Source organism: Medicago truncatula, chromosome 5, assembly GCF_003473485.1.
Source record: "Medicago truncatula cultivar Jemalong A17 chromosome 5, MtrunA17r5.0-ANR, whole genome shotgun sequence".
Classification (NCBI taxonomy): Eukaryota; Viridiplantae; Streptophyta; class Magnoliopsida; order Fabales; family Fabaceae; genus Medicago; species Medicago truncatula.
In genome coordinates this window covers 5,870,187-6,011,346 of record NC_053046.1, presented here as the reverse complement: position 1 = coordinate 6,011,346, position 141,160 = coordinate 5,870,187, and the positions used below count along the sequence as shown (strand labels likewise).

At 33.0% G+C, this 141,160-nt stretch overlaps 19 protein-coding genes and 1 long non-coding RNA gene across 29 annotated transcripts in view; 9 read left to right on the top strand and 11 right to left on the bottom strand.

The window, feature by feature from the left end:
* The window catches only part of LOC11410894 (U1 small nuclear ribonucleoprotein A), a 5,814-nt gene extending 1,956 nt beyond the window's left edge, over nucleotides 1-3,858 (bottom strand). The window contains exons 1-6 of one of the 2 annotated variants that reach the window (XM_013598035.3): nucleotides 3,394-3,858; nucleotides 3,246-3,308; nucleotides 2,134-2,218; nucleotides 1,527-1,595; nucleotides 1,251-1,332; nucleotides 968-1,019 (exon numbers count right to left, since the gene is read on the bottom strand). In XM_013598035.3, the coding sequence (XP_013453489.1) occupies nucleotides 968-1,019; nucleotides 1,251-1,332; nucleotides 1,527-1,595; nucleotides 2,134-2,218; nucleotides 3,246-3,308; nucleotides 3,394-3,756 (714 nt within the window). In that variant the 5' untranslated portion in view covers nucleotides 3,757-3,858. The remainder of the gene's footprint in view (nucleotides 1-967; nucleotides 1,020-1,250; nucleotides 1,333-1,526; nucleotides 1,596-2,133; nucleotides 2,219-3,245; nucleotides 3,309-3,393) is intronic. The other variant, XM_003611634.4, reaches the window with a different exon arrangement.
* Nucleotides 3,859-6,339: 2,481 nt separating this feature from the next.
* Nucleotides 6,340-9,140, top strand: LOC11409873 (soyasapogenol B glucuronide galactosyltransferase). Of its 3 annotated transcripts, none has more exons than XM_039834403.1 (2): nucleotides 6,340-6,376; nucleotides 7,859-9,140. In XM_039834403.1, exons 1-2 carry the CDS (start codon nucleotides 6,346-6,348, stop codon nucleotides 8,941-8,943), a joined length of 1,116 nt encoding a protein of 371 aa, XP_039690337.1. In that variant the 5' UTR covers nucleotides 6,340-6,345; the 3' UTR covers nucleotides 8,944-9,140. The 3 variants fall into 3 exon arrangements, 2 of the variants coding, with proteins under 2 accessions (XP_039690337.1, XP_003611681.1); XR_005646301.1 differs by lacking the exon at nucleotides 6,340-6,376 and adding an exon at nucleotides 6,828-6,965 and having other exon boundaries at nucleotides 7,859-7,996; XM_003611633.4 differs by lacking the exon at nucleotides 6,340-6,376 and having other exon boundaries at nucleotides 7,468-9,140.
* Nucleotides 9,141-11,349: 2,209 nt separating this feature from the next.
* On the top strand, nucleotides 11,350-13,061 carry LOC11416503 (uncharacterized). Its single transcript, XR_003012387.2, has 5 exons — nucleotides 11,350-11,456; nucleotides 11,567-11,690; nucleotides 11,925-12,144; nucleotides 12,233-12,405; nucleotides 12,607-13,061. It is a non-coding gene; the product is annotated as an uncharacterized lncRNA (long non-coding RNA).
* Nucleotides 13,062-13,822: 761 nt separating this feature from the next.
* Nucleotides 13,823-17,384, bottom strand: LOC11410591 (SUMO-conjugating enzyme SCE1). Its single transcript, XM_003611630.4, has 5 exons — nucleotides 16,919-17,384; nucleotides 16,747-16,830; nucleotides 14,734-14,886; nucleotides 14,514-14,627; nucleotides 13,823-14,177 (listed from the first exon to the last, which is right to left on the bottom strand). The coding sequence occupies exons 1-5, from the start codon at nucleotides 16,982-16,984 to the stop codon at nucleotides 14,115-14,117; spliced, it is 480 nt and encodes a 159-aa protein (XP_003611678.1). The 5' UTR covers nucleotides 16,985-17,384; the 3' UTR covers nucleotides 13,823-14,114.
* Nucleotides 17,385-22,711: 5,327 nt separating this feature from the next.
* On the bottom strand, nucleotides 22,712-24,765 carry LOC11407027 (probable WRKY transcription factor 15). Of its 2 annotated transcripts, none has more exons than XM_039834890.1 (3): nucleotides 24,174-24,765; nucleotides 23,958-24,083; nucleotides 22,712-23,225 (listed from the first exon to the last, which is right to left on the bottom strand). In XM_039834890.1, exons 1-3 carry the CDS (start codon nucleotides 24,701-24,703, stop codon nucleotides 23,084-23,086), a joined length of 798 nt encoding a protein of 265 aa, XP_039690824.1. In that variant the 5' UTR covers nucleotides 24,704-24,765; the 3' UTR covers nucleotides 22,712-23,083. The 2 variants fall into 2 exon arrangements, with proteins under 2 accessions (XP_039690824.1, XP_003611676.1); XM_003611628.4 differs by having other exon boundaries at nucleotides 22,712-23,243; nucleotides 24,174-24,759.
* A 7,210-nt stretch (nucleotides 24,766-31,975) lies between these two features.
* Nucleotides 31,976-36,087, top strand: LOC11408559 (probable beta-1,4-xylosyltransferase IRX14H). Its single transcript, XM_003611627.4, has 3 exons — nucleotides 31,976-32,885; nucleotides 33,785-34,342; nucleotides 35,485-36,087. Exons 1-3 carry the CDS (start codon nucleotides 32,176-32,178, stop codon nucleotides 35,729-35,731), a joined length of 1,515 nt encoding a protein of 504 aa, XP_003611675.1. The 5' UTR covers nucleotides 31,976-32,175; the 3' UTR covers nucleotides 35,732-36,087.
* A 1,989-nt stretch (nucleotides 36,088-38,076) lies between these two features.
* Nucleotides 38,077-40,780, bottom strand: LOC11409872 (proteasome subunit alpha type-4). The gene is made up of 2 exons (XM_003611626.3): nucleotides 40,622-40,780; nucleotides 38,077-39,121 (listed from the first exon to the last, which is right to left on the bottom strand). The coding sequence occupies exon 2, from the start codon at nucleotides 39,113-39,115 to the stop codon at nucleotides 38,363-38,365; it is 753 nt and encodes a 250-aa protein (XP_003611674.1). The 5' UTR covers nucleotides 39,116-39,121; nucleotides 40,622-40,780; the 3' UTR covers nucleotides 38,077-38,362.
* Nucleotides 40,781-47,385: 6,605 nt separating this feature from the next.
* On the top strand, nucleotides 47,386-49,550 carry LOC11407319 (UPF0481 protein At3g47200). The gene has a single exon (XM_003611624.4). It carries the CDS (start codon nucleotides 47,566-47,568, stop codon nucleotides 49,168-49,170), a length of 1,605 nt encoding a protein of 534 aa, XP_003611672.1. The 5' UTR covers nucleotides 47,386-47,565; the 3' UTR covers nucleotides 49,171-49,550.
* Nucleotides 49,551-50,327: 777 nt separating this feature from the next.
* On the bottom strand, nucleotides 50,328-52,577 carry LOC11405778 (protein RER1A). 2 transcript variants are annotated; one of them, XM_003611623.3, is made up of 3 exons: nucleotides 52,071-52,577; nucleotides 50,978-51,158; nucleotides 50,328-50,848 (listed from the first exon to the last, which is right to left on the bottom strand). In XM_003611623.3, the coding sequence occupies exons 1-3, from the start codon at nucleotides 52,457-52,459 to the stop codon at nucleotides 50,792-50,794; spliced, it is 627 nt and encodes a 208-aa protein (XP_003611671.1). In that variant the 5' UTR covers nucleotides 52,460-52,577; the 3' UTR covers nucleotides 50,328-50,791. The 2 variants fall into 2 exon arrangements, with proteins under 2 accessions (XP_003611671.1, XP_013453488.2); XM_013598034.3 differs by having other exon boundaries at nucleotides 50,328-50,839.
* A 3,488-nt stretch (nucleotides 52,578-56,065) lies between these two features.
* On the top strand, nucleotides 56,066-62,472 carry LOC11406280 (phosphatidylinositol 3,4,5-trisphosphate 3-phosphatase and protein-tyrosine-phosphatase PTEN2A). Its single transcript, XM_003611622.4, has 13 exons — nucleotides 56,066-56,307; nucleotides 57,173-57,570; nucleotides 58,319-58,420; nucleotides 58,505-58,561; nucleotides 59,120-59,185; nucleotides 60,107-60,283; nucleotides 60,398-60,484; nucleotides 60,571-60,635; nucleotides 60,703-60,779; nucleotides 60,867-60,913; nucleotides 61,014-61,144; nucleotides 61,481-61,550; nucleotides 61,662-62,472. Exons 2-13 carry the CDS (start codon nucleotides 57,196-57,198, stop codon nucleotides 62,184-62,186), a joined length of 1,779 nt encoding a protein of 592 aa, XP_003611670.1. The 5' UTR covers nucleotides 56,066-56,307; nucleotides 57,173-57,195; the 3' UTR covers nucleotides 62,187-62,472.
* Nucleotides 62,473-63,119: 647 nt separating this feature from the next.
* On the bottom strand, nucleotides 63,120-64,619 carry LOC11406279 (ADP-ribosylation factor 2). The gene is made up of 5 exons (XM_003611621.4): nucleotides 64,317-64,619; nucleotides 64,132-64,202; nucleotides 63,737-63,856; nucleotides 63,513-63,631; nucleotides 63,120-63,392 (listed from the first exon to the last, which is right to left on the bottom strand). Exons 1-5 carry the CDS (start codon nucleotides 64,462-64,464, stop codon nucleotides 63,302-63,304), a joined length of 549 nt encoding a protein of 182 aa, XP_003611669.1. The 5' UTR covers nucleotides 64,465-64,619; the 3' UTR covers nucleotides 63,120-63,301.
* Nucleotides 64,620-65,314: 695 nt separating this feature from the next.
* Nucleotides 65,315-66,135, bottom strand: LOC11406278 (uncharacterized). The gene is made up of 2 exons (XM_003611620.3): nucleotides 65,751-66,135; nucleotides 65,315-65,659 (listed from the first exon to the last, which is right to left on the bottom strand). Exons 1-2 carry the CDS (start codon nucleotides 65,766-65,768, stop codon nucleotides 65,447-65,449), a joined length of 231 nt encoding a protein of 76 aa, XP_003611668.1. The 5' UTR covers nucleotides 65,769-66,135; the 3' UTR covers nucleotides 65,315-65,446.
* A 171-nt stretch (nucleotides 66,136-66,306) lies between these two features.
* Nucleotides 66,307-68,660, bottom strand: LOC11409363 (microtubule-associated protein RP/EB family member 1C). The gene is made up of 6 exons (XM_003611619.4): nucleotides 68,433-68,660; nucleotides 68,113-68,268; nucleotides 67,906-68,009; nucleotides 67,010-67,253; nucleotides 66,821-66,934; nucleotides 66,307-66,728 (listed from the first exon to the last, which is right to left on the bottom strand). The coding sequence occupies exons 1-6, from the start codon at nucleotides 68,538-68,540 to the stop codon at nucleotides 66,453-66,455; spliced, it is 1,002 nt and encodes a 333-aa protein (XP_003611667.2). The 5' UTR covers nucleotides 68,541-68,660; the 3' UTR covers nucleotides 66,307-66,452.
* A 10,275-nt stretch (nucleotides 68,661-78,935) lies between these two features.
* On the top strand, nucleotides 78,936-80,501 carry LOC11410892 (transcription factor MYB44). Its single transcript, XM_003611618.3, has one exon. The coding sequence runs from the start codon at nucleotides 79,132-79,134 to the stop codon at nucleotides 80,110-80,112; it is 981 nt and encodes a 326-aa protein (XP_003611666.2). The 5' UTR covers nucleotides 78,936-79,131; the 3' UTR covers nucleotides 80,113-80,501.
* Nucleotides 80,502-96,364: 15,863 nt separating this feature from the next.
* Nucleotides 96,365-97,804, top strand: LOC11410891 (UDP-glycosyltransferase 84B2). The gene has a single exon (XM_003611616.1). The coding sequence runs from the start codon at nucleotides 96,365-96,367 to the stop codon at nucleotides 97,802-97,804; it is 1,440 nt and encodes a 479-aa protein (XP_003611664.1).
* A 6,990-nt stretch (nucleotides 97,805-104,794) lies between these two features.
* On the bottom strand, nucleotides 104,795-106,424 carry LOC112421911 (uncharacterized). The gene is made up of 3 exons (XM_039834391.1): nucleotides 105,713-106,424; nucleotides 105,368-105,624; nucleotides 104,795-105,298 (listed from the first exon to the last, which is right to left on the bottom strand). Exons 1-3 carry the CDS (start codon nucleotides 106,422-106,424, stop codon nucleotides 104,795-104,797), a joined length of 1,473 nt encoding a protein of 490 aa, XP_039690325.1.
* Nucleotides 106,425-107,780: 1,356 nt separating this feature from the next.
* LOC11410589 (uncharacterized) lies at nucleotides 107,781-108,990 on the top strand. 4 transcript variants are annotated; one of them, XM_003611613.3, is made up of 3 exons: nucleotides 107,781-108,249; nucleotides 108,362-108,514; nucleotides 108,737-108,990. In XM_003611613.3, exons 1-3 carry the CDS (start codon nucleotides 107,911-107,913, stop codon nucleotides 108,776-108,778), a joined length of 534 nt encoding a protein of 177 aa, XP_003611661.1. In that variant the 5' UTR covers nucleotides 107,781-107,910; the 3' UTR covers nucleotides 108,779-108,990. The 4 variants fall into 4 exon arrangements, with proteins under 4 accessions (XP_003611661.1, XP_003611662.2, XP_013453487.1 ...); XM_003611614.4 differs by having other exon boundaries at nucleotides 107,812-108,249; nucleotides 108,734-108,977; XM_013598033.3 differs by having other exon boundaries at nucleotides 107,815-108,249; nucleotides 108,362-108,522; nucleotides 108,734-108,977.
* Nucleotides 108,991-109,058: 68 nt separating this feature from the next.
* Nucleotides 109,059-110,902, bottom strand: LOC11410588 (cytochrome P450 81E8-like). The gene is made up of 2 exons (XM_003611612.4): nucleotides 109,969-110,902; nucleotides 109,059-109,831 (listed from the first exon to the last, which is right to left on the bottom strand). Exons 1-2 carry the CDS (start codon nucleotides 110,842-110,844, stop codon nucleotides 109,220-109,222), a joined length of 1,488 nt encoding a protein of 495 aa, XP_003611660.3. The 5' UTR covers nucleotides 110,845-110,902; the 3' UTR covers nucleotides 109,059-109,219.
* A 5,887-nt stretch (nucleotides 110,903-116,789) lies between these two features.
* On the bottom strand, nucleotides 116,790-119,682 carry LOC11408558 (cytochrome P450 81E8-like). The gene is made up of 2 exons (XM_003611610.4): nucleotides 118,776-119,682; nucleotides 116,790-117,554 (listed from the first exon to the last, which is right to left on the bottom strand). The coding sequence occupies exons 1-2, from the start codon at nucleotides 119,664-119,666 to the stop codon at nucleotides 116,946-116,948; spliced, it is 1,500 nt and encodes a 499-aa protein (XP_003611658.1). The 5' UTR covers nucleotides 119,667-119,682; the 3' UTR covers nucleotides 116,790-116,945.
* A 9,579-nt stretch (nucleotides 119,683-129,261) lies between these two features.
* On the top strand, nucleotides 129,262-137,369 carry LOC11409870 (WD40 repeat-containing protein HOS15). 2 transcript variants are annotated; one of them, XM_039834443.1, is made up of 14 exons: nucleotides 129,262-129,561; nucleotides 130,218-130,363; nucleotides 130,473-130,917; nucleotides 131,642-131,736; nucleotides 131,823-131,869; nucleotides 132,696-132,846; nucleotides 133,295-133,358; nucleotides 133,546-133,778; nucleotides 133,819-133,947; nucleotides 134,357-134,431; nucleotides 134,579-134,632; nucleotides 134,709-134,782; nucleotides 136,404-136,478; nucleotides 136,755-137,369. In XM_039834443.1, exons 1-14 carry the CDS (start codon nucleotides 129,501-129,503, stop codon nucleotides 136,972-136,974), a joined length of 1,869 nt encoding a protein of 622 aa, XP_039690377.1. In that variant the 5' UTR covers nucleotides 129,262-129,500; the 3' UTR covers nucleotides 136,975-137,369. The 2 variants fall into 2 exon arrangements, with proteins under 2 accessions (XP_039690377.1, XP_003611657.2); XM_003611609.4 differs by having other exon boundaries at nucleotides 129,264-129,561; nucleotides 133,546-133,704; nucleotides 133,826-133,947; nucleotides 136,755-137,297.
* Nucleotides 137,370-141,160: the final 3,791 nt, after the last annotated feature.

Here is a 141,160-nt window from a genome sequence, read left to right as displayed (position 1 = left end):
ATAGCTAAAAACATTTTAGACATAGGTCGAATCTTATCTTCTGAAAAGTTTTTAGCACCAATAAGCTAAAAAGATTGAATGGGTGAAAGTTTAATAGCTAAACACCAGAACCTAGTCATCGCACCAGGACACAGACATCATCAAATTATGTCCCACACCGATGACCATTTAAATGTTAGGAGCAAGGTAATCAAAATGGAGATCTAACCAAGGATTGGAGGGGAGATAAAATATGATTGGAAGATTCTATCCGAAATAAAAAGATAAATATTAGAGTATCACTAACTAGTACGTCCAAAGAACAACCTAGTGATACAAAGATCCTACCATGGTGGGGTTTAGGAAAGGGTCAGACTGCATGACTCTACCGTAAGCAGCCTTTCACAAGACCTACATGGTGGGTTTTACAATCCTCTGTACAGTTGGGATCACAAAAGATAGCAAAATTGTAAAATTGTTCAATCCTTTGAGCAAACATGCAATCTTGACAACACTAGATAGCCGTCAAGAAGAGGGTCAGACTTGTGAGATCATTGTGCAAATACTATTGAGAACAGAATACTACTATTATTTGTCTAACAGTGGAAAATGGAGCAAAATGGAATATGACTATAAATAGTTGTACGAGGGAAGAAACTGCTATGTTCTCCAAATCATTACCTTCTATTAAAGCGAATATAAATAGAGAATGAAGGAAGGTGGATTTCCATTCCTCATAAAGTTACAAAAACAAAGAGAAATGCCATCTGATTTTTAAAAAAACTTCTCTCCAATGCAAGCAAAAGAGACACACAAAAACAAGCTTTTGAATTCCTCAACACACAACAAGTGGAGGAAACAAGTTTCAAATCAACAGCAGTGTGTTTTTTTAGGACAGAAAGATATAACCATTTGAACCCTATAATAATGGGAAAAAAATTTAAGGTGATGCAGAAGTCAAATACATCGAGTGTTTTATATCACTTACCAGATTTAGAAATAGACCGTCATGCATAGCATTCCCATCAGCAATTCCATGACTATAACCAAAAAAGAAAACAAAATTTAGACAATATAGCATGAAATATAAAGGAAACAGCTACCCCAAAAATTTAATTGATAATTCAAATATATTGGTTATTTTCTTCTAGTGGAGGAAGAGTTCGACAATTGAATCTCGAAATAACTTTGGAAACTGAAAAATGTGCTTTATCTGATCTAGAAGCAATCACTTCCATATAACAATGCTGTGATTAAGTAGTGCAGATGACCTTTGTGCAGGTGGATAACCAATCATGTTTGTGTTGAAAGCAGGATTACCCATTCCAGGCATGTGAATGCTGCTAACACCTGCTAGTGCCGAAGAGTGCAAAACATGTGTAATGTGAGCTCATATATAAAGTGTCATTTGTGTGATCAATACTTAACTGGTTTCCAAGAAAGATATTAGACATTGAACTGAGTGAAATAATAGAATATTAAAGGGAAAAATCCATAAAAGTCGCATGCATAGAGAACATCTATGCATTTATCTAGAATCAGCTTACCAGAATCAGGAGTTGGCCATGATGATGCGGATCCACGAGCTTTCTTATCTGAGCTAGCTCTATCATCATCTGCTTGTCAAAGAAAATGGCAATCAATCGCACCAAATCTATCTGGAGGCTCTTGAAATAAAATGAGAAAAAATAATTTTTTGAAGATTACAGCAAAATTTGAGGCATTTTAGGCAATGCCACTTAATCATGTTGCATGGTAGTCAAGTTATTAGAGTGATATTTTACAATCGACAAAATTCAAAATTGATTATGCTCCGGAAATTTTAGTGAAAACTAAAATGTTTGAATAGAACAAGAGAAAAATGTTTTTATTCCACACCTCGATTTGGTGAGAAGTGAGAAAAGGGAGCTTTTGAGTTGGGTTGAAAAATTAAAAGACAAACCACTTGACTCGAAACTCAATTGAAACTAAAACAACTTCAAAAGCAATTTCATTCTAATTCACCTTTATCAAACATTGATTCAAACTCGCACTTAATTACGAGAGAATTGAAACTTTCTAACATTCACCCAAACACACAAAACCTATCAAATTTTACACATCAAAAGTAGTTCCAGTCTGAATGGAAAAATAAAGAATTTAAAACACACACACCTATCCTTGCACGTTTAGCTCTAGAGTTGGATTTAGCCAGATCAATATAAAGCGTGGACCCCTTTTCAAGATCAAAGATCATCCCCTACAAATCACATCAATCAAAAAGATCAATGTTAATATAGCAAAACTGATTGACCAATATATTCACGGTAAACAGTAATTTTGCTCCTTAAATGTGTGAGACAGTATCATTATAGTCTCTCAATGTATCAAAACTTCAAAAACATTCCCGTGTGTGTCATCATCTAATAACTAGTAATTCTAGACCAAACTATCAAACAAAAGACTACCAAACTAAGTAGTAACATAAGACAATAGGAGCAAACCGACTAGCAAAAGATACAGTGGAGAAAGATGAGGAAAGTGAGAGGAATCTCATTCTCCCGCAAATGTGATTTCCCCGATAAAAAAATTCAACAGATCAAACACCAATTATTCTTTGTATTATCGAAACACCCACTCCTATATTTTTTGAAACATAGTGACACCGCCTTACATATTCATGGACCATATAGCTTTTTAATCATAAATTCAATGATGTGACATAAAATAACGAGCACATAGCAAATAGTCATTTTGGTCCTTGAATATGTGAAGCGTTTCCACTATAGTCTTGGGGAATCTATTGAGATTACAAAATCATCCCTAAGTGTGTCTTTTGTTAGTAAGTTTATGAACAAATTGCCTAGCAAAAGATACAATTAAAAGCCAAATTAACTAATGAAAGTAATATTTGAGAACCAAATTTAATAACGAAAGACACATTCAAGTGATTAGAGTATTCGGGTAGGGCCTCACTCAACCCTACAAAATCGGCCTATAAGGTGAGGACTTTTAAGTAGGGCCTCACTTATAAGCACACTGTCAATTATATCTCATCCAATGTAGAATTTTAAGTATTAAAACACACCCTGTTGCCCAAGACTGGACATTTGGAGTGTGAGTCGTCAACATAACTCACATTGTGAGACCATATTGCATCCAATGTGGACTTTTAACATAAGTAATTTTGAATTTTTGATACATTCAGCTAGTTGTGACAGTGCCTCGCACATTGAAAGGACCAAAATAATTGTTTATTCAAAAATAAAAACACATAATATCCTCACATTAAGGGCATGCAATGCCATAATAGCAGATTGCTGATTTGAGAAAACAGCAAAAGCAAAAGCCTGTCACAAACAAAACACGCAAAAATTCAGAAACAAAGCAAAGAAATAATCCACAATAACATGTTTTACGCAATCAAAATTGTACCTGCGATGAATTATTGGGACTCCGAAGATGCGAAGACTCATAACCAGGAAATTCACGAAACAGATTATAAATTTCACGAGGCTTAACATCTTCAGGAAGACCAGCGATGAAAAGAGTGCGAACATCATTGGTTGAAGCAAGCGGAGAAGGAACGTAAGAATCATACACCTGTTGTTGTTGTGGAATGTACTGAGGATGAGGATGAGGATGATGCGGCGGCGGTAGTGGAGCACCGGGTGGCGGTGGTATCACCGGAATGGGTTGATACTGCGGCGGCGGCGGCGGTTGTTGCGGTGGGTAGTATTGATAAGTTAGAAGATTCGGCGGTTGGGTTTGGGAGTAGTAAGCTGCCATGTCATCCATTGAAGCTTGATTTTGCAGTTCACTGTCCCAAGCCTAGAATTTTGATTTTCAGTTTTCGATTTTGATTCTTTTGTTTTTGTCAAAAATTAAATAAAAATTGTTTTGTAAGTTACTTTAACAAGATGAATTGTAGTGGGCTGGTCAGTAGTAGACTTACAAAGAGTTTGCTTTTCACACCTACTGAGTTTCTTGTTTCACCTCTTAAAGTGTGGGAAATGAGTAGTTGTTGAAGGATCACATGTTATCCAAAATGTGTAAGATTCGCTCATCAACCTCAAACAACTTAAATTCTCAACACAATTTTAGTGTGCACAACAAATATTTATATAGAATAGATCAAATTTGAATGATAACTCATTTTTAAGAAATTCACTACTTTCATTATGAACAACGTTTTGTGTGTGTGTTTGTATACATGGGAGTTGCTAATTTACACCCACTTAAAAATACTAAGGTGAAAATTAACAAGCTGCACACACCTAAAATCATTAACGTGTAAGTTATTAACCTACACTCACTTGATTAAGGTGAAAAAAAAATTGTGACACATTTTGGAATGAATGTTCATTTTTTGGTTATGATAATAGTCTCGTTTTAGCTATAAATGTCAAAACCGGGTGGTAGAAGAGGAAAGTTGTGTTACCCAAAATGAGTTACGTTATTGCAATTTGCCACAGTAAAGTTGTGATTGAGTTTTTTTTTTTTTTTTTGTGGTGGTTGGAATTTGAACCCCGAACTTTGCATATATTATACATTGTCCCTACCAACTAAACTAAACCCAGGAGGACAAGTTGTTGAGTTGACAACACATAGAATCAATATTTCTGATTTTTTTTTTTTCCAATTAGAGGACAAATCCCCACATTATGTTTCTTGACTTAATCCCCAATCATTTTGTTCATATATTTTTGAAAGATGGGTGTCCAATACCTCCATCATGTATGTAGTGGAAACTACGCAAGAAAGACGAAGCTCAGAGATGACAATATGCTTTTTTTGATAGACAAACTTGATTTTGATATCTGATTGGGTAACATTTGGGTGACATTGGGGCGCCAATGTCATGAGATATTGGCCAACCACAATATCACAAGTGACTTTCTTCTTCCTCTCTCTCACAAGATTCTTTTGTTTTTTGTACACTTCTGACATTGTGGTTGACCAATGTCACATGACATTGACACCCCATATCGCCCAAGTGCTACCGTGATCTCATCTATATTGAAAAAAGAGACTAATCATCCAACAAAGAATCAAATGAAGTGATTCCAATTCTGTTGAATAGTGAAGATGAAGAAGAGGAAGATTTTTAGAAGATGAAGAAGCAATTTTACTAGTTAGGATACAACACTTTTTTTGTTTTTTTTGAAAAAAAAAATGATATATATTAACAACGACATGAAGTCTCCTTAACACAAGGTGTACCAAGAAGTCCCCTAATTATTACAAACTGTCAGATTACATGAAACAATTAGCCAATACCCAAACACAACAAAGGGTTTGACCACCACCCAATAAAGCCATAAACAAAATTGATGTGACTATTATATCACAAAACACCGACAATTTATGTGGATAATATTGCACCATATTTTATGTTTTATCCTTTCTTTCATTTCTTTTTATTTAGATACTTTCTCTTGTATATATTCCTCTTAAATGAATTATGGGTCTGTTTGGGAAACCCCAAAAATGAGCTTTTAGCTTATAGCTTATAAGCTCGTTTGACAAAAAAAGCTCTGTTTGGTAACACTTTTTCACCGTGAGCTTATAGCTTATTTCACGAGCTTATAAGCTATTTTTCAGAAGCTATTCCAAGTAGCGTTTGAGCTTATAGCTTATAGCTTCTCACTTTTTCTTCCAATTTTACCATTTAAATTGTATTTTTATCCATTATAATTTTTATAATAAGCTACGTAATAAAGACTACTATCCCTTTATTCCAATTTTTGTATATATATCAGCTGGCCTTTTTTTTTTTTGTTTTTAAAAAAAATATATATACCTTCGTTTTTTTTTATGAAACAAAATACTATTATTCTATTAGTGTTACCTTTTTTTTTTTTTTTGAGGTAAGTGTTATTTTCTTTATTCTCTGTTATTAGTATTACTCTATTAGTGCTACCTTTTTTTTTTGTTTTTGAGGTAAATGTTATTTTCTTTATAAAGTGGAAACATTTAAATGATAATAAATATAAGATAAAATTTTAGTGAATAAAATTTAATTTAATTTATAACACATAGGATATATTAAATTAATAAATTTAAAGTATTTTTTTAAAGAAAAATTAGTTTACAAAATTACAAATACTTAAATTAATGATATAATTTTTATTATGAATTAAGAATATCCTTTATGTCATTTTACATTTATCAACTAGTTGAACCGCTATTTTTTACCAAACACTTCAGCTAGCTTATCAGCTATAAACTATCAGCTAGCTTATCAGCTATCCGCTATTTTTACCAAACAGAGCCTATGTCTCATGAGAAGAAGGGGGGCTCGTGTCATATACAAAGATTTCAAGAAGACACTTAATTAACCAATATACTATACTCACGTTGGTGAAAATCAAACCACGTGTCCTGATGATGTACATGTACCACTTAAAGATCCATGGTATGATAACGACAAATGAATTACTGTTTATCATCCTTAGATGATTGTGAGCGTAGTATCCATGTTTTTTTTTTGGTTGGTTGAAGATAATACGCTCAATCTTTGAGTTCATTCGAATTGTAAGTGCCAAAATTGTCGGTAGATATTTGATGTCATACCGTAAAGTTTTAAGTTTGATGTAATGTTTTTAAACGGTGTTTTTGACTTAGAGATATCTAGACATGCAGTTTTATGTCATCGTTGTGCATTTAAATTAGAGCAGTGATATTTTAACAACTATTTGCTAACAACTTCAATGACAACTTCCTTTTCTCTCTCTTCTCATTGATAAAAAACAATGGAGAGAAAAAAAGGAAGAGAAAATAAGAATATAATGTGAATATGAGAGAGAAAATTGTCTAAAAATTGTTAAAAAATAGTTGTACAAATATCATTTCTCTTTAAATTAAATTATGCAAACTGTCCTTTTCTCTGCAACTCACATTTAACTGCCGTTTTTGGATGGACAATTAACTACCGTTCAAAAACAAACAATAATTAATCATCGGTAGAGGCATTTTAGTCGGTTCAAGATTCTTCTGATCAAACCGTAAGTGTCTGTCTAAAGAGCAATTTTCTTCAACTAATTTACTAACAGTTATTGAGGTGTTTACTTTTGTCCTTATTTCCTTGTTTTATATAGATAAAAACTTAGCATTGATGATATGGTTTCTGATAAATGTAAGTGTCTAAACTTCATGCACTCAGGTCCCACATTTGTAATAAAAAATGTAAACTTCAAATCAATGGAAAAAAATGTAATAATCTTTCAAAAATATTAAAAAATTAATCCTCGTGTCCCACGATTGAATTATTAAATGTCAATTTATTCAACATGCAGAGAATCAAATTTGCTTAATTAAACAACAAATTAAAGAGTGCTTAATTAATTCTTATCACCAAAACACGTCTCTATTAAGAAGATTATTAACTACCATAACTCCTCTTATATAAAGAACCAAAATGTCCTAGTCCTAGTACTAAGTGTGTGACCAAAAAAACCTTTGCAACCCCAAAACTCTAGAATCACCACCAGCTCTATCACTATCACCATGGAGGATCAAACTAAACCAAAACTGAAATCAATTTTCTTACCTTTTCTCTCAACAAGTCACATAATTCCATTAGTAGACATGGCAAGACTCTTTGCACTTCATGGTGTAGATGTTACCATAATCTCCACAAAATACAACTCCACCATTTTTCAAAACTCCATTAACCTTGATGCTTCACGTGGTAGATCCATTAGAACACACATCATCGATTTCCCAGCTGAAAAAGTTGGTATCCCAGCAGGAATAGAAGCTTTCAATGTCAACACACCAAAAGAAATGATCCCAAAAATCTACATGGGACTTTACATTCTTCAACCCGACATCGAAAAATTGTTTGAAACACTTCAACCTGATTTCATTGTCACTGACATGTTTTTTCCTTGGTCAGCTGATGTTGCTAAGAAACTTGGTATTCCTAGGATTATGTTTCATGGTGCTAGTTACCTTGCTCGTTCTGCTGCACATTCTGTAGAGGTTTATAGACCTCATTTGAAAGCTGAATCAGATACTGATAAATTCGTTATACCGGATTTACCTGATGAATTGGAGATGACAAGATTGCAATTACCAGATTGGCTTCGGAGTCCGAATCAGTACGCTGAGTTGATGAAAGTGATTAAAGAATCAGAGAAGAAAAGTTTTGGTTCTGTTTTCAATAGTTTTTATAAGCTTGAAAGTGAATATTATGATCATTACAAGAAAGTTATGGGAACTAAAAGTTGGGGACTTGGACCTGTTTCTTTATGGGCTAATCAAGATGATTCAGATAAAGCTGCAAGAGGGTATGCAAGGAAAGAAGAAGGTGCAAAAGAAGAAGGGTGGTTGAAATGGTTGAATTCAAAACCAGATGGTTCTGTTTTATATGTAAGTTTTGGCAGTATGAATAAATTTCCTTATTCTCAGTTAGTTGAAATTGCACATGCACTTGAAAATTCAGGTCATAATTTCATTTGGGTTGTTAGAAAAAATGAAGAAAATGAAGAAGGTGGTGTTTTTCTTGAAGAGTTTGAGAAGAAAATGAAAGAAAGTGGAAAAGGCTATTTGATTTGGGGATGGGCACCACAGCTTTTGATACTTGAGAATCATGCAATTGGAGGGTTAGTGAGTCATTGTGGTTGGAACACTGTTGTTGAAAGTGTGAATGTTGGGTTACCAACAGTGACATGGCCTTTATTTGCTGAACATTTTTTCAATGAGAAACTTGTAGTTGATGTGTTGAAAATTGGTGTTCCTGTGGGAGCTAAAGAATGGAGGAATTGGAATGAGTTTGGGAGTGAGGTTGTGAAAAGGGAAGATATTGGGAATGCTATTAGGTTGATGATGGAAGGTGGTGAGGAAGAAGTTGCTATGAGGAAAAGAGTTAAGGAGTTGAGTGTTGAAGCTAAGAAAGCAATTAAAGTTGGTGGCTCTTCTTATAATAATATGGTGGAATTGATTCAAGAGCTTAGATCAATTAAACTTGCTAAGGTTTAAGCTTAGAATAAGTTGCTACTAAAATTCACTTTTTTGTTTTGTTAAATGTTTGTCTTTCTTTTGTTTATCCTATGAATGAAATTGTGAGGAAATGTAATGTGTTGCAACTTACGAGAAGGTAATAAATGAAGATGTACTTTTTTTACAATGTGTGTGATAACTGGAATAATGAAAGGCATACAACAGTATTTGCTATATTTAGTGTGTCACATATCATCATATTCTTTCGTAATAATTTCATCCTTGCAATTAAGGGTCGTTTAAAAATTGGTTCATGTATTCGCTAATCCTTGCAAACTAGTCTTGCAATCATTAATCATTTAAAATTTCGTCCTTTGACCAACTTAATCACTGCCATGTCACTAATTTGATGACGTGACAATCACTATCACACATGAAATTCCAATTTTTCCCTTAAGAAGAGGATAAAATATTGAGAAAAGAATTGGAAACCCAGGGGTAAAATTGGAATTTCATGTATGGCAGTGATTGTCACGTCATCAAATTAGTGACATGGCAGTGATTAAGTGGGGAGAGGGACGAAATTTTAAATGATTAAACAATGCAAGGGTAAATTGCCAGAATTAGCGATTACAGGGACCAATTTTTAAACGACCCCTAATTGCAAGGATGAAATACATATTTAAGCCTAATTTTATTTCAAAAGTACAATATTTGCTATATTTAGTGTGTCACGTGTTATCACATTCCTTCATAGTAATTTGATAGAAAAGACCAATGACTAATGACAACGATGATAAGCAACATTCATGCTATATGCCGTGAGCAGCAAGCGAAGCTCCGTAGAGGATCTAGCAAAATCAACTCACTGGTAGACATTGTTTCAAGCTTGGCTAAATAGTACAATATTTGCTATATTTAGTGTGTCACGTGTTATCACATTCCTTCATAGTAATTTGATAGAAAAGACCAATGACTAATGACAACGATGATAAGCAACATTCATGCTATATGCCGTGAGCAGCAAGTGAAGCTCCGTAGAGGATCTAGCAAAATCAACTCACTGGTAGACATTGTTTCAAGCTTGGCTAAATAGTTAGAGTACATATCCTCCTTCCTAAAAGTGTAACAAAGTTGGTACTCCCAATCCTTAACCATGTACTTTTTTATAATGGCTATTTCATTTCCATATTGATGAGTGAAAACATTTACTTGTTGTAGTAGATGAAAAGTATGCATGGAGTCAATATAGCAAACAATGTCGTTTAAACCTTCGTCCCAACAAATCTGAATCCCGTACATCAAAACCAAAATTTTTGCATAAAGAATATTCGAGTAACCAATTTAGTATAGAACCCGTACATGAATTTATCATTGGAGTCTCTAATTAAGCCACCAAAGTCTGCCATCCATCCGGCCATCCCCGAATTAGTTTGAGCATTGTCATCCACGTTGAGGATATACGAACCAGCTTGGCTTCTTTGCCAAGCAATAAGCAAAGGTTGACTACCAATACACTCTTTAAGCATATAATGTTTGATGATAGGAGCATACCTCTCATGGAGTCTTTGTTTAAAATCATAGTTATGATGCGTGATGTGACTTGAGTATTTTATATATTACCCACGCCATCCGTGCTTGAGTATGTTATATTAATTTCCTATTTTCCAACCGGTGGAAGAGGGGTAATGTATATTGTTGTTTTCCATCATTTTATAAATAAAAAATAAAAAGGAAGAGAGATAATGCAGCCAGAAGTTCGTGGTTCCTGAGTGTAAGCATTTTATACATTTTACCAGGTACTATTTGCTTATCACTCACATTATATTATTTTTAGTCAAAACAAAAAATCTACATCAAACTTTTGTCACTCTTAGTCATAAAAAAAATGCTACATTAATCTTCTAGACAGAAACATAATAGTACGTCTTTGTTTCAAAAGAAACCATGCTACCAAAAATTTCTATGAACACTTCATTTTTGTGTAAAAATATGTTCCTTTTTCTTTTTATTATTTTAAGTTTTAAGCTTTATTTTTATTGAAATAATAAAAGTTATTACTTTTTTTTAGGAGAATAAAAAATACTCATGTAGTCTCAAATATAAGCAAATTATCTTTCCATCAAATTTATTGGATAATTGATATATTTGTTTTTTTTAAGGAACTGATATATTTGGTTTATAATCAGTTATCCAACTTGACAAAATAATTTTATTTATATTTGAGACCAGACCATTAATGCTACTATTTATTATTTTATTTTTGACAAACTGCAGTTGAATCACTATATACATGCTCTGTTTCCACAAGTCTAATTCTAAGCATTCTTCTACCACAAGGTAACTACATTTTCCACTCTTTTATTCTGTATTTATTTATTTATACTCTAATCTCCTTCATAATCACATTTAATAAAACTATGAGACAGTTGCTTATGATTTATAGTCCAAGATTTTCAGCAAGCGAAGGAAACTATTATTACAAGATCCATGGAAATGGGTCTTGCCAGAATTTACTTCACATTATGGCATATCTGTGATACCAAGCTGAGGTAATAAGAAGTTGACGTGCTATTTTCTACAGAAATATTTTATTTATTAAACTTTATCTAATTATTGCTATAGTTGTGCTCATAATGTTCTACGCTTTCTGCTTAAATAGGTACCTATCTTATGTCATGGATGTCCCTACGCCAACAACAGATTGTCTTAACTTGGTCTATGATCTGCTAGAACCTCCTGTTATCACGAGGAAAAATAGCAATGCTTCTTTGAGCTGCCTGGAGGTATCATCGACATCTCTTTTGTTCAATCGATGCAACTTAGATTGATTAATGCTATCTATTATTATAAATTTTTTTCAAGTTATTTCGTGAGGTTGACTATGAGATTAATCGAAATTTTTTTGTTCACAAAAAAAAGGTTATGTTAAATAGACTCCTCTATACTAGTCAATTTACTATTTTGAGTTGTCATTTGTTTAATCTTATATATATGGCTCAATTTGGTCATCTAATCAGAATGAGACTACTAGGAGAGACCAAGGCTAAAATTGAACAGCTACTTGCACTTACTTTTGAGAACTACACCTTCCCTTGACGAGTCGCCTCTGGTACTATTGAGGATTTGAGACCAGCATCCGTTCATGCGCCTGCGTTGAAACCTGCCGTTGAGCTTTACAACCTTCTTCATGATATCTGAACTCCTGAGGCCAAAATCACTTTCTGTCATTGTTTCCAGGTTAGACAAACTCAATTTTTTATGACGACGATAGAATTTCTAATTGAATATGCTTTTTCGGTTTCATTAACCACTAATATTTTTTCAGGCTGCCACTGACAAGAGGGCTACAAGGTACCTGTCTGATACAGATAGATGAATATATTGCGCCTGAAGGCTGATTGATGTGATTAAGGAGTGCTTACCAGAAGATGAAAAAAATATGCATAAATCTAGGGGATGAGATTGATTCCAATATCAAGATTCAATGTCAAAATATAGGTTAAGCATTGTTTGTCATCTTGAATTTTTCTTGTCTGTACTTGATATATCTAAAGTTGAAAATATACAACAATGCAATTTTTACAGTGTTAAGAAGAACCTTTTGAAGGGTAGTTTTAAATTAATCATGTGTTAGGCAGTGCCCCTAGGTGGTAAATTGTCTTGTATTGACGAGGATGTTTCAATGTTTTGTTTTTGCAGAAAATGTTGCTTAATACATTTGTTGATGACATGTATACGTTGCCGAAGAAGATATTGACAAACTATGAATTCATCATTAGCCGGTTGCCATGCCTTGGATCAAGAAAAACTGAAGGCCAAACAATTAAGAAAGTTTAGAGGTAGCCTGTCTTTAGACTGAATATATGAAAAAGAGGAGTGCTATGGACACTCTCTTTCTAACACTTTCTCCAACACTCACTCTTTTATTGGGTGAAATTCATGTGGGTACCATACATTGGAAATGGATCCCACATAAAATGGTGAGACCCACATGTATTTAATCCAATATGAGAGTGAGTGTTAGAGAGAGTGCTAAAAAGAGAGCGTTCTTAGCATTTCTCTATAAAAAAAACATTATGATATTGTTTGATCCATGTCACCCATCCTATTTAGTTAGAAAAATGATTGGGTCTTCCAATCAGTTCAATTTGAAATTCCTGCAATTGAACTTGTCTATAATTTTGATATAAAACCTATCATAATTAGTCTTGAAAAAAGAATCATTGCTTTATTAAATAGACTTTCAGCACAACTATCCTTTTAAGCAAAACTATGCTTCCTTACCTTACCCAAGTTTTAGGTGCTTCTCTGGCCCTCTGCCAATAGGAATATACACCAATACCATTGCACAGAAAATGTTATGGAAAGGGAATCCCATCCTTTAGGAATCAATAACAAGCATTACATGTTGCACATTTAGCAAGCAACATTTATCGGCAGGCAATACATTTATCATATTGCACCTCATGAATTTTAATGGATAATAATATTCTTGATGCATAGAATCGATAAGATCAAGAGATTCAAGAGGTAATGAGCCTCCAAATGTTATGAATCAGGAGAAAACACACATAATTCCACTCTTACATGAATACATACCACATTCAGATATTAGCACGTATATTTACATGAGAAGAAGTGAAAAACTAACATAAAATGAAAAGTCATCCTTACACTTTAGCGGATAACTACAATTTTGAACACACTCCCCAATTTGTTTCTTGGGGGAGGAGTCAACAAGGCCAATTAAGCAGCAGTTGCAGTACTACCACTGAAGCACATTCTTACAGGAAAAATGCTTCATCACCTAAGAAGCAAAATTTCATTGAAAGTTTATCTTGCCATGGGATGTATAAAGGCTCTAACAAACCAATTGACCAAATCATCTATTGTTGATCTTCACGGAAACAACAAATTCAGAATAGGAAAAAGTTTCGGCGCATCAATCATAATATCATATAATAGTAAATTATCCATTTCTATAGGAAATGTACCAGTGAAGTATCGCCAACAAGTATTATTCGTTGACTTTCAAATTGTCATATATTAACATGTTATCCAGACCTGAGAGTAAATAAAAATAGTCAAAACCAAAAAGTCTGCATGTCATAGCAGTCAACAATCACGCAACAATTTTAGCACCGAGCAAGAAATGGTAAACAACAGCTGCCATACTAGGATATTTCCTAAAGTGAGCATATATAGCACTAGATAATAGATGGGTATTGCTTTGCTTGCTGCTTGACTCTTCTTTTATACTCCACAGCATCCTGCAGAAAATATTATTACGTAAGGACACATTTTGGTAATCACAAACAAATACAAGCACCCTGGAGGACTGGTTTCATAGTAGGCCTACATGACCTAAGCCGTGGGGAAAAGTGCTACTTATGGTGGGTTAGCAAAACAATAATTTAAGCACCCTAATCTAATTGGCTATAGTTCTACATTACATGTTGCATATACAACAATTTCTCAGCACCTACTCTTATTGCACTGTGTTAATAAGATAAAATGCCACTTGAAGAGCATACATATTAAGAATTCTTATGGAACAGTGGGTCGTATATCCATTTGAAAAATGAAGGGGTTTTCGGGTTATCTACCTGAATGAATAGATGATATCCTTCTGTTTGGGCAGGGTCAGCAGGGTTTGGCTGATCAAGCAGGTCTTGAATACCCACAAGGATTTGCTTCACTGTTATAGCAGGTCTCCACCCCTAAACATGCAAGAATGATAATGTAAATCCACAGATTCAGAAGCATGTGAAATGTCATTATAATAGTTTCAAATGGTTATGCATTCATCAAAAGAATCATACTTACGTTATCCTCATTAAGTATAGACAAGCAAACAGTTCCAGATGGATACACATTAGGGTGGAAGAAACCTTGAGGGAATTTACACTTTGGTGGTTTGCTAGGGTAGTCTTCACTGAAGACCATAGTCAGTGGGTAATAGCCACCTTCCCAATCAGTCTGCAGCAAATGCATGCAAAATAATTACAATGAAATAAATACAGTGCCCAATGTTGAGCAAGCAGATCAATCATTTGTAAACCTAATACAAGGCATAACCTCAGGTAGCAGAATCTGACAAGCATAAGCATGAAGTAATTAATAGTGTCCAAACTACTGACCAACCACTCAACATTTACAAACATTACCCAAGGCATGAAGCAAGAGAACATTATTTGTTAGTATAAGCTTTCAATGATAACATGTTTGAGTGATTTTCAAGACTTTGCCAGTTAACATCAATTGTTAATATTGATGGTTATGTATTGAACTAATCAGTTAACTCATAACATACAGGATAATATAATTCCGTTGTACAACACTAGTATCAGAAATAAAGTATGGATGCAGCAGGATGGATCAGTGTCAAGAAAGTGTTGGCATGAGTTGTTAAATTATTCATTTTAATATTTTCAATCACGAGTTGTTAGGTAGTTAGGTGCTGATGGCTTTTACCATATGTTCGAATTTTCCCTAATGGGTTTCATAATAGTGGAGTGTGTGTGATTATCAAAGGATACCAATTCTACTCTGAATCCTTAAGAGAAAAGATATAGGAAATCGGTTGAAAAATTTGCAATACACCAAGACTGTGATAGGATTTATTTTGTTCTTCAACTTTGGTTTCTTTCAATTCTTACCAGGTTACTGGACTTGATTTCATTGGGAGATGTTATTAATGAATCACCCGACCCCCTTAGAATATTACTAGTATTTGGTCAATCCATCAAACCACAAATCTAAAACTCTTCAGTACAATACAAACAGTCAAGTCTTATTCCACTAAGTGGGGTCGGCTACATTGATCAAATTACGTCATAATGTGTATCATAAACCAATCTAAAACACTTTGGTGGATAAATAAAATTGAAATTCAGTTGAGCCACTTCATATTTTACTATCCTTCAGTCAAATGTTCAGTGGACGAATAAATTATTATTTAGAAATCCCGCTCAATCACAGGAAACAAGATAAGAAATAATAACAAAGAGACATAGAATGGCACTGCAAATGGATGAGCTTATACAAAATAAGTCCCAGGGCGAGAGTCAATAAGCAAAACTAATAGCCATAACCAAATACTTTTTCCAACATACCTCGTCAATTGTTAACACGTATTAGTTAAAGTCGGTGTTGTCAATCGCGGTCGCAGAAAATAGCAGTTTGATCAAATTCCATTATGCAATAGTGCTATAGCGCCGCTATAGCCACTACTTGACAACATTTTAGCGACTTTTTCAAATTCCACTATACAATAGCGCTATAGGTGCTATTTTAACACAATGTTCAGGTTATACATATTACATAGGGAATAAGCTTGGAGTATTATTCAACTAGACAGGCGAGTTTCTTACAATCATAGCATCCTTAATCTACAAGTCCCTTCAAATTCAGGGCTATTTCATGGCACGCTATCACTAATTCCATTAACAGTGGTAGAAAAACAATTTGTCATCACATGTAAGTCCTATCAAACGCAAAACTCCAACAAGACACTTCGGACAATAGATTGTTAACTAAATTACTCTCACAAACAAAGGCATAACAAACACAAACACATGCCGGACACAACACAATTTCAAAAAGCATCACTATCTATGAAGCACAAACACAAAATACATGCCGGACACAACACAAATAATAATTTGAGCAAATGACATGATTCAATACAATCACATGTGTCAGCATAGTACACAAACAAACGTGTCAAACACATCAGAGACACCTTTGCCTTCGATTAGAAGTGTCGGTGCTACAGATATTATTATTATTATTATTATGATTAAATGCAAATAATAATGTATAGAAATATGAAATTACCCCAGCCTTTCCAGGAATAGAGCAATGCCATGCCATCAAATTGATTGTACCATCAGGATTAGTTTCAGGCTTAGCAACGAAACCCTAAATTGAAAAACATGAATTAGAAAACAAAACTGTTAAAAACATATGAATTAATCGATAAAAAACAGAGAAAAATGTAGGAAATTACATGAGGATGATTCTTTCTCCATGATTTACGTTCCTCAGCAAGACGACCACGAGCAATACCAGACATGTTTGAGTGTTCTCTGTTTTGGAATCGATAAAACCTTCTTTTTTTTTTTTTTTTTTTTTGTGTGAAACTAACTTCTCCTAATCTCAATGTATTGTACTTAATATTTTTCTAGAAGCTTCGATATTAATTTCGTTGTGTATAAATCTTTTGATTCGATTTGATTGATGGGATTTATATATTGTTTCGGAAACTACGGACGAGTCGTCCCTTGATTTTCTGCATCGCTTTGCTGTATTTGCGTGAGAATCACGCCGACTATGTCCCACACGCCTTTCACGTGACTCTATTCTTCTTTGACAAATGACTCTATTCCTATTTTCCCACTACCAAGAAGGATAACGTATGGTATCTCCTGCGTATCCTGCATCGATATATGTCCGATACTTTCTGATACGTATTGGGAGAGTATCCAAATATTAAATTTTATTTTTTAAAAAAATAATTTTCCAATACGTACGGATGCTTGTGTTTTTTATATTATTTTGATTTCTGTGTCTTTTTTTTTTTTTGTAAAAAATAAGAAAAAAACATTATATTACTATAATATATATACATTTTTTTTATCTTTCTTTGGTGCCAGTACGACTCACACCATACCACATAAACAATTTCATCTTCCCCTTTCTTAAAAATTGGGGTTTCAACTTTTTCTTCCAAAATGGTCGCCTTCCACTTTGGATATAGTGTTTTTTTTTTTATCGATATAGTATAGCACTAGCAATGTTCCTTTTGGATAAAGTATAGCATTGATGTATAACACTGATGATGCTCTTTTTGGTATATTTTGCGTATGTAATTGACTAATCACCACTCTCTTAATCGTCAATATTATTTATATTTATGTTAATGTGCTACGAGTCTAGTTTTTTGTGTTTGTTAATATATTTGCATATTAAAAAAAGGTTATAATTATATTATACATTTAATTATATAATTTTTTTTATTAACGTATCTCAGCCGTATCGTATCTTGATTTTTAAAATTTTCCCGTATCGGCGTATCAGTGTAGTATCGTATCTCGTATCCAGACTTCACAGGGGCAATCAAAGTTTTTATTTATTTATTTATTCCTTAAAAAATTGTTTTTTATTTATAACAATAATTTTAGTTCTTAAATGTGAAAAAATAATTATAATAATTTTTTGGTGTACCAAAATTTAAAAATAGTTTTTGATTATTATATTCTGTTAATCAAAATAGTCATTAAAATTAAAATATTATATTAATTAAAATAGTCGGTTGTTGGATCGGATAACGAGTTTAAAGAAAAAAAAGTTGACATGTCAATTCCTCAATATACTCCCTCCGTCCCTTATTTAATGATACGGTAGGCATTGTCACACATACCAATACACAATTTTGAATTTAAATAGCTTTACTAATCTATTAGAAAAAATTATAAAATTTTGATATTTTGAAAATATTGATCGAGACGAATCCAACAATATCTTATATGATATTATTTATCTTTGTATATTAGTAGAAAAATACGGTCAAAATTTGTAAAGTGACGGGTGGAGTATTTACTATCATGTCAATCCTATAAATATTAGAGAAATGTTAACCGATGTCCCTGAGACACTGGTTAAAAAAGCAAATACAGTAGTATTACATTGAAAATTGTGCAGTCAACTTTTCAAAAATTTAGAAAATATTATTTTCAATTTAAAACTTTTTTGTTTTAACTTCTTAACCATTGTCATGGAGAAATTGGTAACATGACCATAGAATAAATAATAAATTGAACAAAGTTCTGTAAAAAAAAAAGGCTAACTTGTGCTTTATGATACAAGTTAAAGAATCAAATATAGTAATTTTTTGTTGGAATGTATGCATTGAATTTAATTTTTGAATTTGTAATAAATAGAATGTACAAACTTTAAGGGTATATTTTTACTTTTGGGTTCCTTAACATGTGTTATAAGGACACAAGTTAACATACCCTAAGTTTTTTTGAGTTCAGGTATGCTCTATTTAAGTAACGCTCCACTTAGTCCATTTATGAGTTTAGATGAAAGACATGTGTCAAACAAACATCAAAGGGCTGTGATTTTATTAAAATTAAAAAATAAACATTGTTTAATTAAAAAAAAATTAAGGATCACATTCTGCGAAATACTCACTCTGTTCCAAAATGCGAGCAAAAAAGACAAACTTTTATCCTATTTAATCTTGTTTTTTTTTTTAAAAGTCATCTTTTCCAAGAACAACTTTTGTTTATTCTCATAAAATTAAATGTAAATTACATTAAATATTCTCTCTCTTTCATTTTCTCTATAACCAATAACCAATAGTCAATGAAAATTGTTTTTACATATTTCTATAAAACTTATTCCAAAGAAAACACAAAAAACTATACTCTAAATTCTTATACATTCCGGTCATTATTATAAGCAAAACTTTGCATTTTAGATTCATTCAATTAATGATGTATATGGTCTTTATTATAGACCACGTACATTTACCCCCTGTAATATAGAGCACTTTTGATTTTCCCCTGTAAAAAAAAATAAAAAATTAGATTCTTGAGGATTGCCCCCAGACCCCTATGATTCAGCAAATCTCTTACGTGGCGCTGATGTAGATATTTTTTATTATTTTTTCATTGGCCACATGTATAATTCATTTAACACATCATATTTAATTAAAAAAACACAAAATATTAAAAAAAAAAAATCTGAAAATTAATTTTCGAAAATAATAAAAAATTAGAAAATATATTTCATAAATTAGAAAAATAGATTTGAAATTAAAAAAAGTTCAGATTTCATTTTAATATAAAAATTTTGGAATAAAATGTCTAAAAAAATTTTCAAAATATTTTTTTTCCAGAATTTTTCTTGTTTTAAAAAAATTATTTCAAAAAAATACATTTTATTTTCCTGAATATTTAATCTTTTAGAAAAAAAATATTTTATTTTTATTTAAAAACTTATTTATTTTTCAGAATTGTATTTTTTTAGAAAAAATAAAAGTTTTATTTCGAAAACAATATTTATTTTACCAGAATATTTAATTTTTGTTACAAAAATAATTTTTTTTATTTTTTTTGATAAAAATAGAAACTTTTCTTATTTTCCTGAATATTTATTTTTTTAGAAAAAGTAAATTAATTTTGAATTTATTTTTATAGTTTTCGAAATATATTTTCCAATTTTTTGTTTTTTTGTATTTTGAAAATTAAGTTCCAGAGTTTTTTATTATAATAGAAAATATAATCTAAATTTTTTCAGATTTTTTTAAAAAAAAAAATAATTTTCAGATTTTTTATTTTTATTAATTATAAATGACGTGTAATGTCTTTTTTAGACATTTTATTCCAGAATTTTTATATTGAAATGAAATCTGATCTTTTTTTAATTTCAAATTTGTTTTTCTAATTTACGAAATATATTTTCTATTTTTATTTTATTTTGGAAATTAAGTTCCAGATTTTTTTATTTTTTGAGAAAAAAATCTGAACTTTTTATTTTGAAAAATAATTTTTTCGATTTTTTTAAATTTTCAAAAATTAATTTTCAGATTTTAAAATTATTTTTAATATTTTTTATTTTTTTAATTAAATATGATGTGTTAAATGAATTATACATGTGGCCAAGTATCCCTCTTCCTCCACTCTGTCGCCCTTCATCGCCATCATTGAAAGCATCTTCATCATCACCATTGCAACGACTTTCTTTTTCACATGTTTCCGTTACACTCTTGCGTACCACTACTAGAAAAAGCAAAATCAGCGAGGGAAATTAGTGACGGAAAAAAATGGAATTCCTCACAAATTCCTTGGTCGCAAAGTTTAGTGACGGAATTAGAGAGGGATTTTAGGTTTTCCCTCACTAAATTTTCCTCATTAATTTTTGATTTTTTAGTACTGTACACTCCTGTCATCACAACCGCAATTTTGATAACAATGTAACTTATTTGCTACTTAGCCCTTAATGTTGAGATCGATCAATTGGAAATTCAATTCAACCAATCTTCTTGTAATTTCTTCATAACAACCACCCAAAAACATCAATTTGTAGAAAGTAATGATACACAGAGACGTCGCCTTGAAGAAGAAAGCAATGATGTGTATGCAAGTGGTTTCAACAAAGACGATGGAGGGTGGTCGCAAAGAGGGGGAGGGGGAGGAGGGCCGATCATGCATACATAAGAGGAACATATGAGTTTGAGAGGAAGATAGGAGCGTTATTTTTTTAATTAAATAATATTTATTTTTTAATATAAACAAAATCACAACCCTTGAATGTTTATTTGCCACATGTCTTTCATCTAAACTCATAAGTGGAATAAATAGAGCATACATAAACTTTTTTTTTTTTATTTTTTTTTATTTTTTAACAATGTAATAACATTCTCTTTCTATAGATCCGGCTCCATTTCCTCCGACATACTCCACATGTATCAACATATAAAGAAATGTTTTTGTCAAAAAAAAAAAAAAAACATACAAGAAATGTTATTTGGACAATTAAAAATTGTCCGACTACCGTATGTGTATACATGGTATATGTACAATTTTTTCCATTTTTTTCTTTCTTCAGGTCACACATCAATAGTTAAAAAACATATTTTTTACTTGACTATTCGGCAAAAATAGGCTCGTAAAAAATTCTCTGCATGCATGGTTTTTTGTTGTTGTTACGATTGATTTAACAGAATAAATATACTAAATAAATCTTACTCACACATTATCATTTTGATTTTTCTGCCATTTGAAATTAAGAACACTCAACATATTTTACATCTATGATTTATCAACTACACTTTTAGCTAGTACTTACATTGGAGAGTAGACTGGCTGGATGTTTGAGTCCAACCTCGAATTGGTCCGCCATGCCCCAATTTTTACGGGGCCGGTCTTAACGGACGGAGTAGACCACTTTACTATATAAAATGGTATCCTTTCATACAATGTTGAAATACAGTGTCAATTTCTAAATGCTCAAATAACACTATTCAATTATAAATTGGTAAATGAAAAGGGGAGGGGGTCCTATCCGCAGTAAAGCTAACGTTAAGGTAAAGGTAAAGGCAAAGGCAAGAGCAATGCAAGCAATTGAACAAAATTTGGAAACAAGGTATGAGGTAGGACCCTTCACCACTATTACTTACTATCTTCTACATCCTTCTATTTTGACTATTTAATGACAATTTTTGTTTTTATCTTCTTACTTGTATAAAACAATAGTGAGATAAAAAGAAAAAAAGAGGACAACAACATCTTATGAATAGAATTATGAATTATCTAAAACTTGTCGCAAGATAGTTATATAAATATCATATATTTCTTTATCCACAACCAGAATAAAAGGCCTTCTGGATGTTTTTTTCGAGTGTACTTCAATTCTAGCAACCTTAATTGCTCAAAGCCAAACGGTCCAATAAAATTTGCACTTTTTTCTTCTTCAACCGGCAACAACAAAGCAACAACTCTCTCTTTTAGTCAACCGTCTTATCTTAAACATGACATTTCCATCCTCTTGGGTTCATTTATCTTTCTCTGCTTTTTCTTCACGTTACTCTCTTTTTAAAACAACAATATTCAATTCAAAACTCTCCCATTAAAGTTGGGAAATGACTATGTATAAAACACCAACATACAAAGAAACACGACACTAATATTGTTTACATCAACAATAATTTAAGAATTTTTTTTTATTAAATGTGTAGGTATCTTGCTGGTATTAAATACTAATATATGCCGAACAATGGTTACTCATTCGATCAGAAATGTTGATGTTGCATAATATTTTATGAGCATCCAAGATAAAGCATCACTTATAAAGCAATAAAATTAAATAGGAAAAAGAATACTAAAACCCCACTCAATTCTTTCTATTCTTTTTACCAAATCCACCATCTCCACTTTTTTCTTTGAAAATAAATAATACTAATCTCGATGGGTTCACATTGTTGGAGTTTGTGAAGAGAACAAGAAAAGTTAAAGGAATCCAATATTGTACAAGAAAAAGGAACACCACCCTTAGTAATCAATCTCCTTTGAGATGAAAAAGTTGTGCTGGCCTTGAGTTAATGGCATGAGAAAGAGTGAGTATATTTGAGATGAGAAATGAAGATTATTCAATTCAATTCAGTTCAAGAGGATTCTAAGATGAGATTATTAGCTTCAACCATAGAGAGGGAGTGATTGTGGTCGCCTTCATAAGTAACTACCAACATAGATGGATCATCCAAAGCTCTTTCTACATGTTTTCGTGCTGGACAACCTTTAATACTGCTGCACTTGTAATAACCCCTGCAGCAGTAATAATCATTGCTCTCAAATATAACTTACTACTTAGTACTCATTACTGCTACTCAATTCAAAATCAACTTAACTCATAATACTGCATAATAATGATTTTTTTTCTAAATTTAGCACTCAATCTTAATATAGGCGGTCCACCGTGGACAAATAATTAAAAAAATCACTAGACATTATAATGCCTAACAATGTTCGCGTATCTTAACGGTAGAAGTTTATGGTCTTTAGCATTTTTACGGCCGAGACGGTGACCTAATTGGTGTCGGTTCGACCAAAATAATAAAAATAAATTACTTAAATTTTAAGGTACATATATTCATTCATTTCTCTTGTTTTAGACAAACTTGCATCAATCATGTCATTGAGTCCGTCGTTAGTATAAAGGACGGTCGTGAACTTCTATTTCTCGAAGAAAATGTCTATTGTGGTTTAAGTTTAAACAATTTTCGAATACTATATGTTAAAGGTAAATTACTAATCAAGATGATCCCTATGTGCATAAAGAAAAAGGGAAATGATCAAAATTGTTTTTTTTTTTTTTTTTTCATTCACTCTATACATGAGTTCATTTTTAAAATTGAAGGGTCAATGAGCAATCTAGTGTAGCACATATAATAAATTGTTGGTCCTTATAGTAAGTGATAGATTCAGATGAGAACTCAATTAAAATTTTTAATATAAGGTTGCTTGCTTATAATCAAGTACCTTGGATGAGGTGATCCTTTAATAGGTTTCTGACCATACTTCCTCCAAGAATATTCATCTGTTGGAATATCAGCCATCTTCAAACTTATTGCAGCTACCCTCACCACTCTTTTCAACCTCATTTTTCTACATTAATTAACAACAAATTAACATAAAGTAATTAACTCAAAAAGAAGAAGAAAAAAAAAACGAATTTTGAGAGCTACATATATATACCTCTTCTTTGAACAATGACATTGGCTAGATGAACTACCACACTTTCCATTGCCAAAATTATCAGAGCCACACTTTCTCTTCAACGAGCACGAAGAAACACAAGACTTTCCAAACGAAGAAGAAACCTGAGAGGAATAAGAAAAATCAATGATATTCTTATCAATAACTTCAATATTGTTGGCGATTAGAGGAGGAATCTGCTGCAACGGAGTAGCATGGTAGACTCTAGTTTCAGAAGTGGCAGTAGTAGAAGGTAAAGGTGCTCTTCTGAAACGTGCATGACCAGTTCTTGTTCTATTTTGATTCAGAAGTGAAATAACATTCTTAAACTTTGAAACTGCTACATCAGCTACGGTTTTATAGTCCATGGAATTAGGGTTTGAATTTGAAGAACATGTTTGTGACGATGATAGTAATTTAATGAGTTTTTCTATGCTTTGTAAACCAGAAGCAGCTTCTTGAACTGCATTCTCTTGGAATTTGTTTGTTAAATTGTTGTTTTTGTGTCCTATCATTAGTTCAACGGCCATAGTACTTACAAAGGAGAAGAAAAAGGAAAGGAATAATAAAGGGACATTGATAAAGATGGAGGGTCATAGGGTACCTTTTGGTCAAATGATGCCAAAGAAAGTAAAGAAAGAATAATGTGATGGTGGATGGTTTGGTCCACTACTAGGTGACTGTGGTGTCACGTTAACTTCTCTCATCTTTTGTCTTTGTTACTTTTACCGTCCAAAGCAAGATGACTAATTGACCGTGAGAGTGTATGTGTAATAACACTGGTACAGTAACTTACTAAATACCGCTTTATTAGTAGTAATTCTCATACATATTTTAAATACTAACTAAACACATTTTCTCAGTAAATTTGAGAATCAAATTCCCATCCTTATATTCCTAAAAAAATTATTTCCAGAATTATATTTTATAAACTTGAAACAAACGTTCTCTTAAAGTTTTGATTAATCAAAAATAGTTATTGATTAACCATGTATTTATGTTTTGTGGGTGAGTGGGGGGGTGTAAATTTAATTTTTCATGATTCTATTTTCTTTTCCAACCTTTCATGCTTCTTCTCGCACACCCTCCATATTTTCGATTTCGCCTCCATGCATATTATATGACTTGAAAGTTGAAACATAAACACACACGACATATTATATAATAAAAAATATGTTAAAACAAAAGTCTTGTCCATCCTCCTTCTCACATTTATAATTCAAAACTCTATCATCATAGTTTTCGGTTATACTATTTTAGTGTTTTACAAAATACATATTTTCTCTAATTAGTTTTCATTTTATCTCTATCGCAAATAAAAATAAAAAATTCGTAACTAAATTTTATTCAAGCTACCACATGCAAAGTGACAATTCAAAATTTTATTTTATTTTTCTTTTCGGGAATTCAAAATGTTGTTAGAAAGCAAACATGCTTCTTATTTAAGAGTCTGTTCAAACTTCTTCAATCTCATTGACATTTGTCTGTGTGTTTGAAGATCTTATGATATGTTCATAAAATACTTACGTTATAAAGTTATGAAAATAAATAATAAAGTTAAACAAAAGCATTTCTTTATTTTTTGAAACAACCAAAAAGGTTTGTATTAATAAAATGAACAATTGAATCCTAACGAGTACAAAGTGTGCAAGGAGATGACTGAAAAAATATCCACAAACAATGAATTGCACTGCATCCCATCCATGATTTCTGCTATAAGCCAAAACTGTATTATTTTAATATACTAAATACAAAACTGTATGATTTCTAACCGTTTGATTCTATCTGTCGTCGTTTTTCGTTGCTTTAATCCCGTACTAAATAGTAACACTATATGTGTGTGTGAAGTTTGAGTTTAAATTGCATGTATAATATTCATAAGTCTTCTCTTTGATGATATACATGTTTAGAATGTTAAATTAGAGTCTTAGTTTATTATTTTTTTTTTTTTTGGGGGGGGGGGGGGGGGGGGGTGTGGAACAGTATAATGAACTCGTTAAACTGCAGATTTAGCTCCTTGGCAATAAAAATTCTACACATTCATTTACTCAAAATATTGGTAATTATTCAGTCAAGACCAGACAATATATTCAAGTTTGTTCGGTAATTTTATTTAAACTTAATACATTATTTGGTCCCTTAATTTATTTTTTGTTTTAATTTGGGTCCCCTAACTATAAAGTGTGTCTCAATTTGGTCCCATAAGTATTCATCCGTTTACTAATGTGGTCCTTTCTGTTAGTTTTTAATCTTAAATGTCTAAGGTGGACACACTTTGTACCTACCATAGACTTTACTAAATTTTTAAATTTAAACAGTTTGATCTTTTTTATTTAAAGGAGGATCATTGGATTACGCAAGTCTATTTTATCTTACTGTGAGTCAACAACGGCTAACTTTATATCCCATTCTTCATCTTCTTCCTTCCTCTTATTCATCACTTTCATCAAGCTTCAGAAAAAAATCCAGAAATTCATCAATAATATCATCATCTCATCACTACACCTCCACCACCATCAACAATAGCAACTAAACTAATGACCATAAATTCATCAACCCATGAACAACATAAACTTTAATTCCTCAAACACACCCAGATCAGTAACACGTCCTCTTCCTTTATTTCTTTCAGTTTTTCTATTTTTTTTTTTAATTTGAAAATTCTGAAATCTCTAGCACCTCCATACCGAAAATTCCCATTTTAATAATCTCAAATGTCTTTTTTTTTTTCTTTTTTTTTAATAAGCAAATAAAAAGTGAATCATGAAATCAAGAGGGAGAGAAAGAATTACGATGACATCAAATTATCAACCAAATTAATAAAATAAAAAAAATCATTAAACAAGGAGAAAAAATTAAAATCAATAAGGAGAGAAAGTGTGTAACGGCCACATCTTGAAACATATATACAAGATCTCAAGTATAGATGATGAATTCAGAGATGATTGAGTTGGAAATATCTAGATTTGGGTACAAATCCAAAACTTTGAGCAACTCTCATGCGATCCTCTTTAGATTTTGTATCACTAAGCTTCTCCAATGCAAAATGTGTTTGTGAAAACTGGTTTTGAACCAAACCGAGCAGAAGAAAAAAAAAACAGTTTTTGCAATAAGAGGTTATATAAACTGAACCGAACTAAAAATTTGGTTTCAATTTGGTTTAGTTCTTAAACTTGCACATCGTAGAGATGATGATGATAGTTTTGTTATTGATTGTTGTTGATGATTTCTGAAATTTTCTAGGTTTTGTATAAAGATTGATGAAGTTGATGTTGAAGATAATGAAAAAAGAGGAACGAAGAAGATGAAGATATGAGGAAGGAGAAGAGAGAAGATGATGAAAAGTGAAAAAAAATTAGGTGCCGACGGTTCTATTAAACATAATGGACATGCAATCAAATGGTTAAAATCATATCAAAAACTTTAGACATTAAAAAACTAACAGAGAGAACCACAATAGTAAACAGAGGAAGACTTATGAGACCAAATTGAGACACTTTATAATTAGGGGACCAAAATTAAAATAAAAAATAAGTTAAAGGACCAAATGATGTATTAAACCTTTTATTTATAAAATAAAAATTAAAGTGTGTATTCTTTAGACCATCTAATATTGATCAACGACTGCAAATGTCCTGACAACGTGAGTTCAAGATTCCTTGAATGCATGAAATCCAAATTTGTTTAGTACTATATGCATTAACGGTGGAATGTAGTAATCAAGTTTTGAGACCTCCCTAAAAAAAAAGTGATGAGACCACTCATGAACATGTCGTGTTTTATACTTATACTACATCACAAGCTTTTAATTAACATGACTAATTTTTCTTTCTTTCTTTCTTTGTTCTAAAGTTAAGTGGTTCTATGCATAACAAAAAGAGCAGCGCTGGCCTCCCATGATTTTGACAGATTATTACTACTCACCAACCACTCAATTTGTTTTTAGTCTTCCAAATTTCAAAAGGACATCTTTGCATGTTTTCGTGATAACTATGATTACATAGTGAAAAATAGTAATACCATATATTCTATAATTTTGGTAAAATTTTGTGCTTATTGCAAAACGTTTAGCACTTGTTATGATAAGTTGGAGCAATTCAGAAGCTAAGAAGACTAAAATAAGTTAGCCACAATCTAAAGGAACTCCATGATCATTTGGTTTGAATTCATTGAGTTTGTAACTGAAGCAACCCACCAACAACTTTTGATGTTGCTACCTAATATCATACGGTTGGAGTTGGTGTCACAATGTCGTGAAAATTATTGTTGGTCCGTGTTTTCTTATTTCCGCAATTTATAGAGCAAGAGAAAATCTCTTGATATTTGCAGCAATGTGATTCAATATGGTACCAAAACTTGTAGCTGGTGTGAGGGGTGATGCATGAGTAAAACCTGCCATCATGAGACTATGGGATATATACCAGTATCACTATCATTAAGAATTGACATAATTTGAACAATAAAATTGCTTTAGCAAAAAAGAAAATATAAAATACGATTGATAAATCATGGTGTATACGATGCTTTGGAATTGTCACATGTGGAATTCATGACTTAAGGTTAAACACCGACCTTTATCCTACGTATAGCAACACGATATAATATTGAGAAATGATATATTTGTAAAATTATGACTAATATAAATTATGATTGGGCCTAATATAACTCCACAAAATCGGCTTGTATAAGTATGACTAAAGGGTGAGTAGTCCTACAGCAGAAATCTGATAGTATGTGGTCCAATAGATGTTAAGGAGGCTCTGATACATAACCCCACAAAATCAACTTATGAGGTGAGAACTGCCCCCACTATTAAACACATGTTCAAACCATTTTTTGTCCGATATGAAACTCATTAACAGTTTAGTAGGAACATATTTGTGCTAAGAATGGATATTTTAAACAAAATATATATGCAACTTAAGGTAAAACAGTTGACTAACATCCAATAAAAATTTATTATTTTTGTACCAAAAAAAATTATTATTTTGCCACACCGCACATCATATTTGTAATGATGGTCATCGTGAACTTAACTCAGTCGATAGGGATAATGCATAATATATGCAAGGTCTGAGGTTCAAATCCGATCACCACCAAAAAATAATATTTGTAAGGATGTTTAGAATTTATGGTATACAACATATATGTAGTACTCTCTCAAATAAAATAAAAAAACATATATGTAGTCTCTATGGCACGTAAGTGTAAAACTATTTTACACCGATAATAATTACCCTTTATGATGATAATTAAATATTAAATTTTAGATACTTACTCATATGCAACTTAATAATATTTATTTATTTGGTCAAAAAATATTTATTTATTTATTTGAAGTAAAATTGAAGTGATGCAATAAAATATTAACTAATTTTTTATTAAAAAAATTAAATTGTTTACTGGTCAATGACCTTGAAAAAATTATTCCAATTATTGAATTGGTCAAATTCATATTTTTCGAAAGAAATTGTAAATAGTTACTGAAAAAATTATTAAACAGAAGTAAAATAAATAAATTACACTACAAATATCAACAAGTCAAATAGGAAATACTAGAATTTTGAACAAAGTCAAATATGAATTAAAAGTTTGAATAAAGTCAAATAATGGATTATTAAAAAAAGAAAGTCAAAATGTCAAATAGTGTTCAATATTCATACAACAGTAGATTAAATAGAGGTAACAAAAAGGAATTAGACAGTAATGAACAATGGTAAATAAGTAGCAATGATGAAGTGATTAATAAATTTCATCAAATATCGAATATGTTAGATTAACATGTATTTTAAGAGAAAATGTCAAATAGGAAGAAGTTTGGTTGTTTTAACAATTTCAAATAGTGTCCAATGCTCAGTCATGCAAGAAAAGATGAACATATCAAATAATTGTTGTAGGTTAGGCTCTTTTTTTTTTTTTAATAAATTGTTGTAGGTTAGGCTTGTGACCAAACAATATTGTCAAATATGGAAATAAGAAAGAGACACAACATAATTGCATCAGTTTAGGCATTAACCGCTATATAACTTTACAAGATTTTGACTCTTACCGTTTTCAACTCTTTGAATTAGTAATATCTCTCCTAATTTTAGAAAAACATTACTCCTTCCGTCGCCTAATTAACTCCGACACATATATCAATGCATTTGATATCTTCAATTCTCAACTAAAATATTATGAAAATTTAATATTTTAAAAATACTCATTGAGATGAATCTAACAACTTCTTAGATGATGTTATTTATCTCTATGAATTAGTAAAAAATATGGTCAATATATGTTAAATTAATATTATTTTTTTGTTAAATAAGTCATCTATTGAGGAACGTAAAGAGTATAATTTACATGAATACAATGAATCAGGAAAAAGAAAAAATAAAAGGAATTTCTCTATTTGTTTTTGACGAAAGAAAAGGTAATTTCCATAATTGTGGAATTAGGTAAAAGTATACGAGCAAAGTACAACAATGGCGTGGCACATAAATTACAGCTAGAAAACAAAGTGAAAAAAAGAGAAGACAAAACAAAAAGTTGCAATGCTAGGTTTGTCTAATAAAAAGGAAAAAAACAACCAATTAAATTCTCTATCTGTCACATAAATTATCAATTTTTATTTAGAAAAAGAAAATTCAATCATTCATTTCATTTGGTTTATTACATTTTGTTGGGTTGCTTAAAATGTCCAAATAGCCCTTTTACTTACTTTTGAAATTAAGGAAAAGAAAATTGATCTCCACGATGGAAACAAATCAAAAAACACGATTATTATATACCCTTGACCTTAGGCTAATCCTCCATTTTTATTTGTTACCTTGCTCTCTCTCCTTTTTTTTTTTTTTTTTTTTGCAGAGCGCTCTCTCTCTCGTAAAAACAGTAATTACTAAGACTTTAATCTCAATTTTTATTTCTTTTTCAAATTCATTAAATATCTTATATATTTGGTCTCTATTATAAATCAGATACATTAATTATTTAGTTAATATTAATAAAACTTTACTTGTAATGAACCTGCTCTTAGATTCTAAACTTTCATCAAACCTGGAAGTTATACCCTTATCCACCGGAGAGAATGTCACAAATCCAAATAAAACGTTCAAGCACACTAAAAGTTAAACAATGTTAAATGATGTGATTAAGTTTCTTTTCTTTTAATTTTTCACTTGTGTGTAAGGGTATTCACGTTACGGTTTAGTTTGGTTTTGAGATTAAATATCATCCAAACTGCAATATAAAAAAAATATGCGGTTTGGTTGACTTTTAAAATAAAATTCGGCTTTAAACACCTCTTTACTTATGTGCATGTTCAAATATATTTTGAGTAAATTCACCAAATTAATCTCTGTTTTTGTAAGTCATTTTCAGATTAGTCTCAGACTCTATTAATATTTTAAACTAGTCATTGTCTTTGTCAAAACTTTCTCAATTAAGCCATTTGTTATGTGACAAAAACATAAAGACATAGACTTAATTCAAAAACTTTTGACAAAAACAATTATTAATTTGAAATATTAATAGAGTCATAGACCAATTTAAAAATGATTTACAAAATCATTGTCTTTGAAAAACTTTGTAAATATCAATAGTTTATACTATATATTTTTTTTTTTTTGGGTTTGTCATTGGTAAGATTTGCTCTAAATAGAATTATAATTTTTTTTCCTTTCCACACACGGTCATGGTCATAGTCATAGCTCTTTCAATTTCTTATAAATTTCAAATAATTAGTCATAAACAGAAAATAACTAATAAAATAATATAAAAAAAAAAAACAAACCGGTTTATCCCTTAAACTCAAAGTAATGTTAGATGAATAAATTACAACACCACCAAACTACAAAAAGCCAACACCACCATCTTCTTCTCCAACTTGCTTCTTACTTTCACACAACAACGTAGTTTCTACAAAACGCAAAATCAAACTCAAACATAAAATAAAACATCACTACTTCAACATTCACAAAACCTTAACACACAATTTTTGTGTCTTAACAATAAACAAAAAATGAAGCTCTCAACATTACAACAAAGTTACATCAACCGTAGAACAAACAGCTTCAGAGGCTTAGATTCAGATAACGGCGCCGGCGCCGTTAAGTCACCGGCGACAATTTTCTGGCTAGTACTTCACGGCGTTTGCTGCTTAATCAGCCTCGTTCTCGGCTTCCGATTTTCTCGTCTCGTTTTCTTCTTTCTCTTTTCAACTTCATCCACTAATATTTACACCGTTCCATTTACCTCCGGCACCGGTGCCGGAATCACTGTTCCGGTGGAAACTCAACAGAATGTTCTAACAAACGGGAGTTCAGTAGTGGCGAGTAGAGTGGTGGTTGGAAGACACGGGATCCGGATTCGGCCATGGCCGCATCCGGATCCTGTGGAAGTAATGAAAGCGCATGGAATAATCTCTAGAGTTCAAAATGAACAGAGATTGTTGTTTGGAGTGAAGAACCCTAGAAAAGTGATTGTTGTGACTCCGACTTATGTGAGGACTTTTCAAGCGATGCATTTGACTGGTGTGATGCATTCTTTGATGCTTGTGCCTTATGATCTGATTTGGATTGTGGTGGAAGCTGGCGGTGTTACTAATGAGACTGCTTCGATTATTGGAAAATCTGGATTAAAGATTATTCATGTTGGGTTTAATCAGAAAATGCCCAGTTTGTGGGAGGATAGACATAAAGTTGAATCTTTGATGCGTCTTCATGCTTTGAGGTTAAATTTTTATTCCTTTTAGTTTTTTTGCTTTTACTTGATTTGTTATTATGATTTTAATTATTGTGCTTTGTACTAGAATCTTTGTGGAGTATTGTTTGAATAATTAGTGTCGCGGTTTTTATGGTAATTGTCGTGTCATGATCCCTTATATTGCGGAGAATCATGATTGAGATTTGAGAATATAGGCTAATGTGGCTTAGTGTGTGTTTGATTCTGTGGTCACAAATTTTGAATGAATTGATTCTGTGAAGTTGATTTTGGCTAAAAGTGAATTGTTAGATGTGAAGGGATTTTATGTTTGGATGCATTCATGTGAAAGTGAATTGAATGATAAGTATAAGGTTAAAAATCAATTCTAATAGCAAAAGCTACAAACTCTAGCTTCAAGTCAGAATCGGTGTATGTTTGGTTTCAATTTTGGAGGGTCAAAGTTGATTATAGAGGTTGTAAAATTGATTTTTATCATGGTTGGTTGATTTAGCTTGCAGAATGGATTCTACTTGAAGTTAGAATTTGCAGCTTTTGGCTTCTACAGTTGATTTTAGCCTTAAATTTATGGTTAAATCCACTATTACACAAATACATTTAAACAAACATAAATCACTTTACATTCAACTCACTTATATCCAAAATCAATTCTAGATCCCTAGAATCAATTTTGTGTGCTCCAAAAGTGGAATCGAACATATACAATTATTGTCGTGAACCTTTTTTGATACCTTGTAGTGCCTTTGACATAATCACTAAATACAGTGACAATACATGATGCGATGATGGCAACTTTTTGTTTTTTTAAAGAAATTTTTTTTTAGTCAATTTGCCTTTCCCTTTTTTTATTTTTACGTTCATTGTTCTTACATTAAACCTTTTGTTGATTTTTCCTTGTGATGGTACAGGATTGTGAGGAAAGAGAGGCTGGATGGAATTGTGATGTTTGCTGATGATAGTAACATGCATAATATGGAGCTGTTTGATGAAATTCAGAGTGTGAAATGGATCGGTGCTGTTTCAGTCGGAATACTACTTCATTCCGTTGATGCAGCTGAAATTTCTTCATTGGTTCAAAAAGAAGGAGATGAGGATACCATGCCAATGCCGGTGCAAGGTCCTGCTTGTAATGGTACCGATAAGTTGGTTGGGTGGCACACCTTCAATTCATTACGATATACTGGAAGGCATGCAGTTTACATTGATGACCGGGCACCTGTGTTGCCGACAAAATTTGAATGGTCTGGGTTTGTGTTGAATTCCCGATTACTGTGGAAGGATGTTGACGATAAGCCAGAATGGATTAAGGATCTTGATGCATTGGATGGGGATGGTGAGAAGATAGAGAGTCCACTATCTTTGCTCAAGAGTACCTCTGTGGTAGAACCACTAGGGAGTTGTGGACGTCATGTTTTGCTTTGGTGGTTGCGGGTTGAAGCTCGCACAGACAGCAAATTCCCTGCTCGGTGAGTCCCCACCTCTATATTCTAAACGTTTTCAATGATGCCCCTAATTTTCATTTGCCAAACGATGTCTTATTTCTACGTGTTAGTTGTACTTGTAATTTATAACCAATACAAATATACAAGTATAAAAACAAACTCTGCAACACCAACCCACGCAGAAGCTCAAAGCCAAAAACTATTCCCTGAAATTTGAATTGTTTGACAAATTTGAATATTTCTGATGTCTTATTTGTGTTATGTAATGTGAACCTATAATCATGACTATCTTAATAGGAATAGCTTCATGCACTGATACTTGGGCATCATGTGATGATGATATAGGATGATTATTGTTTCCAGCTGATGTATTTCTACTTAAGCACCCGCTAAAAGGCCTCAAGTCACACTGACCCATAAGAACATTGCTAACCATATTGGAGTAGAAATGTTATAGGCATCATATACTCTTATATTTGTTTACTGTCTAGTGATAATAGCTGGCTTGAAAAAAATTCCGCGCGAAGAGAGAAAATGAAAGATTCAATTTATGAGGGCACAAAACTTCCCTTCCCCTTTATGACTTTCTTATACAGTCCTACAGGCTGATTGTATAGTAACTGCATGATTTTCTGCAGCCGTTAGTCTCTAATTGTATGTTGGGTTAATTGATACAAGTGGATATAATGATTGGGTGGGTGATAGGAACTCCAGTAGCACCCAACTCCAGAAAAATAGGATTTGTTAGATCAAAATGTTGGTAAAGGTCTATTTGATCATAGACTTCAGTCAAATCACTTGTTAATGATTTCCCAGGGTATGTTCCGGCCTTTTGGCTACAGCTTGGATTTAGTCATTTTTCTCCGAAACAATTAAGAACACAGCAAAGTTTATGTCTGAGAGTGGGGGAAAGGGTGCCAGGGCCCTACTTCTACGATTAGTGCAATCTCATAATTTGCCATTGTGTGTGTTTGGGTGAATGTTGTTAAAATGTGATCATGGAATTTATTTCTAGGTTCTTATAGGTATGGTTTTAGTACTTTAATTTTCGACGGGTCGTCCAAATAGTGCATGGATTTTGTAAAATCAAAACTTAGCCTTGTATTTATTTGCATATTTGATATTTGCTGTCTATATCCCTGACTATATGATGCTATTTCATGCAGATGGGTGATTGACCCTCCTTTGGACATCACAGTCCCATCTAAACGCACTCCATGGCCAGACTCTCCTCCTGAACTCCCATCTAATGAAAACGAAAAAGTGTTCGCTGCAGGCGCAGAAGTGCATTCGAACACGCACACTACAAAGACCAAAACACCCAGATCCAGACGCAGTAGAAGTAAGAGAAAGCATGACACCAAAGTGATTGGTGTACAGGTCTCTACACATTCTGAACAAACCGAGATATGAATTGGTGCATCTGAGAATTTACTTCCTTGTGTTTATAAGAGAATGCTGGCCTTCTGCGACAAGAATTTGAATTAATTAAAAGGAGAAGCTGATGTCTTCTTGGATACATAATTCTGTCGCGAAGCTTTTTATGGTTGGCCAGCATATGTGCATTCGCGTCTGATTTTCACCCATTTTTTCTTTTACATTTTTTTTTCTTATTTTTCTTCGAGGTGCCCTAAATCCGTTCATATGAAAGATTAAAGGGAAATATCAACTTAGTTTTGCAACATTGGCTGTCTTGTGGGAAGCCTGTATTCAATTTTATTCGATGTTTATACATATTCTTCTCTATAGTATTATACAATTCCATTTCATTCTTTCGCATGCAGAATTTGTTAATCACAGACTTGTATTGTATTAGAATCCCTAACAAACCATTCCCAAGAAGTAAGTTTTCAAATACAACTTGAGCTTGTGACACGGTAATCAAAGCTGGAATATGTACACCTGAATCGAAGAAGAGTTTGTATGCCAAAAATGTCCCAGAGAAATTACGCAGGCATGAGAAGAAGTCCAGTAGACTGTAACTCAGATTGATTAAATGGAAATGCCAAAATGGGATTTAACCCTACTCTGCTTAGTGATGCTAATGAGCACCACAAATGAGCTCAGTATCTTGCTATTAATTAAAGGGAAGTGGCATATTTATAACCTGCATGGATTTGCGTTTGATACATATTTCTCGCGTTTCAAGGAGCTCTCACCATGGTTTTATGAAGCTACATTTTGTAGCTTCTTTTTTTTTTTTTTTTTTTTTTTGGTCAAGTAGTCTAGTGGCTAGAACTCACAATTTAATTGTGGAGAAGTGGAGTGTCCGGGGTTCGAACCCCGGCTCCTGCATATAATATGCAATATCCCTACCAACTGAGCTACGCTCACGGGGATTACATTTTGTAGCTTCTATTGAGTCAATGTGTTTTCTTGCCAATTGGACATGGTTTGAAACATATTTTTAATTTCGGTGCAATTTAATCGGCAATTTAATAATAGTCCATTGATGAAGGACAAGAGATTTATTTTATGCAGTTATCATAAAATAAAATGAATCAGCTGCTTGCAACCACGGGAATCTAGCATAAGTGGTTGATGCATAATATGTCAACGTTAGCATGAGTAGATTTTCTAACCTCTAAGTTGATGACTCAACAGCTAAATATAAGAACTTGAACGGATCAAAGAAGTGCACAAGTTTGTGGCAATTTGCTTGTATTTTACTTTCAAGTGTAAAGAGCATCACTTGGGGTCCTCTCGCTGTAATTGAAGCACAAGGTACTCGAATGTCAAAATTGTAGTTCTTGGGGTATTAACAAAACAAACTTTGATTAAGCATGTTGCTTAGCATCTCTATCTATCTTTTTACATAATAGAAGAAGACGGATATTATGGTGCACAAGTTGTATAGGTCTTCGTACGGAGCAATTTTTTTTCTTTCAATATTTGATCATTAAGTTCCACCATATGTATTCGTACACCCACGACACCAAATATACTCTCCCTCTCCCCTCTCCTTTTTCAAAAACGTCATTCATCTCTCTCCTCACTACCACAAATCCATACAGAAACGTTTTTGCTAGGCGTATGCCCCGAAAACCTTACCCACTCAATCCTATTCATCAAGACCTGCAATCAATTTGAGAAAAAGAAAATACTATAGCAAGAAATACGAGCAATATGAGACCAGCCCTGACACTAGTGAGCCTCGTTATTCAGCTCACCACCTAAACTTTTCATTAAAAAAAAAAATACGAGCAAAACAATCGAGAATAATATGCTCCGATTTTGTAACTTGAAAACTGTGACTAACAAGAATCTTAATGCGTAAATCTTATATGAATTCGAACCACAAGAGATTAGTTAGATACAGAACTAAACATAATATTGGATAGTTAAGCTGCAAAGCAAGAAAACAAAGATATGAGGCATGTGATGGAGGTGGAGGGAAGGAGTGGCAGAGGATGCCGTATTCTGGTGATGTAGGTGAAGATGGAGGTGGGAGGGGTATACACCTACATCACCGAAGATAATCCCATATAGCAGGTCTTCGGAAAATCTGATGAGACTTTTATCATCAAAGGTGAAAAAAAAAAATCGTGTAACATGTCCAATTTAACAGGCTTGTACTTGGTAGAAATCGCCATGCAATACATATTGTTTTTCTTTATAGAATTTGAAAGCTAAAAAAATAAAAATTAAGTTAGAAAAATAAACTAACTTTACCAAAGTACTTTGGTAAATCCAAAACACTAAAACTTTTCAATTTTATCAATTAAAAGGTTAAAGAATTTAAAGAACAAAGACCTGAGTAGTTTACTCAAAATGAAAACTGCCTGAAAATGACATGCTAGCTGATTCTACAACCTTCCAGGTTCAATGCAAATAACAAGAACATGAAAAGAAGAATCCGTAGAAACCAAAATAGATTACACAGATCTATGCCCTTAAAATCCAAGAAGCATATATAAAATAAAAAGCCATTAGCAGTTTAACATCACCAAGATAAGAGAAGTTTACTAGTTTTAACATAGAAATAAATTTGGAACAGTTTCTTCCTTTGAGTTTGAAATGTGTACGACATGATGGAACAGCAAGCTAAGCAGTCTCTGTTGCCGGTTGGGTCACCCCAGACTTCACCAACAGCTTAGTCAAGTTCTCTGGGGAGCAAACTTGATACTTGACCTTTCCAGATGGTGCAAGAAAAACCTCTGCAAGTTCAAGCTTATCCGAGGTAAGACTGGTGCTGTCCATAGTTTTGCTCAGAACTTTCAGTGCAAGGTTAACTGCTTCTTCCCTTGTGATATCATCCTTGTAGTCCTGTTTTAGAATTGATTGTGCTGCCTGGTTGTTGGCACCAATAGCACCGGCTTTCCAACCGCCATAGTTTCCACTAGGATCACTCATGTAAAGTTGAAAGCCAAAGTTTTTGTCCCATCCTGCAAACAGGAAAGAGACTCCAAATGGACGAAGACCACCAAATTGTGTGTAACCTTGCTTGGTATCACAAAGAGATTGAACCAACTGTTCAACAGGCATTGGCTCTTGGTAAGCAAATGAGTAACGCTGTGCTTGGATCCTAGCAGTATTGATTAGGATGTTGGCATCGGACATAATCCCAGCAACAGCACATGCAACATGATCATCAATCTTGTACATTTTCTCAGTTGAAGTTGAGGTTTGCAGAAGCTTGGATGTCACCTTCTTTTCGCCAACCAGAACAACCCCATCCTTCGACAAGATTCCTATGGCAGTACCAGCATTTCCAATAGCCTCCATTGCATACTCCACTTGGTAAAGACGTCCTTCAGGAGAAAAGATTGTTGTACGACTATCATATCTTCGAGACATTTTGATCTGAGGAAAAGGCAAAAATAAGGAGAATGAATAAAGTATTTCAAACTGAATGCCAACTTTGAGTGATTACTCTTCCTTCAAGGAGATTTTGTTTACATATCAATAGTTACTTCTTTGAATTTCTCCATGAATCTAATAAAACTTTTCAACCTCTACATAGCTACAAGTTCAATCAAAATAATGAGCTTCAAAGGGGAATGGGACAAAGTTGGAAGCTTCAATGAAGCAACCCTGGATACTAATATATTCCTCTGAATCCTCCTTGTAGACTACAGTAGTTTTTTTTTTTTTGTCTAAATTATAGATTAAAGCACCACTATGAAAGAAAAAGAGATAGGTCCGTGACTATGAAGCACAGATGCAGACACACCAAAACTGATAATAATTTGAGCAAATCACATGATTAAATGGAATCACGAGTCATGTCAGATAACGACACATGTCTGACACCAGGACACACACACCTAATCCGAGGATTATCAGTGCTACATAGGTCCATTTGTAGGGGAGTCCGGGGAGCCCCGGGAGCGGCAATGGGTCAAACGTCCAGGACCATAAGAGACTTAAACACCACACTCTTACCCAAAACCTTAAGGCATCAGATCTATGGGTTCCCTCTCTTATATATCCTTTGTTTCCTCCATTCCTAGTCGATGTGGGACATAATCACACACACTTGATTACCCAACACCATTATCTATGGACAAAGAATATAGTGCTTCAAAAACCAGGTAGGAAATTGCAAAAAAAGATAGAATTATATGGCAATAATAACATCAAGACTATAGTTTGAATTTATATTGTAACAAGGAACATTATAATCATACAAACATACGTTACCAAAATAAAACAAATTCATTATGTTATCCACCTTATAGAGAATATGGTCTTTTCTGGATAAACAACTTAATTTGCAATTTATAGCATAAGCATTTATCATGATAAGCGCTTATGTACAAACTATTTCTATAATGAAAGATAAAATAAAGTTAAATTGTTTTGTTTTCATACAAGTTCTACCAAACAGTCTCACAAGTTCGTATACTGTTAGATAAGCTCATATAAACAAATCCAAACAGGCCCTACGTAAAATCAATAGCACAAAACAAACAGTTGCAACATTCAGAAGCTGCATACAATACAGGGGTTCTGTTCTTCTCAATTCTCTTGGTAAAAAAACACATCGAAAATTACATGAATTACACAAATCTAAGTGAAGAAAAAAATTAGAAAATCTGAAAAGAACATGTGATAAAAACGAAAACTAGCAAATTAAAGCGATAGTTATCACAAATCTAATCTCCACTAAACCACGCTACAATCTCAATTGAAAGTTTCCCTAAAGCCAAATCCAAAGAATCGGAAATGCATTAATTAGTACTAAACCCTAAAAATTAAAAAAATCACAGATCTTAATATATGTTTGGGTTTTTACCCTAAGTTATCAATCGCATGGATTCGCGGTCGAGGAAAAGTAAAATTGCAAAGATAGAGGTAAACCTGGATGGATTTCTCACTGTTTCCGGCGGTTGAGGGGAAACTCCGGTTGCGATTTCCGGCTAGATTTTTCTTTCTACGGAGAAGCTGTGTTCAGTGCGACTCCAACTGAGTTATGTGAGTTTTGATGTTTTGGCTTTTATTTTTAACCCATTGCTTTTATAATTATTTGTGGAAATAATTGTTTTTATATTGGCTAAAGTGCACTTTTTCCACTGACTTTCAAAAATTTGTAATTTTGGTCCCCTAAGTACAAAAACTATAATTTTAGCCACCTAATATTTAGCTAATTTACATCTTTGGTCCTTTTGACCAATTTTAACCCGTCAACGTCTATGTGACATGCCACGTTTGTAATTATTTAATTTAAAAAAATTAAAAAACTCATATAATCATTTTTTAAATTAAATAAATGAAACATAAAATTAAAAAATAAATAAAAGAATCAGAAAAAAAAATTAAAAAATAAAACCCAAATATAAACAAAGTAAAGGAAATCAAAATGGAATGGCATCTTCTTCCTTCCTTTCTCTAAACAATCTGGAATTACATCTTCTTTCTTCCTTCTTCATCATCTAAACAACATGGAAATCTTATGCTTCTGACAACATCATCCTCAACAACAATAACAACTTGAAACTAACACACTCTCTCTCACTCCCTTCAACCAACACCGTATTTTTGTACCAACGCTGCAAATCTGATTACGCCACCGTCGGAGACCGTCATGAAAGACTTGTAACCTGAATTCTAACTCCAGGTCGTTGAAGAAGCGTTTGAGCAAGTTTTGGAAATTCTCGAATTTATATAGGACTAGATCGGAGAAATTGAAATTGTGAAATATTATTTTTTTGAATGGCTAAATATTATTAAGGCTCCCAACCTCATAAGAAGAGAGGAAGGGGCGAAAAGAACCAACTAAAAACAACACGGCAGCGCCCCAAACAGCAGGAAATAAACTCCCTAACAGCCGTACAACAAGCAGCCAAAAAACAGCACCTAATACAGAAGCAACAATAGCTGCATACAGAAAATAACAGAAGGGAAAAAAACCCAGCAACAAACTAAACCAACTGACTAAACCAATGATTGTTCCAATTTATGATGAATTTGTGCTCCTACCCTTCTCTGCATCACATGTTGTTAATTTTTTTTTTTTGGTTGGATTGGGATTGAGAGGAAGAAATGAAGATGAAAAAGAAATAAAAGATTGAGATTTAATTTAATTTTTTTCAGATTTTTTTTTTAATTTATTTAATTTAAAAAATGATTTTTTATTTTTTTTAATTAAATAATAACACACGTGGCATGTCATGTAGACATTGACCGGTTAAAAATGGTCAAAAGGATCAAAGATGCAAAGGGGTTAAATTTTAGGGGGCTAAAATTGCAAATTTTTGAAAATTAGGGGAGAAAAGGTGCACTTTAACCTTTTATATTTTAAATCCCTTTGAATTTCAAATTTCGTATGAGGGACTTTAATAAGTTTGGTCGCAAAATAGATAAAATTAGATAAAAAAATAAATTATGCATTTATAAGTCGAACACATGTTCTTTTGAATAATTGGTTTGTAAAAGTTTTAAATTTTGTATGTGATCTCAACAATATTTTCTATCACATGTTTTAATCTTTATTAAATTAAAATAAATCAATACTTTATGCTACTAAACTTTACAAACACACTTTATATGTTGGGATAGAAATCTCTTCAAAAAATTAATATGGTTTTAGGAAATTGTAAGCTTAATGAAAATGTTCATGTAGTTTTTTAGTTGTTTTTTCTTATTTAAGCTTTGCCCTCTCTTCTTTTTAACCAAAAACAAAATTCAAATTTTTGAAAGGTACATATGAGTTGACTTAATATAGAGACTGAAACAGTTGATGACAAATATTGTATGACTAAAATTCAAAGAAATTTTTATGATAGAAGTCTCTTAAAAAAATATCAAAATTTGATTTTTAAATGGACATTTATGATATTTTGGCTACCTAGGTTTTTCACGCTTAATTTTTTAACTTACTCAATACTCATTACAATTCCAATACTTTGAGAAAAGTAGCGATTATGGTTACATATGGGCATGATATCATTGGTTGGAAATGCACCAAAACTCTTCACTTAATAGTTTGAAGCATTTATGATTTGCATCAAAGGAACATACAACATGTAAAGAACAAGGGAGGACTAGAAGAATATTTGGGGTGTGGAAGAGTGTTTAACGATTGATGATAGTCCTTTAACCAAAGAGTACAGTGAAGAGGATGTGGAGTGGGAGTCTCACTCATTTGCTACATTTGTGAAAATAGGGATGAAAGTGCCATTCATACATTCAAGGATTGTGTTCATGTAATCCATATTTTGCTTTGGATAGTTAAATCTAATCAAATTACCGAGAGTATGATGAGCCGTAGAAGAACTGGAAATCTATCTTCATGGTAGTGTGTTGCCATCTTTGGTCTTGGCAAAACAAGTATATCTTTGAAAAGGGATTTAAACGCCCTAACAATCCGATTCATGTGATTTTCAATATGGCTAAGGAAATGGATTGTTCTGGTAACAATCTTTTGTCGGGATGACAAGAGACCATTTAAATCGGCTTGAAGCCTCGTCAAGAGAGTTGGATTTACCTTAATTGCTATGAATCTTACAAGAAAATCAATATATATTTTAAGTTATGGTGATCTATTTCATGACTCGAGGTGGTTGTTGGTTGAAGTAGTATACTCAAATCATTGGTGCTTGTGACGCCCTTCATACTAAAATGGGGAGACTATATACAAGAGTACACTTGGTGAGAAGACAATTTTACTCGTCTCATAATAGAAAGTGACTTCAAGCTTATAATTAATATAGTTTTAGAAAATTGTAAGCTTATTGAAAATAATCATGTAGTTTGTTAGTTGTTTTTGTTTTTAGGCTTTGCCCTCTTTTCTTTTCACCCAAAAAAATGAGTGTTGAGGTGTTCATTAGCATTTAGCAGTATTATGTGACGCATGTGACAAGACAAGTATAAGAATTATTGACGTGGCCATTTTCATACTCAAAATTTCTAATTTGATTTAGGGTCCATGTTCTTTCTCTGAAATCTTCATTAAATTTATGGAAAAATGATTTTCTTTCCTCCATAAAGTGTATAAAAATTATTACTGTTAAGCCAATCCACTAATGTCATCAATTTTAATTTGTTTTGTTAGAACATCTATGAGACGAACATTAATTAATTTCAGTATGAAGGATGTCACAAGCACCATTTTAACATCAAAGTAAAATTGAGCTCAATTTTTGTACGTCGTCTTTAATTAATTTACAAAGTATAGTCTTTACTCGTTTTTAACATCCTCATTTGTGTTCTCTATAAAAATAAAAATATAAAATATAAAAAAATAAAAAAAATCCTCATATGTGGGAGGGGCTATATAAAGTGTCGATATCTTAGCCAAATTATCAGGAAGTAATGTGGGCTATTATGTACTTGGTACTTTAAGCAACATCATTGTGGGGTGGCTCTAGAAGAATTTTTGTGCTGCACATGTGATGGGTGAAATAGAACAAATGTTGTTGTGTTCCTGATGTATATTGTACATGTTCTGTTTGCATATCTTTTGCTATAGTACTAATGAAATTATCTTTGCTCTTTCAAAAGCAAAAACAAGTATAGTGTGGATTATAGCTCAGGGTTCATAGCTTTGATTAAGTTGGATTTTGTTGGAGTAATTAATTTCTGACCATTTATCAAACCAGATGAAGACATCACATTTGCCAATACTCTCATTCCTCCCTTAATTAATCACACACAAACCAAATTAAAATTGATCAAAAATAGAGAGAAACCACCAAATTTTGATCCAGACCCATGCTCATATTTGGATTTGATTAATGACATTATCAACCGAGGACTCAACAATGGATTTGCCTATTTTTTTTTTCTCCATCCCACTAGTAATTCAAGAATCCCAATTAAATGTTAATGAAAAATGCTCTCTCAGCAAAATAATCAACGTAAAAATAAAAAAAACAAAAAAAAAACTGAAGGACAAATATTAGAATATTAACTATTATTTTAGTTTTTTTTTTCTCTCTTTGTCGGGACTTAAATTTTGGACCTCCTCTAGCTCCTTAACCATTTGCTCAAACGAGTTGAGTTACCCAACCCCCAAAAGAATAACAATCTTGATTGTAAACAAAAAAAAATATAATGATGTGAATCCAATAAGGATTCACGATACAAGGATTTTTGCCGGTTGTGTGAATTTCTTTAATTGAGATTGAATATGAAGGATAATAGATGAAAATCTAATAGAACCCAACAAAGTTAACCAAATTAGGAATAGAAAGAAAACATACAAAACAAAATTAGATGAGAAGTGGAAAGAATGTTCGTCACATTCAAGATGAACGATAAGATCAAATCACGGACCCGTCACAAAAATAAGATGTTCTTTATAAGGATTTAGATTTGGTTCATTCGTCCGAGAACTCTGAAAGAGTATGATAGAAACATGAATGATAGAGATTATGAATGAGAGTGTCCGTGTGATTTTAATGGACCATAAGAAAAAGGGTTTGTCTAACATGTGCAATATTACACATGTTAAAGAAACTAAAAGTAGTAATTTTTCATTGAAAATCAACAATTAATTATTAAAAATTTACATATTTAATATAAATGCACAAGATTCAAGTCAAAAAATAAGTGTAATTTTCTTTTTCTTTCTATATAATTTACGAAGAACAATAAAATACATAATTCACACCCAGCCGCCACGTGGAGTTCCTGCGACCCCACCATTTTCTAGCACCTTGATGAGCATAGCGAAATTTTTTTTTTTCTGCCCTTATTTAATTCCAAAAATACAAAAATGCCCTAGTTTTAAAAAAAATTGCATAAATACCCTACTTTTCAGAATTTACTGATACCTTGCAACCCCCACTTGCGGGGTACCTTAAAAAAATTTTAAAAATTAACTACCCCGCAAGTGGGACTTGCGGCCTCCTTTTTTTTTTTTTTTTTTTTTTTTTAAAATTAAATAACTATAACTACACGCCTATATTTTTTTTTTTTTTTTTTAAAAAATTAATAGATTGTCACCCCCACTTGCGGGGTAGGCTGGCTTAATTTTTTTTTTAAATTTTTTTAATACCCCGCAAGTGGGGCTTGCGGGTTTGTTTTTTGTTTTTTTTTTTTAATTTTATTAATAATAATAATAATAATAATAATAATAGTAATTATTAATAATAATAATAATAATATGTAGTGGAAATATATATATATGTAGTGTAAGGTCGTCCACCAATTACTCGCATTAGGACCGAGATGGACGATGTGGAAACTGAGAGAAGATGCGGTATTTGTAGGATGACTGGTCATTCCCGCAAAGATTGCATTAATATTAGACATCAGTAGAAATTTAGTCTTTATTTTGTTTATAGGATGTCTAGTGATTAATATTATTATTATTATTAATATTATTATTATTATTATTATTATTATTAATTACTATTATTATTATTATTATTATTAATAAAATTAAAAAAAAAACAAAAAACAAACCCGCAAGCCCCACTTGCGGGGTATTAAAAAAATTTAAAAAAAAATTAAGCCTACCCCGCAAGTGGGGGTGGCAATCTATTAATTTTTTTTAAAAAAAAAATAAAAATATAGGCGTGTAGTTATAGTTATTTAATTTAAAAAAAAAAAAAAAAAAAAAAAAGGAGGCCGCAAGTCCCACTTGCGGGGTAGTTAATTTTTAAAATTTTTTTAAGGTACCCCGCAAGTGGGGGTTGCAAGGTATCAGTAAATTCTGAAAAGTAGAGCATTTATGCAATTTTTTTCAAAACTAGGGCATTTTTGTATTTTTGGAATTAAATAAGGGCAGAAAAAAAAAAATTTCGAGCATAGCACCGGTCCCATTACAAGTGTATAAATGCATGATTAAGACATGCTCCATCTCCAAGTCAGATTAACAAGTAGATGAAATTTTGATTTCTTTCACGTTTCTCCCACACTTTTGTGCCTACCTGGCTCCACCTTAGTTTATTCATTTTTTTAATTAATACAAAAGCAAACGGGACCAAGAGGAGGTAGCAACAATAATTTATAAACGTGCATTTTTTTAGAGGAACTTATAAACGTGCATTGTGCAGAATTATTATTGCTCATGTGACTAGTTAAATGCTATTCAATTCAGAAAGCTCTGGTAGAACTACTTCGATATCCTCCGTGCATTGGATTAAATAGAGCAGATCCCTTGATGTTAGCTACAATTGTCATACATAATATAATACAATAATTCTATAATAATAATCAGTGACTAATTCTTACCCACTATCTGGTGTCCAAGAAAAAGTAATTAAAGCTTTGCTTGTGTGACAAAGAAGTAAAGTTGAAGATGAGAATGTCTAATCATACATGTTCAATTAGGGGGAAAAAAAGAAAGAAAATTGATTATCAAATGGTGTATCACTGCTCATTGGATTAAACAGGTTTTGACATTTGTGAACATGTTTAGGCCACATTCATCCATCATCTGATACTATACATTATTTAAGCCATTTTTTTCTAAAATAAATGACGTACTATATATTATTCAAATTCAAATAATAATAATAAAAAGTTTAGAATATAATAGCATGCTTAAAAATTGACAAGTTCCCATGAAACTCCTACTACTACTTAGCTCAAAGGGGTCCCATATGAGCTGCACAATCTCATCAAGTCAATGTCCTTTAAGGGCTTTAATTCATTCAATTCACCAACTAATCAATTCATTTATTTCTGATTGGATTATCACCTTTCAGAAGTAACAAAGAAAATGTCCTTTAAGGACTTTAATTCAGTTCACCAACTATTCAATTCATTTATTTCTGATTGGATCATAACACCTTTCAGAACATTAAGTAACAAGAAACTGAAAATATCAATTTCCTGAAAGAAAGAAAAAAAAAATGGTAGCTGTTTTCAACAAAGAGCTCTTGAGCTGGTACCTTATCACCCTTAAACTTAGAGAAACCTTAGAAGCAGGGATTCCATCATCGTCTCCGAATTCAGGTACACGATCGATCCAGTTACCTCAGCAGCAAAAGCTTGAGCAACAACCTTCAGAATCATTGCAGGTTCTTCTTACCAACCAAAATGGTGAAAATTTGGAAGAGGAAGCAAGCTCACCAGTATCTGAATGGGTGATCTCCATCAAGGAAAAGCTCGAGGAGGCGAATCAAGACGATGTAGCAAGTTCATGGACTAAGCTATCAATCTACAAAATCCCTCATTACCTTAGAGATAGTAGTGGCGACGACAAAGCTTTTGCACCACAGATTGTGTCCTTAGGACCATACCATCATGGCAAAAAACGCCTTCGACAAATGGAACGTCATAAATGGCGTTCCATTAACCACGTTCTTAAGAGGACAAAACATGACATTAGGCTTTATCTGGATGCAATGAAAGAGATGGAAGAAAAAGCAAGATCTTGTTATGAAGGAACGATCGGGTTAAGCAGCAATGAGTTTGTGGAAATGTTGGTCCTTGATGGTTGTTTTGTGATTGAGCTGTTTAGAGGAGCAACAGAAGGGTTTAAGGAACTTGGTTATTCAAGGAACGATCCTGTTTTTGCAATGCGCGGATCGATGCATTCGATTCAAAGAGATATGATCATGCTAGAAAATCAGCTTCCCCTTTTCATACTAGATTTGCTTCTGGGAATTCAGATTGGTAAACCAGATTTGAAAGGACTTGTTGCAAATCTAGCACTCAGATTCTTCGACCCTTTAATGCCAACAGATGAACCATTAACAAAAAGTGATAGAAATAAACTGGAATCAACATTTAGAAAAAGCACTACCAATGCCACCTTTGATCCTTTATCCGACCAAGGAGGTCTTCACTGTCTCGATGTATTTAGACGAAGCTTATTGCGCTCAGGACCTCAACCAGCACCTAGAATATGGATCAAACGCAGGTCGAACGCTAATAGAGTTGCAGACAAACGGCGCCAGCAACTGATACATTGTGTAACTGAGCTAAAAGAGGCTGGAATCAAGTTCAAGAAAAGGAAGACCGATCGCTTCTGGGATATTAAATTTAAGGACGGTATTCTGCGTATTCCGAGACTCTTGATCCATGATGGAACAAAATCTCTGTTTCTAAACCTCATTGCATTTGAGCAGTGTCATCTTGATTGCAGCAATGACATTACATCCTATGTTATCTTCATGGATAACTTGATTAACTCTCCAGAAGATGTCGGATACCTTCATTACCGAGGGATAATCGAACATTGGCTTGGAAGTGATACCGAAGTTGCAGACCTTTTCAACAGGTTATGCCAAGAGGTTGTGTTTGACATCAATAACAGTTATCTTTCTCCATTATCAGAGTCTGTTAATAGATACTACAATCATAGATGGAATACTTGGTGTGCAAGCTTGAGACACAATTACTTCAATAACCCTTGGGCTATTATCTCTTTGGTTGCTGCTGTAGTCTTGTTGCTACTTACTTTTGCACAAACCTACTACAGTGTATATGGATATTATAGACCAGCACAGTAACTGGTTAGTACAAGTATTGCACCAGCAGGGTATTTCATTTCACATTCATCAATACATTTTTTATCATTGATTCTTTCTTAGTGTGAGACATTGATGTGTTTATGTAAGCTTCAAGAATGAAGCCTAGAAATGAGTTTGAAGGTTGAAGACTTTTGAAGTCTTGTTATTTGGTAATTTATTTTGGCACTTTTGAAGATACTGGCTAGTGGCTACTACTGTAATACAAGTTGTGATGCAAGTGTTTATCAAACAACTCCGGCTTTGTTTCATAACCAGCTTTCTTTTTCATTTTCATTTTTGAAGGGTGCTTTCATTTCATATTCTACTACTGTAATGCTTCGTTTATTATAGATTTTGAGACGATGCACAATGTATTTGAAGTAGAGGCTAATTAACTTTTAGTAGAAAAATGCATTGCAATTTCACCTTTTTTTAATAATGGTTAGCGCAAAACCCTTGGTGCGATATAGTCGCGGGGTTGAAATTAAAAGGTTTATAAGGCGACATTAAACCAAGTATAATGAGATGAGATTAATTTTCATACACAGTTTTATATTGTTGAAAAATCGCAACCACTCATGTTTGGCTTTAGAAATAGCTATGGTTAAAGTAAAAAAATGATCAATAATTTGATTGTTACGATTGATTGACAGTATAAAAAACTTTTACATCAAAAATGCATACAAATTCAATCCTAATTAGATTCTAATTAGATTGTAAAGTTCTTTTTTGTTACTTCAACAAAAGTATGTACCAAACATAAGACTACTTCAAAGTACTAGGCATCTCCAAAGTTGCAAAATAGTCAAAAGAAAGGATACTTGAAAAAGGAGAAAACTTTCCAAGTTGTAGTACACCATATGTAATTTCTAAAGCGTGTGAAGATAACAGCAAAAATTTGCTGAGCAGATGGTATACCAAACAGACCCAAGGGTAAAGGGGGAACAAGTACCATCACCAACTGGTTGTATCAAGTGATCGTTAATTAAAATCCAAAATTAAATAAAATTGGCACAGTACAACTGGTTGGATCTAGTGAAGAAGAGAAGCTTCAATTTAACAGTCTCAGATGATTGGATAAATAAACTTCAATTGATAAAATTTATATCAGAAAAAGTGCCAGGCGCCATGAAATAACAGACAAGAAAAGTGCCAAGTGAAAATAACCCAAGAGAGCGATTCCTAAAAAGAAAGGGAAAAAATGCAATGGAAGAGACATATCAGTGTTAACCTCATCTGCAAATAATAAAAGGGACTTCTGCACAGTTTTTATATTTTTTTTGTTATTGGACTATGAATTCAGCAATAAGAGTTTTGAATTTGCCCTCCTATATAGAAAGAAAGAAAAAAGAAAAAAAGAAAAAAAGAAAAAAAAAAGTAAAAAGCATTTTACAAAAGAAGATGTAAAAAACAGTTCCCAACATCTTCCCAAAGCCGTCAAAGGCATCCAAATAGCTGCCCAATAGGGAACTGAACATCCAGATGTTCACGTATACGCTAGACCTCAGAGCAATCTTAATCAATCATCATGACAATAGATTGCTCATGTTGCTAAAATATAATGCGAAGCTACATGCTTGGGGTTCAGTTTTGACTTAAATGTGCAGCAAAACTGAAAATTTCAGTCCACAGGAAGACTTGTGCTTTCTTCTTCTGATGCTCTCTTTCTCTGATAGTGCTAAAAGTAAAATAGACAAAAAAAGCTTAGTAATAGCAAAAAAGATGTAATCCTTATAACAACAATCAACACAATCATTGAATCAATAGCCACACAACAATCACAACAACAATTTTGAATCTAAATTACCTGTTTTCCGAAATTGAACGGTACATATCTGTATTTGATCATATGTGATATCTGCCTCCTCATAGTAAGCGAGAACAAGACCACCCAGTAGAAGAGGAGTATAGGCCAGAAGACTGGAATATCAAACGCACTAGAGAAAGTCATCACAATTGCAATGCAAAATGCCACTGTGATCGAGTACCTGCCCACAGGAAAATTGAGCAGCTTTAGTAAAAGCAACCTTCTGCAGACCTTACTAAGTGAAAAAGAAACTACAACAACTTAAGAGCACCAAAACCAAAGAAGACAACATCATCTAGGTAGGCGCTTTTTTATGCCTAAAACCACATATCAATGTGGAAGACCCAAACTATGGTCCTCCTTGGATAAAGAACTTAATTAAGCCCAGTAAACTCTCATCATATATGTGCTTATGTATAAGTTGTTTCATTAACAAAAGAAAATAAAACTTTTTACATATAGCTATATGTTGTTTTCATAAATTATACTGAATAGCTTATGGAAATAAGCTGAAAACAACTTATAGCCCTATCATAAGTTGCTTCCATAAGCTCTCTGAAACAGTCTCATGTGTGTTAATGCTAATAGATAAACTCAAATAAACCAACCCAAACAGGCCCTATGAAGAAAACGAAGAGAACCATAGAATGTGGTTGAGGACTCAGAAACTAATTCAACTCAACATAATTCAACAATAGCTTCATGCAATGAAGTACACTACATGGTTATTGTTTTCGATACATTGACAAAGATCATAAGAAACTAACAGCAAAACATTCTGGTCATCAAAATTGCTTTTTGGAACTCATAATAGTCACATACGTTTTAAATGAATGTCCGCATCCACAATCTAGCTTGCAATATCAAGGTTTTAACGACGATTTAGACAACATCAAGTATCAACTAATTATGCACAATATCATCAATGATCATAACACAACTATAACCTTGACCACACGAGAACAAAGTGTATGAACAGACTTTATGATTGAGTAAAAACTCAAAACTCTATACACTGACAGTGTATATGAATTAAATCCTATACCAAAATCACTCAATTAAACGATAATTGATAATCAAATTGAAGTATTACCAGAACTTGAACTCAGGGAGGCGGCGAACGAAAGGACGGAACTCATCGGAAGCTCTAATGGGGAGAGTAGGACCGTCAGCGGCGTCGGCGATGGCGGGATCAACCTGAGGGGAGAGAAAACCGATGAGGAGATTGAGGATGTAAATGCCAAGACCGTACGTAACGATGTAGAAGCCTTCTAGTAAGTAGACGCGGAGGATGTAGATGAAAGCGACGACCGAAAACCCTATCCATCGCGGTAGCACGTGCGGGGTTGTTTTGTCTAGCACGTGTTGATATTGTTGCCATATCGCTTGTTTCAATTGTAGTATTGCGGTTTCCGCCGGGGAAACCTCTTCGGTGGCGATTCCGGTGCCGGCGTCGATGACTGCTGGTGCTGCCGGCTCCATCAGGCGCGAATTGGATTGGATCGGATGTAACGTGCTGGACTAGATTACTTGTGGGATCTTACAAAGGGTTAAGAGTGTATGCAATTTCAGTGAGTAAATTTCTGGGAATCATCTCATTTCTTTCATTCATTAACTATTCTAATAGTTTTTTTTGGTTTAAATGTGTCATTGATCCTGCACTTTCATTAGATTTTGGGATTGATCCCTGCACTTGTTTTTGTTTGGCATTGGTCCTTACACTTTGTAAAAATATTGGTCTTGGTCCTCTATTAACATTCTGGTAAAAAAAAAAAACACAAAACTAACGGAGTGCCACGTGGCCTAATCATCTCACGCCACGTGGCACCAATACCAATAGTTTTACAAAGTGCATGGACCAATACCAATAACTTTACAAAGTGCAGGGACCAATACTAATAGTTTTGTGTATTTTTTTAACAGAAAGTTAACAGAGGGACCGATACCAATATTTTTATAAAGTGTAGGGACCAATGCCAATATTTTTTTACTTATGGTGTATTGGATTATGATTTTAAAAGACTATTTTAATAAAAAAACGGCTAAAATATGATTTTAGTCCCTGTAAAAAAAAAATTGTTTAGGGACTATTTTCAAAAACAAAAATTTTTGCAGGGACCTTTTTTAAAAACAAAATATTTTGCAGAGACCAAAAACTACAAAATTGGATCAGTTATAATGTGCCACGTATGCAAATCATCACAAAAGTGGGGTCAAAGACTATTTTCAAAAACAAAAAATTTTGCAGGGACCAAAAACATTTTTTTTTACAGGGACTAAAACCAAAACGAGGCATATTTGCAGGGACTAAAACCATATTTTAGCCTAAAAAAATTCTTTTAAGATTTTAAAATATTATGTGAGATTGTATTGATTCTGTGAGATTTTAAATGACTTTTTATGTAAAAGACTTTATACACTCAAGATTTTAAAAGATTTATCACACTGACTTTTAAGGATTTCAAAGGATTTTATGGGGTTTTAAAATTTCAAAGGATTCGATGAATTTTAGAGGAAAAAGAACAAACTTACAAGCGTGGATGATAAAAATAATGAACAAATAAATTTTAGCGTTTGAATAAAGAAAAATAAAACAAATAAAAAATTCTTTTACTATTGATTTTCAAATTTTAAGCATTTTATGGATTTTATAAGATTTTAAGGGACTAAAAAACACTCTAACACATTATTCTCAATACACATTTTTTATTTGTTTTGTTAAAAATGTTATTCCCACAAAATTCAATTGTACATATTTAAATTTATGCCAGCACTTACAAATCTTTCAAAAAAAAAATATTGTCTCAGCCATTACAAATCGGTCGAGTTACACGTGTTTACCGAGTGTTAACTCAGTCAAACTCGTTAAACCTTCCAATTTTACCAGAAACCGATTTTACCTCAGAGTTAACACGATTTTTGTACCTAAAAACGTAAACTGATAATCTCGGAGAGTTAATACTCGATTTGCGGAACATTGATTACGACATACTCTCTATCATAATATTCTCAATACAATTTTTTATTTTTGTATGAGATAGAGAGGGAGAGAGGGGGGATGAGAGAGAGAGAGAGAGAGAGAGAGAGAGAGAGAGAGAGAATGGAGAGAAAGAGAAACGAATAGAGAAAGGAGAGAATAGGGAGGGGGAGGGAGAGAGAAAGGAGAATAAAGAGATAATAACTTTTAAAAGAAAAACAATCTCAAGAAATCTCATCTTTTCATGAAAGACTTTTTCTTGTTAAAATTACACTACAAAATCCATCAAAATCCAATTTATTAAACAATCCTTCGAAATTTGAATGATTTTGAATACCACAAGATTTTTTTAAGTGATGAAAAATTTTGATTGAATACCTCAAGACTTTTTTAAAATGACAAAGAGTCTTGATTGAATACCACAAGACTTTTTTTAAGTTGCAAAAAGTTTTGATTGAATACCACAAAAATTTTTCATAATTAAAAGGTCTTTTAAAATCCCATAGAATCCTAATCCAACACATCCCCCTTAATTAATTATTGTAATAACAGAGCTTAAATACACCATAGAGTTTTTTTTTTTTTTTAAAAATAAAATAAAATAAAACTAATCAATTCAAATTGACATAAAAATCAAACAAGAAATATCTAGGATGAATACGCTCCAAATTTTTAATCCAATTCCATCAACATATGTTCGATTTACGTGTTTCATATGTTTTTTTATATGGTGAAAACTTCATATCAATATCATAATAATAATAATAAACACTACAGTTTATTATTTTTAGGAGAAATACTATAAAAATTTATTGAACAAAATAATAAAAGTTGTAAATTTTATATAAATTATTTAAAATTAAGCTATTTTATTGATTACCATTTCTCTTCTTTTGTTTTTTTTCTTAAAAAATGATAAAATAGATGAATAAATTAGAGGTAGTTATTAAGAGGTGAGATTCTTGTAATAAAAAAAGAATAAATAAATATGGTGAGACGAAGGCATTGCGCATGGAGATTAGTTGATATTTGATAATAATAAATCTTAGTCATATGATTCACTTGATAGCCACTACTTTTTAAATTTAGATACTAACAAAGAAGAGTTAACAAATCCCTAAAAAATATATTGAAAATAGGTTGCAAAAAAAATTACGTAACCCCAATTTTACGCTTAGATTTATGTAAAATTTTATCTATTTTTTTTTTATAATACGTAAACTTTCGATCAAATGCTATGAATTTTGTAAAAGATGTATCTCATAATATTGTGAAAGTCAAAACAACCAATTGAGAATCACATTTGGGTCCGAATATCTTCCAAATTTAGAGTTATCAATTTCAATGGACATCATAACATCAATAAATTCAATATAAAAGCAAAAGAATCAATAGAATAACAAAACATCATTAAAACCCTTAAAAAAAATTGTCACTTGAACCTTACAAGACTCAAAGACTCAAAGAATTTCTTAAAAAAAAAACAACAACTCAGAATTAATCTTGGCAATTACATGTAAATGATATTATGTTTGAAAACAACTCATATGATTTACAAATAAATTGAAAAAGGTAAAAGAATTTTATCTCTTTAATGAAAATGATTTCTTTATAGATTTCCTTCACAGGTGAAAATTGTGTTTATTCAAGGTGAATTCGACACTAAACATGGATATCTCTTATAGCGGGATTAAAACAATGATTAATCATATAATCCATCCATTTTAAAATACATGTCACATTTTCACGATATACATTATTCACATAACTTACTTTGACAATATTTTTTAGCTAACATATAAATACAAATCTAAGCATATAAAATGTTTGATTTGTCTTGATAAATATTTTTAAAATATTAAATTTTACAATCTTTTACCATAGATAGCTAAATATATTAACGATAAAATTATGTATTGACATGTGTGAATTAGTTGACTACGACGTATATTTTAAAATAGAGGGATTATTAGTCTTGGGTCCTTAATTTTTTTTTATTTAATCCCCTAAAGATTTTTTAAGCTTTTACAAATTACCTTACTGAATTTGAGTTAACTTTCATCGCATGTCCTAATTTTTAGCTCAATGGATAAAGTGATGGATTATGATCTTGACCAAAAAAAAAAAAAAAGCGATGGATTATGAAATAAGTAAGCATATGAATATTGTTTCGTTCATTCTCTAAAATTGCAAGCCCTCTGTTCCGTGCCGGTGACTCTACACTCTAATCAAATGAACCTACATTGATCCGAATTTCAATCTCTGCAAATCTCACACGCTTTCTTTTCCGTTCAAAAAACCGTTATTCCCTCCGAAACAGATCGGAAAATTACTTCCACCGTCACCGTCGCCGGTAAGCGATCCACTTCTCATTCGTTTTTCATTTCTTGTATCAACGCCGCTATCATGCTTCTGCATTGTTTACAAATCACCTCAATCTGTTGCATCAATGAAAACTCCATTTTCAGATCTCTCTGTTTAATTTCCAATGCTCATGTTTTTGCACTGTTTTGATTCGATTCATTTCACAATCGAGTTAATTCATGAGAATAAGTTAATGATTCTATTCCGAATTCAATTAGCTTATGCTGTAGGTGTTTTCATGTTTACAAACTAGGTGCTTTTTTAGCATCATTTCATCGCGCCTTTTTATTTAGGCTCTGTTTGGATAAACAACTTAAATTAAGTACTTAAAGCATAAGTGCTTATTTTTTATGTATCGACTATTTTTGTAACAAAAAGATGAAATAAAATCGAATTATTTTCGAATAAGCTATTAGTTGTTTTTATAAGCTATCCAGGAAAGCTTATGGAAATAAGTATTAGTGATTTAAAAGTTAGTTACATATTAGTTAGATTAGTTACGACTTATATATAACTCCTAACTAATCTAACTAATATGTCACTAACTTTTAAATCTATAGTAATTTGATGTTTTCAGCTTATGAACATGTCTTAAGCTATTTCTGACCGTAAGCTCTGTCAAGTGGTTTTACACATGTTTATGCTAGTAGATAAGTTCAAATAAGTCAATCCAGTCACATTCATAGCAATTTTATCATAAACGTTCTTTTTCTTTACGGTTCATAAACCTTCTTTTTGTTTGTTTATCATGTTTTTCACTTAGTATTTTGCTAGACTTAATCAAACTATAGAGGCATAATTTGTTGTTAGCTACTTAAACTACAAGTGCCTTAGATTGGTTTTCTATTTTACAGAACTGCATTTGAGTGACTCATTGATGGAACCCGCTCCTCCATCTTCGAAGACTGAACCTTACTCCGCCAAAGTACCTGCTGAAAATGACAATGCACGTGATTCACCATCCTTGTCACCAGTTTCTAGCATATCTTCCTGGGCGAGAAATCTGAGGTTTGGGGCTGCAGATCAGAACTCACAGACAGAGAACAATGGCATGTCAGCATTTGCTCGTCTTACTAGTGGGATTGGACTACGAAGTCCCCCAAATGAGCTTGCTACGAGCAGTTCAGGAGCCGAGCAACCTAATATAATTGAATCATTCACTAAAGGGTTGGTGGACTCTTCAAAGGAAGCAGTAAAGGCAGTGCAGACCAAAGCACGACATATTGTTTCTCAAAATAAACGCAGATACCAGGTCAGTCAACAATTTACACCTGCTTCAATTTTGCCTGTGTTACTGACAATGTATAAAGGGTTTAGGTCATGATTTTTTATTTTATTTTAAAATGTCTGATAATAACCATAAATGTTCCTCAACAACATGCTCTTGTAAACTTAAATATGCTAGATTTTAATCTCAATATCATTAGCATTACATATTGTCTTGTTGTTCATCATTCAAATAGTTCACACAATGTACCAAAACTTCAGGCACACTCATTTTTCCAATGCATGTGTGGCTATGAAATGTGCTCAAGAAAATCATCTCATATGGAGGTTTTGAAACCTGTTACAAACTAGAACTGCAAAATTGTGTATAGGACCATATGCTCGTATTATTGTATTTCACAAATATCTGCCTCGAAATAGTATAAAAACATCTGCTTAGAATCCCAGCTTTATTACCTCCTACATAAGAATTGATATGTCCTCTAGCATTCTTAGTTAGACAAAAAGGTTGTGTTCCCCATCATGTTAAAGGCATCATCACAGAGATAGGCATTCCTTTGACTTCATCTATTAAAGAATCAAATTGGTGTTGATTTCTTAGGTACTGAATTACATTCGTTATGTATTTGATACTCTCTCAGTTATAAACTTACATAATTCAATTGAGTCTATTGTATTTTGAATTGAACATTTCTATGTTTTGTGTAGAATTAACTCATCTTCCATATTGATTTCAGTTTTCTCTTACTTTCACATTTAACTCTTTGTAACAGGAAGGTGGATTTGATTTGGATATGACATACATCACTGAAAATATAATAGCTATGGGATTTCCTGGTGGTGATTTTAGCTCTGGAATTTTTGGGTACATTGAGGTATATTTATAGACAGTCAGTCTTGCCCCTCATAACCAGATTCAGTCATGAGTCAATTTGTTTTAAGAGAGAACTGTGTTGCAGGGGTTCTATCGAAATCACATGGAAGAAGTAATCAAGTTTTTTGAAACTCATCACAAGGTAACATGACATCTATTTCAAATTTGGAATCTCATTATCTGCTCATTTGGTAGTACTCAAGAAATGGGTAGAGTGAATAGTCAAAGAAATCTCGAATGAAATCAAAGAGTACTTTTCTTCAAGTTTACAACCTTGGAATATAGAAGAAAACTTTTAATTTGAAAATGTGAACTAGCACTCCATTATATTCCTTCGTATAGCTTAGAAATATCTTTACCTAAAGTCAAATCATAAGAAACTGATTAGTAAAATAGAAATGATATGGAAATTGGACTTGCGCTATTAGTATTTTGAACAACATCCACCTAAAAGCTCATACAGCAACCAAACAGTTATTTACAGTTGACCACTTTTATTGTACTTCATTTACCCTACACTTTAGATGAAAACTTGGTATGTTAGGTTGATCTTGAACTCTTCTGCTTTGAGTGAAAAAGATAATTTGAGTATTTGAAGATCATGAAATTAAACTCTGTCTGAATCTTCATGTTCTGAAAGTTGACAACTTATCTATTATCTTTTGACAATTTTAGTCTCTTGAAACCTTAATTTGTGCAGGGAAAGTACAAAGTATACAATCTTTGTTCAGAGAGGTTGTACGATGGATCACTTTTCCAGGGGAAGGTATAGTTTTATTATATTTGCACTGTGGCACTAATTGGTACATCATCAGTATTGACATGTAATAATCTTGATGGTGGCCCATCATTTGCCTCCAACTGGAAAATAGTCTAACCATCTTCCACTCTCTAGTAATTTTGAATCTGTGTTTTGTCAATGTTTCTTTTGATTTTTAACATTTCATGCTCTTCTTGGCTTTTGCATGCTGAGTTGTGAATCTATCTTTTGATTTGTGAATTTGTCCATCAGTTTTGAGTTGTGATGATGCTATGTATTGTTTTCTATTATTGTCTTTAAACCCTTACTAGTTCAAAATTTTGTTGTTGTTGTTTCCTTTCTTAATATTTACTATCATATAGTGGTGTTGACTTGGGACCTTGGAGTGTGCTCCTCTCAAGGTCTCGGTGCCAATTTAGGTTCTTCATAAAAAAATATTCACTATCATATATTATGTTTAGAAACTATGATAGATGATTTAAACATTGTTTTTGTATTGTGTTGTGTGCGCTTATGACTCTACATAGATTCCTCTAGTTTCATAGACTCTTAGGTTTGAAAGCTCTTAACAATGAATTAATTTATAAGTAAATAAACTAATAAATAAATCAAAAATTGAATCATACACAATATTGAGGTTTTGATCATGAAATTAATATCCAGTGTACACTCACTATTGATAAAAAAAAAAAGTAGTGAAGAATTATGCTTACAAGACTGAGACTTCTGAAGGTATAGACTCTTTATTTGAGTTGCAGATATGTTTCAAAAAACTTGGATATAAAAATACAGACAATAATTTTCTTTTATTTCTGTTTGGTTTTGTAGATTCAAAAATAGAAATGAAGAATGTGCCACTAGTTTATTTTTTACAAAATTATTCTAATATTTACGTCTGCCCTATTGATTTCTTGGGATTGTTTACAGGTTGCAAGTTTCCCATTTAGTGATCATAATTGCCCTCCTATTCAACTTATAGCATCATTTTGTCGAAGTGCATATTCATGGTTGAAGGAGGATATCCAAAATGTGGTCGTTGTTCATTGTAAAGCTGGTATGGGAAGGACAGGACTGATGATTTGTAGCCTTCTTTTGTATCTTAAGGTAAGTTTTGAGAGTTGACTTCAGAGACTTGAGGATCATAGTTGATCTGCATTTTTTTTATGCGGTGAATTGTGCAATTTTGAAATTAATTACTTGCTGGGAACTATTTTGCAGTTTTTCCCCACTGCTGAGGAAGCCATTGATTCCTTTAACCAGAAAAGATGTGTAGATGGAAAGGCTCTAACTCTCCCAAGTCAAATTGTTAGTAATTTTTTTTAGTTTATCGTATTATGGAGATTTAATCTAAAACATATTCTTCTAAAATCATTTATTTCTGTAATTTGTAGAGATATGTCAAATATTTTGAACGGACCTTAACACACTTCAACGGAGAAGTCCAGCCCGGACGAAGGTAAGACGAAACTTTGTTACAATGTGCCAAATCCAAAGAAGGCTTTTCTTAATTTGGACTTCCGCAGGTGTATGCTGAGAGGGTTTCGGCTTCACAAATGCCCTTATTGGGTTAGACCATCCATTACAATTTCTGATCATAACGGTAAGTGTCAAATGCAACTTGTCAAGCTGTTTTTATAACTAACATTTTATTAATCTAGAGAAGGCTGATGTCTTCACTTATTCTCAGGAATTCTTTTCACAACTAGAAAGCATCCCAAGACAAAGGATCTAATGGTACACCCATTCCACTTTTATGCCTTCATTTGATGGTACACACATGCTAATGCATGGCTTTGAATTTGATTACTAACTTACTTTTATATCTCATTTTCAGCCAGAAGATTTTTGGATCAATGCATCAAAGAAAGGAATTTTGGTCTTTGCATTACCAGGGGAGCCAGGTCTGACAGAATTGGTTGGGGACTTCAAAATTCATTTTCATGATCGACAGGGAGATTTCTACTGGTTCGTTTAAAATGGCTACTTCTTCAGGCCACTTTATACTTTAGCTTTTTCATCTTCAAATTAGTTCTGAAAAGAAACTTGGATTTGTCAGAATCATTATGATTGTACTTTACATTATTATAGCTTTATTTAAATAAATTCCTCATTGGCGAGCATACCTACTTGTCTTCTTTATCATTTCGATATGGAGACCAAATGTTTTTATAATGATGAAATTTTGTTTCCCAGCTCTGCCATACATTCCAGATTTATTCTCTTCTAAGCTGTTTAATGTATAGAACAGTTTGTTTAACAATGATTAACAGTGTTCTTAATACGTCAGTTTCTCCTTGGCAGTTGGATGAATACAACAATGATAGAGAACAGAAAAATTTTAGATGGCTCAGATCTTGATGATTTTGACAAGGTACACTACACTTATTTTTCAATGTTATTTTGTGGGCATTAAGTAACACTTAATAATCTATTGATTTACTGAACTTTTTCACTAATTAAACATTATGACTGTGCCCTTCAGAGAAAGATCCCAGCTCCAGGGTTCCAGGTCGAAGTTGTGATGGTAGACTATGATGGCACGCTACCTGGAAAAGTCAACCCTGCAAGCAAAGGATCTGACATAAGAAATGTCTCATCTGGTGCAAAGCCAACATCTAGTTCAAGAAAGAGTAAGATACCTAAAAATGGAGATGATGATGTATTCTCAGATAGCGATGAAGAGGAGACCAAGGGAACACAAAGGAGGGAAGCTGCAACTGATTACAAATATATGGAACCTCATCAAGCATCTGAGGCCACTACTGACCATGTAGGGATGTTGTCGCGTGCAACGGATCAGTTGTCACTCCAGCAGCATGACGAACGCACGGAAAACAATGTTTCTGAAGCATCAACTACCAATAAACATCATAATATTCATGCAGGTCCTAACACCACCAACATGGAATCTATAGGGACAAGTGAATTCAAGGCAATTGCAGCAGATGCTTCAGTTTTTTCTTTTGGAGATGAAGATTTTGAGAGTGATTCAGAGGAGGCGAGTTAAATTCTTGTTCAAATTTGTTAATATTCAGGAATTTGTGTATAGCCCTTTACACCGGGATCATACCCGCAGGTAAAAGGATCAGGCACATTATGGAATTCATTGCATTTGCCCCTTTTTTGTTGTCAAATGACCTTCTTTCCTGCATTTTATTATTTCAATTTTGTATATTTTTGAAGTCTGTATGATGTTCTTCAAAGTCCTTGAGGACCTTAGGAGAATTCTAACACCCTTAACAAAATATTGCAAGTCCAAGACAGTATACAAGACAGCGTATCTTCTTTCAGAATTACAGAGGTTCGTAACAAATCCACACCTCACATTAAGATGTGTGTGACTTGTTTATATAGAATATATTTTTAAAAATTACACGTTTTCAAAACTTGACGTAATTCGGAAGGTATTGATTTCATATGTCCTGGTTCATTTATTAATTTAGGTACACATACAAAAGATTACATTATGACATATTTTGATGTTTTATGCAGGTAAAGTTTTAAACCATTGTGTTTCTTTCTAGGGAGTTAAAATTGATATTTTTTATCGAGAGGAGGGAGTTAAAATCGATGTTTCAAGATCTTTGTTAGAGTTCCCAGAAATTTCTCTGGCTTAGCTTATTTACTGAAGTTATATTGTTTTAATTTTTTGTTTTGTTTTAAAACCAAAGTTATAAAAGCACATGTATCTTTTTATATCTTTGGTTAATGTTTACCGATCCTCTTAGTCTGATAGACTGATACCTACACAGTGTAATGATGCCTACAAAGGATAATTAATTGCCCATACGTGTGCGTAAATATGCTTGGTTTCTGCAGAACATACTCTGAACTTTGTTCCAAAACAGACTAATAAAAATATAAAAGTTAGTAAAAAAAAGTTAGAGTCTGTTAGTAATTGTAGTTAATATGTTGATTCTCTAACTAACTAGTAATATACTTCTAATAAAAGAGTGTACACAGTGATTGATATTATAGTTGGTTCATAGTTCAAATTAACAAAAGGTACTCAAGTTCATGCCAGTATATAAGCAAACAATATGTCATAGAGTACATATTATAGAATGTGGAGCAAAGTCTCAATATCCATATGATAAAGATCAAAGTAAATCAGATCTTGATTCATCTTATCTTGTTAGATATGTTACTTGATAACCAATCAAGGCCTTCATAGAGTCCTTGTCCAGATGTAGCACAAGTTGACTGGATGTACCTGAACCAATCAAAACCACCCTGAACTCAACTTTGGATTATGATGTAATTCAAATTTGAAGTTTCAATCTATGATTTCAAGCTTCGGCTAATGATTCGTTGTAATTAAAACATGACTTACCAACGACGCTGGCGAAGTGAATGTAAACCAAGTTTATCAGTAATTTCTGAAACACTCAAAGCATTTGGAAGATCTTGCTTATTGGCAAATACAAGTAAAGTGGCATCACGAAGTTCATCCTACAATGTAAATGTTTATTAATATGATTGCAACAATATTTTACTTTTATGTTGAAAGGAAAAGCATGTATTACATAAATTACTAGACAATTAAAAGCTACTAACCTCACTTAGCATTCTATGAAGTTCATCTCTGGCTTCTAAAATTCTTTCTCTATCATTACTATCTACCACAAAGATAAGACCTTGTGTGTTCTGAAAATAGTGTCTCCACAATGGTCGAATCTACACGAAATTTAGCATATACTCGTATTAGAGCAGTCTCAGAGTAACATACATGTGAATCATACAATGATACATAGTTGTTAGAACTTATTAGAAGGTTGATTAATATTAGTTAGCCTCTTAATTTGTATAAATATATACATATTGGCTTGATCATCATTCATAGTTCAATCAAGTGAAAGTGTGTATTACCAATGTGCAAACTGAATTGCCTCATTGTTGTGTATTTCTGGTTTGCAATTTGAACATGGAAGCTAGAAAATTACGAATAATACCTTGTCTTGTCCTCCAACATCCCAGACAGTGAAGCTCACATTTTTGTACTCAACAGTCTCTACATTGAAGCCTGGTTCATTTGAGACATTAGATTATGTCAATTTTCAATCATTTTTCGCTTAGAATGATCATAAGGAACAGAAAAAAATAAATAGATAATATTTTTCAATGGACTATTTGGAACCTATGGTTGGTATGGTAGTGACAATTTCTCCAAGCTTCAGTTTGTAGAGTATTGTTGTTTTTCCAGCAGCATCAAGACCTACCATCAGAATCCTCATTTCTTTCTTTGCATAAAATAATCTCATTATCCGTGACACTGTCAACCCCATTTTTGTCTTTGTTTCAGGTAAAATTTAGCCCAAAAAATCAACTTAAAACGTATAAAACTTGAATTTTTCTGAGTTCAATTTGTTATGATTTATGGACGAAGGGGAAGAAGGTTATAACTTACCTCAGAATCTAATGAGTTGTTTGTTTATTATATGAATATGAGACCAGAAAAAATTGCGTCAGGCATCAATACTCCAATATAAAAAGCTAGAATAAGATTCTGATAATAAAGGGTGGCGTGGTATCTTTATTTAGCTTAAGATTGAGGCCATTTATGACTGAAATCATGGTTTAAAATGAGGTTCGCAATATTGCGGGTTTGAAGTTTCCACAACAGCATCAATTTCGACTGCATCGGCAACATTTTCCCGCATTCTAGATTGTAGTAATCTAGTGTAATCAGGACCGTGACCGCAATTTAAAAAAGATTGCAATATAATCAGGACCGTGACCGCAACTTAAAACCATTATTGATACAATAGGCATCAAGTTTGAAGTCACGTCCTTCAAAAAAAAAGTTTGAAGTCACCATTGCATTGAAAATAAAAACCGGCTAATAATTGAGATTAAGATGCTAGTTGGGTTGCTAAAGTAATGTTAAATTATCTACATGAGATTACTATAAAAAATAAAAAATTATCTACATGAGATTCGTATGGCACTGTACAAAAATTATGGCAGCGTCAAACCTAAGCATTTGATAAAACAACAATGACAATTGACAAACCATTATTGTTGATTTTATTTATTTATTTATTAATTGCTACTACTAATATTGAAGAAAGAATTTGATGCATTAGGGGTTTAGAGTTTAGAGGACAAAAGTAAAAACAAGATTTATGGAATCAATTGATACAAAAATACATTATTAACACTATGTTCATGTCTATGTCAAGGAACAACAACCAGTTATACAAGAATGAACTAACACACCGTCAAACCTATGTGGTCTGGAGAAAAAATTTACAATCCTAATTTACATTATTTTTTAGAAATTGCATCCTTGGCAGATTGTAGAGTGGATGCCATGGCAGCAGCAGCACCAGTAAGAACACCGCCACTGGTTTTGGAATGGGGTTGATGAATAACCTGCACATTCCTCTCTTCTTGACCTTGCCCTTGCCCTGCCGAAGATCGATGATCCACAGTTTCCACCTTTTTCTCAATGGAACTTCTTACATTCATAGCCTCGTTCTGACAGAAAATTCATACAAATTCATTTATCATAAAAAAAAATAGAAAGAAAAAAAAACACAATAGAAGCAAATGGTAGGAGTTTTATTACCTTAGCTTGTTCATTCATGTTTACCCAATAATTAGTCTATAGAAAGCTTCCCCTAGTTGTAATCGAATAAAGACCTGTATTTATGTTTCTACTCTCACAAAAGATGGAAGATTTTTATGGATATATGTGGAATTATTACCAAATTAAAGAAATCACAATTGTGAAGGCGGAGGAAGAGGGCATCCATAGGAACACAACCCATGCATCACCTTAAAACATGCCCTACCATCCCATTATTGAGTTCAACGAATGGTCTAACAATTCAGATTTTTAGACTAAAATTGGTAGCTTTATTATCCTGTGGCTATTGATATCCAAAAGCCCTGATTCTTTCTTAGACTAAAATCAGATTTTTAGTCTTGATCAAACAAGACGTGATTCTGGAACCAATTACTTAATAACAAATTTGGAATTGATATTTGCCAAAAACTGCAAATTGACCAACAAAAATAATGAAGAATAAAATAGTGCTAAAATCGGAAGCACAAGCCAGGATTATAAATCTGCAAAACTATAATCATAGCTATATTTCTGGATGGACATACCAATAGCTATACTTCTGAATTAACATATACCATATAACCATATTCATAACAGAGAGAGTCTCTCTAGAGCCCCTAATCATTACAAAAAACATTGTCACTTAACACATGAATCAGAAATTATTACAACCAAAATAGTTTTCTTCCTGTAATTTTTCTTTCAGATCATGAGAGGTGACCCGTTATGGTGAACATTCGAAACATCAGAAAGCCTTCGTCTAGGAGACAAATTATCGATGCCAGCAGCATCAACCTCAGGGTTGGCAAAGTTCTTTCTCTTGAGATTTTCAGAACTGCTCTTCTCCTCAGAAACCTCAGCAATGGGGCTCAATGGCTCTGCTTCCTGAAGACCAGAAGTAAGCATAGCTTGAGCTTCTTCCAACTCAGATCCATTGTCATCAGTAGCATACAGTATCTTCTGTATTGCTGCAAAAACCTGAATCATAAACAAAATTCACATGTCATCAATTACCCATCAACAATTACCAATCTCATTACTCAACAGTGAAAAGTTTTCAAGCAAAATACCGCTGAATGTTCTACTTCAGGAGTCTGGCAAAGTATCTCAATATCCCTCAGTTTTGCAAAGTAGAAATCTCGTTCCTTCTCAAGACTGTCAATGGATAACTTCAATTCCGTTATCTGTATCACCTTAAGTGTTAGATTTATGCACTTAAAATAATTCATAATTCACTTGAGATGGTAAAAACAAAGTACCTGTTGATCATATGCAGGGGCTGCAGAAGCAGCGGCGGCCGCGGCAGCAGGCTTAGCGGCTTTTGCAGCCACCGGATTTGCATGGTTTGCAGTAGACACATCATTCCTTCGAGCAGTGTGGGAAGATTGAGGAGGCCTGTGTGAAGTAGAACCACCCTTGTTTGAGGGTTGAGAGTGTGCAGATTTTTTACTCACTTCTCTTCCTCCGCCCCTGCACATCTCTCTCCTCTCCAAAGGATTATAACTGAAACGAGAAACACGTATATATAAGCCAATCAAGCCAATCAACCTTAATTTTGAACTGATCAAACTTAAATCCTCAAATCCAATATAATTATTACCAATATGGCAATATCAAAACAATACTCTGATACATTTAAAACAGTTTTGAACTAATCAAACTTAAATCCTCAAATCCAATATAATTAATACCAATATAAAAACAAGACTTTGACACATTTAATAAAACATTAAGCAACCTCAGTTTAGAACTTATCAAGCTTAAATCCTCAAATCCAATATGATCATTACCAATACCACAACAAGACTTCCATACAGTTAATATATTTGTAAAACCTAATTATCAAGACCTTGTTCAACATTCATGATTCAATCTTCAAAATCAATCTAATTAATACCAATAACAAAATTACAGATATCCAATCGTAAACCCTAATTTTCAAGATTTCATCCAGAAAATTTTCATTAAAACATTTGAATATGAAATTAAATTTTAACGTTAAATCTAATTATCAGTCGAATTACAAAATTCCAACCATAAGACCTAATTATCAATTTCAAAGATAACAATTTCACGCAATTAAGATTAGCATCAGAAATTTTCAACTGAAACAATAAACGCATCCGCAAAAGATTTGGCGTAACGATTAAATTACCTGTGCTGTCCAGAATTAACAGAATCACAGTATCGTTTCATCCATTGCATGAACTCCAGATTATCCAACGGTCTTCCTTTCACCAGCTTGCTAACCTCAATATGCTGCGAAAATCAAAATTAACTAATTAATAAAATCATGAATCCAAAATTACAAGATCTCAAAGAAAAAACGAAAATCAGAACGTAACTGAAAATCGAAATTTACCTTAGTGATTTTGAGTTTGTTGAAAACATCTTGAAGAACCTTATAATTCTGAATCATCTCATACTCATTCTTCGCATCGAAATTCACCTTATGCATCGGAACAGTTCCAGGATGAGCGGCATCAAGAAGCTGACAGTGAACCGCACCAGAACAAGCCTAAACAAATTTCCACAATTCAACGAAAACAGATCTATCAAATTATTAACCGTAAATCAAAAACCTAAAACAAAATTGACGAAAAACAATGAAAATAACAAAATTGACGAAAAACAATGAAAATCTTTGAGAATTGAAGAAAATTAAATAGGAGAAATTCTAACCTCTTCGACTTTGGAGAGATTGAGTTGAAGAGTTGAATTTATCCAAGAGAGTATTTCAGATCTACCGACGAAATATGCAGCGTCCATTATTCCAATGTTCGTCGCCATTTTTCTCTGCTTCGCTTTTTCTTTGATTTTTTTTTCTTCTTTCTTCTCTAACGGCTATCTCTGAAATGAAAACGAGTTTGAATAGTATATATAGAGGTTGGAGCGGGATATTTTCAATTTCAAAACTCGTTTTTGACGATTAGTTGGAAAAAATGGTCTAACGAAACGTTGCAACGTTAGGGGAAGGAACGGGTCGAACTATTTTTGGGTTTTTCTCTGGTGATGGGCTTTATGAAATGAGTGGACTTCTCTCGTTGAAAATTAAGGTCAACTTTATTGATTATTACTTTTCTCACCCGCGTGCCCTTTTTCTACGAAAATACCCATGTGATAAGGCGCGGGAGAAGGTAATAGGGTAGAAAAAGTAATTCCCTAACATGTCCCCCTCCAGTATGTATTGGGCATAGACACAGTAAGAAAACAACTTTAATTCTTTGAAGATTGCTCTTTAGACATCTAGCAATTGCTCACAAACATCTATCGTCGTTCGTTGAATGACAATTGACTACCGTTCCCTTCAAAATAGTAGTTAACTGTATTTCAACACTTTAAATTGGTTAAAACAATTTTTAAATAGTTGTAACCGATTTAAAAAGATCCACAAGTGATAATTAATCGTTGAGGGTATTTTGCGTAATTTGATGTGTCTGTGAGCAATTGATAGGTGCTTAAAGAGCAATTAGAGATGCAGTTCAGTTTGAGACCGAACAGTACTAGACCAACTACCCTAACTCGGTCGTTGGACGATTGAGTTTTAAACATTGCTCCCATTAATAAAACTTTTCCTCAAAATATGAATGATATGATCAATATTCGGTATGTAAAACCATCTATAATGATGATCATTTATTTAAAAAATAAAAGTTTTTTTTTTGGTTACACAAAAAAAAAAGATTTAAGTAAATCTTACGTATACACACCACTTATTAAAAAAAAATTAACATTAATATCCAATAAATACTCGATTACTCTAAGCTAACACCTCTAAAAAAATTATTAAATTGATTCCTCTAATAACTTTTTATCATTATTCCTCTCATAAAAAAAAAACTTTACATCATTATTAAATTGAAGAAACTCAATGCAACAACACAAAATTGATTTTTTATGGCATTTTCATTTTTTTTTTATTAGTGGTGCATGCAAGTCAAAGAGGAGAGAGTCTATACGATAGGTGATTAGTCGTCTCTGTTACTCTCTTTTTTTTCATTGATTCAAAATATAGTTTAAAATCAATGTATTACTATATTATATAAAATTAATTAAAACTAAATTTTCCATAATTCGATTTTGAATTATTAACTTGTACTTTTTTTTCATTCCCTTTTTCTTTAGTGAATTTCTTGTGTGTCACCCTTTTGGGGTAAATTCTATAAATTATATCTATAGCATATATTTCCAAATATAACAGATATATATTAAAAAAAGGCTTAAATATGAAAATGGTCCCTGTAAATATCTAGCGTTTTGGATTTAGTTCCTATAAAAATATATTTTTTGTTTTAGTCCCTGCAAATATAGAATATTTGGTTTTGGTCCTTGGTATTTTGTTTTAATCCTTGTAAAATCATTTCATATTGAAATCGGTCCCTATAATATTCATTTTAGTCCTCATTTTGAATGACTAAAATCAAATATTCTACATATTACAAGGACCAAATCCAATATGAATCAATTTTACAAGGACTAAAACAAAATACCAAAGACCAAAACCAAATATTTTATATTTGCAGGGACTAAAATAAAAATAAAAAAATTGCAGGGACTAAAACCAAAATGTCACATATTTGCAGGGACAATTTTCATATTTAAGCCTAAAAAAATAAGAATATAAATAAAACAGATCCTTTATTTTTGGTATAGGAATAAGCAACCCATAGATAAATCTAAGTGACTCTTACTTAAATCTAAGTAATCTTTTTGTAGGAGTTCGTCTCCAATTCAATCGAGGGATCAAATTGATTATAAAAGATAAGTTTACTTTATCGATTCATCTAGACATGTGAATAGATTAACCTTAAAACTTGTGTTTGCTATAAAACAAGCTCGTATTTTATCATTATTACCTTTTGTTAATTCACTACTTTTTGTTAACAATGATAGGAATGCTTAATAAGTTGAGTCCTTATTAGCTAAAACAAACCGGTTAACAACTCTTCTTAGTGTAGATAAATTGGATATGAATATACTCTATAAGTGATCATGGTTAGGCTATGTTATGCGAAGGAAGAAAGTGGAAAAACTATGAATATATAGAAACGAGAGGCAACTTAACGGTTAATAGTCATCGTCAAGAATAATAAATCAAACCACTTATGCAAAAAGGACTCCATGCATTATAATGGCAATTACAGTGTTGGGGTCCCATCCCATGAACCACAAAGGAACAAGCCTGCCTAACTAATAGGCATTTGAATAAGACTACCTACATTCTCAAAAGAACAAAACAAGAAGACTACCAATAGCTTAAACTAAACTTTATCTATGTGTGTCACAAATTAAAGATGTTTGGGTTCTTTAATCATTTGATCAAGATTACAATTTCTAATTGATAGGTATGAATAACGCATGTCGGAATATTTGAACCCTTTACACGAATTTGCAGTTGTGTGTGCGGATACATTGATTTAAAAAAGACCAAACTAGTAACTCTATCAGATTCATAGTAATTTTGATAGAATAGTGATATTTGTACAACTATTTTACTTACAAATTTTGAAATGTTTTCTTTTTTAGACAAAAATAATAGAAAAAAAATAAAAACACAATGAAAATACGATGAACGAGTTATCTAAAAGTCATCTAAAAATGATTATGCGTCCCCGTGAGCATAATTCAGTTGACAGGGATATGCATTATTATATGCAGGGGGTTCGAACCCGAACACTCCACTTATTCTCCTTAAAAAAAACTGAATTCTAGCTACTAACCTACTAAAAAAATGATTATGCAAACATCACTCTTCTTTGTATGTCCCACGAGAACAAACCTACCGTCCAACTAGCTTACTTACGTTGAAAATTGAAACCATTATTCAGTAGTGGGACGGCTTCTTTAATTTGGTTGATGCTGGCAGCATCTCCCTGTTTGGTTGCTAGTAGGAGGAATTAGAAGGAAAATTATAAGTCCTCTCAAGTCTCAAAGTGTGCATGAAAGATAATTAGTTATTAAAAAATTTGAGAAACATAATTTGTTTATTTCAAAATCAATATATTCCCAATGCACTTGTTAGCAGCATGAAAAAATATGCATTTGTCAGCATTTTTGTTCTTTTTTTATAGATAAAAGTGCAAATGAGTTGCACAGAAAAAAGTATATCCTTCAAAAAAAGAAAAGTATAAATGAGTTTGATCTTTGAGAATTCATCAAAGTCGTGGTAGATTTCAAAAGTGTAGACAAAGATAATTGAAGGGATATGTTATGGACTGGCCAAAAGTACCTTTGGCCCATTTACTTAGGCCCAATACAATCCACAACCCAAACATCGCGTTTGGCAAAATTACTTGTGACACACCCCTTCCACACAAGGGGGGTGCACGGAGCGATAGAGACTGGTTCAAACGAACCACAACGTCTCTCTACACATTCCCGCAATAAACTCTCTGGCGGTTGCACTTCCCACGATTTCATAACCGCCAGAACCAGGTGTGTCATTACAACGGCTCTGCAGCCCTCCACCTCTATAAATAGGGGACTCACGACAGTCCCCAAGATAGAATCTATCTCTCCCTCTAAACCCTCACTCTCTCTGATCTCTACTGACTTGAGCGTCGGAGTGTCTGCAGGTACACACGGCTCCCCATCCGTTCCAACAAGCGTTTGGTGCATTCTACCACCACTCAAACCACCACATTCAAAGCACCGGTAGCCACCTTCTGATCAGGTACGATCAGGATATATCCAAATGAGGTCTTCATGGCAACAGTTTGTATTTTTCAAATTGCAATGAAAATGAATCTTCCAATCGTGCCATTATTTCATGTAGATATGTTTTATTGGAAAAAAGTTTGTTATCCATCTTATTTGGTTTTCTGATTTTTAAGATCTAATTATTTTGTTTTCCACACATTGTCAAAAACATAACATTCAAAGAAGAGATATATAATAGTTGAGACTTGAGATAAAGTTTAATATTCCTCGCCTAACCAAACTATCATTGTAGTTTTGTTCTGCAATTGTCTCCATGTAAATAGGCTTAATTATAAAAGGTGGAGTATTATAGTCATCGTCTAGCAAACGAGACTTAATTACAGATTATTTGTTTCCAAGAGAAAAACCATACTGACCACAGTATTTACAATTTGAATACTATCTTAAAAACTCCTATATGAGTTATGATTTCTTTTTGTGAGTGTTTGTTGGTTCTATCTGTTACGGTTTAAGATAAAACTATATAATGACCAACTAAACTCCCATAATTGAAAAGATGGTGACACTTCACCAAACTACACCCAAGTAGGGGAACACTAGCTAGGCTCCACTTTTGACTATAAAACCCTTGCTATTGGAGTAACATACCCGTTGTTAGGAGAGTCTCTAGCGAGTGTAGACAGCTCTATAGAGTTGGGTTTTCATTATTTACATAAGAAGCATGTAAAATTGAATATATACTTGTAACATGGTAATAATTTTAAGTTGTATATTTGGTCAGTGGTAGATATCCAGAGGCGGAGTCGGAAAAAAAAAGTTCGGGTGGACCACTAAATTATTAAACTTTATTTTATTTTTATAATATAACTGTTGATTGGTGGAATTTTCAGTTGATATGACAATATAAAAGAGGTTTGAAATTCCCACAAATTAGAAGATCGTAAACCTCTGCTAATCAGCTAAGTATAAGCATGACAAAAATCACGTATGTCACTTTTGAAACTGCTGAAAACTAAAATCTTTGGCAAATTGTTTAAAATCTCGCAAAATAGACTTGTTATTTTTAATTTCTCTAGGTGGGTCACTACATGATTTTATGGAGATTTAGATGTGCCGAAAACTAAAACCATCGTAAAATTATTTAAAATCTAACAAAATAAACTTATAATTATCTTTTTTTTTCCGGGTGGCCACGATGAAGGGCTCCGCCCCTGTAGAGATCCATGTTGTGGTATTTCCATGGTCTTGGTTTAACTCCTAGGATTTATGTTCTTCTCATTTAATTAATTTCTTTTTTTAGAGGATTATCTTTATTATGATAGTCGAGCCTTCAAGTTTATAAAGACAGTCTTGCCCGTTGTCTTTAAGATTAATGAGGTTTTCTAATTACAATTGTCCTCGGAAACATCTCCCTTGAGATATTCTTCTATGATTATTATTTTAACAAAAAAAAAATCATTTTTCGGTAGATAATTTGGTTAGTGAACTAAAGGACAAAGAGGAGGTCCCTGAGTTCGATAATATTGCTAACTTTTGCAAAAAAGAATCAATGTTTTTAGTTCTTTAATTTATCATTGAAGTTTACAAACGATTTCTTCTCATTGCAATGAGTCATTATTATATCTCATTAATTTATAAGTCGTTCTGACATTTTCACACATATTCGAAAAAGTGGTTGATTTCGTACTGTATAGAGAAATTATGAGTAATTTTAGAACATTATCACTTATCAACGACATGAGAAAACGAGATTAAAAGGATAGAAAAAAAAAATTGATAAATGGTAAAGGGTGTCACAGGGAAAAAAAAATCAATAATGATGTATTGCTATTGTAAGTGACTTATAATAAAATACATAAGGATTTTATGTATTTAAGATAAATTCCTTTAATAAAATGTATATAAGATAAATTGTGGGGTCCATTAATTTTTAGATATGTAATTTTGGGATCTATTTTGAGTTTTTATAAAATTTGTCATTGGATTCAAAATTGAATGCAGAGAGAAGATATATATATATATATATATATATATATATATATATATATATATATATATATATATATATATATATATATATTTTTGTTAGTAAGGAAGAAATATCAGATGAAATATAATCATATATATCACTTTAGGTAGAGGAAAATCTAAAAAATTATTAAAAGAGGTATAAATATTAATGAGTTGGATTGAAATATGTTTTATTGTAGGACATTATGACGTAATTTGATCATGTAACCAACCTCCCTTTGGAAAATGATTGTTGTTTTTGTTGTAGTAAAAATTGAATGAGCTGCTTTAAAATGATGTGGTTATATGGAATTCACTTAAACAATTTTATGTTGAATTCATCGATGGAGGGGCTCTTAGAATGCTCTATTAGAGTTTTTCAAGCATGAAGCCAGTATTATTCCAAAAGCTCGACTAGGTGGTTGATGGGCATAACAACTTGTCTTTCACTCTACCCCCATCTTTATTCTTTCATTGTTGTCTCATTCTTTATCCAAGATGAGACTATTGTTGATGAAATCTTAATTTAGTCGAGCTCGATTGACTTTCCTCAACTGTAATTTCCTTTGCTTTAAGGGGTTGATATTTAGGGAGTAAATACCCTTCAGTTGTGGGTTCCCACACTTCTCTAATAGAGCGTAGTTACGATTGTTTTTGGGTTTAAGCTACGCTAAAAAGGCATGAATAAAAGCATAAAGATAAAGGGACAAAAGGTGCATAGTAAGCTTGTTTTATTGATCATACATGTTAATTACAATGTAAGAACAAAGTATTAGAGTTTTTCTAGCTTGAAGTCAATATTATTCCAAAAGCTCAACTAGGTGGTTGATGGGCACTACAACTTGTCTTTCACACTACCCCACATCCTTATTCTTTCATTGGTGTCTCCTTCTCTATCCAAGATGAGATTATTGTTGATGGAATATAAAATTAGTCGAGGTTGATTGACTTTCTTCAACTGTAATTTGCTTTGCTTCAAGGGGTTGATATTGAGGGAGTAAATATGTCCCTCGGTTGTGAGTTCCCAAACTTCTCCAATAGATCATAGTTACGGTTGCTTTTGGGTTTAAGCTACGCTAAGAAAGGCATGGATAAAAGCATAAAGATAAAAGGACAAAAGGTGCATAATAAGTTTATTTGATTGATTACATGTGTTAATTATAATGTATGAATAAAGTATTTATAGTGTAACAATTCCAACTCGTCAAACGACGTGACCTACAATGCTTAAGCCTCAATTCACCTAATTTCGTGAGTGTTATGTGATAACTCCCTTGTTAGCGGGATTGTAGCACCCCACATTGACTTCAAATTCCAATTCTCTGCATGATCCATTGATAATGTCCTTGATGCGCATCACCATTAGAGATCATGTCTTCTCCATCATTCCTTAATTATTGCCGGTGGTGCAATCTTACTCTTAATCTCCCAGATTATCGTTTCTTACTTTATCGGCTCTGAACCCTGGAAAATGTTTGCCCAAACTCCGCAAAACAGTTGAATCATTCTCCTATCTCGATCGTAAACGAAGGTAATTTTCACTATACCCTACTACCTCTGATATCGATTTTTTTTTTTATAATTTCAAACAATATTATTAAAGAATAAAATAGTTTAAATGAGGGGTAAAATAGATCATGAAAAATTCAGTTCAAACTCATATATTTTATTAATAAAATCAGTACACAATATGTAAATGTTCACAAGTTCTAATTTAATTGGTAAAAATATCAAAATTAGGGGTGAAAATAGGTCAGACTGTCCGTCAGGGGCCTATGACTCGGTCTACTAAAAACCCGACCCAACCTAACCCGTTTAATAAATAGGTCAAACTTTAGCTTTTTAAAAAACCTATTCATTTAAATAGGCCATACATAGGCTTATAAAAAATCCTATCAGTCCTATAAGGCCGACCCGTAATACCAAAAAGAATTTACATTTTCCCGCATTTGTTGGTTGCTGATTTGTTATCACATTGAAGATTTTATACATTTTTGCTTGTTGTTTTCAGTTTCTTACTGTCCGGAAGCTTTGTAAGTCATCATTTAAGACTCATATGGTTATTTGATTTGTGTGAACTGTTAAGGCTTGCTACTAATATGTCTAATGTTAAGTATGGTTATTAGTTTAAGTTTGAAATCTTCGTTTTTATGAGACATGATTATTCTTGAGTTCCAATCCATCTATAAATTTTACAATTGTTTTTTATTAGTTTAATTTGTATCTAATTAATGTTTATCTTTATATTTAGTACGTTGCACAAATAAAAAATAAATGAAAATTGATGAACATACTCTGTTTGAAATTTGTAACACAAACTAGACTTTTAATAAGGTCAGGCCAAACTTAAAATAAAGTATTTGATAGATAAAAAGTCAAGGCTTATGTCTTAGTTTTTTCAACTAGGTCTGATCTATTAAAGCAAAGCCCAACTCAACCCGACTTATTCCCACCCCTAATCAAAATTATTAAAACAAATATTGTGATCGGGCTTCGAATCTCAACCTCTTCGTTTGTATGTGTTTACGTTTGCAATGACTATGTAATTTTATCTATCCAAAAAAGTCACTATATAAATAAATAAATAAATGCAATTATTAACGGGTGAACATAATGATAACCACATAGCTAGTTTGGTTGTATATGTGATCGCCATCTGATCAATCAATGAATTTTCATATATTTATTTTAAAATAAATTTAAATGTTAAACAAATTTTATCTAAAGAATATCAATATTAAGTAAACTTCAAAGTACCTACAAATTTACCTTATTAACATTCGATGTAAGGGATATTTATCTAATGAATTTAAAGAGATGCATGCAACATTAATCGAGTAAACTTAGAATAAATTCATCAATGCCACACTAAAAACAAAACGATATTTATCAACATAATTATTATTTTTTGGGTACAATTTATCAACATAAATTTGTCTATGCTTAAAAGAAGTTTTTTTTTTCTTTCTTTTTTTACAAAATGCTTAACAGAAGTTTTTTTTTACGTAAAAAAATATACATAATTAAGCAATTGAACTTAAATTGTTAATGAGCTCCATCAGACGACGAATCATCTGAAAGAATTCAAATTCGACTTTTAAATGAAACAATTTTTTGTCAATTCATATTTATCATACAATTAAACATAAACATTTTTTTAAAGATATCCAACAATTATTGATGATACTATCTATATTTACCTTACTACTAAATATCGAATTATCGTGATATCTTTTCTCAGAATCCGCAGGTTAAAAAAATATATTTTATTTAAATATGGTCATGGTATTTTATATGCAATATTTTTAGAATATGATTTTAATTTCTTTTTCAAAGGGAGGGTGAACGTAGGTTTTAAATTTGTTTTTGACATTTCAAATCCAAAAATAGCATCAAGAACAAAAAAGAGGAAAGAAGTCCACGCCGTGGATAGTATACGGACCACGTACGAGTAACAGAAATATAGATGGATACGGATCTATTTCATCACAAACAATTATGATATATTTGCTTTCTCATTTAAATAACCTAACCTCCCCCGACAACTTCCTCCCTCGCCCTTTTCCAATACCTTTCTTTAATCCATCCCCTAATCTCCACTTTCATTGTTATCAATTCATTATCCTTTTATAAACATTTTTTGTCTGACAAATACGTGGGTATGATAATTTTAAAATGCATTTCTAACGCTAAGATTGTCAGTTTGAGGAGTTTTTATTCTTTACTGTAATAAATAAATAATAAATTAATTAGTGAATTGCAGAAGGGAAGTTGAGAGGAAAGTGCCGTAGCATTGGAGAATGTGAAGTATAGTAACCGGTTCCGTACAGGATATTTTTGAAAAGTGACCGACACGTGTAAGTAAAGATTAGAATAGGCCGTTATAGGATGATATGGTGGTGGGGGTGGCAGGTATAGAATACAGGCTGGACTGACAGAAAAGCAGTAATGATTCGCCCTCCGATTCGGCGACCGATCTTGTCGTTTTATGCCACGTCACCTTTAAAATGGGTCCCATTTCCTAACTAAAGGACGAAACTTCAAAATCCCACACGAAATCCTTATGCTATACAGCCTGGAGTCCTCAGTCAAACTGAAAACCAAAGCAGAAGAAAAGAAAAGGAACCTCACCCAACCCTTAACCAACCGTTATCATCGTTATCTTATTTATTTCCGTTTTTTATACTCTTCTTCTATATTCATATTTTTAACGTTCAGAAAATTAATCAAATTCTGGTTTATTTGTCTACATTAACTTCCAGAACTGTTTCTTTTTACATAACTAACCCACCTTCTCAATTCATCACGTGTAAATCACTTTCTTTTATACAAGAAGTGGAGCGTCGTGTGTGTAATAAACGCGCGTTTAAATTAATCAGATAAAAGAGGAAAAAAGAAGAGGTGACTTGTGTAATTGGGAGCAGCTGAGAAGTGACGCGTGTCTGTTTACAGCTGTATCCCAAATCCCAATCTAACCGCTTCCCTGTTATAAGCGGTACCGATTGCCCATAACGCTCCCTGTCAACTCCTAAACCTAACCTACCCAACCGGTTTCCTTTCAACCTTTCACATATAAACCACTTCATCACCCCCTCAAACCAACCCAATGCAACTCCTCCTCCACCAATAAACACCACAAACACAAAACCCTCCCTCTTTCTCCTTTCTCATCAACAAAAATATTTTTATAATATCATATCATAATTTACATATGAACAACACAGTAATTAACAGAAAAGAAATGGATCGGATCAAAGGTCCATGGAGTCCAGAAGAAGATGAAGCACTTCAAAAGCTTGTAGAGAAGCACGGGCCGAGAAACTGGTCGATTATAAGCAAATCGATACCAGGCCGGTCTGGGAAATCATGCAGGTTACGTTGGTGTAATCAGCTTTCACCACAAGTTGAGCATCGGGCTTTTACGCCTGAAGAGGATGATACTATAATCAGAGCCCATGCTCGATTTGGAAACAAATGGGCTACAATAGCCAGGCTTTTATCGGGCCGAACTGATAACGCTATTAAGAATCATTGGAACTCTACTTTGAAACGTAAGTGTTCTTCTATTATGATTGATGATTCTGAATCTCCACCGTTGAAAAGATCTGTTAGTGCTGGTGCTGCTATTCCCGTTTCTACTGGTCTTTATATTAACGCCAATTCTCCTGGTTCTCCTTCTGGATCCGATGTAAGCGAGTCCAGCGTACCTATTGTGAACACTCATGTAAACTCTCATGTTTACCGACCCGTGCCAACGAGAACCGTCGCGCCTCTACCACTCGTAGAAACGACGTCGCCTTCGAATTCGAATGATCCTCCAACTTCGTTATCACTTTCACTTCCCGGTGTTGGTGTTGATTCTTCTTCTGAAGATTCAAACCGTGTAACTGAGCCTGTCAACACTGCACCACCACCTCCTCCGCCACCACCGCCAAGCGCGATCCCTTTGATGCCGGTAATGACCACGGCTGTACCTGTTCCGATGGCGGTTCCGATGCAACAATCGGGATCGGTGATGCCGTTTAGTTTTAGTGCGGAGTTGTTGAGTGTGATGCAGGAGATGATTAGAACAGAGGTGAGAAGTTACATGGCGGGATTGGAGCAACAGAATGGGATGTGTTTTCAAAAAGCTGAGGATGGAATTAGGAATGCTTTGGTGAAGCGAATTGGGATTAGCAGAATCGATTCGTAAATGTAATTATTGGAGAATGAATTGAATGCAATTAGGGATGAATGAGAAAAACCAGAAATGATGATGATGATGGTGTTCTTAGATGGGAAAAATGAACACTTTTCGTTTAATCCCGTTTTTAGTTATTTTTTTTAATAATTTTGGTTAATGTACAAAAGAAGAGTCATTAGAGAAAGTGTTGTTGGGATTAGTGAATGAAATTCATTTCCAAGAAGTTGAGGGAACGAAAGGGAAAAAAAAAAATCTGATAGCTCTGCAGTCTGAAACTCGAAAATTGAAAGGAAAAAAAAAAAAGTTTAGAATAAAAAAAATCCGTAAAATCTCAAATCTTGTTATAATTTCATTTTAATTTTATTTTGCATAAGCAATGATGATAAAATTTCATTTTTCATTTTCGATTTGAATCTGAAAACAGTGTTTGGCGAGATATAGCAACTGTTTAACAGATTTTGAAATTAGTTAAGTTAGTTTAGTGAATGGGACATTAGTTGGTGGTGGACAGCTAGTTATAGATATGTATGAAGTTTCTATGTAGGGACCCCAAATATATACGGATCTAGTTTAGTATTTTTATTCAACCTTGAACTAAATTTTGTGCTTCCAATCTAATCTAATCTAGTAGAGCAAGGTAAGGTTGGTCGATATCAATTAATGAGATAAGGTTGAGTTGACGGAAAACTGAAAAACTCTTGGTGAAGAAGTTTCCTCGTGCACAAAGCATTGACTTAAATAAATTGAAAGAACTAGTAGTTGATGTTTTAGGATTGCATTATTTGCTTAAAGTCTAATTACCTTATTTTCTACGCTGAAACTGGATTTAATTTTCCCTTAATTTCATTGTTCTAGTCTACAAATGACACAGCCAGTATAAGCATAATATAATAAATTTGTAGGGAAAATGAAAAAAAAAATACAATTAGGGTAAGTTACGTTCTTTATATAGGAAGTGACGAAGCCTTCATGAGTATTGAGCAACAAACTATTTGGTATTGAGCAATTATTAGTTAATTTTATGTTACATCTTATTAAAAGTTATATTTTTATTTAAGAAAAGAATTGAAAAAAAAAAAAACTCAAATACATAATTTAGTGGCCCAGGAATGAGGTAATGGTTTGGAAGAATGTAGAAGGTGTCAAAGTCTTCATTAACAAAAGTATAAATCCAAAGTTTGAGGGCCACTTGATGACGAGATCGTTTTCTAATTCCACTGATATTATTTTATTTACAACATGTGCAATTCATGATTTATTTGCTGCCTAATTAATCAATGATACGAAGAGTGCTTCCAAAAGTAGAGTAGTATTGAGTTTTGACCCCCCAAAAATAAAAGTTGAGTGTTGTTTGTGTATGTTTATGGCAATATGCTTTCGGTGCTGAACCTCTACCTCGTGTGGTAGTGGCCCTATGTCGTAACTGCTTCTCATATCCTTCAACACCGTTCTCCCCCACCTGCAAAAGATATCAAAGTACATGGTTCACAAAAATAAATGTAGATGGAGAAACTTCTTACTCAAATATCTAACTACAAATGTCTACAATCAACAAATCTAACTAGAGATTTAACAATATTTGTATAGATGAGTCTTGACAAAATGGAGAAGAAGATTAGGCCCTATTGGCCTAGGAAGAACGCTAGCCTCTAAACTTCAACCAAAGAGCCATATTGGCAAACATTTTTGCTCTTTTAAGCACTTATTGTTTGATTAGAGATTTAGAGGCACGTCAAAACGAATAAAATGCCTAAAATGGCATTACCTATTGTTCACTCTCAAACAAAAGTTAATTGTCGTTCGTTCCTGAACGAAAGTTAATTGTTGTTTCAATGTTATATACAGTAAATAAAGACGGTCTTAGAACCATTAGTTTCAAAACTAACCAAATACAAACGTAGACTCCCTCTCTACTCCAACAATCCATACTCCATCAAATTTCTTCAAAGTCAAGCAACAAGTAAGTATTCAAAATCACTAATCACAAGACAACAAACAGCTATAGGATCTTCATTGATTGTCTGGAGGTCGACGACGTGATCCTAAGACCATATGATGAATAATTTCTACATTTGATAAGTTAGAATGCTTAGTTATATTTTCTTGCACGAAAATAAACCTATAAATGTGAGACTTTAGACCAATAATAAGGGCTTGCTCACAAAAAATTACGTCGTTTTTACATGTCCATTCGATGATTTATATTGGTACTCGGGATGGATAAGGCGCAATCGAGGGAGGTTTCTTGCCACTTGCTAGAGTGGGTGAAGAGGTAGTGCATACATGTTCAAAACATCTCGAGATATCCTTTAGAGGTAGCTGTTATTAATATGTTTGGTGTTGATCATACTTTTAGGATTTCTTGTTGCGCATCTTATACTTAAGAATGATCGGGGTCCAGAGGTGTAGTCATCCTGGCAATAAGTACCAGGATACATATCTTGGTTCTATCGGGTATCTCACCCTAAGGTACCGCCTTCTGTCGAGGGAGAACCACCTAAGCCAACAAATATCGAGGTCCTCATTGAAAGAATGAATGAATGAGCAAATGAATGAAGTAGTGCCTAAAATTACACATATAATTGAGTTTCATCATATGTACTGCATTTTACTCTATCACTCATACTTAATTGTTGTTCCTGCCAATTCTAGAAACGGTATTTAACTATTGTTTTGGAGCGAAAGGTAATAGAGGATATTTTTTAGATTAAAGTGCCTGCGAACAAACACTAGGTACATAAAAACATATTTAAGTAACATGATCGAGATGTGCCCTAGCTCAAACAAGGGTTACAAATGAAACAATATTTTTTTTACTTTGACTTTCTTAATAGACATTTACTTTGTTCATGTTTGGACATGTGTTGAAATATTTTGAGGCATGGACGATTCAACTTAGGTTGAGGTAGAAAGCAAAGTTTAAAAGAAATTAATTCTACATTCGTCCTTATATATTTAAGTTTCTTTTGCAAAGTTTTGTTGTAAACACTGTATCTCTCTAGTTTTGTTTAAGATAAGGCCTTGAATTCGATTATCCTCAATACCAGTTTAGATGGATTAATAACCAAACTACTGCCAAGCTCACCCTTCCTCACTCATAGCCTCACAACTTTCCTTAATCTTTGTGATTTTTTCAAAAGAATCTTATATTTAGGGACATACGACGTATCAACTATTATTTCTTTATAAAAAAAAATTATATCAACTTTTGTTGTAGTGATTTTTCTTTTTCTTATTTTATATTTTATTTACAAATTACAATAGATAATTTTTATCCAATAAAATAACCTTTTTTTTTTTAATAATTATACCTTTTTTTTTGGAGGATATATATCCCCAAACAATAAAAGGATATCAAATTTTTGTGTACCCATATTTTTAATTTGATTTAATATTTCCTTTAGACGATTTAATTTACAATTTTATTATTCTTATGGATTGATAAAAATAATTGCATAAAATTATATTATATTTATATCAAGATAATTGGACAAAAGAATACATTATTGTCTGTCTACATGCTAATGTATGATAAAAAAAGAATTAAACTTCAACATTTTGTTTGTTTGAAAAATAAAACAAAATTTAAAAAGAGAAATTCAAGAGACGGCCACAAGTATCTATTCGTTCAAACAACGATCCTTTAAATAATCTCTATCATCATTTTTGTCTCTATTTTTAAGGAAACTAATGTGTATCATTCATATTTTTGAATTAGGTTTTGCAGGTATATTTAGGATATTAGAAGAGTATCTCCCATAAAAGTTAGTTTTTTTAAAATAGATGAAATAAATATGAATATTAAAGCTTAAAAAGCTTAAAAGTTCATAGTTCATGTTGGAGATGCCCAAGATCCAATCAATTATGTAACCAATTTTAGAATTAATAGATATTCATTATCTTGTTTACTGTTTAGTGAAATAGTTAATTTGATAATGTCCTTGATTAAAACTATAGACTTGTTATCATGATAGAGATTATGATAATGAGAAACAAGTCTTTTATTATTTTTTAATCTAAATTGTTCTTGATCGTATGATTGTTGTGAATAGGACATCAATAATCTAGATAGATCAATATATATGTGATAGTCTTTATTGGATAAAGATTAATAAGTCTCATTTATTAAATTACATATATAGATGATGCATATAGAGATGTGGTCATTGAACTGACTCAACTGAGAATTTCTAATGGTCGATATTACCTCAAATTGTCAATAGAAAAATTCTCAAGAAAGAATATAATAATTTTCTTTGACCTGAGATTGTCATAGTAATTAACATGTTATTTATTGTATTTTGATTCTGAACACCTAATACCTTAGGGTGCTAGTTGAAAGGATATTGGATACGATTAAATGCTTGTATAATTAATGACTAATCAAGATGGGATTCGTCAACTCTTGGTAATGAGTTTGAACTCTATGATAAAATCAAAACCCTGGCCAGGGAAACTAAATGAAAGAAGAAATGAGTTTCTTAAGTCATATATGTTAACTTATTAGAGTTTGACAATTGTACCATGCTCTAGAGTTAACAAGAGTTGTAACGACGGAAGAAAAATATTATGTCATTCTATTTGGTTCTTGAAAGTAAAATAATACTTCATACTACCTGGACGTTAAGGAGTGTTACTAGACGCCTACCTTGATTAATATATTGATTTGATTAATCTATTACCAGTTTAGTATTGAACCTACAGGGTCACACACAAACGAGTGTTCTAATTCTTACTAAAAAATTATTTTATTATTTGATGATTAAATTGAAGAATTTAATTAATCAAAATATAAATTTTCTAAGTGGAATATTATTGTATTTTTTGCTAGTACAAAGAATACAAATAATATATAATTAAATTGAGCATGTTATATATTTATTGAAAAATAAATAAATAAGAAATATTGTTGTACGTTGCATTATCTTTACTAATTATATATATAATCTATATATAGGAATATAACAATGGTCAATGGTTGATCATTTAGAAAGAAAAAAAAAAATCGTACAACATTATATATAGTTATGTGGAATCATATTGGTCAATGATCACCTTAGTAGAAAAATTATTTTTCAAATAAATTAGCATTAACATGTGTTAATTGTTTTTATTGATTGACCATATGAAATAAAAGGTCATTAAGATGAGTCAACACATTCTATTTGATAGTAGTGTGTGTGACCTATAAATAGACCTTAAGTAATTTGATCACAACATACAACACAACAACAAGAATACAAAATAGAAATATGCTCTAGTTTTTTTTAGTTCCACTACTCAAAGGTTGAGGGTAAGAATTGGTCTCGGTGTGGATACACGTAGAGTCTTCATATCATTGAAGAATTTTCATGCTTCAAGAATTGATACAAAAGTACACTTTTAGTATCTAATTTATAAATTTTATAATTTATATGCAAAATAGATCCAAACTTTATTCCGTTGCATGTGTTTTGAACACTATTTTTACTTTAATTGGTATCAGAGCATTGGGTCTTTTGCGTTTAAATTATAATTTCAGAACCTTAGCATAGCTGAAATTTATTTTGTTTGAAGTAATCATCGTTACGGCAATATGTTGATATTTTAAAATTACAAATTTGTAATGTAACGTCGATTACTAGCTTGCTATCTATTAAAATACATGAGATGTATATTTATTTATTTTCGGAATCTTCCAGTACATGTGCATATTCAATTTCGTAAGTTTTCTATATCATATGATGATAGATAAATAAACTAATCTAATTGCATATGTTATATGAATTTCGACTTCCTTATGCTTTCCTGAATGTATGTTTTTCTTCATTAATATACATATATACGTGCTGTGTTATATATATAATAATTATATTGATATAAGTATATCGTGTATTAATTTTGTATAAGATACAATTTTATTATATAATTAAGGCTAAAATATGGTTTTGGTCCCTGCAAATATGCCTCGTTTTGGTTTTAGTCCCTGCAAAAAAAATTTGTTGTTTTTGGTCCCTGCAAATATGTCTCATTTTGGTTTTGGTCCCTGGCTCCACTTTTGTGATAATTTGCACACGTGTCACATGATGACTTAACCATTTATTAGAGAAATAGTCCCTGCAAAATCTTTTGATTTTGAAAAAGGTCCCTGCAGGGACTATTTCCAAAAACAAAATATTTTGCAGGGACCAAAAACAACAAAAAAAATTTGCAGGGACTAAAACCAAAACGAGACATATTTGCAGGGACCAAAACCATATTTTAGCCTATAATTAATTGTCAATAATAAGAAATGGCCTGACTACCAGGAAACTTATAATTAATTATAATAAATGATAAAAATGTTTTATTATATATAATTAGTAGTAAAATTCAAGAGTTGATCTGACTACCAGAAAATTTGTATTTAACGACTAATTATAGCATATGATGCATATTTAAAATTAATTATATACTTAATGTCTGGACTACCCGGAGGAGTGATAAAATTAATTCATAATAAATATATACACTAATATGATTGACCTGACAACCAGGAACTTATATGGTATGATATTTTTTTTTTTTTTTTGTATATGATACATCATGACTTAAAACTTATATATGAGAAACGACTTGACAACCAAGTGTTTTATATATTACTTTTAAGTGATCTCCCATTTTTATTTTTATTTTTTAATGTTCTCACATTATAAACATTTTATATGATAAAACAGTATGTCTTCTCTTTCGCTCCGTGGAATACTTGAATCTGGAAAATTGGTTGGACCCAATTTTGATGATTGGTACCGTAACACGAGAATTGTTCTCATGCACGAAAAACTAATCGACATCATTGATAAGCCTGCTGTGACTGCACCGGTTGATGCAACCGATGTTGAAGCTGCCAAGACTTATGAGAAGTACTTGGAGCAACGTCTCACTATTAAGTGCATCATGCTAGCTTCCATGAGTTCTAACCTTCAGAGGCAACATGAGGATATGAATCCATCTGAAATTATCGAACATCTTAAGAAGATGTACGGTGGTCAAAGTAGGACAGCTAGATATCAATTGTCTAAAACTCTGTTCAGGTCCTCATTGAGTGAAAATGATCAAGTTGGACCCCATGTGCTTAAGATGATTGATCTCATCGAACAACTTGAGAAGTTGGGGTGCAATATTGGGAAAGAGCTTTCTCAAGACTTGATTCTGCAATCACTTCCTGATTCATTTTCACAATTTGTTGTGAATTTTAATATGAACAAGATGGGCTCTGATTTGCATGAGATGCTTAACTTGTTGATTGATTATGAGAATCAATTTACCTCTGAAAAGAAGAAAGGAGCTGTCATGGTTGTTGGCAAGACCTTTAAGAAAAAGGGTAAAGGAAAGTTTAATCCAAAAAGGAAACCTTTTGGACCTTCTGGTGGTGTGACCAAAACCAAGCACAAAAAAGTCAATATCAATCAAGTTGATGTTGAATGCTTCTACTGTAAGGAGAAGGGGCATTGGAAGAGAAATTGCAAGAAGTATCTTGATTCTCTGAAGAAACAAGGTAAGATATTAATGAAAAATGTTTTCATGATTTCTTTAACTGTTACAGATCCTACAATATGGGTATTAGATACTGGTAGTAGCTTTAACATCTGTAATACGTTACAGGGACTGCGGATAACCAAAAGGCTGAATAAAGGTGAAGTGAACCTTCAAGTTGGGAATGGAGCAAATGTTGTTGCTGTAGCCGTAGGATCAGTTTCATTAATAATGCCCACTGGCAGAGTGCTAGTGTTAGAAAATTGTTATTACGTTCCAGAATTTATTTCAAATGTAATTTCAATTTCTATGTTGGACAAGTGTGGTTTTCGTATTACCTTCAATAATAATATTTGCTCTATTTATCATAATGATGATTTATATGCGAATGGTTGTCTCCAACGGGGCATATATGTCTTACCGAATGTAAATTATAATTCTATTTTGCATGTTTCTTCCGGTTTCAAGAGAGGAAGAGATAATCAATTAAATAAAACTTACCTTTGGCATTGTAGGCTCGGTCACATTAGTGAGAAAAGAATTAACAAGTTACACAAGGAAGGTTACCTTGATAATTATGATTATGAATCATATGAAACTTGTGAATCTTGCCTCAAAGGAAAAATGACTAAATCTCCATTTATTGGAAGTGGAGAGAGAGCTTCTGAATTATTAGGGCTAATACATACAGATGTTTGTGGACCTATGAAAATTCAAGCTAAAGGAGGATATTCTTATTTTATCACTTTCACTGATGATATGTCTAGGTTTGGATTTTTGTATCTTATGAAACATAAATCTGAATCATTTGAAATGTTCAAAAGATTTCGCAGTGAAGTTGAAAAACAAACCGGTAAAAGCATCAAAATGCTTAGATCTGATAGAGGGGGAGAATATCTTAGTAATAATTTCATTGATTATCTAAAAGAGAATGGGATTCTCTCACAGTGGACACCTCCAGGTACACCACAACACAATGGTGTATCTGAAAGGAGAAATCGAACCTTATTAGATATGGTTAGATCTATGATGGGGTTCACTGATCTCCCATTAAATTTATGGGGATATGCTTTGGAAGCTGCTGCTTATCTTCTAAATAAAGTGCCTTCAAAATCTGTCTCTACAACTCCATATGAGATATGGAAAGGACGTAAACCAAATCTAAAACATATTAGAATTTGGGGTTGTCCTGCTTATGTTAAGAGATTGCAAACAGATAAACTTGATGCGAGGTCTAGTAAGTGTAGGTTCATTGGATATCCAAAAGAAACAATGGGTTATTATTTCTACCATCCTTCTGAACATAAAGTGTTTGTGGCTAGAGGAGGAACCTTTCTTGAAAGGGAATTTCTTGCAGAAGGTAGCCATGGTGAAGAAATAGAACTTGATGAAGATCAAGAAAATGATGAAACCCCAAATGCTCAAGAAAGTATGAATGAGGTTGAACATTCTTGCTTTGATATTTTAAAATTAACACCAAGGATACCAACCTCGACTACTTTAGCTCAAGAACCACTTACAGTTCAAGAACAGGTTAATGAACCAATCTTAGAACATGTTCAACAACAAATCAATCCAGTGCAAGAGCCTCTTAGAAGATCTAGTCGAGAACATCGTGCACCTGCAAGATTAAATTTAATGGTGCAAGTTGAAACTTCGAATGAGGATTATCATAATGATGAGGATCCTAAGAGCTATAAAGAGGCTATGCAAAGCTTGGATCGTGATAAATGGCAAAGTGCTATGGAATCTGAAATGGAATCGATGAGGATCAACAAAGTTTGGACTTTGGTTGAGGCTTCAAAGGATATTAAATCTATTGGTTGTAAATGGGTTTACAAGAAAAAGATTGGAGCAGATGGAAAGGTTGAAACCTATAAAGCTCGTCTTGTTGCCAAAGGTTATCGTCAAAAAGAAGGAATTGATTATGACGAAACCTTTTCCCCTGTGGCAATGATCAAATCGATTCGTATTATACTCGCCATAGCAGCATACTATGATTATGAAATATGGCAAATGGATGTAAAAACCGCTTTCCTTAATGGTGAGCTAAAAGAGGAAGTGTATATGACACAACCTGAAGGGTTCACATCCATGTCTAATCATAACAAAGTATGCAAGTTGCAACGGTCAATCTATGGATTGAAACAAGCATCTAGAAGTTGGAACATTCGTTTTAACAATACAATTGAAAAGTTCAATTTTGTTAAATGCGAAGAAGAACCTTGTGTTTACAAAAAGGTAAGTGGGAGCACTATCATTTTCTTAGTGTTATATGTCGATGACATATTACTTTTTGGAAATGATATACCAGCAATGCAAAGTACAAAGGTTTGGTTATCTGAGCAGTTCTCCATGAAAGACTTAGGTGAAGCAGCCTATATCTTAGGAATAAAGATTTATAGAGATAGATCTAAAAGGTTGCTTGGACTCTCTCAGTCTATGTACATTGATACCATCTTAAGGAGGTATAACATGGAAAATTCCAAACGAGGGTATTTACCTGTAGGAATTGGAGTTACTCTTAGTAGGGAGGATTGTCCGAAAACTCCTGAAGAGAGAGAACGCATGAGTAGAGTACCATATGCTAGCGCAGTGGGAGCTATCATGTACACCATGACTTGTACACGTCCTGATGTCGCTTATGCACTTGGTGTAACTAGTCGATATCAAGCAAACCCAGGTGAGGAACATTGGAAAGTGGTTAAGACCATTCTTAAGTACTTAAGAAGAACTAAAGACCAATTCCTCATCTATGGAGATTCTGAACTAAAACTAAAAGGTTTCACTGATGCAAGTTTTGCATCTGATAAAGATGATAGTAAATCTATTTCAGGTTATGTCTTCACCTTGAATGGTGGTGCAGTAAGTTGGAAAAGTTCCAAACAAGCCACAGTAGCAGATTCGACTACAGAAGCCGAATATATAGCAGCAAGTGAGGCTGCTAAAGAGGCTGTTTGGATGAAAAAGTTTATATCTGAACTTGGAGTGGTCCCTTCGATAAAAGATTATGTACCATTATTGTGTGACAATAATGGAGCGATTGCTCAAGCAAAGGAGCCAAGATCACACCAGAAATCGAAACACATTCTTCGAAGATATCACTTGATCAGAGAGATTATTGAACGTGGTGACGTCAAGATTGAAAAGGTGGATGGAAAAGAGAATGCAGCAGATCCATTCACCAAGGCACTTGGCATAAATGTCTTTGACAAGCACAAGTGGGGAATAGGATTGAAATACATGACTGATTGGCTCTAGTGCAAGTGGGAGATTGTTGGAGATGCCCAAGATCCAATCAATTATGTAACCAATTTTAGAATTAATAGATATTCATTATCTTGTTTACTGTTTAGTGAAATAGTTAATTTGATAATGTCCTTGATTAAAACTATAGACTTGTTATCATGATAGAGATTATGATAATGAGAAACAAGTCTTTTATTATTTTTTAATCTAAATTGTTCTTGATCGTATGATTGTTGTGAATAGGACATCAATAATCTAGATAGATCAATATATATGTGATAGTCTTTATTGGATAAAGATTAATAAGTCTCATTTATTAAATTACATATATAGATGATGCATATAGAGATGTGGTCATTGAACTGACTCAACTGAGAATTTCTAATGGTCGATATTACCTCAAATTGTCAATAGAAAAATTCTCAAGAAAGAATATAATAATTTTCTTTGACCTGAGATTGTCATAGTAATTAACATGTTATTTATTGTATTTTGATTCTGAACACCTAATACCTTAGGGTGCTAGTTGAAAGGATATTGGATACGATTAAATGCTTGTATAATTAATGACTAATCAAGATGGGATTCGTCAACTCTTGGTAATGAGTTTGAACTCTATGATAAAATCAAAACCCTGGCCAGGGAAACTAAATGAAAGAAGAAATGAGTTTCTTAAGTCATATATGTTAACTTATTAGAGTTTGACAATTGTACCATGCTCTAGAGTTAACAAGAGTTGTAACGACGGAAGAAAAATATTATGTCATTCTATTTGGTTCTTGAAAGTAAAATAATACTTCATACTACCTGGACGTTAAGGAGTGTTACTAGACGCCTACCTTGATTAATATATTGATTTGATTAATCTATTACCAGTTTAGTATTGAACCTACAGGGTCACACACAAACGAGTGTTCTAATTCTTACTAAAAAATTATTTTATTATTTGATGATTAAATTGAAGAATTTAATTAATCAAAATATAAATTTTCTAAGTGGAATATTATTGTATTTTTTGCTAGTACAAAGAATACAAATAATATATAATTAAATTGAGCATGTTATATATTTATTGAAAAATAAATAAATAAGAAATATTGTTGTACGTTGCATTATCTTTACTAATTATATATATAATCTATATATAGGAATATAACAATGGTCAATGGTTGATCATTTAGAAAGAAAAAAAAAATCGTACAACATTATATATATACAATTATATATAGTTATGTGGAATCATATTGGTCAATGATCACCTTAGTAGAAAAATTATTTTTCAAATAAATTAGCATTAACATGTGTTAATTGTTTTTATTGATTGACCATATGAAATAAAAGGTCATTAAGATGAGTCAACACATTCTATTTGATAGTAGTGTGTGTGACCTATAAATAGACCTTAAGTGATTTGATCACAACATACAACACAACAACAAGAATACAAAATAGAAATATGCTCTAGTTTTTTTTAGTTCCACTACTTAAAGGTTGAGGGTAAGAATTGGTCTCGGTGTGGATACACGTAGAGTCTTCATATCATTGAAGAATTTTCATGCTTCAAGAATTGATACAAAGGTACACTTTTAGTATCTAATTTATAAATTTTATAATTTATACGCAAAATAGATCCAAACTTTATTCCGTTGCATGTGTTTTGAACACTATTTTTACTTTAGTTCATTCACATTTTGTTAAAAAAAATTAAACTTTTGAAAGAGAGATTTCAATATTTTATTAAACATGACTACAAAAAAGAATTTAAAATTCTAAAGGATGCACATAAATTGAAATAAAAACAGGAAAAAAAAAAGTTGATAAAAAATATTTGAATAACTATTGTTTGAAGAAATTTGATATATTTATAAGAACAAAAAACTTATTTAACCTATTATAAATTAAGAAGAAGACTTATATATAGTAATTTGTTGATCTGATGCGAGTCGATATCTAAAACTACATGAATACAAGTTTTCATATAGGGGCGGACTCGTGTGAGGCTGGGTGTGGCAATACAACCCATACCTTTTTTTTTTACACAAAGTCTATATTATATAATATCTATGTTCTATTTCGACATATAACCAAATATAATTATTTGGTCTAGTGGTGTGGCGTATGTGTTCATACTTTTTTTTTTACAAGTATGAAAAGTATGTGTTCATACTTGGTTGTCCCAAGTTCAACTCCTAATCGAATTTGTGAGGTGAAACCCGTTGAATTGAATATTTCCCACTAAGCTGCAATGCTTCCTATGTTATCTATGTTGCAACATATATATATATATATATATATATATATATATATATATATATATATATATATATATATATATATATATATATATATTAGGATTTTGCAACTTACGTCATGCATTATCTATATAAAAAAATATATTTATAAAGGGGAGACCCATTTTTGGATTGAGATTTTTTACTCAGAATTTAACATTCACTTAAACTATTTTATCATTTTTATGATGTTATTTAAATTATAATTAAAAATTTAAATTTCACTAAAATATAAACAACACCATTACACAAGGAAAAAGTGATTGACGATTGTTACGATTAATACATATTTTGTTATTTGTGCAATTTATTTTGTCAAAATTTTTAGTCTTACTTCCTTAAAAGAAAAATTTAGCCCCAGTGATAATTCAATCTTGGATCCACCTCTGTTAAGTATTTATTATACAATTAACTTTACACTTTTAGACAACTAAAAAAAGAATCTAAGTCATTTTCATGTATATTTGCTCTCCATCCTATCTTATGATGATATTTTATTGGCAAATTTGAGTCACCATAGATCTTTTGATTAGACTATTAAGGATTCTCTTCCTCCCTCTCTTATACATTGCATCAAACTTTTTTTTTTTTTTTTTTAAGAAACTAAAATGGGATATATTAACAACGGCGGTAGAGGTTCCCCAGTACAAGGTGTACCAAGAAACTCACCCCAAAAAACAAACCGTCAAGACAAAGTATATACAAAACAAAGGTTAGTTGATACCCAAACAAATCAAAGGGTCCGACCACCATCTCTGAGAATCGTACACAAAAGTGGCGTTATTTGCTTTCAGCCACCAATACGAGTGAAATTTTACTTTCTCTAGAAGCTGTAAATCAGAAGTTTCTATGTCATTGAATAGTCTGTTATTGCGTTCATTCCAGATCAGCCACACACCAAGAAGCCAAATCAATTGAAGAAATGACCTGCGCTTCTTAGAGTAACTTGTATAATTAATAAATTGAAGGAAGTGCTCACTAATGTTGAGAGGATCCACACCAGACACCCCAATCCAGGATCTAATATGCTGCCATAAAGAACCGAACACATTGCAATGAAGAAACAGATGGGGCGCTGATTCGTCGGTACCGCACCCCGACACACACCGAATAGCGTCGCCATGAAGAAGACCGGGACGTTGAAGGTTAATTTTGGTAGGTAACCTGTCTTTCATCAACCTCCAAGCTACTAAAGACACCTTCAGGAGACGGGTTTTACCTTCCCCGTCCCCATACCCGATTCTCATATACTTACCCGTTACCCTACCCGTACCCAACGGGGATGAGAAATTGAATCTCATCCCCGTCCCCGACGGGTTCGGGTATCCCCTCCCCATCCCCGCATTGAATAATTTTTTTAATAAAAAATATAAGTTTTTATGCATCCCCAAGAGCAACGTTGTAATACATTATCCAACAATAAGCTCACTTTCACATTTGTTAGACAAAATTATTTAGTTGATCCTTTAAATATCAATGGTAGTTTTTATTAACATGACAATTATCAAACAAAATAACATAACATATCAACATAAAGTAATTTTTTACATTTGGGACGGGTTTGGGTATGGGTTTGGGGTGTGTACATATATACCCGTTACCCGTCCCATACCCGTGTTTCGAGATCGGGGAAAACTCATACCCATACCCAAACCCAATCAAAATGGGGAAAACCCGTCAAATTGGGTTTGGTTCGGGCGGATAACCACGGGTATGGATTTTGTTGCCATGCCTACCTCCAAGCTACTAAAGACACCTTCAGAAGAACCTGTTTATGCCAACTAAGATCTCTCGTTGCATCAACATCCATATTTTGATGCAATTGGATGCAACATCCCTAAATTTGTTCCTTAATTCCTATGTTATTTCCTTTTTTTTATATATACAAAAGACGATACAACTCTGTGCTTTGTAGTAATAACCAAAATTGTTAATTTTTTTAATAATGTCCCGTGAGTCTAACTCAGTTTGTATACATTGCATAATTTATGTAGGATCGGGTTCGAACCTCGGACATTCCGCTTCTCCATATTTAATTGTGTGAGCTCTAGCCACTAGGCTACTAGACAAAAAAAATAATAATACAAATTTCTATTTTCTACGAGGAAAATACATATCTTTTATTTTTGGATCGAGAAGGAGGAAAATGCACATCTTACCGTTTTTCTTCAATTTTTTTTTTCGGACAAAACTCAAAAAAAATTCTTTTAACTTTATGTATATTACAACATATATATTTAATTTATTAAAAAAAACATATATATTTAATTGGTATCACACATTAGCACATGGTTTTTGCACACCGAAATATGACGAGTATGACAATGAAGTGCATCATGCTATGGCAAAATTTGTTTCTTTATTTATTTTATACATATATTCCATGGTCAATATATATTAATTTAAGTAACTTAAAATTTAATTATGAGGTTTCTTTTATTGTACATTGAATATGTGATACTTTCGACGTATTCTAACAATTTGGAGGGAAAAAATTTAATCTAAAAAAGTTTTTTTCTTCTTCTAAAATAATACTTTTTCTGAAGGTATTTTCATTTGACCAAACTATGAAGAAATTACTAATACACAGTAATACTCTATTATAACATGTTATTAAATGTGTGTACACTTATTTGACCCAACTTTTTGACCAAACAATTAAATAAAGGTTTAAATATGTTCCTTGCACTTTTATCAAATTTTGGCATTGGTCCCTACATTTTTTTTGTTTAAAATTGGTCCTTGCATTTTGTAAAAATATTGGTATTGATCTCTCTGTTAACTTTCTGTTAAAAAAAAAACACAAAACTATTGGTATTGGTCTCTGCACTTTGTAAAAATATTGGTATTGGTCCCTGCATTTTGTAAAAATATTGATATTGGTGCCACGTGGCGTGAAATGATTGGGCCACGTGGCACTCCGTTCGTTTTGTGTTTTTTTTTTAACAGAAAGTTAACAGAGGGACCAATACCAATATTTTTACAAAGTGCAGGGACCAATGCCAAACAAAAAAAGTGCAGGGACCAATGCCAAAATTTGATGAAAGTGCAGGGACCAATGACACATTTAAACCTTAAATAAATTGAATTTTTACCAAAAAAAATAAAAAAAATAGTTAAAGAAGCCACATACTAGTATATAAGGTAGTGTTCCATGGATCCCTCATACAAGACTTAAGTATTCAAACATTTATCTTCAATTTTATTTCCTTGTGAGAGAAAAAAAAATGGCCACAAAGGAAGAAGTGAGTGTGATGATTGTGTCCAATGCTGCACAAGGACACATTAATCCTACCCTAAGATTTGCCAACCGTCTTATTTCAAAAAATGTTCATGTCACCATAGTCACAACCGAATTGGTCCAAAACCGTATTCTTAATGCCCACAATGTCCCCTCAACTACCTTAAACCAACAACCTTCCCAAAACAAACAAATCCAATTTGAGTTTTTCTCTGATGGCCTTAGCCTCGATTTTGATCGTGAGAAAAACAGTGAAACCTTTATCAATTCCATGAAAACAATTGGTGCCAAAAATATGTCAACACTCATAACAAACCTTGCCAAAGTACGTGACTATTATTGCATAATTGTTGATCCTGTTTTGTTGACAAATATTGAAAATGTTTCTAATGAACTTAACATACCCGTTGCATTTCTTTGGATGCAACCTTGTGCTACATTTTCTATTTCTTATCGTTACTTTAGGAATGTTAATTCATTTCCTGATTTGAATAACCCTAATGAGATAGTTCAATTACCTGGACTTCCTTTGCTGAAGGTAAGAGATTTTCCTACTTATATGCTTCCTTCATTTCCTCCACATTGTAGACAAATTATGGTTGATATGTGTCAAGCTTGTGACACTAATGTGAAATGGGTTATAGCTAATACAGTCTATGAATGGGAAGTAGAGGGTGTGAAATCAATGTCCTCTTTATCTCCCGTTTACACAGTTGGACCGTTGGTTTCGGATTTTATGATCGGAAAAAATGATGTTACTAATAATAATATGATTAACATGTGGAATGTTGAAGATTCATGTATCGATTGGCTCGACAATAAGCCAAATTCATCTGTTATTTATATTGCATTTGGTAGTATAGTTGTGTTGACACAAAAAGAGGTTGATAATATAGCTAATGCTTTGAAGAATAGCAAAAAATCATTTTTGTGGGTTATTAAGCCTACATTGAAAGGTTCTGAAAATGATGCTACGGAATTTCCAAAAGGGTTTTTGGAAGAAACAAAAGGAAGAGGTTTGGTTGTAACATGGTGTAATCAAGAGAAGGTTTTAAGCCACCCTGCAGTGGCTTGTTTTTTGTCTCATTGTGGTTGGAGTTCAATGATTGAGAGTGTAACTGCTGGTGTGCCAGTTATTGGTTATCCATATTGGTTGGATCAACCAACTATTGCTAAGATTATAGTGAAACAATTTGATAATGGGGTGATATTGAATTATGAGGTAAATGAGGTGCCTAGTGTTGAAGAGATAGAGAGGTGCATTAAGGAAGTGATGGAGGGGCAAGAAGCTAAGGAGATTAAGAAGAGGGCATTGGATTTGAAAGGTAGTGTGAAAAAAGCATTAGAGGAAGGTGGTTCTTCTGATAAGAGTATTGATCAATTTATCAATGATGTTGTTGATGCTCACAATTTAGCTAAAGCTTGAGCCTTTAAATTGATCTTGTACCAGAGTTACATCATGGATTTTTATCTTTTTTTTTTTGTTCAAGTTACATCATGAATTTTAATTTTAATTAATAAAAGAACTCTGGTCGTTACATTATTTATTATAATAAAAATATAAAACTATACCATTTATTTATTTTATTTTAAATAATAAGTTAATAATTATTCTTTCCTAGAGAAGATCATTAGATTACTACAATAAAATAAAAATTCACTACAATGATTGAAAATTTGAGTCTTGCTAACAAGCGGTCAAGAAATAATAAATATAAGAAACAAAATAAAAGATAGTAAAAAACAAAAGAACAATTCAAAACAAAATTATATATTATATAATTTCTATAATAATAATTAAATGTTTTATATTTTTTTATAGACAAAGTGACGACACTACTTGTTACACTTGCATACCTGCAATTTCTTAGATTCTAACTCGAACAAAACGTTCCTCTTAACAACGTTGACATTGTAAATTAAACCAAGTCTTACATGCTGAATGTTTTATATATTATATTTATACTTTAGTTAATTAAGTTTTTAGTCCCTATAAATATTTACAGTTTTGTTTTTAGTCCCTACAAAATAAAATCACACTTTTAGTTCCTAACATTTTCCTTAAGCATTTCAAGGACCAAAAATGTTGATGAAATTTTTTTATAGAGACTAAAAATACTGACAGAAAATTTTATAGGGATTAAAAATATTAACGGAAAATTTTGTAAGGACTAAAAAGTGTGATTTATTTTTATAGGACCAAAAATGTTGATGGAAATTTTTTATAGGGACTAAAAATACTGACGGAAAATTTTATAGGAATTAAAAATATTGACGGAAAATTTTGTAAAGACTAAAAAATGTGATTTACTTTTATAAAGACTTAAAACAAAACTGCATATATTTATAGGGATCAAAAACTTAATTATCCCTTTATAATATTATATAAATGTTAATATATAATAACAGTTAAATAAATACATTCACCTTCCAATCTTCTTGTGACCTTTAGGAGGTTCTAAAACGCACGCATTTTGTTAGGGTTGTAGTTGCCAATAGAAGACAGTTCATAGAAGAATACATATTCCTCTCACTTGTCTTTTATTGTATCTTAGTGTAATTACCTTCCTCATAACAAAATAAAAAATGACATCTGTCATGCCCCCTTCATTTTTAGATAATGACTAGAGACCATCAATTGAGGATTCTAGTTGTCTCGAGCTTTATGCACCATTTTTGTTGTCCGTCAATTGTGAAAAGTGAAAATGGAATAAACAAAAGGCTAAAATATGATTTTGGTCTTGTAAATATGCCTCATTTTGATTTTAGTTTCTGTAATTTTTTTTGTTGTTTTTAATCCCTGCAAATATATCTTGTTTTGGTTTTGGTCACTGACCTCACTTTTGTGATGATTTGCATACGTGACATATGATAACTGAACCCATTTATTAGAAAAATAGTCCATGCAAAATCTTTTGATTTTTAAAAAGGTCCCTACAAAATATTTTACTTTTGAAAATAGTCCCTAGAGGGACTATTTTCAAAAACAAAATATTTTGCAGGGATCAAAAACAACAAAAATAATTTACAGGGACTAAAATCAAAACGAGGCATATTTGCAAGGAGCAAAACCATATTTTAGCCTAAGCAAAACAAGTGTGTAAGCCAAAGATTTTTATCATTCCAAAATAAAAATAGTTTTATTTTTATTACTTTTTTTTAAGGAGTTTTATTTTTATTACTTAATATTATGTAATATTATATATATTTATATTGTTGTTTTGATGATATATTTTAAATTAACATCATGTAGGATATCACTTTTTTTAGGTATGTAAAATAAAGAATAATATATATATTTTTTGTTACAAAGCTAATGAGAAAACAAAGAACAAAAACAAACGGAAAAAAAGAAGGTACAAGAATTTAACTATTCTTGCAGGTAAAAGTTGCCAACATCATATGGTGAGTCATGAAGAACAAAACGATTGTCAGATGAAGTTCCAAACTTCTTCAAGAAATCTGAGCATTAGTTCCCCTCTTTAAGAGTGTGAGAAATCGTAATATTATTTTAAAGAAGCAACTATTTAATAATTTGAAAGTGTAATATTATTTAGAGGATATAATGAAGAAAAATTATGTAAAGTTAAATTTGGAACTAATAGTAATAATATTCTTTTTAGAACAAATATTTTTTAATAATATGACAATCGTTATGAATAAGATGAATTAATATAATAATTTTGGTACAAAGATGAATTGATATTTCATATGAGAATATGGGAGGAATGGGTAATCACTAATCAGTAATCACCCTAGCATCTCCAACGATTCTGCTTTACTTTTGCACCTGGACCTCATTTCCCACCTCAAACATTTGCACGAAAAACTTGGAGGGTAAATCCTCATTGTTTCCCAAGCAATATAGACTTTTTTTTTTTTAAGGGAAACAATGTAGAAATATTCTTGAGTCAATTTTTTATGCTGTCAAAAATTCCTGTCAACTCCTATTTTTTTAATGAGAATTTTGTAAAAACAAATAAATGAATACAATTTTATTTTAAGAAAAAACAAATGTTACTTTACAGATTGACAGTGGTGAACATTGGTAATGATAATTAGATTCGATTGTTGATTATTTTGTCAGCGGAACATATCAACTGTTAGTTAATTTTATTCCTATTTGTTTCAAATTTACTTTGGCATAAGGACATTTCTTTGAAGGTATCGATGTTTGTTTGATGTCTTCTCAGAAATCGGCTTCTTAGCCAAGACAACTTATTTAGGTGAGATATCATTAATCAAGACTTAGAACTTTGTGTGAGTGGATGTGGTCCTATAGAATCAACTAATCACTTATTTTTTGGATTATAACTTCTTTAGCAACATTTGTCAACATCTTTGTCGTTGGATTGATTTCTCTTCGCATCTTTAAGTGTTTCAAAGCTTGACGATCTATTATGTACGTACTTTGGTTTTAATGTGTTTGAGTAACAAGGAAAGAGCGGATTAATAGAATATTTAGCCAAAAGGAAGACTTCATCATTTATTGGATAAAATCAAGTTACAATCCCATAGGTGGTTGAAGAAAAGATACGTTAAATTAGCTTTTCGTTATCATGGCCGACAACTTAGTCCTTTCTCTTGTTTGAACATTGGCTAACAACTCTTTTGTTTTCCTTCTCATTTTGGCTTGCTTGATTATCATTTGTAAGATTTTGGTGTTTCTCTCCGATATATCTTATACTATAAGAGATGCTTTTTATTGTTAATATATTTGATTTTGGTTTGTTAAGAAAAAAACTAAACAAAAAGTAGAGTACAACTATCAATAACATATTATAAAGCTTTTATTAGTTTATTACAAAATATCTCATACATTCATTCAAATATACCTTAATTGGTCCCACCCCAAACCCTAACAAGCCCTTCACCGTTCATTAAATTAAAAAACTAAAGACCATTGGTTTGGCTTGCTCGTTGAAGATGCCAAAGTAATATTTTTAGCCCCACACGGTCCTTTAATTTGGGTATAAATACTTCCAGCACTTGAGGAATACGGCTGAAGCCAACTCAAGAATGAAGCTTTCTATTTTACTTCCAATAGTTATCATCGTGTTGGCTGTAACAAGGCCAAACACAGTAAATTGTAGAGGCTATCCCTCCCAAGTAAAGGCCATTGATGAACCTATCAATGAACTAAAGTTAAAGGTTATTGATGAACCTATCAAAGAGCTAAAGATCATGAAAGAGAAGGCCAACAATGTTTTCAGGGTTTTGATTGGTGGCCAAGTCCATACTATGACTTCAGGGCCCAGTGAAAAAGGCCCAGGTCATTAATACAGTGAAAAAATGCCGACCGAAAAATAGCTTCCGATGAAAAAAAGTCGATCAAAACATATCTTATGATATGTTCGTGTCATCAAAAGATACATTCCGGTTTATTGAAGAGCTATTGAGCAAATATGAAGGGCATATAGAACAATTTCTTTTCAGTTCTGACTATAAAATGTGTAGTTTACATATGGGTTCGTATAACAGATCAGCTTTATTTTTTATTTTTTGAGCAGATAATAGATCAGCTCTGTACATAATTTATCTATAGATAGTGTAAACTGTTGTCTATACAATATTTAGGTGTCTATAGTTATTGCGTATGAAAAAAGGGATCTATGTATATACAAAAATAAAATAAAAATTTGGCATCTATATTGTTGGCATTTTATCTTTGTAATTACAACATAGCATCGATGCTACCTAAACAAACCGTCTTCTCATAAACAGTAAACACTTTCTATTATCACAATTTTTTTTGGCAAGTATGGATCTAGGATCTTTTTTGGCATTGGATGCAAATTCTTGCACATAACACTTCAAGAAGCCCGAACAAAATCAGTTTTTTACAATCAATAGATGACCCGAAATACGCAGGTAATCAAAGTGCTATTCATACCTACATGAGATCCAGATTCTTTAGACTAAAAGAAGAATAGTTGTTGAATCAAGATTGAAAGATCTATTTTCTAATATCAAATAAGCTTTTACAATACAACTTAAAATGAGTAGTTCGAATTCAATTAATACTACAAATTTGTAAGCACATAGATTGCAAAGAATTCAATTATGTGATGATGGTGGCCAAGAATAACATGCTCTTGAAAAGTTAGTGTGTGCTTGGATGAGTTGATTGAAATTTTTAGAGAATTTAGCATTTTATTCAATTTAAATGAATTATCTTCATTTCTAAAAGTTTTTGTTTAGATAGAGTAACAAAAATCATTGTTAACATTTTTGGGCTACATTTATAAATTTTAAAAGTTTTGGGTCAATTTTGAAATTGGAAAAAATGGGAAGAGCAGTTCACAATTTTGAAATTTTATGGGTTATATGCAATATTTGAAAAAGATAAGAGCTAGAAGGATTTCAAATTCCTAGTTTTCAAGTGTCATTTGCAATTTTCTAAATCTACTTTGAATTAAATACTTTGTAAATTCTCACCATTTGATAATTCACCAAATTAATCATCCAAATAATGTAATTTACACATAAAACTTTTAAATTCTTTTAAAAAATTACATTGCCTCAAAATATTTCCGCATACAAACACACTTTTTAATGTTATCAACATTTGCTGCATATAGTTTTCATGATACAATGTATTTTATTTTATTTTATAGTTGAATGAAGTTTGCATGACTTATAATAAACCCGAAATACAATATATAATTTTTTTTTTTATCAAGTAGCCTAGTAGTTAGAGCTCACACAATTAAATTGTGGAGAAGTGGAATGTCCGGGGTTCGAACCCGGCCCCTGCATATAATATGCAATATCCCTACCAACTGAGTTAAGCTCACGGGGATGCAATATATCATTCTAGTACAATGAAATGTAGAATAATAACTTATTTGTTTGCAAAATTTGCTGGCCATTAGAGGCTATATTAAAGGAGTATGATTTAGTATTCAAACGCGACAAGTTAATTTTTGACCCTCTCAAAAAAAGTTAATTTGTGACTGAAATTGAAAATACTTAAAATTTGATAATAACAATTTAGACTTTAACCACACTTTACTTTGAGTTGAGGGAAGTGAATGTTTGCACAAATTGATTTGTAATGAAGGAGCACCTTTAGATGCTGGCTTGAAGATCTGGACTCACTGCTGACCTTAGCTTTGTAGTACTTTTTTAATGAGAAATAATATTTGAATAACCATTTTTAAATGATTTTTGTGACAACTTTCTCTCTCATACTTTCATTGTACTTTTATTCTCTCTCTTTCTTTTTATTTCTCTATTGTTATTATCCAATAAGAAGAGAGGAAAAAAGGTAGTCACTAAAATTGTTTGATTTTGGTTGTCAAAATATCATTCCTCTAAAAAAAATATTATAATTAGATTTAGACCTCAGTTTTTTTTTTTCTTTCTTCTTTTGTGTATTTAACTTTTTGTCAAATCCATTAACCACAAAAAAGATTAGAACATAATAGAATATTATATAAAAAATGGCTATCATGTAAATGAGACGCCTATTCTTTCATTATGGAACTTTTTTTTAGGTAATTCAGTGATTAGACACATATCTTATTAATTACAGAGAAGTAGAGAATCTCATCAAATTTGAATTCATACTTCTATATATCAACAACGTTTTTGCAGCTACCAAACTACCAATGGAATTGTACTCATGCTATTGTAAAACTTTATTTGAAGCTTTTTACTTTTAAAGAATTGCTATTTGTTGTGAATATATATAAGAAAGAAAAGAATAAATAAAAATAGGACATTTGACCATCAAATCCTAGCCATATATGGAAGAGTGTTGGATATTATTTTTATGTGTTGTGTTCTAGATTGGTGACGCACATGAAACTCAAGTATATCGTTGAACCAGTCACGACTAATGGATCAAGTCAGCATACCTTGAATCCTTTCTTCTCTTCAAAATTTCTCCCGCGAGTAACCAAAGACAAAGTTTGACATTGATGGCACACCGCTCTATAAAAAGTTCAATTCATCACACATGCATTGGAGAGAGTATGAGTATCTATCCTTCCAATACCTCTCCGTCTTGCTCTCTTACTTGATTTTTTTTTTCTGACCCTTTACTTAAAAAAAAATACAGGTCTGACCCTCTTTTGAATTTTTTTTTCAAAATGACCCACTTTTGGTTTTTTTTTTTTTTTTTTGTCTTATTCGCCGTTCCCGCCATCTGAAACGGCGGGATTGGCCGGCGTTCTGACAGCCGTCGCGTCAGGCGGTGCGTTTTTTTTTTAAATTTTTTTTTCATTCCCGCCATTTGGACTAGCGGGACCCAATTTATATTTTTTTTTTCGTTTTTTCTTTTTTTTGGCAGCATTGTTTTACATTTTTTTTTTTGAACAAATAGCATTTTTTTACATTAAAACACAACAAATAATAATGATAGATAAAAATATATTAATTTATTTGAACACATAATACATAACATTATTAACTACCGATTATTTAAACTCGGACAATTTCTCCTAATATGACCGGTATGCCGACACAACCCACACCGTCTCGGTGTCGGAGTCCTCTCCACCACCTCCTCGTCCATTTCAGTCCTTATGCGGGTACTATTGGGTCGACCTTTCTTTAGTCTTCGCATGTTTGGATTATGGCAAAGCACGGGACCGTCGTATGGAAGCCAATAACTCTTGTCGTGGACTACTTTGAAGGCTGTGTTGTAGATGGAGTAAACACTCTCGTTTTTGAACACAGGTGGAATAAGGGTTGTGTAGTCATGGCGAAATGAAGAACACGCGGCTATGACATGAGAACATGGAAAATGTAAAGCTTGAAATTTCCCACAATCACACCACCCCGCTCGTAGGTCCACTTTGAAAGTTCCCATTGGCCTTCCCTCCCTGTAGTTGATGGTCTCACGGACTGAGAAGGTATACCTTTCTCGGTCAAACTGTTCGACATGATGGGTGTTGGACTTAACAATGTCATCCTGAATCGCATTTTGGCAATATTCACTGAACAAATCTCCGGAACCTACCCTTGCAAACGCTTTTTAAGCCCTATCAGCAAAGAGACATGACAGCCTATAGTAGGTTGATTGAACTATAGGTGTAACAGGTAGGTTGCGTGTTCCCTTAAACACAGAGTTCCACGACTCAACGATGTTGCTTGTCATGTGGCCCCATCGTCGACCCTCATCATATGCTTGAGTCCACTTTTCTTTCGGAATATTGTCCACCCAATCTAATGCACGCTGATTTGCCTCCTGGATTACACCACGATAGTAATTGAACAAGGGTACGTTTAGGGCATATCCTGCATGTTAAGAAAAAACAATTAGTTAGATAGTGAACCTATTTAATAATAGCACGATATAAAAAAAACTGTAACATAATATTCTTACCCATATTATTGACAACATCCTTAAGATCTCCATCCTTGATTGTCCTCATGAAATTCTGCTTAATGTGTCGAATGCAGTACACATGAGCTGAACCAGTTGCTTGCCAACCATTCCTTGGGTCATTGAATGCGCTTTTAATTGATTCATGTCTGTCGGAGACCATGCAGACAGATATTCCCTTTGTGACGTGCCTTCTTAGATTTTTCAAAAAAAAACTCCAGCCCTCCTTTGTCTCACCTTCGACAAGTGCAAAGGCGATTGGAATCGTTTTGTTGTTTCCACCTTGTGCTACCGCAAGCAACAATGTTCCTTTGTACTTGCCATACAACCACGTCCCGTCGACATGGACAACTGGTTTGCAATACTTAAACCCATGGATGCATGGATCGAAGGCCCAAAATAGACGATGAAATTGTGTCTCTCCATTCTCGCCAATTTGCATTTTTAAATCGAAGACGGTCCCTGGCATTGTCTCCTTCATCACATTCAACCATTGCGGAAGATCATTATATGATTCCTCCCATTTGCCGTAAATAGATTCGATGGCAGCGTTCTTTGCTAACCACGCCTTTCGATACGTGGTTGTGTAGTTAAACTTTTCTTTAATGTGCGCAATGATCAATTTTGGCGTTACCGAGGCATCCGCATGCACAAGTGTTTTGATGCTTTGGCTTATAAGCTTGTAGTTGAGCTTGCGATGATCCTGCGACATTAAAGTCGATGTGCAATTGTGTGGCTTTATAGAGAAGTATTATTGTCAAACCCAAGGCAAGCATGTGCAAGAATTTTACCAGGATTGTCACGTGACTATCCTGCAGTGCCAGAAACTTATACGGTGCCAGATGAAAATATGTGGTCAAAAACACTTCCACCATATAACCAATTCATGACACCTCCACCCACTAACTTTGACCAAACCTTTAACCCATCCACCAACTACAACTACAACCAACCTTACCAATCACCGCCACAACCCACAAACCAAATCTTACATAACACCCCAATCCCATATCCAAGCTATTCTCAACAAAGTCATCATGGAGAAAGCTCTCGAATATCAAACTATTCATTTGATGATTTCAATCCAACTCAACACACCACACAAACTAGTTATCCAGACCAATCACAATACTCCTCGTTCAACCTACCAACCCCTCCACACTTTGTAAACTACCCCCAAACAAGCTACGCACCTCAATGACCAAATTCACAAACTAATACCATAGAAAATCTGGCAGCAGGGTTTAATGACGATGACTTCGTTAATGAAATCTGGACCAACTCAGCTTCACAAGTGCAAAATGAAGTCGCTATGGAAACTAATGATGATGTTGAAATTCTTGACGAGGATGTGGAACAGGAAGAACACGAGGAAGAGCAAGAGCAAAACCAACGACCCGTACGAAATAAAAAAGATAAATTATGTGCTACGGGAGGTCATAGTTTACATTGGCGTAATTGGTTTCCGCGGAGAAAGTAGTTTTTGTTTTTATTTCTTATGAATAAAATAATTAGTGTTTTTAAATATATTATCATTATCATTACTATATTTTTATTTATAATTATTATTTATCATTACTATAATTTGAAAAAAAGAAAAAACGAAAGAAAAAAAAATTGGGTCCCGCCAGTCCAAATGGCGGGAATGAAAAAAAAAAAATGCACCGCCTGACGCGAAGGCTGTCAGACCGCCGGCCAGTCCTGCCGTTTCAGATGGCGGGAACGGCGAATAAGACAAAAAAAAAAAAATTAAAAGTGGGTCATTTTGAAAAAAAATTTCAAAAGGGGATCGGACCTGAATTTTTTTTTAAATAAAGGGTCAAAAAAAAAATTCCTCTTACTAATGTGAGCGTATTGTTTACATGTACCCAACTTACATTTCTACAGTTGATGCTCGACAAACGCTATCATTCTAAACACTATAGATCATGTTGACATTCTTGGATTTCTTGTTACAAAATTATTTTTTTAACCACAAGCATTTTCTATTTTATTTAACCACCATGTTATCCTTTTACCAACAATAACCAGTTACATATACGAAATCCATAGTTTCAACGCCCATAGTTTTGTTTAAGTTTCCTACTCAACTAATCAGCTAATACTATTATTTTGTCACTTTCTCCCTCTATAAATTCTAGTACTAATCCTCCAACACCACTTTGGCCTCATTCAGTATAGACCCAAAAAACAACATCATGGTAGGACACTTGAAAACTACTACAAAACCAAGTCGAAGTGACGAGGTTTTGAACACCGAGGAACAAATCAAGATCACTAATCAAATCAAAGCTCAATTTGATGCTTTAACACCAAAACGACCCATCAAACCCAACAGAAGCGAACCTGAAACACAACAAAACCTCGTTGACTCCACTTTTCCTTCACACAACATACAAGAGCTTGAAAAACTTCAATCTCTTCAATCAAATTCTCAAACTATACTTTCCTCAAAGGGATTAGTGGATACACAAGATGAGTTTGTGGAAACAAAGTATTACCAAGAGTTGTTGTCAATTGATAAACAACATCACACGGTTCGTGGTTTTACTCTGTTTCTATATTTATATTTATGCCCTCTTTTTTCGTTTTTTAATATTTTTTTGCAATTTTTGGTTTTTAGTTTTTTTGTTGTTGAAATGAAAATAGACAGGAAGTGGGTTTATAAAAGCGGTTAAAGATGGAGATGAAGGTGAATATGGGATTCAGTTACCTGCAAGCCACGGTGAAACCCAATTTAGAGGTTATAAAAGCAACCCTGCCACAAATGACTGGGTTCCCAACCTTAATCATCAACATATGGTATAGTGGTATATTAATAGCCCTGCCCTATTAGTTATTATATACGGACACGGACACGACACGGACACAACTAATAATTTGAAAAAATCATATAATTTAATCTAACTACAAGTGTCGGTGTCGTGTCGGACACCGGGACACGTATAATCTAAGGAGTGTCAGTGCTTTATATTATTGAATCAAATCAAATCATACATATGATGAGTTGTGATTTGTTAGCAGGACTATGTGTCGTCTAAGCCTAATAGGAGCGAGAGCACCTAGATCTTGCTGGATAAAACGGACTCTCTTGAATCATGCTTGTTTGTATGTTTGTTCATTTGGTGTTTGTAAGAGACGGTCACTGTGTTTGGTGGGACTACAGTTTTTGTTGTAGCGACGGAACTTGTTGTCCGGTTGCTTATCTCTGTATAAATTATGTTTATATGTTATGTTGAATCTTTAAAGGAGTTTCATAGTGCTACAATTTTTCGTGATGTCATTGCCTTAATTTTCAACGCCTAAAATGCTTATAATTGATATCATTGCCGTAACATCTTGTATAGATCTAGAAAAGCTTCTTCAGCTTTTGAAAGTATTTATTTTTCAATAAATAAAAAATAAACAATGGAATAGCGTAGTACACACCAAATAATATTTTTTCAACTTCTACAACATTATTCATAAGGTTCTTATCAATTTGAATCTTTAGCAAACACACAATTATTAAGAGAAAAGCTTATTGATTATTGGACGAGCTTTGCATTGTGCCTCCAATGGAATGGCCATAGGCAACAGAGTTCCACGTCCTTCAGTCATATCAACTCCTTCCTTGCCAATCCTTTTCCATTCAAAGCATTGAATCAAAGATCCCAAAGTCAAGCTCAAAGTTCTCAGGGCTAAGCCCGACCCAGGACAAGCCCTCCTCCCCATCCCAAAAGGAATAAACCCATGTTTGTCTCCTTGATGACCATCCTCAAACCTCTCGGGCTTAAAGCTCATAGGGTCAGCCCACAAATTAGGGTCTCTATGAATAGCCCAAGCATTCACCATCAACATGGTGTTTTGAGGCACATCATAGCCTCCTACAGTGCAAGCTTTAGTTGATAAATGTGGTAACAACATTGGTGCTGCTGGATGCAACCGTAAAGTCTCAGAGATAATATTTTGAAGGTACTTTAATTTGGTAGCTTCAACTTCCTCAATTAAGTGCTCTTGTCCAATGTGATTATCCAATTCAATCTTTTCTTTTTCTACTACCTCTGGATGGTTTAACAAATTAGACATAGCCCATTCTAATGTTGTAGCAGAGGTTTCTGTTCCAGCAAATATCAATGACTGCAAAACAAACAAGAAACATTCTATGTAATTATATGATAATGCTTAATTATTATTGAATATCCACATCATTTTTTTAACTTTAATAAAAAAATTGATTATTTAAAAGGACTAAAGAGTAATGATAAGTGACTAACCATAATAAGCCCTTTGATAATTTGGTCGCTGTAATAATCAGGTTGTGATTCTTGTAAGGAAAGTAGGTGATCAATCATGGTATTCTTATTTTCCTTTCTATTATTACGATTATCATCAAGAAGTCCTTGGAAAAGTGCATCCATCTTCTCCCCAACCATTTTTATCTTCTTATGGTAACCACTAAAATCAAACCATCTAAATAAAGGAATAAAATCACCTAGGTTAGACCCTAACCCAAACTGTTGCACCTCATTCATGACATCTCTAAAATTTTTTGCATCATGAGATTCATTCCCATAAAAACGTTTTCCACAAACCATTCTCATGATTATGTTAAATGTTAGCTCAGCAAACAAGGGTCTAAGCTCAACTTTTGTGAAATCTTTGTGAGAATTCTCACTAAGCTTTTGAATCAATCTCATATTCTCGTCTTTTCGGATTTCGGAAAAGGAGTTGAGACGATGAGTGGAGAGTATTTCAATCGAGCTTATACGACGTAAGTTGCGCCAATGATCTCCATAGGACGAGGTAATAATGTTTGTATTGTTGAAGCCAAGATACTTGGTTTTGATAGAGGTTAAACGGTTTGCGAAAATTACGTCGTTTTTGGTGAAACATTCTTCAGCAATGGATGCTGATGAAACAACAGCTACAAATTGAGACCCGAATTTAAGTGTGAAAATTGGACCGTATTTTTGGGATAGGTCATGAAAGTAGCGGTGAATTGGTTGTTTAAGTAGATGGAGGTTGCCAATTATGGGAAAAGAAGGTGGGCATGGTGGAAGTTTTTTGAATCTTCTGGAGAAGAATAGTAGTTTTATAGTGATTAGCAAAATGAAAGAGAAAATGATGTAGAGAAGGAAGTTTTGTTCCATGTTTAGAGTTGAAGTATTTGTTGGTGATGAATTTTGAGACAAATAAGACCATGAATGCATGTGTCTATATAGGGTCTCAAAGTTTATGAAAATTATATATATCGTGGTAGCGACTAGCGATTATTCCCATACTAAAAATCTAGAAGTTGTTGATACTACTATTACTTTCTTTGATTTTGATTTGAGGATCAGGCAGAAATAATACTTGAATTTTATTCAAAATACTTATTTTACGTGTAAAAAGAGGTTTAATGAACTACGATTTTAATGGTAGGAATGTTTTGAAATCTTCTAAGGTCAACATTCTACTAACTTTCAAGTTGGACCCGACACATCTATATCAAACAAAAATTTGGACCCGACACATAATGGAAATTTCTTTTGATCCTAATATTTATGAATAAAAGTCGAATTTCATTTCCTCAACCGAAAAATAAATAGATAATTCTCATGATTTACAAGACTCATACATGTGCATATCAGCCAACTGTTCAAGACTTAGCGGTAAAAAAACTTTGTAATTTTAAAATCAAACTTTGTGAAATATATATATTTCAAAAAATTAATGTATTTAAGGTTTTTCGAGACCTATTTAAAATAATAAATGAGTGTGTAAATAATTTTTCTGAAAGTCTTAATGTCATTCTCTCCGGTGTCAATTTATACGGTAAATTTAACTAAAAATTATTGCTCAGAATTGATAGTACTTTAGATTTTGGAATGGGGTAGTGCTATTCCTCGCGAAACATATCATCACGAACATTTCACGAAGTGCTGCCACCATTAAATTTATATTTGGCTAGGAGCATGCGTGGTTGGATTAAAAACAATAGGTTTAATTGCACTTTTGGACCCCTATCTTTCCAAAAGTTGCGGTTATGGCCCCTAACTAATTTAAATACAAAACAACCCCCTATGTTTTGATTTTTTGACAGTTTTGAACCCCCAGTCCATTAGTGAGGTGCCACGTGGCCCCCTAAATAATACACGTGGCACATCACTAATGGACTGGGGGTCCAAAACTGCCAAAGAATCAAAACATAGGGGGCTGTTTTGTATTTAAATTAGTTAGGGGTCATAACCGCAACTTTTAGAAAGATAGGGATCCAAAATGGTAAATAAGCCAAAACAATATAGTCATCCACAATCATGCTTTATGCAAATGCATTGTTTGCTCAAAAAAAAAAAATGCAAATGCATTGTCGTGATATTTTCGTTATAAGCAGCATTTCCCTTTGAAATGTAGAGCTATTTTTCTTTCGCTCTTGTTCGATTAAAAATAGTGATTTGTCAATTTGTACCTTTGATTTCTTTTAAATTTTGTGAAATCGTGCACTCACAAAAAGAAAAGAAAAAATTAGACTTTTGTCTTTTTAAAAAAACTTTAGATTTACTAATATTTTAGAAAAACTGTACCTGAATAACAAAAAGGTAAATACACTTTTTTTTTTTTTATCAAGTACTCTAGAGGCTAGAGAAATTCACTATGAAGGTGAATGAGTGGGGTGTCCGAAGTTCGAACCCCAACCCTTACATATAATATATATTGTTCCATACCAAGTGAGCTAAGCTCATGGAGACGGTATATATACATCCTACTACTATTAATGTTAATTTAATTTAGTTGTATCATAGGAGTAAAGTTGAATCGGTCTGTTCAAACTTTTTTTCTTGAAATAAAAAAAAAAAATTAAAACTATTTATTTTTGAACATTCTAAATTATATAAACTTTATTAACATTAGATTTTTAATTATATCAATGAAAGTTTATAAGCAGATAAAAATTAGTTTTTTTAAGTGAAATAAGTGGGTGTTCAATGTTTAAACCCTGTCGAGTTAAGCAGATAGACTGCGTGGGTACTCAAACTTTTACAGGGATGGAAACAAAGCAGAAAAACGGAAACAACCAACAAAATACGCACACCCAAGCAAAGATTCACCAAACAAAAGCAATAAATCAAAGAAAACAGCACATGTAACACCCCATTTTCCCAACTTAAAAATTTCAAACATATTATCAGAGTAATCAGCATATAAACTGAATGCTACACTTCATAAAAATCATAAATGAGATAAATAACAATTTATCCTTCAACATATTAATTCAAACTTTGCAGCGGATTAAATTCATCAACATAAAAAGTCTTGGCACGTAGGCCTCATCAAACATCTCATAAAATTCAGTTTAAACAACTTAATCAATTGACATCATAAATCAAATACGTAAAGGAATAGAAAATAGCCACAAAAGATCTCATCCCGTTACGTATCAGAGCACCTAAACGACTCAGTAAGGGATAGCCACTCACGACAGCAAAACACAGCAACCTACTCTCGATCACCTGCAAGTTACCCATACGAAGAGCAACATTTCCAAGCAGAAGGGGTGAGATTTCACAAAACAATAATATCAAGCATATAATTCATTAATTATATTTAACAACATAAATAACTTCATCTGTTAGTAATAATAATTCTTCATGTAATAATTCTTAATGACTCAACCAACTTCTAATCATCATTAACTTCATATTCATCACATTATAAACATTATCATATAGCACATAACAACCAAATCATAACCAACATAGATCATCACATCATAAATATCATCTTTAACACCCAACGTAATCATCATCTCATTAACACATTATAATCATCACCTCATAATAACATAGACCACACAACATAATTATCGAATAATAATAATATAACAACAACATATTCATCATCTTATAATAATATAACAACAACAACATATTCATCATCTTATAATAATATAACAACATCATATTCATCATCTTATAATAATATAACAACAACATAACCAACAACGATTAATAAATATTAATACTTCACTTAGTTCTTTATTAACAACTCATTGGCAAATGACAACTCAACGACAACGACAATGCAACTTCTACAACTTAAACTCAACATATGCAACTTCAACTTCTTAATCATGCATGTGGTACCAACAAGGACATCAAGCCCCCAACGTATTGAGCGTAAATAGGCTCACAGAGCATCAAGCCCTCTCCTTTCACATATTATGTATAAATATACATTACAGAGCATCAAGCCCTCACCCAACGTAAATGAGTATGCAATGGACTCAACATCTTAACAACTTAACAACTTAGACATCTCTTATGACTCCAATAATTTGGACCAACATCTTAAATCAACATTAGCATCTTAATGATATTAATACATCACATCAGCAAGGCAACACCATCAAATAATTTACAGCAAGTCATCATCAACAATAATCATCAAATACAACCATTACAACTTCATATCAGCATCTTTCACAATATATAAATATTCTCACATTAATCATCAAAGTAAATCATATTCATCACGACAGAAGACAACATCATTTAAACATATACAGCAAGTAACCATCAATAATAATCTTCATGTATAACAATTGCAACTACATATCAACAACTTTCACATTATATAGATCTTTTCACATTTAATCATCAACGTAAATCAACAATATTAAATCATCATAATCATCCTCTCTGAACCTCATTAGAATCATTAAAGCTTCAGTCCTACCCCAAAGGTCAACTCATAACATCACGTGCGACAAAGATCGCATTTAACCTAAACAAGGCATTCTGTAAATGGGTAGCTCGCGAGGCGAGAGCCTCTACTCGCCATGGCGAGTTCAGGTGCAACTCACAAAGATTCATTCTTAAACTATTCCATGTTCAATCTCAATCTACAATCTTTCCTAATCATCATCATACAAGTTCAGGCACTCAAAAACATCTAAGCTTCGACTTAAAGGTCAAAACTACAAAATCATGTTGACACTCTGATCACACTCGCTAGGCGAGTTAATCTGCTCGCTATGGCGAGCTGCAAGGTATGGCTCGCGAGGCGTGAAGAAGCTGCTCGCGAGGCGAGCGATGAATTTGCTCACTCGCTATGGCGAGGATCATAGCTCGGGAGGCGAGCGATGAATGTTGGCTCGGGCAGAATCACAATTTTCACGAAAAATCACCTAATCACTTGGTTTAAACCTCAAAAATGATTCATGTAATCATCCTATGGATCATCTAAGGTCTGTAACCAGTTTCTACATCAATCTAACCATTGTTCATCAATTCTTCACTTTAACCTTTCTCAAACTTCTCTAAATCCAATCCTACTCTTGCTAAATACAACCATCAAAATCATATAGATTAATAGAATTGAATGCTAGTCTCACCCTTACCTTAGAATCAAAAATCGCAGCTCTCTTGGTCTCTTTCTCTTCTCTTGGCTTTTTCTCCCTTTCTCCAAAAACTGATTGTACGTACTAATTTTTCTAAACTAGGTCTTCTCATATTTATATCTCCTCTATTTACTTTATCTTATTCCTCTTTTTCCACTAAACTCCTCTAAATTCCAAAACAGCCCCACATCTCAGTATTTATTTTATTTTCAAATCTTATTCTATTAAATACTAAAATAAGCCTATCAATAAAATATCAACACATCACCTAATCGTATAAAATCACATAAATCATATAAAGTGGACTCTAAACTTAATAAAATAATTAAATAATTAAAGAGAGCGTTACAGCACACACAACACACCATCCAGCTGAACAACCACATATCGAAACAAAGTTGTTGTGTATGCCTTAAATTTGAGATTTTGAAAAAACTCATAATCGTGACACGATTATGAATGGCGTAGCACGATTTTGTTGGCAGAACGTATGGTTTCTGCTGAAGGAAAATCGTGGTGCGATTTGTGCAGGTGTGACGCGATTTATGGATAAGGTTGTCGTAACTTGGGTCGTACTCATCAATCGTGACACGGTTTTGGGTGGCGCGGTGCGATTTTGTCAGTCACTGTGTACTATTTAAGTGTTTTAGCTCATTTTTGAAGGGTGAGAAGAGAGAACTTCAAGAGAGGAAAACTTGGGAAATCAAAGGAGGTAACTTTAGGGTTGAGGGTATTTGATTAGAGTTCTCTTGGGTTGGGAAACATTGTAAACACCTTGGGTGAGTGAAAATCATTGAATGTCTTGTTCATTTGTGAGATTGAGAAAATGGATAGAAATTAGATTTGTTCTTTGTGAGCTTGTTTAAGCTAATTTCTTGCAACCCATTTGTATCACTTTGTAAGAACTGAGATCTATCTCTCCCCCAGATTAGGTCAAGTTGGACCGAATTGGATCAACAATCTTTGGTGTGTTTGTTTCTCTCTTCTCTCTTTATCTTTTGCTTTTGTGGTTTTAAGTTTTTCATTTTGATTACTAGATTAGATTTAGGTGTTGTTATTATTGTTGTTGCTTGTGTTCACTTTGATATTGGTTACTACTTTCCTTTGCTCCACATATCATAGTTTGTATTGGTGTGATTTTGAGTCCGAATTCACAACAAAAGTCAACATGCAATTTCTAATTTCATTGTGCAGGACTCCACGCTAACATTTCTGATTAAAATTGCATAAACATTCAGAAAATTGGGAAAGAATGTCATTGTTTTTAATTCAGAAAATGCCTAACCTTAAGTTAGATAAGGAATATGATTAATTTGTGGAATAAGAAAGGGAGATTGACTAATGACACTTTCCCATGTTTGATCGGATCTGCATCATCAATATAAACTAACTTTGTTTATGTGTACTTTGACAGAAAGTGACCAATTTGTTGTAACTTTGTCAAAGCCTGCGTAGATACCACCACCATGTCGTGAGCCCGTGGCCTTCCTAGACACACATGTGAAAGACATTGCCATTTGGCCGATTCTTTGTAGTAGAAGAAAACTAATTGTTTGTTTATTAACTTGGGTAACGACTAATGAGTCGAGAAACTTTAGGTTTGGACGTTTGATCTTGCTACCGATAGAATGAAATTAAACAATGTGATAACTGTAGTATAGTATTCTTTGCTTATTGCATGTTCTCATTGTAATTTATAACCTATCTTCTTGGTTGTGTATAAAACGAAAACATGTTATGTTATCCATGATCATACAAACGAATACACCATATGAGCCTATTTTACACAACTCAGTATTAGAAAATATCTTCATTCAACATGTTTGCATCATGTGCATGTTTTCAACAAATCTCAAACATTAATAAAAACTAAAAAACATCCTTAATCTTCAATGGATGTCGCACTTTACACATTGCATTTAAGGAAGTCTTTTTTCCCACCGTGATCCCTTTTGCTTCAACCATGTCAATTTTTTCTTCACCTATTCGTTTCCACTCAAAACACTGAATCAATAAGCCCAAAGTCAAGCCCACAGTCCTTTGGGCTAAGTTTTCTCCTGGACAAGCCCTTCTACCCAACCCAAATGAAAGTAATTTATTCACCTCACCTTCTTTCTCAAACCTCTCTGGCTTAAAACAAGTAGGATCACTCCACAAATTTGGATCTCTATGAATGACCCAAGCATTCACCATCAAAATTGTGTTTTGTGGGATATTATATCCTCCTAAGGAAAAATCTTCTGATGACAAATGAGGCACTAATAATGGAGCTGCTGCATGTAGTCGAAGGGTTTCATAGACAATGCTTTGAAGATAAGGAAGTTTTGAAATGTCATGCTCATCTACTTGGCGATCATGTCCTATATGGGTGTCCAACTCATTTTTTGCCTTCTTCATTATTTCTGGATGGTTTAGTAAATTGGACATAGCCCATTCTATTGTTACGGATGATGTGTCTGTTCCCGCAAGTAACATAACCTACAAAAGTCCACCAAAATATCAATATCAGTACAAAGAAATGAGGAAATCCTAATTTTACCTTATTTTGATTTTGATGTATTTGTAATTAAGTGTTAATGGGTCCTTTGTACCCAAAAAGCAAGTGTTAATGATTTGGTTTTCCACCTAATTTACGCACATACTTTATTGGCATAGAATGGTCAATGGAAATATAGTCAGCCCTCTTTTTCTAATTTAAAAACTACCTTTATTTTCAACTTCTCATATTAATTAGGATGTAGAGAGGGGGCAGAAAGAAAGAAGAAGAAAAAAACGATATCTTAAGATATGATTAAATTACACCTCCTCTTCTCTATGTTAAAATATAGATGTTCCTCCATTGTTAAACCTTTGCCCATTTTAATATAACTAAACTTTAATATGCTATTTTTTTTTAATCTATTTTTCGATTGACAATATTGGTAACAACGTAACATATTATAAACTATGAAGCAAAATAAGATAACATATAAATAATAAATTTCATCAAAAAAATTGAACAAACGATTAAAATTGATAAATTAAGCTAATTAAAATTAAATTTTACATTATAAAATCTTAAAAATAAAAAAAAATATTTAAATTTAATTATCATTAACAATTCGAGTTATAAAAAAATCCTTTTTAATAATAATAGAAAACTAATTCTACTTTTTGTTAATGCTTGTTATTTTGTGAGGGTACATAAAGCCCTAAACAATATGTATTTGATTTTGTGGTCATGTGAGACTAATTTTTTTCTATCAACTAAATACACAAGAGACAACAAAGTTATTAAAACTCAGTCACACAAGTATATTCGACATGTAACCGTGTAGATTGGTGTTGTGTGGTCACTAACACAAATGCTAGATCCCCTCAAAAAAAAAAAAAAAAAAAATGCTAGAGAGTGACACTTACCTGTAAACCTAGCTATAGTAAATGCTATTCTTATCTTCTTTTCATTATTTTGTTGTTTATACATTCTATCCGAAACTTATCCAGTTAGTAACCTTTAAAAAGTAAATGTATGGATCTGTTCGGCAAAAATTTGTAATGATTGATTTTATAATTGTAATAATCAAATAAAATTAATTAGATAAACTATTCAAGCTCTCCACACCAACAACACGAAAACATATAGTTATTGTTAAATTAATATAAAGAAAAATCATGGTGTATAGCATTTGCAGCAATAGATATATATAAAAAATTACTTACCACCATAAGTCCTTTGATGATTTGGTCCGTATAATATTCGGGTTGTGATTGTTGCTGTGTTAAGAGATGATCAATCATAGTGTTACTATTCCTCTTTCCAAAACGATGTTCATCAATAAGCCCTTGTAAAAATGCATCGGTTCTCTTACTAATCTTCTTAAGCCTCTTTTCCAAACCATCAAAATCAAACCACCTTAAAAAACCCAAAAAATCACCAACGTTGTTAGCTCCTCCTAAACTAACAACCTCTTTAATTATCCCTCTAAACAACCTTGCTTCCTCAACATCACTCACATCACAATCATTTCCATAGTATCTTTTCCCCGACACCATTCTCATTATAGTATTAAATGTCATTTCCGAAAACATAGGTCTAAGTTCCACTTCGGTGAAACCATTGTATGATTTTTGTGCTAGCTTTTGTATTAGTCTCATAATCTCATCTCTTCGTATTTCCAAGAAGGAATTTAAACGATGAGATGAGAGTATTTCAATTGATAATATTCGTCGAAGATTGCGCCAATGGTCACCATAAGGTGATTGTGCTACCGTAGTATTGTTGTAGCCAATATATTTTCCAGTTAAGAAATGAGGTCGGTTCGCTAAAACTATGTCGTTTTTGGTAAAACATTCTTGTGCTATTGTTAACGATGAAACAACAACGACGAGACGAGAACCGAACCAAAGAGAAAAGATTTGGCCATATTTTTGTGATAAGGTGTGGAATGTGTGGTGGAGTGGTTGTTTGAGTTGGTGAAGGTTTCCAATTATAGGAAGACATTGTGGGCCTGGTGGAAGGTTTTTGAACTTTCTTGAAGTATTGAAGAAGACCTTCAAAGTGATGATAAGGAAAAAGAGAGAGATGATGAGTGAGAGATAGAAAGTAGTCATTTTTTTGTTGATTATGGGTAACACGTGTCTTGAGTTTATTAGGAAGGAATGGGAAGTGGTGATCTATATATAGTTTGTCAAGTACAATAATAGTGAATTTTATTACGTATGAGCTTACGTAGTTTTCATACTATTTGAAAGTACGTGTGAGATTTTAATTCTGTAGGGTAGATAAATGTACGTGTGAAATTAATTATGTAGGTAGATAAACATAAATGGGTAGGATAAATATGTTTGGACTGTCAATTTTTTGTTTTATTTTTTAAAAAAAATTCTTCAACTTTTAGTTTTAAAAAAAAATTATATTCACCTTTGGCCCCTTTTTTAAAGTAAACTAATTATATTTTTGAATAAATTTTGCAGAAAAAATTATAATATTATAAGAATGTCTTAAAAAAAATCAGATTTTTTAAACAAAATATGAATTAAATATGATTTTTTTATATTTTTGGCGGTTAAAAATTCATATTTAATTTAGATTTTATTAAAAAATTCTATTATTTTTGGAGTGATTTTTACAATATTTTACATTTTATAGGGACTGAAAGTTGAAGGAAATTTTTAAAGGGACTAAAATGAAAAATTTGTATATATATATATATAGGGACCAAAAACATATTTAACCCTAAAAGTTATAGGCTAAATTATATATTTGGTCATTTAATTTATTTATGATTTTCATTTTATTTTTCTAATTAATCGTTGTTGTCAATAGAATTGAAGGGTGCTGATTTGTTGGTCATTAAACCAGCAGATTTGTACAGACTTGATTGCAAGTCAAACCAACATATTCTACATTTTTTTTTTAGGGGACATATTCTACATTATTGTACAATCATAATTGTGTAATTATGTACTTATTAAATAGCCTAGCTGTAGATAACAGTTACAGATTGTATCAGCACTATTTAAATGAAAACGTTCCAGCAAAAGGGATCGTAGTTTTGACCCTAATTTCTCTGAGTTTAACCGAGTTTAACATGGTATCAATCTAGGTTTCGATCCACCACAGAGTTTTCTTTTTGCTCTCAGTTTTAGTGTCTTTTTCTAAGTTTTCTTGTTCTCCCAGTCCCTCAATTTCCTGCCAAGTCTCGTAGCAATTTCTCTAGTTTCTTGTTTGTTTTTTCCCCTGCTGTGATTTTTTTCCAGCACCATGTCTACAGACAAATTTGATGTCCTTTTTGTTCGCCTAAATGGAAAGAACTGTTCCACATGGGCATTCTAGTTAGAGATCTTTGTCAAAGGCAAGGAGCTTTGGGGTCATGTTGACAGTACTGACCCCGCTCCTAACAAAACAACTCACGAGGATGCATATGCCAAATGGGAGGCCAAAGATGCGCAAGTTATGGCGTGGATCATAGGATCTGTTGATCCTAATATTGTCCTCAATCTCAGACCCTTCGCCACAGCAGCTAAGATGTGGGAATATCTGGAAAAAATTTATAGCTAGAACAATAGTGCTCGCAGGTTCCAACTTGAACATGAAATTTCAGTTTATCAACAGGAAAGTCTTTCAATTTCTGAATTCTATTCTCATTTCATGAATCTTTGGGCTGAATATACTGGTATTGTTTATAAAGATTTGTCAGCTGAGGGACAAACTGCAGTCCAGACAGTTCATGAGACCACAAAACGAGACCAATTTCTTATGAAATTGAGATCTGATTTTGAGGGCATTCGAACTAATCTCATGAATAGAGCTATTGTCCCCTCCTTGGATGAATTTCTTAATGAATTGATTCGAGAAGAACAACGTCTCCTCACTCAGACAACCATGGATCAACATAAATCTGCTTCCCTTTCTGTGGTGTATGCAGCTCTAGTAAGACCTAGAGGGTGTGACATGAGTAATGTCCAATGTTTCTGCTGCAAGGGTCTTGGACATTTTGCTTCCCATTGTTCTAAAAAGGTTTGCAACTACTACAAACAAGAAGGTCACATTATTAAAGAATGTCCAATCAGGCCACCAAGGAGAAATGCAACAACTTTCACTGCCTCCGTCGGTTCTTCTACTTCAGTTGTTTCTGTGGATAAAAATTTGCTTGATCCTGTGCCAACGTTGACACCTGAAATGGTTCAACAACTGATTGTTTTAGCCTTTTCTGCTTTAGGTTTTTCAGGTAAAGCTTTTTCACCTAGTTCTCCCTGGTATTTTGACTCTAGAGCATCTAATCATATGACCAATAATGTTGCTGCTCTTAAAAATGTCACAAATTATTGTGGTGATTTGAAAATACATACTGCAGATGGAAATAGTTTACCTATCACAACAATCGGTGATATTTCACCATCTCTCACTGATGCTTATGTTTCTCCCGGTCTAACCAGTAACCTTATTTCAGTTGGCCAATTAGTTGACAATGGTTGCAAAGTTGAATTCTCAAATTCTGGTTGTTATGAGCGGGATCAACAATCAGGGAAGATGATCGCGAAGGGGCCTAAAGTTGGACGTCTTTTTCCTCTTAATTCATTGTTGTCTTCGTGTTCATTACTGCCTTTTATTTCTTGTAATTCCGCAACTGTTAGTTTCCAATTATGGCATAAGAGTCTTGGTCACCCAAACTCAAATGTACTTCATAATTTAATAAAGTCAGGAGTTCTTGGCAATAAACATTTCCCATATCTTAGTGCTATTCAATTTGATTGCAATTCTTGTAAACTTGGTAAAAGTAAAATTATACCCTTTCCAATTCATCAATCAAATATAAATCAGCCTTTTGATATGATTCATAGTGATTTGTGGGGAATAACACCTGTTATATCTCATGCACAATATAAATACTTTATAACTTTTATTGACGACTATAGTCGTTTCACATGGGTCTATTTTTTGCGTTCTAAAGTTGAAGCCTTCAATGCATTTAAATTTTTCATGCCTTTGTTCAGACTCAGTTTTCATCTAAAATTAAAATTTTACGTTCTGACAATGGGGGGGAATACACATCACATTTATTTCAAGAATTCTTGCAGGAAAATGACATATTATCTCAAAGGTCATGTCCTTCCACTCCCCAACAAAACGGGGTAGCGGAAAGAAAAAATCGTCCTCTTCTTTATGTGGTCCGTACTTTAATGTTAGACTCATTTGTACCCTCTCGGTTTTGGTGTGAAGCACTCTCCACTGTTGTACACCAAATTAACTGCTTGCCTTCTCATGTTTTAAACAATGATTCTCCCTTCTTGAGGTTATTTGGTAAGCCACCAAACTATTCTACTCTTCGTACCTTTGGTTGTGTTTGTTATGTTCATCTTCCGCCACACGAACGCACCAAACTCACAGCTCAATCTGTTAAATGTGCTTTTCTTGGCTACTCAGCCCATCAAAAAGGTTTTTTATGCTATGATCCTAATCTCCATAGGATTCGTTGTTCAAGAAATGTCATCTTTCAAGAAAATGCATTTTTTTTTTCTACTAACCAAGATAATCATCCTTCTATATCAAAATATGTTTTGCCATTATTTCATAATAGTTCTGAAGGTGAACAAACGTGTCAACCTCTCGTGGTCTATCAAAGACGTCCAACTGTGCCACCACTCCATCTCGATCAATCCCTGGATGCTGATCCGACATTTCAACCAGAACCAGCTCCCTTACGTCGCAATACTCGCGATCGTAAAGCCTCAGAGAAGTATGGTTATTCTAAACCTTTATCTTTGACGGCAACTTTAGCATATGCTCCTATTCCTTTTTCATATAAACAGGCTATGGAGCATAAATGTTGGCAGAAAGCTATAGAAGCTGAACTTCTGGCACTAGAGGAAAATCAGACATGGGACATTGCGCCATGTCCTCTATCTGTTAAGCCTCTTGGTAGTAAATTTGTGTTCAATATAAAGCTTCGTTCAGATGGATCAATAGAGCGCTGCAAGGCTAGATTGGTTGTTCTTGGGAATAAGCAAGAATTTGGTCTAGACTATGAGGAGACCTTTGCACCTATGGCCAAAATGACTACTGTCAGAATTATTCTTGCTATTGCTGCATCTGAATCTTGGAAAATTCACCAGCTAGATGTGAAAAATGTCTTTCTCCATGGTGACCTCAAAGAAGAAGTTTACATCAAACTTCCTAATGGTATGCCCTCGTTACCTAATATTGTTTGCAAACTAAAGCGTTCTTTGTATGGATTAAAACAAGCACCAAGAGTGTGGTTTGAAAAGTTTAGAACAACACTACTTGGTTTTTCCTTTCTCCATAGCAGTTATGATCCATCTCTATTTCTACAAAGAACCTCAAAAGGAATTGTGATACTTCTTGTTTATGTGGACGACATTGTCATCACCGGCTCAGATCAAGAGGCTATTACAACAATCAAACAATTGTTGCATACAACTTTCCACATGAAAGATCTTGGACAACTCACTTATTTCTTGGGATTAGAAGTGCAATTCCAACATAAAGGCATCTTTGTCACTCAGCGCAAGTATACTTAGGATCCTATTCATATGGCTGTTCTCACCAATGCAGCTCCAGTTGACACTCCCATGGAGGTTAATGTAAAGCTACGACGTGATGAGGGTGAACTCCTACAAGACCTAACTTTTTATCGGAAATTGGTTGGAAGTCTTATCTACCTAACCATCACCAGACCCGATATCTCTTTTGTTGTCCATACAGTCAGTAAATTCATGCAAAATCCGAGACACTTGCATCTTTCTGCAGTGCAACGAATCATTGGATACTTGCTAGCCACTTCCAAGCGGGGTCTTTTCTTTCCGACAGGTGCCGCAATTCAACTTCAAGCATACAGCGATGCTGATTGGGCTGGATGTCCAGACACAAGGAAGTCTACGACTGGATGGTGTATGTTTTTAGGAGATGCTCTTATATCATGGAAATGCAAGAAACAAGAATCAGTCTCTAAATCTTCAACTGAAGCAGAATACCGCTCTATGTCTGCAGCGTGCTCTGAGATTATTTGGTTGCGAGGTCTTCTTTCAGAACTTGGTTATTCACAACCAAATCCAACTCCGCTACATGCTGATAATACAAGTGCCATACAGATTGCAGCAAATCTTGTATACCATGAGCGAACGAAGCACATAGAGGTTGATTGTCATTCAATTAGGGAGGCCTATGACCGCAAAATTATCACTCTGCCTCACGTGTCTACATCAGTTCAACTTGCTGACATACTCACAAAATCCATGACACGTCAGCGCCATAATTTCTTAATCAGCAAATTGATGCTTGCAGACTTACCAACATCAATTTGAGGGGGGATGTCAATAGAATTAAAGGGTGCTGGTTTGGTGCTGATTTGTTGGTCATTAAACCAGCAGATCTGTACAGACTTGATTGCAAGTCAAACCAACATATTCTACATTATTGTACAGTCATAATTGTGTAATTATGTATTTATTAAATAGCCTAGCTGTAGATAACAGTTAGAGATTGTATCAGCACTATTTAAATGAAAACATTCCAGCAAAAGGGATCATAGTTTTGACCCTAATTTCTCTGAGTTTAACCGAGTTTAACAGTTGTTACGTTTTTTGATGTTGCTTTCGTTAGTTAAATTGATTTTTTCTATTAATTTTTTACGTTTAAGATGAACCAACATCATAAATGATCAACCAAAATCTTAATTCTTATTGATCTTAAGTGTTTGATCTTTTTATTAAAAATGCAATCATTAGATTGTGTATGTTCATTGGATTTAAGAGTACACCAGTAACACCTAAATTTTTTTTAACATATTTATTCATCTTCTTTCCTCCTCAAAGTATTCATCTTCATGCATTCAAAAAAAAAAAAAAAAAAACCCAAAAACACCACCACCATCCTCCTCGTTTCCCTTGAAAAACCCTTTCTATATATTCCAAACACAAGAATAATATTCAGTGTCCCATTGGATGGTAAAATGGAAGCCACAATGTCAATTGTTTATTCCACCATTGATAAAAATTAAAGAAGCTCTTCATGTTAAATTGGCTGATGAAGCTGTTTGCACTGTTGAATCTCCCAGTAGCAAATTGTAATTCACATCCTAATTCCTAATTATAAAATGAACAATGTTGCATCTTGGATACTGGTTTTGTTTGTTTTATTTCTTATGACTGCCTTAGTTAATGGATTTACATTGTGAGTTTATAATATTGCCTTCGCTTTCAAAAAATTTATTGAATGAGATGAGATTTATTCAATTATATACTTTTTTGAATAAATTTATTCAATTAAATCTTAAAGCTAGCTTCTGTGTTTGACAGTTGAAGAAATTAATTAAGGAGCATATTTTGTTTGGAATTTCATAGGAAACGACCTAAACTTTCACACTCACAACACAAATGTAAGTCTATCAAGGGTATACTTGATAAGTGCTAGGAAGTGTTAAATTCATGATATATTTTAGGCACTTTTGTTACTTGTTTTGCAAGTTATTGAGGGAAAAGCCGAGAGATAAGTGATTATTGCCCTTTTACGCTTTATCTATCTTACTTCACCCATTTGTGCAGGATTCGAACTCAAGACATCAAGCAAAGAGAAGAAAATGGAGAAAAGTACAAAAAGGCAGAAAAATGAGATCACTCGCCTCCAACTCGCCATGGCTAGCAGCAAAGGCGAGCAATTCCAGTGAGCATCAAAGATCCTTCGCCACCAACTCGCAATGGCGAGTGGAAGGCGAGCGAACTCGCCATGGCGAATGTGTCTACTCGCGAGGCGAGTTAGGGCGGTTTAACTCTTCACAGATGACATGGCACAAACCCAATGGTGAAGGAACCTCAACTCGCCATGGCGAATGAAGGAGCTCGCGAGGCGAGTTGATGCAGAATCAGAATTCTATAAATAAGCCCACTCAACCATTTCATGGATATACTTAGTTTAATCTTAGTTTTTCATAGTTTTTCACTTGTAATATTCTTGGAGAGAGAGATAGAGCTTGTTCTTCATAGAGTGAGAATGATAGAAAGTGGATTCTTCATCTTTTGTTGAGAAATCACAAGTTGTAATGAATCTTGCTTCTTCAATTCATTTTTGCAAAGCTTCCATGATAATGAGTAGCTAAATCTCCTTTGTTGGGATTAGAGGTACTTGATCCTAGCTTAACATGTAAACTTTTGATCTATAAATATATGGTTCTAGCATTTGATTTGATATTGATGTTATTCTTGCACTTTAATGTTTATCTTTGATTTAATTGTGATTGAGAAATACTTTTGAATCTAGGTTTAGAATAACCATCTATCAAAACATAGGTTATAGACATGGAATCGATGTTTTGATAATCACTTTGTGTATCCAAACCTAAAGTTTTCTTATCATTCAATAGATTGAGAAATCATCGATTGAACGATAAGATCGACTCTTGAATCATTCAATAGTTTGAGACATCGACAATTGAATGATACAATTGATTTCACAATATTGTTTGGACACGAATAGTGTTGTCGAGGGATACGTGATAATATCAAAGAAAATCTAGAATCCATGTATGGTCATTAGGTTATGTGCGACGCTTGATCAAGGAACTCTAATCCTAACAAGTTTTACGCCCTATTAATCTCAACTTTATCATTTGCAACTTAGTTATTCAAACAAACAACAAATTATCGTTTAACTTAGAATGATATTTGGTGTTGAACGGTTCGCGATATCGCACTAGTCCCTGAGGAGACGATACAAATACTTACAATTGTTTGATGCAAAAATACTACATCAATACTCTAGTAGCTAGGTACTTCATTTTGCATAGAGTATATATCTCATTAAAAGTTTTTATTATCTCATTCTCTTATCACTTCATAAAGGAAAAAGCTAATGTGCACGAGAACAAATTCGTGGGAAACACACGAATGTATTATTTTTTTTTTGTTGTAATTGAGTTTGTCTGAATTTTTATTTGAACCAAAATAATCAATATAATATCTTATATATGATTGTTTATGAGAATTTGAGAAATCACAAACACATTTGTCTTATAGGGGTGCCTTTTCAAATCACTTTGGCTTGCATGGTGCATCTAGACTGGTGTGTAAAACGGTGAGATACACCCAGTTCTTGAAATCTTCATTCTTATAAGTCGGGTTTCCATCATGAGTGATTCACTTTTATAAAAGTAGTAGTATTATCTTATTTGATGTTTTCAAGACTTTCTCTCTAGCTAATCGTTTTGGATGAGCTAAATTTTTACTACTGCATGCATTTTTTTAGATAAATTCATCGGTGCGTACATGGTCCACTATAATAGCTCCATTAGAGAGTAATTTTCTAACAATGTTGCACTTACGACATATTTATTGCCTCTTACTGTAGTGGTAGTGGTTCTCAATGTTTAGTACTATTGCAATGGATCAACATATCTGGTATCATTTTTTTCCATAAAGGAATCTTTGATAACAAGCATCTCAACCAATTTACTTCTTCACCAGTAGTTGACAATGTTATCATTTTAGATTGCATAGTGGACTTAGCCAATATTGTTTGTTTCTTAGATTTCCAAGAAACATGCCCTCCAACAATGTTGAATATGTAGCCACTGTTCACTTAGGAATCATTTGATAGAGTTTTCATGTATCAGCATGATAGCATTATTATATCCTTCAAGGACAATGGAAAACCTTTGATAATGCAATTCATGGTCCATGGTTCTTTTTAGGTATCTCATGACTCGATCAATAGCAAGTCAGTAGTCAATATTAGATACACTAACAAACCTACATAGCACTCATACAACATAGGTAATGTCGAATATAGTAAGGTTAGTGGCATACCGGAGGCCGTCAATGATGCTTGCATATTCAGGATGACTTACATTACACTTTCACCAAGTTTTACACTTCAATCTTTTAATTCATGTTCACATGGATTTCGATTTCAGCATTAAGTAATAAGGAATTTGGACTAAGTTTGTTTCTGATTGCAAAAGATTGATGATGACGAGTTTGGATCCGAAAACAGGTTAAGATTGATGATGATGATATATAATGAAGAAGGAATTTGGAATGATCATAATCAGAGGAATGATCATAATCAGAGGAGGAAACAATGGCAACAGTGCGCGGAGGATGAAGGGATTTGAAGGAAGAGGAAAAGTGAATAGAGGAGAGACGTTATGGGTTTCAATTAGAGAAATCCACATTTTTTTTAACTCTATTGAATTTTATAGAACTTTTTGTTGGGTCTATGTTTGTTGGGCCAACAAATAAGAATTTACTATTGATGCATGTCATAGGAAGAAGAATATTGTTTTGTCATAGAGACCTATTTGCTTGATTATTATCAATTTCAGGGAGTATTTGCTTTGATTATTATCAATTTCATGGAGTATTTTGCACATAAGTGTAAAATTTCAGGGAGTACTTGCTTGTAAATGTAAAAATTCCGAATTTTAAAAAAAGAAATTGGGAAAAAATTTAGACGTGGCATTACACGTTAGACATGTGGCAGTACCACATAAACAATCAAACGCCACATCATGTTGAAATGTATGGAGGGGTAAATTGACCAACGTTTGACAATTTCAAAAGGGTTTTTGAAGTTTTTTAAAAACCAGGAGGATTTATGACGAAAGTACTAATTTTAAAGGTGTTTTTGCCTATTCACTCAAACAAAAATACATAGTAGTAGTAGGCATAGGTGGAGTGTAGCCTAGGTGCTAGTAGTTTAGTTAATGACGGTTGTAAAGGCCCTTGAACCTCTTCATCCGGGAATTATATAGGACTTGCCGCTTACTGCCCTTTTTTCCCACCCGTGTCTTCTGCCGCGTTGACACACACTCACTCACTCATCACTCATGCTTATCACTTTACTATAACTTTCATTCTCCAAAATTCCCAAACCCTTTACACCAAACAAAAACAAAAAAAAAATCACCAAACCCGTTCTCTTCAACGAACATGGCTTCCATCACCTCCGTCGAACTCAATTATCTCGTCTTTCGCTACCTTCAAGAATCAGGTATTTCATCTTCAATTTCATCATTACGCATTTTTTTACATTTTCATCGTTAGGTCTTTCCTTAATCTTTTTCGGTCAACCAAATGTCAAGGGTTTAGACTTTATACGAATTTTCAGTTTTTGAATATTCAATGTTGTCAATTCACTCGAGCCAACGGTTATAATGTTGTCGCTACCGAATTTTAAGTTTTATTACTGTTTGTAGGGTTGAATTTACGGAATTATTGTGAATAGATAACTATACCTATGAAAAACAACCCATTATTGAAGTTGTGTTAAAGGGATCATATTGACTAGGAACTATGAAGCTATACGACACGGACACTGACATGCCGACACCTCTAATAATTTGAGAAAATTGTAATCATATGTGTCGGTGTGTCACGACACGACACGTGTCCTGCACCAACACCAGGGACACAAGTTGATTTTACAATTGTATTTTTTCACTACAAAGTTGTTAAGAAGTCGTGGAAACAGCCTCTTGTGTAAAAATAGGGTAAGGCTAAGTACACTACACCAATTGGTGGGACTCCTCCCCGGACACTGCGTATGCGGGAGCTTTAGTGCATCGGGATGCCCTTTATAAGAAGGCCATAACATGAACGTGCAAAGCAACTGAATTGGTTTACATTCTGCTGGTTTTATGACTTCAGGTTTCACACATTCTGCTTTTGTGTTTGGGAATGAGGGTGGCATTAACAAATGCCCCATTGACGGAAATTTGGTACCACCGGGGGCTCTTGTTACATTTGTTCAGAAGGGACTACAGTTCTTGGAGATGGAAGCTAACTTGAATAATGTCAGTATTCTTTACTTTCTTATTTTTGTATTCACTATCAGCACAATGTTCATTTGTTTGAGTCGTCTGTTTAAGCTTTTCATACCTGGGTTTCATGTTGGCCAATCAGTGTGATGCAGACTTTGATGAAGATTTTTCGTTCTTACAACCTTTGGATCTTATCACAAAAGACGTGCATGAACTTAAGAAAATGGTAAATGAAAGAAGGAGAAAACGACAAAGGGGTAAAACTAAGGAATCTGAAAAAGAGCATGATGGTGATCGCGGACTGACAAGAGAAAAGGAAAGACAGGAAAGGGAGAAAGAACGTGAAAAGGATAAAGAGAATTTAGAAAATCATAAAGAGCAAGAACTGCAAAATGAAAATCAGATCAGTAGAGAAATGGTCTCAGATCAAGAAGATAAAATTAATGGTACTAAAAAAGAAGATGCTAAAAAGAAAGACAGGGTTAATGGTACTAAAAAAGATGATGGTAAAAAAGAAGGTAAGGTTAATGGTGCTAAAAAAGAAGATAAGGTTAATGTAAAGCTTGAGGAGGATGGAGCATTTGGAGGTAACCACCTGTTCAACTGATTTGGTTTATATTATCTTCTATAAAAGTGTTCTCTGTTGCATGTTTGGCATTTCACGTTGTATTGCTGCATTATTATTTATCAATAGTTCTCCCCAAGTATCATGTCATACAATTCTATATTCCTATGTTAGTTTTTCTTATTTTATGTTCATGCATTCCTGTTTGTTTGCTATGACTCCTTATAAAATTTATAATATACATGAATTGCTTGCTTGTAGTGATTAGGCGATGAAGAGTGTGGGTATAACCTTGATTCCCTGATGATATGGATAGCCAGTGAATTTTTTTTTCCCATCCATTACTAGACTTTTATCCATCTCCTTCAAACCATACTTTTGAAATATTTGTTTCTTTAATCAGTATAATTCACTAATAGCTGTTATCTTGTTTGCTGCCCTGGCAAATTTCGAATGAGTAGTTTACTACTGGCCACTTCTGTCAGATTTAAGATTAGAAATGTTCTCTTTCATATTATGTGTTATCAGCCATGTCCTTATTATCCAATATCCTTGGTATTTATTTTTATTGAGAATATCTCATCGAAATCTCCAATTTACTTGTAAGTTGCAACTATTTACACCACTAGAATCCATGTCGCTACTTGCTCTATGTGGGAATATGTGACAAATGCAAACTAGTTGTCTGTTTCAATTGATATGCTTCCTTTAAAAGATGATTGAAAAGTTCTCATTCAATTGTATAGGACCAGAGCCCATGGACATATGTACAACATCAGCATTTCAGCCGTGTGAATTTCTTAAGTCTGATGTGACAATTTTGGAAGGGCATAAGTCAGAAGTGAAGTATTTCTTAATCCTTCATGTTTGTGTTTTGGTTTCTTCTGTTAACTCTTCTGTTAATGAGCCTGTTTGCCATCCACTTAGGTCTGTGCTTGTGCGTGGAGTCCTACAGGATCCTTTCTTGCATCAGGGTTGGTATCTTCTTCACAATATGTTTTTGTGTGCATAAAACATGTGTTAATTATTAATTTTTTTTGTTGTTGAAGAAATGTGTGTATTTTGTTATAACCCACATGTACAGTATTGTCCATTTTACATTTCCATTTGTGCAATACTCTCATTTAATATGCTTGATGTAATACAAAAATATTGCATTTTCTAAACAACCTGTCATATGAATAAAAGAGGTTATTGAAAAATCAAATCTAAATTCATTTAAAGGTTTTTTCTATTAAAAAAATAAATAAATTTGAAAGGTATTTTAGGAACACTGTCATTAAATAAGTGTAGAATTAGTTTGAGTTTTTGCTTATAGTTTGAACCACTAAACTTGCTTATATTCGAAACTGGAGAAAGTACACAATTTATGTCGTTTAAAACTAATGGAAACTTAGAATTGATTGCTTTTTTAATTGATTGCTTTTTGATATTTTTAACAATTTAAAAAAAAACAATTCCTAACAACTTTTGTCTATTTTTTTTATCAGGTTTATATAACTTTTTTTTAACTGTTACTTTCCATGTCATTATAAACTATTGAAAGAAACAAAAGATAATAGGATAAAAAAGGCCTTACATTTTATTAGAAGTAAAACATATCTGATGCTTGGAAATGATAGTTTATATTCTTGATAATAACTTCTGATTCTACATGCCTTTCTGATTCTACACGCCCTTGTTATTGTTATCTATTTCTTCTTTATAAAATAAGTAGATTAATTGAGGACATTGGTCATTTTCTTTTATTCTGAAACATGTTTTAAAGAATACTTTTATTGTTATCATCTGAACTTTTAGGTCTGGGGATTCAACAGCTCGTATTTGGACAATAGCTGAAGGGACGCGTAAATTAGATTCCAAGAACGACCCTTCGAGTGTGTTGGTGTTGCAACACATCAGGGGTACAACCACTGAAAAGAATAAAGATGTCACTACACTTGATTGGAATGTGAGTTTGATGTCATATTCTTATTTGAATCTGTGATTACTGATAGTGACTTCAAGGTCCTGTCCAGTTTCCTGATTTTTCACATCCTTTTCTATTTTTTCTCACCCGTTGGAACTTTCTTGAGCAGAGCAATTTTGTGGGAAAAAGAAATGTGTAAAGGATAATTTTGTTATTATTCGGGAGTTTTGTGTAGGTTTTGAAAATAGAAGGATGCTGTGTTAAAATGAATAAAATTTGTCAGGTTGATCTATTTTTTTACTAATACTTTTTTTCCAGAGAAAAGTTAAATAGGGGGAACAAAAAACTGATTTTTAAAGTAGGGAGACCAAAACTTTGATGTTTTTTTAAATTTAGGGGACCAAAATGCATTTAAGACTAAATATATTTAATCGTAACTCGTACGTACTTATCTCTTATGGAGAGCTGACCTTTGGTTGCTGTTGTACAGGGGGAGGGGACACTACTTGCAACCGGTTCTTATGATGGTCAAGCACGAATTTGGACCACTAATGGTAGGCCCTTTTTTCTGTCTTTCCTTCTTTGAGTGATACCTTTATTTTGATAAATCTTAGTGTCTGATTTAGTTGCATTTGTGGTATATATATTGATTATTTTGTTGAATTTTTAGGCTGGGAATTTTCTCTGCATTTGAATTAATCAAAATCATTATTTTAATCATGTGTTCGGGGCTTTGACCAGGTGAACTAAAGAGTACATTATGCAAACACAAGGGACCCATATTTTCTCTGAAGTGGAATAAGAAAGGAGATTATATTCTTACTGGAGGTTTCGATGGGTCTGCAATTGTATGGGATGTTCAAGCTGAGAAATGGAAACAACAATTTGATTTTCACAGAGGTAAATTTTTTACTATAATATTCTTTTATTTTTTTTACAAAAACTCTAAAATAGAATTCTTTGTGAGAAAACCATGTTTATGATCTTCGATTTTTATTTTTTTAATTTCGGATTTGTTTAGGTTCAACACTCGACGTTGATTGGCGCAATAATGTGTCATTTGCATCAAGCTCCAATGACACCATGATACATGTTTGCAAGATTGGCGAAAACCACCCAGTAAAAACTTTTGCCGGGCACCAGGTTTATACACCTAACTTGTTTTGAATTATTATTCTTTGCACTGGAATACTAATGCCGTGCTCATACCTTTTTGGGAGGGAAAACTATCCCCTACTGCATTTATTATACAATAAAATATGTCTTGCTGAGTTAACTATTCAAATTGGTGGATAACCTTGGGATGATGCTTTCTAGATGAATCCCAAACTTCTAATGTATCTGACTACTTGGGTAGACTTTTTTTTCGAATTCACCAGCAGTGTGGGACTTCATTGGGGTGGCAAAGTTAGCATTTATTACATGTTTTGGTTTACTGAATTCCACTTAACTAGTTTATTGGTTCTACATTAAATTAAGATATGTCATTTAAATGCAATGTAGTACTTCTATATGTCTTCACTGTCTGATAGCAATCTTTCTGCTATTTCAGGGTGAAGTTAATTGTATCAAATGGGATCCCACAGGTTCAATACTGGCCTCGTGTTCAGACGATAACACTGCAAAGGTTATACTCCATAATAGCATGTTTTTCGATAGTTTGCCATCAAGAAATTATTTTATAGAAGACGTTTTTCCAGTAAATGTCTTTACCAAAATATTTGTGAAATTAACTGTTTTGTATTCTGCATGTTTATTGTTTCTCGTTTTGTAGATATGGAGTATGAAGCAAGATAAGTATATTCATGATTTTAGGGAGCATTCCAAGGTACCAATTAGGGAATATCCATGCTTTTGAACTATACAGGTTGTTGGGAAATCTAAATCATGGTTTTTTTCCGTAGGAGATCTATGCTATCAGATGGAGCCCAACTGGTCCTGGTACAAATAACCCTAATAAGAAATTGGTGTTGGCTAGGTATTGTAGCTTCTTATTTTCAATGCTCTTCATTGATTTGTATGGATTTATTAATTGATGATATCTTAGTTCGCCCTATAATCTGTATTACTTGTCACCTGAATCAGTGCATTTGTTTAAATTAAAGTATAGTGCTCTAAGGGAGTATTTGGACATAGAGTTAAACTAAATGCTCGTTCTTATAGAACGCTTCAAATTACAACCTATACTATTAGGGTCCGTTTGATGGTCAGGATAGGGAGACAAGATATGATATATTAATCACATCCTACTTAAATCTCATGTTTGATGCACCAAAGAGATAGGATAAAATAAACCATTTTCCTATCCTATCCCGACTTTCCTTTGTAATTTCTATCTTGAGTATTGGCTGGGTTAGAAACTATCCTGATGGGTTAGAAGATCATTCGTTATTTATTATCGTGATATTCTGCCATTTTTAAAATAATGATATCATGTATTTTCTATTATAATTAATTATATGCCATTTTTACAATATTTCATTAATTATGAGAGTAATTTTTTCATTTAATTATAATGCTTATCATGTCCATATCATATCATGTCTCTATCCAGTTCTGTATCCTATCATGTCTCTATCATATCCTGAACATCAAACGGACCCCAACAAGTTGTTTGTGTTTCCGCACACTTTGAGAAACTATTTCCATTTTCAACATTTGCTTTCACTGTAAAAATAGAATTTGTGGGTGATGGGAATCAGAGTGTGGACGGAGGCAGGCCACCCCAAAGAAGAATTTATGAACACATGCATTTGTCCCCCCTACCCCCAAATGTTGTTTTTAAGCTGTCAATTTTTTCCCAGAGCCCAAGAACTACAAATACAATATCATTATCAACGGCAGTTGTAGGGGTCAGCCGGGATAGTCTAACAATAAATTACATGTTGTATATTCAGTGCGGTAGAATTTCTATTAAAATGATGCAGTGTAGTTTTTCATATAAAATTGTTTAGTTTGATTATGGTGTCTGGATATCCGCGCCTGCACCTGCATCTATGCTTGGTGTCTTTTTAAATTGGTTAATTGCACTTACAATTTCTCTACTAGCTAATGTGTGATATTGGTTTTCTAATAATTTTTTGTGTTCTCGTGATAAAAACTAATACTTTGAGGCTTTGAGCTAATTTAGTCTCTCAAATTGTCATAATCTATTCAAAATTTCATAAGTTGAATCCACTATATTATTTTAAACCTTGTTCCACTACTCACCGTTCAAAATATCAAATTTTACTCAAAACACTCAAATTTCCCCCCCATCACATTCTACAAAATTCTTCAAGTTTTCAGTGTATTTCAAATCTCTTAGTTCTTATAATTGTTTTTCACATTCTACAAAATTCTTCAAGTTTTCAGTGTATTTCAAATCTCTTAGTTCTTATAATTGTTTTATTTCCAAATTTTATCACAAACATCTAATTTTTTTTTATAAAAATAAGAATTTGAAGAGTTTTAGGTAAACAAGAAAATGACTTCTAGATCATATTTACTTAATTTTATATTAAAACAATATTTTGTGCAGTTAAGTGTTTTTTATTTTTCTCTAATACTAGACGGAAAATTGCTTCCTTTTGACACTATTTAGTCATTCCTTTTGACAGTGCATCATGTGACTCTACCGTAAAGCTATGGGATGCAGAACTCGGGAAACTAATTCATAGCTTGAATGGACACAGGTACCGTCTTTTTCAGCTTTTTATGTTATATCAATGGCAAGAATATATAGATGGAAAAATAAATTAAGAATTCCTCCTCCCATCATCCTGCTTGTTATGAAGCGGTCAACTAAACTAGAAGTCCCAACTTTCATTTCGTACTTAAAATGCTAAGCTTCTATTGTAGTTTATCTGGTGTCTGGTTGTTTTCTCGGCAACATTTTTGGCTGGTAGTTGGTTGTTTTCTTTGAATGTAGCCTATGCTTGTGGTTTTGACTTGTTTATTTGGTTCTACAGGGATCGTGTATATACTATTTCATTCAGCCCCAATGGTGAGTATTTAGCCAGTGGGTCCCCTGACAAATCCATAAATATATGGTCCTTGAATGATGGCAAGATCATTAAAACATACAAAGGCAATGGAGGTATTTTTGAGGTCTGTTGGAACAAGGAGGGTGACAAGATCGCTGCCTGTTTTTCTAATAATACAGTTTGCATTTTGGATTTCAGAATGTAAGATCCTGAGAAGAGCCACCTTACTTTGGCTAGTTGCTCAAATTAATTACTTTTACTGTCCATGATATTGATAGAACTGTATTTTGGTTCGGTAGTGCCCCAGGGGCCGGCACTAGTTAGCATTTTCCTTTAAGTTTTAACCATTGTTGTAACTCTGTCGTAAGTTTATGGCATAATCATTAGCAAGTAGTAGGGAGTGTATTCTTTTAACTTCAAACTGTAATTATTGCACAGCCGTCTGTATAATCGTCATCATATTGCATTCTCGGTCTGCTGCCAGATAGCTCCAAGGTATGTTCTCGTTGGGTAACTATCTGGTAGGTATCTGCAGTCTTTTGTGGGAGAGCATTACTGGGCTAGCTTAACACAAGGCATTAGTAGCCTATTTTATTTTTATACAGTTTAGATAGTGTTTGTCCTCGACCAAAAAAAAAAGATAGTGTTTGTCCTGACTTAATTAACTTCTAGGGCTATACATATTTTAGAAGAAGCTCTTATACAAAATAAGTACTCCCTCCGGTCACATTTATAAGCAAAAAACACATTTTTAGGTTCATTGAATAATTGATATATCCGGTCACATTTATATGTTAGATACATTAGTTATTAAATGTACCTAAAAAGTTGGTTTGGAGAGTTATTTTGTAGGTAATTGTCCAAGCATGATTCAAGAAAATGAAAATTTTTGAAGCCACTCCAGAACCTTGGCACGGCCCGTGCTCCCACTGGCACGACCTGTGCCAGACCTTGCCAAGCGAAAACCCTCCAAACTCCAGAAACTTGGCACGGTCCGTGCCACCAGCTGGCACGGCCGTGCCCGACCCCAGGTATGCATATACACTTTTTTTTTCCTTCTTCTTCCCTCTTTCTCTAACACAAAGATCTTTGATCGGAGGGAGTAGCTTTTTACAAGCTCATTCGGCAGAAAAAGAAGCTCTAGAGAACAAAAATATAGAAAGTAGAAACCATAAAGTTGAACTTATTACAAGCTCATTCGGCAGATTATTTCCATGCTCCTGTTTTGAATTTTGTACACAACGTCTCTTTCGAAATTGCTTATAATTACGAAGCTGCTAAGCAAGAAGCGCACGGATGGCCTGCTATATGGCTTATTATAACACCACCCAAGTGGTCAACATCACTTACCAAATATGATAATCACTAATGAAGGAAGTTACACAATTTTCCCTTTAATCGTCTTTGACAATTTTTGCTTAAAAAAACAAACGCGGTTATCCAAACAGGATAAAATACATGCAGAGACATGCAATTTAAAGGTATGTATTTTTGTTCATTACATTTAAATACAAACCGAAACAAAACCAATTATGCAAAGCCAAAATGAAAACAACCAGCTACAGAGACTCAAAAACTATGGAGGAAAAAAAATTCAACCTAGCAGGGAGGGGGAAAGAACGTATAATTAGTGTTTGTATTAATTTAATTTTTATGAGGTGATAAATCAAATTATAAGGGTCAAAATTTACATTAACTTTAAAATTTCCCTTCCATTCCGTTGTGAACCAAACATATTTTTAATTAAAATCTCTTCTATTCCTTCCTTTGCTTTCAGAATTTTGGCTTCTCGAACAACACCATCAGGTTAATCATGCATTGTGTTACCTTCTCCACTTTCTCTATCCTCTACAATGGGAACGAGATGCTTCAGTTCAAGCCTACTCATGGTCTGAGACAAGGTGATCCGCTTTGCCCTACCTCTTCATCATCTATATGGAAAAGCTCTCCCTTGCCATCAACAATGTCGTTCTTCAACGGACTTGGGACCTCATCCATATATCCAACGCCGACCCTCAGTTGTCCCACCTCCTATTTGTGGATGACGTCCTTCTTTTTACTAAGGCTATAAATTCTCAGTTTAGATTCATCAGTGATTTGTTTGATTGTTTCAGTCGTGCTTCAGGATTGAAGATTAGTTTATCAAAGTCCAGAGTTTTTTACTCTACGGGTACCCCTAAAGACAAGATCAATAGGGTCACTTCTTTAACTAGAAGCACTACCCCATAAGACAAGACAAGAAGCACTACCTCTCTTGATAAATATTTGGGATTCCTAGTACTAAAGGGACCGGCCAAAAGAAGTGATTTTCTTTTTATCATTGAGAAAATGTAATCTCAACTTGCTTCTTTGAAGAATAGGCTTCACAGCAAACCATGTATATTAGCTTTTGCTTCTTATGTGTTATCCTCCATTCCAACTTATTATATATAGATACCCTGGCTCCCGCGAAGCATTTGTGATAGTATTGATCAAACTATTCGCAATTTTATTTGGAGAGGTTCTAACAAAAGAGGTATTCGCTTGTGAGTTGGAAGAATTTTTTTTGTCCCAATCATCTTGGTGGTTTAGGAATGAGATCGGCCAAAGATGCAAATATTTGTCTTCTTGAAAAACTTGTCTGGACATACTCCAATCCTCAAACAAACTTTGGGTGAATTTTCTCTCAAATCGTCATGTATCCTCCCCCAAAATCCTTCATATTTGTGATCAATCCAGTGGGTCTTCTACTTGGTCTTCCATCATTCGTGCTAAATCTATTCTCTAAGACGTCTATACATGGCGTGCAGGATCTGGCTACTCATACTTTTAGTCCCCTGAGTGCTCTTAGTTTCATTGGAAAATTGGTCCCTTATATCCATATTCATGATTTACATCTAACGATCACAAATGTGTTTAACAGTAATGATCCTCATACCCAGATTCTTTACTTGCATTTATCTCTTATGGCTTTAGATGTTGTCAACAACACCCACACCAAGTTTAATGATGATTCATAGAAAATGCTTTCATTTGATTAAATAATAAGAGCGACGTATACACTACTAAGAGTGGTTATGTCTAGCTTCTTTTTCTCACATATTAGGTTAATCTCCCCACCCTTTTACATACTTGGTCTTTGAACTGGACATTAAAAAGCTCTAGAGAAGTTCAATTTTCTTTTTCGGCTTGACTATCACTAGGGGTGGGAATACGTTGGGCCAAGCTGAACTTTGCTTAAATAGGTCAGGCCTAGTTGAAAAAAATAAAGCCTAAGCTTGATCTATTAGCTTGTCAAAGACTTTATTTTAAGTTTGGTATGACCTTTTTGAAAACCCGACCTCATCTATTATCATGTCTAAAAGCCTAATTTGTCCTAAAAAAATTTAATAAAACATTTGACTTATTTATAAAAAAAAAGGTTGAAAAGCATATATTTCTTAAGAGGCTGGTAGGTCAATAAAATTTTGTAAAGTTTGTACATCCAAATTTTTCCACTTTATAAGCATATATGGCATGTATATCCAATAAAAATTTGTAGAGATTTCACATCCATTTTGTAGAGGTAAATAAGCTTGTATTGCATAGATTTGACTTATTACCTTTTATTTTTGTTGCTAACAGGGTTTTGTGGATTGTCATTTGAAATAAGATGAGAATGACAATAATAATAGATTAAGAGGGTAATACCCTAAAAATATATGTACTCCTTGAAATTTAAATAAGAGTGTAATACCAAGAGTTTGTTAACTCATTGGAAATCCCAAATTGTAAAAAAATAAATAAATCATGGTGTTGAAAATTTGAAAGAACAAAAAATTTATCAATATAATGAAATATATATAATTACATATATATGAGTCAGCCTGGTAGGCCTAGTAGGTTTTTTTTATAAGCCATAGCCTGACTTATTTAAATTAATGAGCTTTTTAACAAGTCTGAACCTAACATATTTAATAAACGAGTTAGGCTGAGTAGAACTTTAAGTAGGTCGCGGCATAGATCCCTGACGGGTGGTCTGACCTATTCCCACTCCTACCTTTCACAATATTGTTCCGACCCTTTCTTTGCTCAACCATAGAAGCATAGCTCCCTCATCGGTTGTTCACGTTGTGGGCTCTAGGAGGAAACTCTTCTCCATTACGTTAAAATTACAATTTTTCAAGAATCATTTGGTACCACTTTGGGTTCACCAACAATGATTTTTTCACCATTACGTCCGTTCACAATTGACTCAAAGAAGGGTCATTAAGCTCACAAGCTTCTAGTTTCTCAGCTGGTGTTCGGTGGGTTTGGATACGTAAAAACTTGATGTGTCTGAACAACGAAACTTGGTCTTTAAAACCCTTTCCTTCAACATTCATAGCATGGTTGAAGCTCTCAAGACTAGTTATCTTCCAATTCTATCGATG

Bases quoted from the DNA above. Each gene is read 5' to 3' on its own strand.
- LOC11408559 (XM_003611627.4), top strand. From the start codon at position 32,176: ATGAAGCTCTCAACATTACAACAAAGTTACATCAACCGTAGAACAAAC. The intron at 32,886-33,784 runs GTTAAATTTTTA...GTGATGGTACAG, and splicing joins ATGCGTCTTCATGCTTTGAG to GATTGTGAGGAAAGAGAGGC. The intron at 34,343-35,484 runs GTGAGTCCCCAC...TATTTCATGCAG, and splicing joins GACAGCAAATTCCCTGCTCG to ATGGGTGATTGACCCTCCTT.
- LOC11410892 (XM_003611618.3), top strand. From the start codon at position 79,132: ATGAACAACACAGTAATTAACAGAAAAGAAATGGATCGGATCAAAGGT.
- LOC112421911 (XM_039834391.1), bottom strand. From the start codon at position 106,424: ATGTCGCAGGATCATCGCAAGCTCAACTACAAGCTTATAAGCCAAAGC. The intron at 105,625-105,712 runs GTAAGAATATTA...CTTAACATGCAG, and splicing joins GGATGTTGTCAATAATATGG to GATATGCCCTAAACGTACCC. The intron at 105,299-105,367 runs GCTTAAAAAGCG...AATGCGATTCAG, and splicing joins CATGTCTCTTTGCTGATAGG to GATGACATTGTTAAGTCCAA.
- LOC11409872 (XM_003611626.3), bottom strand. From the start codon at position 39,115: ATGTCTCGAAGATATGATAGTCGTACAACAATCTTTTCTCCTGAAGGA.
- LOC11409363 (XM_003611619.4), bottom strand. From the start codon at position 68,540: ATGGCGACGAACATTGGAATAATGGACGCTGCATATTTCGTCGGTAGA. The intron at 68,269-68,432 runs GTTAGAATTTCT...AAATTTGTTTAG, and splicing joins ATCTCTCCAAAGTCGAAGAG to GCTTGTTCTGGTGCGGTTCA. The intron at 68,010-68,112 runs GTAAATTTCGAT...TGATTTTCGCAG, and splicing joins ACAAACTCAAAATCACTAAG to CATATTGAGGTTAGCAAGCT.
- LOC11410588 (XM_003611612.4), bottom strand. From the start codon at position 110,844: ATGGAACAAAACTTCCTTCTCTACATCATTTTCTCTTTCATTTTGCTA. The intron at 109,832-109,968 runs GTTAGTCACTTA...TTTGTTTTGCAG, and splicing joins TTATCAAAGGGCTTATTATG to TCATTGATATTTGCTGGAAC.
- LOC11410591 (XM_003611630.4), bottom strand. From the start codon at position 16,984: ATGTCTGGTATTGCTCGTGGTCGTCTTGCTGAGGAACGTAAATCATGG. The intron at 14,887-16,746 runs GTAATTTCATAT...CATTTGCTGCAG, and splicing joins CTATTCCTGGAAAGGCTGGG to ACTGATTGGGAAGGTGGCTA. The intron at 14,178-14,513 runs GTAGATAACCCG...TATTTTCTGCAG, and splicing joins GATATCATCTATTCATTCAG to GATGCTGTGGAGTATAAAAG.
- LOC11409870 (XM_039834443.1), top strand. From the start codon at position 129,501: ATGGCTTCCATCACCTCCGTCGAACTCAATTATCTCGTCTTTCGCTAC. The intron at 131,870-132,695 runs GTTGGTATCTTC...CTGAACTTTTAG, and splicing joins GGATCCTTTCTTGCATCAGG to GTCTGGGGATTCAACAGCTC. The intron at 133,359-133,545 runs GTAGGCCCTTTT...GGCTTTGACCAG, and splicing joins ACGAATTTGGACCACTAATG to GTGAACTAAAGAGTACATTA.
- LOC11408558 (XM_003611610.4), bottom strand. From the start codon at position 119,666: ATGACTACTTTCTATCTCTCACTCATCATCTCTCTCTTTTTCCTTATC. The intron at 117,555-118,775 runs GTAAGTAATTTT...GGACTTTTGTAG, and splicing joins TCATCAAAGGACTTATGGTG to GTTATGTTACTTGCGGGAAC.
- LOC11407319 (XM_003611624.4), top strand. From the start codon at position 47,566: ATGGTAGCTGTTTTCAACAAAGAGCTCTTGAGCTGGTACCTTATCACC.
- LOC11409873 (XM_003611633.4), top strand. From the start codon at position 7,468: ATGGAGGATCAAACTAAACCAAAACTGAAATCAATTTTCTTACCTTTT.
- LOC11407027 (XM_003611628.4), bottom strand. From the start codon at position 24,703: ATGGCCGTTGAACTAATGATAGGACACAAAAACAACAATTTAACAAAC. The intron at 24,084-24,173 runs GTATATATATGT...TAATTAATGTAG, and splicing joins TGTCATTGTTCAAAGAAGAG to AAAAATGAGGTTGAAAAGAG. The intron at 23,244-23,957 runs GTACTTGATTAT...TTACTGCTGCAG, and splicing joins AAAGGATCACCTCATCCAAG to GGGTTATTACAAGTGCAGCA.
- LOC11406280 (XM_003611622.4), top strand. From the start codon at position 57,196: ATGGAACCCGCTCCTCCATCTTCGAAGACTGAACCTTACTCCGCCAAA. The intron at 57,571-58,318 runs GTCAGTCAACAA...TCTTTGTAACAG, and splicing joins AAAATAAACGCAGATACCAG to GAAGGTGGATTTGATTTGGA. The intron at 58,421-58,504 runs GTATATTTATAG...ACTGTGTTGCAG, and splicing joins GAATTTTTGGGTACATTGAG to GGGTTCTATCGAAATCACAT.
- LOC11406279 (XM_003611621.4), bottom strand. From the start codon at position 64,464: ATGGGGTTGACAGTGTCACGGATAATGAGATTATTTTATGCAAAGAAA. The intron at 63,857-64,131 runs GTATTATTCGTA...AATTTCGTGTAG, and splicing joins ATGTTGGAGGACAAGACAAG to ATTCGACCATTGTGGAGACA. The intron at 63,632-63,736 runs GTTAGTAGCTTT...TTTACATTGTAG, and splicing joins TTCATAGAATGCTAAGTGAG to GATGAACTTCGTGATGCCAC.
- LOC11405778 (XM_003611623.3), bottom strand. From the start codon at position 52,459: ATGGAGCCGGCAGCACCAGCAGTCATCGACGCCGGCACCGGAATCGCC. The intron at 51,159-52,070 runs GTAATACTTCAA...TCCTGTGGGCAG, and splicing joins CTCCCTGAGTTCAAGTTCTG to GTACTCGATCACAGTGGCAT. The intron at 50,849-50,977 runs GTAATTTAGATT...TTTTACTTTTAG, and splicing joins CGTTCAATTTCGGAAAACAG to CACTATCAGAGAAAGAGAGC.
- LOC11410891 (XM_003611616.1), top strand. From the start codon at position 96,365: ATGGCCACAAAGGAAGAAGTGAGTGTGATGATTGTGTCCAATGCTGCA.
- LOC11410589 (XM_003611614.4), top strand. From the start codon at position 107,911: ATGGTAGGACACTTGAAAACTACTACAAAACCAAGTCGAAGTGACGAG. The intron at 108,250-108,361 runs GTTCGTGGTTTT...AAATGAAAATAG, and splicing joins TTGATAAACAACATCACACG to ACAGGAAGTGGGTTTATAAA. The intron at 108,515-108,733 runs GTATAGTGGTAT...GTGATTTGTTAG, and splicing joins ACCTTAATCATCAACATATG to CAGGACTATGTGTCGTCTAA.